The 144,179-nt window shown below is 46.2% G+C and overlaps 1 protein-coding gene across 1 annotated transcript; it reads left to right on the top strand.

The window, feature by feature from the left end:
- The first annotated feature begins 39,145 nt into the window (after positions 1-39,145).
- LOC116947175 (uncharacterized) lies at positions 39,146-104,178 on the top strand. Its single transcript, XM_032962629.2, has 4 exons — positions 39,146-39,998; positions 71,239-71,427; positions 85,650-85,852; positions 93,189-104,178. The coding sequence occupies exons 1-4, from the start codon at positions 39,677-39,679 to the stop codon at positions 93,654-93,656; spliced, it is 1,182 nt and encodes a 393-aa protein (XP_032818520.2). The 5' UTR covers positions 39,146-39,676; the 3' UTR covers positions 93,657-104,178.
- The last annotated feature ends 40,001 nt before the right edge of the window (positions 104,179-144,179 follow it).

Consider the following 144,179-nt stretch of genomic DNA (forward strand, 5'->3'; position numbering starts at 1 on the left):
CTTTTAAATAAAATGAATTTGTGTTCAAAGTAAAGTGATTAAATATTGCTGGCACATTGAATTGTGGGTAAACTTATTGCATCGTGAGGTCTATTAAAATATCAGCATACTCCACTTCGTGATTCATATTTGGGGCCAACTATCATTTCAATAGGTGTAGAGAAGTTCTCAAGGAATCTACTGTAAGCATCACGGGGAGCATAGGGACTAGCACATGATTAAAATTACTGAACCTTATAAGGTAAGTTAGTCTTATTTTCAATGCAATTACAAGGACTCGTTTTATTTCAGTGTCATCTCCATCCCTTGCTCGTTTCGTCTCCCATAGCCAAATCTGGAGACTGGCTAGGCCACTCCAGGACCTTAATGTGCTTCTTCTTGAGCCACTCCTTTGTTGCCTTGGCCGTGTGTTTTGGGTCATTGTCATGCTGGAATACCCATCCACGACCCATTTTCAATGCCCTGGCTGAGGGAAGGAGGTTCTCACCCAAGATTTGACGGTACATGGCCCCGCCCATCGTCCCTTTGATGGGGTGAAGTTGTCCTGTCCCCTTAGCAGAAAAACACCCCCAAAGCATAATGTTTCTACCTCCATGTTTGACGGTGGGGATGGTGTTTTTGGGGTCATAGGCAGCATTCCTCCTCCTCCAAACACGGCGAGTTGAGTTGATGCCAAAGAGCTCCATTTTGGTCTCATCTGACCACAACACTTTCACCCAGTTGTCCTCTGAATCATTCAGATGTTCATTGGCAAACTTCAGACGGGCATGTATATGTGCTTTCTTGAGCAGGGGGACCTTGTGGGCGCTGCAGGATTTCAGTCCTTCACGGCATAGTGTGTTACCAATTGTTTTCTTGGTGACTATGGTCCCAGCTGCCTTGAGATCATTGACAAGATCCTCCCATGTAGTTCTGGGCTGATTTCTCACCGTTATCATGATCATTGCAACTCCACGAGGTGAGATCTTGCATGGAGCCCCAGGCCGAGGGAGATTGACAGTTCTTTTGTGTTTCTTACATTTGCGAATAATCGCACCAACTATTGTCACCTTCTCACCAAGCTGCTTGGCAATGGTCTTGTAGCCCATTCCAGCCTTTTGTAGGTCTACAATCTTGTCCCTGACATCCTTGGAGAGCTCTTTGGTCTTTGGCCATGGTGGAGAGTTTGGAATCTGATTGATTGATTGCTTCTGTGGACAGGTGTCTTTTATACAGGTAACAAGCTGAGATTAGGAGCACTCCCTTTAAGAGTGTGCTCCTAATCTCAGCTCGTTACCTGTATAAAATACACCTGGGAGCCAGAAATCTTTCTGATTGAGAGGGGGTCAAATACTTATTTCCCTCATTAAAATGCAAATCAATTTATAACAATTTTTGACATGCGTTTTTCTGGATTTTTTGTTGTTGTTATTCTGTCTCTCACTGTTCAAATAAACCTACCATTTAAATTATAGACTGATCATTTCTTTGTCAGTGGGCAAACGTACAAAATCAGCAGGGGATCAAATACTTTTTTCCCTCACTGTATTTTCGAGCTAATAATTACGTTTGAAATAAATGATAAAAATTACTATGCTTGCTTTATTTATTCAAGTATTAATTTGTCCAGTGTTGGGACATTTAAATCGTTTTAAATTAATGAGAATATCACTGCTGAGCAGCGGTTTGTAAAACACTCCATATGCCATGGCTGTCAGGCCTGCCAAGACCTAATCATAACAATAATAAAGAGCCGCTCTGCCAAAGGTATGCAAAGTGCATTCACGTTTTGAAATAAACAGGAGCCTATTAATTCCTTAGCCCACTACTGTACTGAACTATATTTAAAAAAATACTGCAGTCAAAAGGCTATGTATAATACAAATATTTGGTGATGCTGCTGCCGCTGCTCCGTTGGCAGTGATACAAAAGGCCAAATATGTTCGCAAAGCTAGATGCCACTGTCGAGGTCTGCTAGCCACGAGAGGGCTTCAGGTAGAAAGAGCGTTCGTGTCGTTTTGCTATTCCTCCTCCTCTGTTGAAGGAGCGCAGACTACAGTGGGTTTACTATCTGGTCCATAGTTTGGGTTGCATGGCCACAATCGCACTACTGTGGCCTGTCTTGAATGTGCCTCTATGTGCCTCTATGAGTCTCTGTGGGTCTCTATGTATATCTGTGTGTCTCTATGTATCTCTATATATGTCTTTACCGGTTTATTATAGGTCCGTAGTTTGAGTTTCATGGACACAGTTGTACCACTTTGGCTTGTCTTGAATGTTTCCGTTCATGAAGGGGACATGGTGCAGCAGCGGCTTGTTGATGTCCTGATACAGTAGATGGTTACAGCCAGTGTCTTCGAGGAATGCCATAGGCAAGCAGGTACAAACCATCATCATCAGGCAGTATGCCAAAATTCCGGTGGTGCTGAAGCTGTAAAAAAAATGGCACGTCCGCTCACGTGGCAACTTTATACATTGGCTGTGTCGGGTGGAGGAGGGTGTACGACACACATTTGTTTTTACTTACGCGATCTGACCAAAAAAAGAAAAAAAAACGATTACCCATCACTAACATGTGATACGCTGCATTTTTCCGCTCATGTAAGCGGGAGGTTTGTGGCTCGCGACTGCACCCAGCGCCAGCGCGTAAGGCACAGCGCGTTGCGAGGCGAGGCAACGTCGGAGAGCACTCGGACGGTCCCAAACTCTTTCTGCCCGTGCCACGAGGAACGCTTTAAATGTCAATTTGCAGGCAGCTGCCACGTGTACTTCCAAAGGGAACCAATGGCTCACTGGCATTAATCGCCCTCTGACCGTGTAATTAATACGCATGCCTGTGGTTCATTAGCACAAGAAGCCATATATATCGCGGGTAAGCGTGCTGCATCAGACCGGGCCTCATGACAGGTCTGAGTGTAATTCAATTATATAATTACCAGCCTCCTCGATACTATTAATATTACATTTTTTTTAGAACCAGGTAAAACCCACTTAGCTGTGTAGTTCATTTTCAGAAGCGACCTAGCTACCGCATAAGATAGCTCAACGGATGCGGCTTATCATTTGGAAATGTATAGCAGCCAAATACTCTAGACGCATGTTTCTGAAATGTGAAGATAAAAACCGGAGGACCCGGAGACAAATCCACACGATCACGGGGAGAACATGCAAAATTCCAAATATACATGTGTCATGGTCGAGATCGAACCCACGACCTCCTGCATACCTGGCGAGGCAGTTGACATCTCGCCACCGTGGTGCCCTATATTGGCAACGCTACTGACGAGAGAGCTCTCTGGTGGAGGAGGCAATTCGCAATTGGCCCGATGATGACATTCGTTGTTAATTAAGAGCAGTGGTAATGACGGTTGATCCGAGACTTTAAATAAATAAACAAATGAGTGGGCAGCAAAAAAACTCTACAACGCTCACTGCCTTAAAAGACGCGCCGTAAAAGAAGAGCCATTGCCCGAAACGTCGAGATGTTAGATGTATAGTTGTGTACATTATATAAAAAATGGAGGTATTGCAACGCAGAATCGCGAGAGCTGGCACCGCCTTGGGCAAAGGCTTCATCCAGCAGCGGATTTGATCATGGTTGTTGATGATGGTATAGCGAGTGGTGGTGGGAGCACTGACCTGCAATCTCAACAAGCCACACCTCGACTCCTGTTGCATCGTGAAACCCTGAGAGATGGCGACGGCTTTGGAGAGGCATCCATCCAGCAGTGGATAGACCCTGGCGGGTGATGATGTTTGTATGTTGAACGTCTTTCGCACCGTACGTAGGCAACCGCGCTAATCAGCGGTGCGGCGGGAAAGACAAAACAACGAAGTTCTAAAGAAATTCGTTTTCAATCTACGTTTAAAAGTGCATAACTCCAGTGGCTTCACAACATCGGAAGGAAGAGCAATTCAGACGGACGCAGAAGCACACGTGAAAGCGCGCGATGCATTGACCGTCATTGGTTTGTTGGCGCTGCGAACCACAAGCCCGCACCGCACTTCAATTTGACCGCCACAGAAATACGAACGTACGTGTACACCAGATGGCGGCCGCTTGGTGTGATGGTTAACCGAAAGCCGCTGCTGCGAGGATGACCGGAGTTTGGCGTGATCATGATGACTATTGGACATGTGCGCGCGTAATACGCACTTCCCAACAGGATCACAAATGCCGCAAGATCTTCGATGTCCACTTTGTAACACATTCCGCACATGCAGAATGTAATTTTCTGAGCGACTGGCCGGGCTGCGCCCAACAATTGCGGCCCCCCGCCTGAATGATGAGCGACAATGATGGAACGTCCCCCGCATATGTCAAAATATCCCGCGGTTGAAACAGCCTAATACGATTCCATCCTCATCCTCGCAATAAATTCCAGCCAAGTGCGAGCATATGGCAAAGCGATTGGCGTTTTTGCTCTTAAAAAACAAAAGGAGAGGGGGAGAAAATAAATTTAAAAAACCACCACTAAACCGCGCAAGAAACAAAGTGAAAACCGCACAGAGCTTTAAAATGCATCTGTGGCTATTTGTTTTAAACATTTCCAAATTCCCCTTGGCAGCGACCGGAAAAGATGGGAATTGTGTCTTGGGCTGGTAACACCAGCGCTTCCTCCGTCTCGTGGCCGCTGGGGATGCGCAAATGTTTGAAGCAAAACAGCGTTTGTGGGTGGGGAGGGGGGGGGGATTGAGAAGACAGTCTGCAGGAAGTCCACCGGGGAGCAACGTTGGTTTTAAACGGATCCACACACCATGGGATTTTCTTTTGGCAGGGTTGGGAGGGATGGTGGGGGGTGTGAAATGGTTTTTCATTCAGCCAGACCTGAGTTCAGTTTCTATTCTTGATCTGCGTGCGGCAGGCATTGTCGTTCACGAGCTGAATGCCAATGTCGAGGTCTGCTTGCCACGGCCAGAGAGGGCTTCGGCACGGTTTGGCTACGTACGGTGCGAAAGAAGTTCAGCGTACGGTACTAAACATACACGTGCGGTTGCGCTGTTCCTCCTCCGTTGGAGGAGGTGGGGGAGGCGGTAGCCCCTTCTCGCCGGGGCCCACCACCTGGTCCGAGTTTTCCTGTCACCTTGAACACAACCAACACCGTCGTATCTCGGCGAAATGAACGTCGATCATCCGAATCCGGATATGATGAACTCAGTTACTGATCTAGTTTACCATTTAGAGTTCAGCTTAACGTGTAGTAGTAGTAGTAGGTTTCCCCGGCCAACATCACGAGTCCGAATAGATGTTTCAAGTTCAGCCCCGTAATAATGCGGCCGAATTTTTTTGTTGGGTTACCCCCCCCCACCCCTGCACACACCCGAAGTAGCGAAACAAATGAAAATGTCACGCGCACAAGCGTGCAAAGCGCCGGATCATTATTGTTTGAGCTCACCAGTAACTTGAAGAACGATTCCCTTCATTACACGCTTTCATTTAACTCACTCTGTCTCTTGTTGTCTTTGTATCCTCAAATCTTGCAACTCAATTTCAACCCACTTCCCAATGTGGTATCGACTGCAAACTTGGTATACGTATGTCATACTGATGACAATACTATATTCTATCATTAAAAATAATATATATTTAAACATTATTTTTTATATGTTATGTTTCCTCGGCTTGGGTCTAATTGTCCACGCTCAACTGACGTTGGCTGTAAATCACCACGGTCCCCTTACGTTGTGGCAAGCTTCGGGGCCACTTCCTGGAGTTGTGGAGTTCTTCCATTACTAGTGGGGTACATTTCATGAAAGCGTGTTTAAAAAAAAAGTGTTTTTTTAAAATATTACTTATTGCTCAATTTAGTTTGGATAATTGTCCCGTAGTTCAGCTTACAATGGGAAAAAAAAAACATAACCATGGATCATACTTTGCACGCGTGATTCATGCTAAGGTGAACATTATATAAGCAACACAGCAGAGCGTTGTGAGATCGTACTGGAGTAGGCCTATGAAAAGATCACCCAGCAGCTTCCTGATCTCGTCAGACCTTGGAAGCTAAGCGTGGCTGAGCCACAATCGTGCTTGGATGGGTTACCACCATGTACAAACAGGCTGGCATAACTTATTGCGATGCTACGGGGTGAGCAGTAGAAGGTATTGCAGGAACAAATTGTACTGTATTTCTATGCCCCCCTCCATGTATATGCTCCCCACCTTCAACAACTAGACCAGTGTGATGCAGCTTGGTACATGGTAGAGATGTGTCCATTAAATCGATTCATATTGACTAATGGTCTCACAATGTATCGCATCCAGTATACAATAATCAACGTCTGTTTAGTTAAATTTATGTTAAATGTATTGGGTTAACGTGACCCGCGCCCCATCAGCTACAACAAAAACCCACTGCATTCAGCGCACCGTAAGGAGAAAAAAAAAGATGATTTTTAAATTACAACATGGACCTGAATTGTAACAATTCACCGAAATGTCATGAACGCGAAGCACCTCCCTTGGCTTTGGTGTGAGTGTATTCAGGGAGAGGGTTGTCCCCTCTTTCCAACTGGGCCCTTGTGATCATAATCATTAAAGTGTATCCCCCCCCCCCCCCGTGTGTTCAGCCGGGGGTTGTTGCCTCCAAGTTGTACAAACTTTGGGGAGTGACTCCAGGAGCATAAGAGCACTGTGCAATGTCAACAGGCCCTCCTTGCCAATCAATAGCCACAGCAACCACGAGATGGATCACCTTCGTGCTGGGCAGAAGAGCACTTTCCCTTCGGATCCTCTGCCATCTGATATGCATTTACATCATTTCGTCATCATAGCTGACCAGGGTATGCAACTCAACTGACACAGCAAGCTACCAACCGTGAGCATAATTTAAACTATAAACTAAACGATTTTTTTAAATATATATAACCAGGAAAGGCCCACTCAGCTATGTAATTATTTTTCAGTAGTGACCTGGCAAGAAATGATAGCTAAACGAAGTGGCTTATCCTTTGGAAATGTATAGCAGCCAAATAATCTAAACGCATGCTGATTCTAAATGTACGCGGTAAAACTGGAGGCGCAGGAGAAAAATCCCACACGACCACAGGGAGAAAACACACGCAAACTCCAAATATAGAGGAGTCAGGGTCGAGATCAAACCCACGACCTCATGTATGTATGTTGAACTTCTCTCGCACTGTATGTAATCAACCGTGCTAATTGGAGGTGTAGGAGAAGAACAAACTAAACACAAAAAGCAGTTCTAAATAAATGAGTTTCCTGTATACCACTTGAGGAAGTTAGCAATCCCAACTTAGGTAAATTCAGCTCATGATCATTCTGGGGTCAGTAAAATGATGGTCATATGGCAGCCACCACCACATGGTGGAAATCAAACTGTGGTGCTTGACTTCAATGATGGAAAAGACTGGTTTCCGGCCATAGAAACGTGGAATTTATATCTTTGGCTGGAGACTGACGGAGCTTTAAATTCTAACCTCCCAGATCAAATTGACTTGTGGATGGACCCCAGCAAAACCATCGCCAAGCCAAGTAGCCAAGCTTAGTTTGTCCAATTTAAAGTCATTAATAACATGGGGTGCCAAAGGCAATAAATTATACAAAAAAAATTACATCATCTTGCATTTAACAGATATCTATAGAATGTGGAAATCATTTATGTCCGATTCAACATTAATTTAATTTACTGGAGTCATAGCCCAATGGTAAATTTGCAAATTGCTTGCAGAAGAGATCATGAATATTAACAACGTTCATCTCGGAAAATTAAGGGCAATTAATAATTAATATATTTGTACAATTCGTGCCATAATCTTTATTTGCGTAATTTCCCCCCCCCCCCCCCCCCCACCATTATATTCAACGCACACCCGTAGAAAGGTAGTCCCAATAATTTTTTAAAAATGTTTAAGCCGTGCAACCTTTTAACCGCATTCACACGCGCGTGCTCTTTCGCGGCATTTCTCACTCGCGCCACTGCGAATGTAAACACGGCGCATCGGTTTAAAATGCACGCGGCATTGCATTTTAATAGCGGCCTTGCGAAAGAGATACGGGTAGATGTGTTAACGACTCCCGCCCCTCCCGCCCCAACAAAAAAGCGCACGTGTTTTTCGAGCGCAGGAATCCAACGTCTCTTCCTCTGAAGTCCCCAGGGACAGACGTCAAGTTTTTCGATCACGGAGCCAGGACAAGCGGAAACTTAACAAAAATCTACAAACGCATTACACCTGTTGTGGTGTGGCTAAAGAGAGGGCACTCCGGAGCCACACGCACACACGCGCAGACACACACACACGCGCAGACACACACACACGCGCAGACACGCACACACGCGCAGACACACACACACGCGCAGACACACACACACGCACACACGCGCAGACACACGCAGACACGCGCAGACACAAAGACAAAGAAACCTCTTTCAGCCTTAACAGACTGTAGGGGCAAGTGCTGTTAGCGAGCACCTATGAAGGCCGGCAATGCAGACGAGCGGGTGGGTGGCGAACACAACGCCCGGCAGCCTTTGTCTCCCCGGCGGCGATGTTTACATTTCGCATCCCGGTACTCATTTTTTTAGGCTGAGTCGACCTATGGGAGAACCATTACCGGTTCAGATAATCGTCACTGGGTGTTGGCCCGTGACCGGGAATCGAACTCGGGACGCGGGGTTCGTAGCCCAGCGCAGCGCTCACCGAGACATCGACCGCTCCCCACCAGACACTCGCAGACACACACGCTCAGTGTCCCATATTTAGCCGTATAGACAGTTGCGGGGTGCGTGCTTTTAGTGAGAACCAATTAAGGCCAGCAAGACACACGGAGCACAGCTGGCTGCCCGTGTTTCCCATCAGAGCTGAGACGGACAACGCGATGCTAATTAGTCACCTTGTCCGTCTTCTTTTCTTGCGCACGGTGGATGTTGATGGAGAGCAAAAACTTTAATTTGACACTTTTAAACCACCTCGGTGTAAGGGATGGCAGCGTATAATCGCTGTGGTGATGCCTCCTTAGTATTTGTGAATGTGGGCATTGAGTCGTGATAGGGCTCAGCGGGCCTTACCTGGTAAAATAAAATAAAAGTTTATCCATAATAGAGATGTTAGGGTTAGATCGCCCGAAACAGCCAATTAGTAAGGTTTGTCACGTAAACGACCACATGACAATTTGTTACGAGTGTAATGACAGGGCGACACCCGTTGGCCTGGAAGGGTAATCACGGGTATGGGCAGGGTTTTGTAACAACCAATCAGAAGGGGGGCGTATCTGGGGTAAAGGTTAAAGGCGGTGTTAGTCGGGAAGCTCCGGTAACCTGCTCGAAGGTTCTGGAAGGGGGCGTGGCCAGAGGCGGGGCCTGGCCACGCCGAGAGGTATAAAAGGAGGATGGAACCGAGGGTTCAGGGTTGTTGCGGGGTCCCGGCTCCTGGCTGCGTCGCTGCCCGTCGTCATCTCTCTTCGTCGTCCAGGCCGAATGGAAGATCCTCCGCACGGCTCCCATCACCGTCATCGTCACACTAGTCAGCCAGCTGTGTGGTTGGATGTAGGCGATGGGACTGTGTAGAGAGGTCGGCTGTGCGTAGCTAAAGTAGAGACGCGTGTGTATATATTACCCAGTGTTGTGCCCAGTGTGAGAATAAATAAGAAAAATCCCTCTACACGACGTGCCTCAGAAGTCGCTCATTGCACTCGTACAATACACCGGGGTGTTGGAGAGTAAACCCACGGCATTTACAATCGGAGTACGACGTTTCGCCAGTAATTACAACTAGCTTCATCAGGCGACAGCCAGATTTGTGGAGACATCCTCCTGTTTCGTTCTTAAATAGGACAAATGTGATGTCGTCACCTGTGTCCAAATCAGGTGCGAAGACCGGGGAAGAGGGGAGGGGCTAATATATGCATAAACATACAAATGGATATCCGTTACTGGTTGGGTTATTCATAGAGCAATCAACATACATCATGCATGCACATTATGCGTGCACTCCATGCATGTACATCCTGCCGTTTTTTGTTGTTAAATAAATCGCACTACCTGTTATTGTCTGCTCGCAGTCAATCACCATCTACGTCGGGTGACCTGTATAAGCATGCAGTTAAACAGTGTATTACTTAATTCGCTTCCAAGCAGCACTAAGCCCGTAGCTATCCGGTTAAAAACGTACTCCTTACGTTGTTAGCCTGCGCATTTCTAACGTACCCACCCGGCAGCATAAGAAAAGGCGGCTTAATCCTCGCTTGCTTATCTACTTCCCCCATCTACATCACAAAGCCTCAGTCTCGGCTCCACCAGTTGCCTCCCAGCGCACCCTCGGTTTTGCAACTTCTCCTCCCAGCCCACACCCCGCCCCCCACACTCACCATGCCCACCCACCCCCCTTCTCTCCATGCCCCGCGACTACTATATAATCCCTCGTCACAACCATCTCTGAGACACACTGAAGCGTTTGTGCTTTCGCTACGTTGTCCCCACCTGAAGAAGGACGCTTGTGTTGCGCCTGAAACGTCGTGATTTAATTTAGTTTTCATTTATTTTTATTTAGTTTTTACCTACGTGACTTTACCGACAAAAAAAAACAAAGAGTACTGGGAATGGATTTTAAAAAGGTGTAAAATCTCCTGTAGAGACTCTTTGGTTCTTTCGGTAAAGTCACGTAGGTAGAACCAAAGAGTATGGATTCCTGCAGTCACGAAAGCTTCAAATCATCTCCTGTAGATGCCAGTGGTTCTTCACGTTCTGCAGATGTAGATGCCACCACCGCCATCTATTGCGCGGCGGTTGAACTTACGACTCTCGGCCTAAACAGTTTGTAAGTCGAATGTTCGTAAGTAGAGGAGTCCCTGCAGTTGTTTTGGGGGGGTTTATTTTTTCATGAAACGTGGCTTGATTTTGCGCACCCCCCCTCCCCCCCCGGTTGTTATTTTGTCGTGGCGGCGGCTAAAGTGAGCCGACGTGTTTGTGGATTTTTCGGGACGGAAGTCGGCAACGCAAACAAATATATGTGAAACGAGAGCACGACGACACACGCAAGTGCACCGACATGCACACGGGGGGACATTGCGTGGTGCTCGCTTGGTGGTTTTCGTGTTGATTTAGAACCACAGGGGGACAACGCATATCCCATGTCCTGCGAAAGAAGCATCTTCATTTAGCATGGGTGGGCCGAGTAGTTAGTCGCAGTGGTTAAGTTGAATGGATTAGTCTCGATTTAAAGCTTTCGTGACTGCAGGGATTCATATTCTTGGTTCTTTCGGTAAAGTCACGTTGAAGGGAAACAATAAAATAATACAAATATAAAACAATAAAATTCTCACGACGTTTCGACTGAAATAAGTAATCATCATCAGGTGTGAAAATTTGAAAAAAGTGGCGGGTTTTTTTTATTGTTTTATATTTGTATTATTGTATTGTTTCCCTTCTACGTGACTTTACCGAAAGAACCAAGAATATGCATTAGTCTCAATAAAACAGAACAAACAATTCAAATCAAATTCTAGACAAAGTGTCGGCTCACTGATGCACTTTGTGTCTCTATCGGTAGTATCATCCTGGCCTCCGCAAGGGAATAACCCCCACGTTGCCCTTAAAGCGGTAGTCGATCATCGAGCAACAATGAACACAAGGCAATTGTAAGGATCCCCCGTATAGCCTTAACAGACTGTTGGGCCAAGTGACGTCGGCAAGCACCTATGAAGGCCGGCATGGCGCACAAGGTGGTGTGGCCAGGTCCACGTTTGCTTCACGAGTGGCGATGTTGACGCACCGCATCAGGCTGAGTCTACCCAGGACCGGTTCAGATAATCGTCACTATTGTTTGCCATGAGCGGGAATCGAACTCGCTTCGCCGAGTACATAGCGCTACGCTACCGCTCACAATACGCACAGCAAAGACAAAGATCCCCCGTGTAGCCTTAACAGACTGTTGGAGCAAGTGCTGTTAACGGCACACGCGGGGGTGGGTAGCCAATACGACGCCCGGCCGCCTTTGTCTCCCCGGTGGCGATGTTTACACATCGCACAAGATACTCATTTGAGGCTGAGTCGACCTAGGGGAGGCCCAGGACCGGTTCAGATAATCGTCACCAGTGTTGACCGTCAGCGGTGTTGACCGTCAGCGGGAATCGAACCCGGGTCACCAGATTCGTAGCACAGCGCGCTAACCGCTACACTACCGCTCCCCTTACCTGCAGTACACACACATACAGAGCCACACACAATGCACATGCAGCACACACAGAGACACACAATGCACACGCAGTACACACAGAGACACACACAATGCACACGAAGTACACACAGACACACTGCATATGCAGTACACACACAGACACAAAGTGTACATACAGTACAGACAGAAACACAGAATTCACATGCAGTACACACAGAGACACAATAATGGCACGCAGGTTGATGCTTGCAATAAGACAGACGAAAATCAATACAACTAAACAATAAACATATTATCTTAAGAAAACATAGCAAACGTAGCAAATCAATAACCTCCCGCGTTGCCTACATCTCATTTCGCGACAAAGTCACAAATTGTAACCGGTTTTAGAGAACATTTTCAAGCCAAACGGTTCACCGAAAGCAAACCTTGCAAAACCGTCTGAAACCAAACGAACCGTTAACCGCTTCTCGCCGTTTTCTCGGTGTGCCCCGCACCGCACCGCTCACGACATTCGCCCGTTCGCGGGTTCGTGTCCGTTCGGCATTCGCCGACAGCGTCAACAGCACAGGGTGCCGATCGGCAACTTTGGAGGGGTCGCCATTCAATGGGTACGACGTCTCGCCATCACGTCACTTGGTGTCGCGGATTTGGAAACAAATCCCTTGACATTTTTGGCTTAAAACTTTCGTGACTGCAGGAATTCATATTCTACGGTTCATTCAGTAAAGGCACGGAGATAGAAAAAAATATAATAATAAAAATTAAGTGATTGCAAATATCACTTAATTTGTATTTTTGATAATATATCACTTTATTTTGTATTATTATTTTTTTAAATATACGTGACTTTACCGAAAGAACCATAGAATATGAAATATCTTGACACTTCATTCCACAAGACTGGGTATTTAAGCACAGCGGAAAGTGCTAAAATCGGTGTAACTGAAATTGCAGTTAATTGTGAGAATTCAATCTTTGTTTTCTTCATTAACGAGTCAGGCAATCAACCGTCGCCCCGCCCCTTATAAACAATCTCAAATGCTGCTTCGTTAATAGCAGTAAGTGGAACCAAATTTAGCGTCTGAATAATTGATGGTATGAGTTTCTTTTTTCAGAAAATACGGAACACTGCCATATAGCTGAACATGGAATTATTTACCACGGCATTACTTTATAACTGTAGACCTTAATAACATTGGCGCTCGTAGGAAAATTGTATTAATGTTAACTAGCATATATAAACACAAACAAAATGTTTGTCACACCCTAAATATAATCACTTGCTATCAGCCGTGAAGACACTGGTGGTTTGAGCATCAGCCGCATCAGAATATCAACAGAATTAGAATATTTATTTATACTGGAGGAGGAATTCGATTAGCTATATTGCTCTTGTTCACGGATGTCCAGTCAACACGTCGAGGCGCGATGTCCTTCATAGATTGGAACATGAAAGACAAGCCGCAAGTAATGTGTCCATTAGGATAATATAAATTCGATAATATTATTGTAATATATAATTCATTTCGTCAATCCACTGGCTGTGAAGGTTGTTTGGCCCTACCTCACCACGCTGGTACCTCATTCGCGACCCTTGAAGTCGCACCTCCTGCCTTTGACTTCACTCGAAGACACCGGTGGTGTAACCATCAACCGCATCAGAACATCAACCGGCCGATGCGCACACCTCCTTTGCCCGTGGAAAAAAAATTACAAAAGCCACCAGAGTGTGATCGTGGCCATACCACCCAAACTATGGACTGTATCGTAAACTACTGTAGTCTGCTTACCTTCAAAGGAGGAATAGCATGCAACTACAGGGCGCCATGGTGGCGAGATGTTGACTACCTCGCCTGGTGTACAGGAGGTCGTGGGTTCGATCTCGACCCAAACGGCCGCTGTATATCGGGAGTTTGCGTGTCTCTCGAACCGTGGTCGCGTGGATTTTTCTCCGGCTACTCCGCATTTTCCCCTCGCATTTTAGAAACAACGTGCGTTTAGAGTATTTGGCTGCTCTACATTTCCACGTGATAAGCCATTTCGTAGAGCTATCATTTTTGGCCAGCGTCGCTTCTGAAAAAGCGCAGCATAGCTCAGTGGGCCTTACCTGGTAAAATAAAAAAAAATAGCTTAATAGTTTGAGATAGTTTACGGGAACTCTCTCTTGAAGCCCTCTCGTGGCTACCAGACCTCGACATTGGCATTTCGCTCCCGAACATATTGTTGCCTTGTGCAAGAACAGAACTTGCTTTCACGGCTCACGGCGGTGTAAAACAAGTTACAAAGTGCCAACCGACTTTGCCGCACGTCAGCGACAAAGAAAAAGCATCTGAAGTGACACTGAACGCCGGTCGAGGCAGGTTTTGCGTCACAAGATGCTACTTCCTGCGAGATAGGATCGAGTTCCTTATCTGGATATTGACACCAGAGCTGAGTCTTCCCAGCGAGATGATCGCGGAAGCCCAAACTTCCGCTGTTCACCCGTGGTACCAGCTGTTTAACAAAGGCGAAGGCTTTGTCTGCATATATCAAATGTACTCGACTTTGCTGTTTACCACACTCGTGAGGATTAATATAAGACATCGTTTATTTTGGGTTATATTGTCGTATAAGTACGATGCACATTGTTTTACGGCAGTATAACCCTACACCACCCGACAGAGAAAATTAAATCAAGTTGTCACGTTGGAAAATGTGTCAATTGATTAACTTTTTTTTTTCAGCAAATCGAAGGAATGTTAAAAAAGCAAGAAATTGTCAAACATCTCTACTTGATTTGATTGGCTCTGTCGGGTGTTGGAGGGTTATAGTTGATAACTAGGAAACACATTCTACCTACACGATTTTACCCAAAATAAATTTGTTATGAATCATAATATTAGTGATGAAAGCATATGTATAACATTTATAAGACAATGTCTCCTTCGTATATCTGTCTCCACGAATAAAATAAAATAAAAAAAATTTACACAATCCACAGCCATCAGGGAGTGCAAATTTTCAGCAGCGTTGATTCGGTGCAAGCAAAACTCTGGACCGATTTAAACGTGCAGTGTCTCATCGGCAGTCAGGCTTTGCCGAAATCAATGCTGGTGATCTGCCAGGTCTTTGAGGCGAAGGTCCCTCTCTTTAAGATATTGGAACCAAATTTGTGATGTATCCATAGCGTACATATTAATGCTCCTTAATTTTCTCTCCATATCTGCATGCCATGTCCTTCTGAAAAGACGTCGGCGATGACATTTACCCAACAGCTTCGTATTAGATGCCCACACCTCCGATTAGCAAGGTTGGCTACGTACGGTGTGAAAAAAGTTCAACGTACATGCATTTACATAACATTGTTGAAATTGCCAATGTTCGCCGTCTTCCCTGTCTTCTTGTTCCTACAATTTTCCCGGTCAAAACATTTCTTTAGTCCGTCATGAACAGTGAATCGGTGTTTTACATAAAGATACGTATGCTAATTTCCAACACTCTATTGTACGAAGTTTGACGATGAGTCCATTCCTGACGGGTTTTTATTGAGGCTGTGCCCACCAGCAAAAGCTTTCAATTGGCAGAACGTAGGCGGCACGAACGTTATGTTTAAACCTCAGTTTCATTTATTTGGTATAGCCCTGTGAGCCATGCGGCTCTTGACTCAGGTGCAACCGCAACAAACAAAAACATTGACGAATAAACATCTTAAAGTGACTAAGCGCCACAGAAAAATCCAGGAGAAAAAAAAACAGCAAAATCTTCCAGAGAAAAACACCGGGGGCCATGCGATTATTCCGATTATTTGGTTGCTGTAAATTTCCACAAGATGCGCCACTTCGTTGAGCTGTTATAATTAGTGCCCAGGCCCCGTTCTGAAAAAATAAGATAATAGCTTAGTGGGCGTTACTTGATAAAAAATAAGATAGTTATTTTTTTGCGATTTGCTCACATTTGCTATACTTTGCACTCCCATCGTCTTTTTGTAATGTTTTGTTGTTGTGACTTTTCGAACGCGCCCATACTGGACATCTGCGAAACAGAGCTTTATAGCTCATCGGATTCCTCCAATAAAAAAAGAAAGATTCCGATTCTTCATCGCAGGCGGCTCAGGCGTTGTTGCGTGAGGACGGCGGGTGGCAGGTTGCGTTGCTGTGGTGGGGGAAGGAGGCTGGGTTGGTGAGGGAACGAGGAGTGCAGATGGAAGCCCTGCCCCTGGAGAGAGGTAGAGAGGGGCTGAGCGCACAGCGAGCCCGTGGGGGGAGGAGGGGAGGGTGGAAGGGGATCAAGCGCCATGTGTCAGGGACATGATGAAATGTCTCGCTTCCTCTCCCGTCTCGCCTTCACCGCGCCACGCGGTCACGTGACCGAAGGGAGAGATGAAAATCCTCGGAAGTTTTGCCAGCCTAGAAGTCGATTGAGCTCTTTTCGTTTTAAGGGGGGGGGGGGCGGGTTATATTTTGGTTACGCTGACAATGTGACCTTGTATTTTATGACAATACCGTGTATCCTGACGTGTGTTATATTTGTTATATATGCTCGCATGCCTTTATTTGACAGCACTCGTGACTTTTGTGTTACGGAGAAACTGGGCACAACCTTAGCAATGTGGTGATTCCACCAGAGGCACTGGGTCCCATACTTATGAGTGTCAAGACGACTTGGAGCACTATATATAATACGTGTGTACATTTAATAATTAACATAAACTTTTGCAACTTCCATATTAACGCGTGTAATTTCCATTTTTTTTGTTATATTTTCTCTTCTACGACTATGATTTTTGCAAATATGTCATGTATACATAAAAAAAAACGTTCTCTATATGTTAGAATATTTCTCAATGCATATTTAAATGTGCATTTTCATTACACACTTTGTCAATGTAGAGGCACTTCCATACTTGACAAAAATGGTCTGATTTTTCAACGTCTGTGCATTGAAATAACGGGCAATTAGCTATGTCCCGGCATGATACTGATGAGTATCTGACATATGTGAGGACATTTTCTTTTCTATCTTGGCGTATGGCAGCAATATGTTCAGGAGCTAAATGGCCAATGTTGAGGTCTGCTAGACACGACGAGAGGGCTTCAGGAGAGAGTTTGTGCGGAGGCTTTGCTGTCCCTCCTCCGTTGAAGGAGCGCAGACTCCAGTGGTTTACCATGTGGTGAAAATGTGCTGTGAGTGAAGTGTGGACACAGTGGCTGTACTAAAAATACTCATTCACAAAAAAAGCCCCAGCATTTGCTTCAGTGGCAGAGTCTCGGGCAGACAGAGAGAGCCGTTGGCAGACGTTTGCGGCGCAACAGATGTTGATGCTATTGAGTCAAACTTAATTTGTTACACAGCGCAATTGTAAAATGTGGTCACTTAACACTTAATCAGCAATGTGCGAACCAGTGTCAAAATCATGTTTTGTTAAAATGTGCTCGGGTTTATATATTTTTTTTGTTATCGCGAGTCGTTGAACACACAGCCCCAAAGAATCAAACAACTTCCACGCATATTCTTGTTCTTTCGGTAAAGTCACGTGGAAGGGAGACAATAAAATAATAAAAATATAAAACAATAAAATTCTCACGACGTTTGTTTTTTAAATTATTTTATTGTTTCCATTCTACGTGACTTTACCGAAAGAACCAAGAATATGAATCCCTGCAGTCACGAAAGCTATAAATCAAAACTTCCACGCAGCCAGATAAAAACCCTACCATTAAAGGGTGTTAACTGCGTCTCTTCAAATTGGGCACGTGCTGTTCATGAGAACTTTGGTGAAAAATAAATGATGTGGGAGGGAGTTCCAAATAAAATAAGGAGAGAGAGAGAGAGAAACCAAAGCCGGATGCAGTGCTGTTGGAAAACTGATATCTGTCACGAGGAGAAAAAATTCCATTGTGTCTGACGAGTAGAGTCGTCAATCACTGAAGGGGCTGCCAGCCATAACAGTTGTTTATGTAAGTTCAGAGGAAGGGACCAGAGTGGCTCATGAGGCCAATGCTATGTCGCCGTTGTTAAAGAGCACTGAGCCGCTGAGGCCGCACTGGCGAGGTTGCGTGGGTGGGAGTCCTGACCCCCCACAACAATAGAAAATAGGTCATCAATCACGTGCAGCAAGTTCATCGCTACCAATGACTTTCAACATTGACCACATTATGAACTAACTAATTCTTTTTAACAAAGTGGCGTTTTTTAACGTTAAAAAACGCCACTTTTTTCAAAATGTATTGTTGTGGTTTTCACACCTGATGATGATGATTGCTTGTGTTGCAGTCGAAACGTCGTGAGAATTTTATTGTTTAATATTTTTATTATTTATTGTTTCCCTTCTACGTGGTGACTTTACCGAAAGAACCAAGAATATGAATCCTTGCAGTCACGAAAGCTTTAAATAAAAAAAATACACTACACTCTTCAATAACCACACTGCTCTGATACTACTGCCACGGCACGAGTATGGGCAATGCATTTTGCACGCCTGCCTTCAAACCCAACAACTGACATTCACTTATCATATCTCGTGGAGATGTACGTGGGGACGTGAGTTGTTGTTGTTGTAACGCAGTATTCGAGCGAATCAAACCGTTGACCCAACACGGACAGACGCTGCCACGGGATTGGCTCAGAGCTGTCTTATGCCGACTGCTTGGGCTTCCCGGATTACAAAAGGTGAGCTTTGAGCACGTACATGCATGTGCCACGCAGCTGCTGCTGCTGCTGGGATATGTAGTCAATACATTCCCACGCGTACAGCACTTACAATGCGCCGTCGTACACGAACCCCTTTTGACGATTGTCTTTTAATATTTCGCCCCTCAATCACAAGTTTCGACAAATAGCGAGTGGCTCATTCAATCACAAAAGCCACCGTCGATGTCAACTCGGTTCGTGTATAATGCTCCGTCTGTCCCTGACAAGTTGGACCTCTTTCGGGTTCAGATTGGTATTAGAGCCCGAAAGAGGTCTCGTCCCCATCATCCGGGTCAACAAAGTGGGCCATCACACCTCCCAGCAACAACGCGTCCTGCCTGCTCCAAGCCCCAGTTAGTAACTTTGCAAAACAGTTTGAAATTGTGTCTTTAACCTGCGGGGTATGTTCACTGATCCACACGCGTGCCTTATATATATACATACACATTTGAAATTTCACAATGTAATCACACACATACGTCAACATACAAAGATCCCCCGTGTAGCCTTAACAGGCTGTTGGGGCAAGCGCTGTTAGCGAGCAAAGACACACACACACCTTCAATGCCAACCACACCGGGCAGTCCTGACATTGAAGAGGTGACCATGATGCTGGTAGCACCACCCCTCCCCCCTTGTGTGCCAGTGCAGGATTAGCAGGTGCTGGCTAACGGAGCGTACTGCCCCAAAACAGAATAGCTCAGTGGGCTTTACCTGGTAGAATAAAACATAGTTTCGTTTTATTTTACTTTAATTTGCTTAGAAATGTGCTTACCTTTCCTATACTTTGCACTCCAGCCGTGTTTTCTTATGTTGTTTGTTGTTGTGACTTTCAGACCTGGCCGTACTGGACATCTGTGAAAAATCACTTTTTATAGCTCAGTCTAAGTAGTGTAACACGTAGGCTTTCGCGACCAATATTATTCATAATAAAGGTTTTTTTGTGTTAAATCGCGTTATGTATAAATGTGTCGTAACCCTCCACCACCCGACACGGCCAATCATCAAACAAGTGTCACGTTGCCAAAGACAAATAGTTCACTATTTTAGCCCACCGGTGTGTTGAAGAGTGAATCCACAACATTTACAGTTTTAATACGACATTTCGCTGGTAATTACATCCAGCATCATCAGGCAATTCGCCAGAATGGTAAAGCCCTCACTTGCTCCCGGTCTTAAATAGAGCAGCAGGGTAACGTCATCATTTAACTCATTCAGGTGCAGTGATTTGAGGTGGAGGGGGGGTATTGTAATTATATAATCGATTGGTAATCAGTCAATGGTTATGATTAGTAATGAATTGTAGATTAGTAATTCGTTGTAATGTGTGTTATTGTGATTATATGCTACGTTAGTAATGCGTTAATTAGTATGTGTTTCCCCTATAAGGATTTGTGATATGTATTATTTAATAATACGCTTCCAAGCTGCACTAAGCCTGTAGCTGTCAGAGCGATTAAAGTTATTTCTATTTCTCTCAATTTCAATGGATTCTCTAATTAGTCTTTGCCAGTCATAATTCTTTTTACACAACACTTCAACGTTATCGTTGAAGTGTTTACACAACACTTCAACGTTATCGTTGAAGTGTTGTGTAAAACTAATTATTACTTGCAAAGACTAATTAGAGAATCCATTGAAATTGAGAGAAATAGAAATAACTTTAATCACTCTGATAGCTACAGGCTTAGTGCGACTTGGAAGTGTATTATTAAATAATACACATTACAATTCCTTATAGGGGAAACACATACTAATTAACTGATTACTAACGTAGCATATAATCACAATAACACACATTACAACTAATTACTAATCTACAACTCATTACTAATCATAACCATTGACTGATTACCAATCGATTATATAATTACAATACCCCCCCCCTCCGCCTCTAATCACTGCACCTGATATGAGTTAAGTGATGACGTCACCCTGCTGCTCTATATAAAACCGGGAGCAAGCGAGGGCTTTACCATTCTGGCGAATTGCTCGATGATGCTGGATGTAATTACCAGCGAAACGTCGTACTACTCAAACTGTAAATGTTGTGGATTCACTCTTCAACACACCGGTGGGCTAAAGTAGTGAACTATTTGTCTTTTGTCAACGTATCACTTTTTTGCTGATTGGCCGTGTCGGGTGGTGGAGGGTTACGACACATTTCTAAATAACGCGATCTAACCCAAAAAACCTTTATTATGAATCAGTCTGAGTAATTAAATAATTGTTCTGATTCAAAATTTAAAGTTCGACTTAACTTTCGTGACTGCAGGAAATCATATTCTTGGTTCTTTAGGAAAAGTCACGTAGATAGAACAAAAAAGATATAAAATAATAAATAATATATTGAAAATAATAAAAGCTATTTTTTTTTCTACGTGACTTTACCGAAAGAACCAAGGATCCTGATTCCCAATGTTTGTGTATACATGAAGGGTAAAGGTTCAGCCCTGAAATTGTTTGTTGCTCTTGCCACTGTTGGTTGAGCGACTTTTACGAGATGCGGTTTAAAGAAAACCTCTCCCTTTGCTCATTCTTCCACAGATGGCCAAACGTCTTGGAAGTGGTGGAAGCAGTCACGCTGTACCCCGCCACACGTGACCTGCCAGCCATCATCTTGTGGTGGCGAGATGTTGACTACCTCGCCCGGTATACAGGCGAGGCAGGTCGTGGGTTCGATCCCGACCCTGACGCCTGCATCTTTGGAGTTTGCATGTATCTATCCCCGTGGTTGCGTGGATTTTTCTCTGGGTCCTCCGGTTTTTTTTTCCCTCCAGAATGTATCAACATGCGTTTCGAGTATTTGCCTAGTATACATTTCCGCACAATAAGCCGCTACGTTGAGCTGTCATTTGTGGCCAGGTCGCTTCTGAAATGGAGCTAATTAGCTCTGTGAGCCTTTCCCGGTGAAACAAAAAGGGAAAAAAATCATTTTTGATTTTTCCTTTCGTACAAGTCATTTTTCGACGGTAATTCGTTATTATAACTTCAGGCTGTAACGCGCCGCAGCACAGTGTTTTGCTGGTATGTACGAACGTATGTTGAACTTCTTTAGCACCGTACGCAGCCGAGCGTGCTCATCGGAGGTGCTCGCTCTCGAAGAAAGAAAACGACTCAGAGACGCGAGGAGGAAGCACATACGAACGGGCAAGGCAGCAGCCACGCGACGAGCTCCCAAGCTCTGTAGTCCTCTACATATGAAGGTGTAATCGGTCAATTAATGAGCATTACCTGTGCAAGGAAACCCGAGCACCTGGGAAAATCCCACACATGCGACGGGGCAACACCGTATCCCATAAAGAAGGGACAGATTATATCGGTCCGGATTTTATGCACTGCATTCTGCTGGCAAGCCAGGGGAATTGCGCCTCGATGCCCACGGGAAGGGAGTTTCGCAACATCTTATCGTTCGTGTGGCGATCCACAAACTCTCGCTGCCTGCACAGTGCTGGATTACATGCCACGTGCAGAGGCACCACCGACCAGGCTGCCTGCTACGAGCAGGATACCGTGTATTAATTCGAGGCTTAGCTTGTCTCGCGATAACCCAAGTAGGGTTCAAACACCAATTTCCTGCCACTTGTGCACGCGGTGGAGGCTGTGAGCCCGAGTTCTTTGCGGCTGGGACACGGTGAAGTAAAGCAGACTCCAACCCTACAACACAAAACAACAGCAGCAGCAGCAGCTATCATTCGCTACTATTATGGCAGTGACATGACCGAGGCGTTCATGCCAGGCTAGGTGCACTTTGAGGTCATGTGAAGTTGTGGAAGGCTCGCTGGCAGGTCACGGAAGGAATTTAGATGTTATGGGTTAGGGGAGGCGGAGTGACGAGCCAGACGCACTTACCCACACTCCCCCGATTATAACCAGCACGCTCTCGTTTTAGCCACCTGAAAGATTCTGCACGTTCTTCGGTGAAGTTTATTTTGTTCAACCAGGCGAGGCCTCAAGAGACCAAGATACCGTCGCATTTGCACGAGCGACCCGGATCACATGACAGCAATGAAGCGAAGAGAAATTGGAGCAAAAGAATCACCGAATTGAAGTGACTGCAACAACAACAACAACAAAAAACACAATTACGCGAGAGTTGGACTTTTGGGCAAATGCCACCAGTCGCCCCCAGTAGCACATTGTAAGTACTGTGCCACAGAGAGCGACCTTGACATCGATACAGGTGCCATGCACACACGCACGCACAGTCAAACTAAACAATGAACTTTAATTTGTTTTATTTTAACCAGGTAAGGCTATATAGATATTTTCAGAAGCGACCTGGCCACAAATGATAGCTCAAAGGAAGTGCGTCATCACGTGGACATTTATAGCTGACAAATAGTCTAAACGCACGTTGTGTCTAAATGTGGAGGGAAAAAAACCGGAGGAAGTGGAGACAAATCCAATGCGACCACGGGAAGAGAGACACGCAATACTACAAATATGCAGGCGTCAATATGATCAAACCCACGACCTCCTACATACCAGGCGAGGTAGTTAACATCTCACTGCCGTAGCGCCCCCCCCCCCCCCCTCTATATATGTACAGGGTGATCCGTCTATACATATTCCACGAAAACTAGTAGGAGGTGTTATAGATGAAGTAACATTTTAACTGAAAGTTCTCGTGACTGCCGGAATTCACATTATTGGGTCTTTTGCTGAAGCCACGTAGATAGATCAAAGAATAAAAAATAATAATAATTAAATAATTAAATAGCTGCATTGGCAAGCTATGAAGTTTTAATATTTTTTATAATGTATTATTATTTGATCTATCTACGTGGCTTTTTCCGAAAGACCCAAGAATAAAAAATGTTAATTCAAAGCATCTATACAATCGCCAAACAATCTCAATAAAGCTTGCAGCACTCTCCAAGTGCACTCTGTCGACGCATGCAGTCGCAATACCCAAACGCGTGTTTGAGACGTGATTAAGGAGAGCCATTCGAAATCCGCGTGGGTGTGTGGCAATAGATCACCGTGTAAATCCAAACTGCTTCATTTCTCCTGAATATTCGTGCGAGAATGCTGCAGCTGAACCGTCATGCGGGGGGAAATTTTGTTTCCATTATGATCCTGATCCTGAACTGATTTCGATATATATATACATATACACGTCTGTGTGTGTGTGTGTGAGAGTCAGTACAGTTACGTGGTAGGCTAATTGCTGATTAAATAACCCTTGTGCACGCGGAATGCTGGGCTACTGATCGCTCGCACGTGTTACCCCGCATGACTAAGAGGCTCGTAATACACAGTGCAGGTGCAACCTATAAATTGGGCGCGCACCCAAGATTCGCAGAGGTTAGCCGGTCACTCCACAGGCTGCCAACAACATCACATGTCCTTTAAAACCATACTCAATAAGGAATTCCACTTTTTTTTTGGTGGGGGGGGAGGGGAGGTGGATGAGTCATTGCATGCCCTCTGATTCGCCGACTTCTTCTTTCGTTTGGCGGTTAACAAACAGAAAAGGAACAAGAGTACATGTTTGTACTCGTAATGTGTTGCGTTGTCCGGAGTCATCCGGTGTGGGCAGGCCGAGTGGAGTTCGCTTTGTTCGGCCGCCGGACACAGCGGGCTGTGTTGAGGCAGTCGTCGGTGGTAGACACGCCCGACCAGTGCCGGATTAAGCTCGTGCAGGGCCTGTGACAAATGTTATGAAGGGGCCCTAAAAAAAAAAAGCACGGAAATATTAAATCACGAATTATCGGAAAGTAATCGTGTATTTTTTCATTCGCTATACAGACAGATAATATGAAAAAAAATCGCTAACCTTAAACACCCAGTCGTTCGTAAAAGTTGAAGGCGGTATAGTACTATAGTGATAGAACAATTGCAGAATCACTGAACCGGAATTTATAGCTTGAAAGCATTTAGCGCGGGGCCCTTGAAAGTGTGGGGCCCGTAGAATAAATAGCTACAGCATATGTAGTAGCTACTACACGTGTTGTAGCTACTACACGTGTTGTAGCTATTTATTCTCCAACACGTGTAGTAGCTACTACACGTGTTGTAGCTACTACACGTGTTGTAGCTATTTATTCTCCAACACGTGTAGTAGCTACTACACGTGTTGTAGCTACTACACGTGTTGTAGCTACTACACGTCGTCGTTGTTGTCGGGACACGGTTGAGAGTTGCAAGAACACGTGCAGTAGCTACAACAGGTGTAGTAGCTACTACACGTGTTGTAGAATAAATAGCTACAACACGTGTAGTAGCTACAACACGTGTAGTAGCTATTTATTCTACAACACGTGTTGTAGCTACTACACCTGTTGTAGCTACTACACCTGTTGTAGCTACTGCACGTGTTCTTGCTACTACACGTGTTGTAGCTATTTATTCTACACCACGTGTTGTAGCTACTACACGTGTTGTAGCTACTCCACGTGTTGTAGCTACTGCACGTGTTGTAGCTACTGCACGTGTTGTAGCTACTGCACGTGTTGTAGCTACTGCACGTGTTGTAGCTACTGCACGTGTTGTAGCTATTTATTCTACACGTGTTGTAGCTACTACACGTGTTGTAGCTACTACACGTGTTGTAGCTACTACACGTGTTGTAGCTACTACACGTGTTGTAGCTACTGCACGTGTTCTAGCTACTACACGTGCTCTAGCTACAACACGTGTTGTAGCTATTTATTATACAACACGTGTTGTAGCTACTACCCGTGTTGTAGCTACTACACGTGTTGTAGCTACAACACGTGCTGTAGCTATTTATTATACAACACGTGTTGTAGCTACTACACGTGTTATAGCTACTACACGTGTTGTAGCTACTACACGTGTTGTAGCTATTTATTCTACACATGTTGTAGCTACTACACGTGTTGTAGCTACTACACGTGTTGTAGCTACTACACGTGGTGTAGCTACTGCACGTGTTGTAGCTACTACACGTGGTGTAGCTACTGCACGTGTTGTAGCTACTACACGTGGTGTAGCTACTGCACGTGTTGTAGCTACTACACGTGTTGTAGCTACTACACGTGTTATAGCTACTACACGTGTTGTAGCTACTACACGTGTTGTAGCTATTTATTCTACACATGTTGTAGCTACTACACGTGTTGTAGCTACTACACGTGTTGTAGCTACTACACGTGGTGTAGCTACTGCACGTGTTGTAGCTACTACACGTGTTGTAGCTACTACACGTGTTGTAGCTACTACACGTGTAGTAGCTACTACACGTGTAGTAGCTACTACACGTGTTGTAGCTACTGTAGTAGCTACTACACGTGTAGTAGCTACTACACGTGTAGTAGCTACTACACGTCGTCGTTGTTGTCGGGACACGGTTGAGAGTTGTCCCCCGCGGTAGTCGGGGCAGAGACAACCCAGGGCGCTGTCCCTGCGTTCGTGTGGGCAATTCTGTTCTTCATTCTCTAAATTTATTTCTTCGTCGGCGACATAAGGCAAGGGAGTTGCAGCGATCAATATGATCATTGTATTGAAAAGAGCTGCTACAGTTGTGTAACGGTCAGCACACGGCACCTGTGGATTTAAACGCGATTTGTTTGTTGTCCTTCCCCCGCACCTTCAACATATGAATGAAGTTCAACATATGAATCGATTGGCAGTGACCCGGGTCACCATCGTGACCCGGGGGTGCCAAAACCTCCATAACTCCGAAACCAGAAGGCCTATGAAGACGGGAGTTATCACTGAGCCCGATACGCACGCCAAATATGGAAATAAAAAAAAACACACGCAAAACACCCATTAAAAAAGGGGGCTGCTGGGGATTTGTGCGTGGCAACGGCTGTTTATTGCTTGTTGTGAAAGTACATCAGGATGCTGGCCTGGTCATTCCCCAGCACGTTCTGCTTCTTACGGGGGCGGCCACCCCCCTTGTCTTTGGGAGCGAGACCACTTGGAGGCAATGGCGCACCAGGCGCTCTCTCGGTACGGCCGGCGGTCACGGTCGTGCTGGCGGGATCGACATCGTCGTCATCATCGCTCCCAGCGTCGCCCTTCAGAGATGCTCCCAGAAAGAAAAAAAACCTTAAACTTTGCCCGGCCCACCAATATTTTGCGGTGACCCGGGCTAACGCCAATCGATTCATATGTACGTGCGTTGCAATCCAAAGCTCCCCGGTGCGTTCTCTCGACGCGGCCGTTCAAACAACGTGGCAGGTTTCCTAAATCCATCTCGGGCGTGCATACGAGGTGACTTTATCGAATCCATCTTCCCCTCTAGAGTGCGTTCCATTCCAACCACGTGGGCCATTACTCCTCCCAGCAACAACGCGTCCTGCCTGCTCCAAGCTCCAGCTACTAACTTTTCAAAACAGTTTTGAAGTTACGTCTTTAACCTGCGGAGTATGTTCACAAACCAACACGCGTGCCTTATATATACGCATACTTTCACTTTCTCAATGTAATCACACACATACGTCTAAATAGAAAACCCCCCTATAGCCTGAATGGACTGTTGGGGCAAGTGCTATGAGAGAGTAGCACCTATGAAGGCCAGCACTGTACAAGGAGTGGATTGGTGGTCAGCACCACACCCGCCCGCCTTTGTCTCCCTCGTGGCGATGTTTACACACCGCACCCAGGTACTCGTTTAAGGCTGAGTAGACCAAGAGGAGGCCCAGGACCGCTTCAGATAATCGTCACCGGTGTTGGTGGCCGTGAGCTGGAATCGAACTCGGGTCGCCGGGGTTGGTAGCGCAGCGCGCTGACCGCCCCACTTACACACACACACGCTCACCGACCCACAACAACCGCCATTCGCCACAAAGTGGCGTTGACGTCACCACGGCGCTTGTGCCAGGCTACGTGCACGTTAAGGCCACGTGAAAGTGTCGAACGCCCGCCGGCAAGGAGGTCACGGGGCTGACCCAGCAGGTGCCATGGGTCGACTGACTTCAGATGGCACGCACACACGCGCACGCACGGACAATAACAATAATACGCGCTTGGAGCGTAACGTCGGTCGCCGCTCACCGCTGAAATCCTGTTTTGATCTGCGACGGCCCCGATACATTCACAAAAACACTCCGTGTCAAGCGCCAGCGCACGCAGCCAGGATTTGCGTCAGCGGACGCGCGCATTGCACTCGTGCGGCACGGCGATAACACGAGGCGGAGAGAGGTCCCGGCGAAGGAAGCGCCACCCCCCCCTCCCCCCTTAATTGTAACACACATTTATAGCTCTCTATGTGCGCACACACACACATATACACACAGCGAGAGGCAGTCTGAGAGTAGGGTATGGGAGGGGTGTTGGGGTGAGATTACAGACCCCGTGTGCTGCCTGCTCTATCGTCAACGCACGCGTGACTTCGCTATTGTTTAATCAATAAAATAAACTTTTTTTTATTTCATCAGTTAAGGCCCACTGAGCTATATAGCTCCTTTTCGGAAGCGACCTGGTTACAAAATGACAACCCAATGAAATGGCTTATCATGTGTACATTTATAGCAGCCAAATTCCCTAAACGCGTGATGTTGATTATCAATGTGGAGTGGTGCGGTGGGATGGGGGGAAACGGAGAAAAATCCACGCAACCATGGGGAGAGAGACACGCAAACTCCAAATATACAGCAGCAGGCGTCAAGGGCGATGCCAAACCCACGACCCTCTGTACACCAGGCGAGGTAGTTAGCATCTCGCCACCATGGCGCCCTAACATCGTTGTGGTAAAGTATACATAACACAATTAATACGTAATGTCTCCTTCACGTATACGTTTCTCCACCACGCAAAAATTATATATATGTTTATTTAAAAAAAAATCCTACACAACCCATTAGCCGCACGGCCTTACGGGAGTTGCATCAATTCAGCAGCCTTCATCCAAGACAAGTTCACGTCTGTGGACCAGCCTGCACACAGCGAGAAGAGCCCAGCCTGCCTGAAGCAACGCCGATTAACTTCCAGCCATACAGGGGAAAATGATGCACTCCCAGCAGGAAGTTGGTGCGGTTGATGGGCCGCGTAATAATGACTTTTATGTCTGAGTGTGGAGAGACGGATATGTGTGAGGGAGAGGCATAGTCCGCTTATTTATTTTGTCTTATCAGCAGAGATAAGCCGCAGATAGAACGCCCTTAGATTGTCACCACACAGACAACAATCATCCAGCCGCTCTCAAACCAACAACTGATAAAGGCCTTCCTCCCTACGCCATATCGGTCATTGTGGGTTTTTGACCATACTTCACCACGTGGGTCATTGTGGGTTGTTGAATGGGGGGGAGGGGGGGTGCTAAAACCACGTGCAACTGATTTTTTTTTTTAGCCGCGGCCCGGATTTGAACTCCAAATGTCCGCGTTCATTTTGCAGCATGCTAACAATTATACAACCGCCTACACCTGCACACATGAATAATATAAACAGTAATCATATACATATAACGTGCATACATTATTCCATCCATTAGCTTTCCAGACAAATATTATCATGCAGCAGCTGTTGTTTAAGTAAACCCGTTTCGACATTACAGGTCTCATCAGCAGAGCCGGCGTGTACGAGCACAGTCACTATTCGATGTTAGTTCAATCGAGCGATACGTCTGTTGTTACGCGTTCCAGTTTGCGGCAATCTTTATTTCAGCACTCGGGTTCAAATAATTCCAGGAGTCGACGTCCGGCATTTCATTCCCAAACCGCTCGCCCGCACCTGTTTGTCCTCGAAACCACGGCACGAAATAAACGTCTCGCTAAGCATCTGGAGTCGCTACTTTCCCCTCCCAAGGCCTCTTCAGAAAGAAACACTCATCGTCAAATTACCCTCGCGTCACGCTTTTGGCCAGTCGCGCGCATTCCGCGGGCACGACTGCCCCTATCGAAGCCGAAACCACTGCACCGCTAAAACGACACGCAGTTAGTGTACCCCCGGTTAGCGTCGTGGAATGCGTTCCTCAAAAGTGCGACGACGAATATCGAAACGACGTAAATCGAAGCGATGTATAGGGTGGGTGCTGGTGGAGGCGAAGGCTGAGAGGTGACGGATAGCGAGAAAGGATGAACGACGCTGCTGTCAACGACGTAAGCGTGGGGTCGAGGCGACGCAAATCGGCTTTGCGGTTTTAATAAAAGCGACGACGACGTGCTTGCGAAACGACGTGAGAGGGAGAGACGTAAACATCGGGGTGTTGCCGTATTATCCTAAAACCTCGCTGTCAGTCCACTGCTGGGATGACGGGCATCCTTCTACCCACGCCGTGTCAGCCGTGGAGGTCGTTTTACCATACTTCACCAGGCTGGTGAGTGCGTGCTCTTCGAAGGGAGCGCCAAGTGAGATGACCCATTCCGACAATCACTCGCCACTGACGTGAGCCGTGACCGCGAATCAAACGCAAGGATGTCGGTTTCGTGACGCAGTGCGCTAACCGTTCCGCTCTCCAATTCTCACCCGCTTCGCCCCTCCCCCACCTTCCCCTCCTCCTCTACCATATATTATTCCTAAATAAGCACTATTTTCTTTTTTCATTAAGTATACAAATAACATGTACTTGAAGTTGTATATTACTTTTAATATGTTATTTTAGTTTTATTGGTTTGTTACTTGGCACTTAGCACACAGTGTGTTGCTTATTTAAAGATGCTTACCGTTATGTTATATTCACGATATACTGTATACGTCAGTATAAAAATGATAACACTATTGATCACTCACTTAAGACCATGCAATCCCTAGTCTCGCTCGTCTATCTCACCTGAGGACGATTGCTTGTGTGGCGATCGAAACGTCGTAATCTATTATTATTTTTCTACGTGACTTTGCGGAAAATATTTTAGATTTGAAGTTTTCGTGACTGCAATGATCCATACTCTTTGGTTCTTTTGGTAAAGTCACGTAGGTAAAAAAATAAAAATAATAATACAGTTAATAAAATCACGACGTTTCGGAGGCAACACAAGCTTTCATCATCAGGTGTATCTAGCACAGCAAAATTACAGTCATTTTGCTGAAACGTCGTGATTTGATTAACTTTATTTTTTTATTCTATTTACGGAAAGAACCAAAGAGTATGGATTCCTGCAGTCACGAAAGCTTCAAATCAAGAGTATTTAGAGTATTTGACTGCTGCTCTACATTTCCACGTGGTTATGATGATGAGCCCACTTTGTCGAGCTCGCATTTGTGATAGCCTCGGTCGCTTCTGACAAAGAGCTGCATAGCTCTGTGGGGCCTTACCTGCTAAAATAGAAACAAAATGTTGACTTTAGCTTCATAGTTTTAGTCGTAAAAAAAGCAAACTCAGCACGGTCGCCAATAACACAGCGCGCGGCCTTCAATGGGAAAAAATACGCATATAAAAGGCGACGTTTCGAGTCAACGGCCCTCCTTAGCACGTGAATAACGAGGCCAGAAAGATAGAGTATTCGGAATTGAGAAATGTATTTCCCGAGTAAAGTCCATTGAGCTAAGAATCTCTTTCAAGGTCAACTCGTCCGGGAGTGGCTAAGGGTTGTAGACCGCCTTTCACACCACGGAGCTTCATGCCAATTTCATTTTGTAAACGTTTTACGATGACCAGTTCCATGTTTTTAATTGCCTTATCTACTATACATCTCTTGACTGTGCGGAAGAACCATTGACCCAAAACGTTTCCGATTACATACGATATTTTATTTTTGGTTTTGTGGCAGTGTTATTGATGTAATGCGTTGAATTGTTTCGTTAAATGTGCATGTGTTCGTTGTCACGATTGAAGAGGGATCGAGAACACGTATCGTGTGATTAATACGGTAAACAGCAAAGATCCCCCGTATATCCTTCAAAGACTGTTTGGGAGAAGTGCTGTTAGCTAGCGAGCCGATTCAGCTCAACAAGACACACCAATTCTAGATTTGAAGCTTTCGTGACTGCAAGGATTCATACTCTTTGTTTTTTTCTCAAAGTCACGTAGGTAAACAAAAATAAAAATGTTTTTAAAAATGTTGTTGTTTTTTCATTTATTTAATTTATTGTTTTTTTTTACCTACGTGACTTTACCAAAAAAAGGCACACCAAGGCCAACACCACGCCCGGCCGCCTTTGCCTCCCTAATGCTCATGTTTACACACCACACCAGGTGCTCATTTAAGGCTGAGTCGACCTAGGAGAGTCGCTGGACCGGTTCAAATATTTGCCACTGTTGTCCGTCGCGAGCGGACATTGAATTCGGTTCGCTAGGTTCGTGCGCTAACCACTGCACCACCGCTCCCCACAACACGACAGTACATCTAACTGTCATCCATTACTCATTGCAGTTAAGGATGATCAGCGGGGGGTGTGGCGAAATCCTTACAGCGCTTGACTCGTGATGAGCATCGTGCGAGTTGGGATCCAACTCGAGGGTCGGCTAGCGACGCAAGGGCTTTTAGCGCTCTGCGGCTATGAACCCGGCGACCTGAGTTCGATTTCCGGTCACGGTGAACGTCAGTTGGCGAACCAGTCACGGACATCCCCCATACACATGGCACGCAGCAGTCGATTGATAAATCTGTACAACACCATGGATATTATTACGACTGTATGATTACAATTTTGCCGGTATAGGTCCACATTGTGTCTCGTATCAGAATATGTACTTATGCTGGAGGAATCCGATGAGCTATGAAGCTCTTTGTCACGGATGTCCAGGATTCGAACCCATTGCGTGTGGGACACGTTGCCCTAAGTGGCGAGTGAGATCTGAACTCAGCTGTGGACTCCGTCATCGTCATCATCCTGTGTGGACAAATTGGCTCCGTCGCACGATGCCAAATGTGCTGCCTACACAATGGAATGCCCATGTAGGAGAGCCGTCTCGCAGCAGCAGCAGCAAAATAAGTAAACTCTTCAACTATAAATAGTTTTTTTTTTACCAGGTAAGGCCCACTGAGCTCTATGGCTCTTTTTCAGAAGCGAGCTAGCCATAAATGATACCTCAACGAAGTGGCTTTTCTCGTATGGAAATGCATAGCAACCAAATATTCTTAAACGAATGTTGATTCGAAATGTGTAGGGGGAAAAGACCCCGAGAAAAATCCACGCGACCACGAGGCGAGAGACAGAGAGAGAGAGAGAGACACGCAAACTTCAAATATGCAACAGGCGCCAGGGTCGGGATCGACCCCACAACCCCCTGTATACCGAGCGAGATAGTTAACATCTTGCCACTATTGTGTCTCTATTATCCACTCAGAGTTAGCCTCGGAGTGTATAATAGAGACGGGCAGAGCTCATATAACCCCTTCCCTCAACCCCCTCCAGCACCCTCCCGCACCAGCTGCCAGGAAGATATATACATACGCGTGTGTGTAAGCGTCCACAGCGCCGAAACTATTTTTGGGTAAATCCTGTAGCTCGCCGCCTTACGTCGAAAAGCGTCTCAAAAAAACAGGATGCACTATTTGAGTGATTTCATTCATAATTACCGGCCAGATGCGCCGCCGCGATACGAGGTCAGCGCAGGGCCAGAGTTGAGCAAACTTCTGTTGAGAAAAACAACGCACGTGCCCCCCCCACCGCCGCCGTGTCGACTAAAATTAGCCGTGTTTTTACAGCTGGGGCATCGCCCGCCCGTAGCCTTTCATTACACCTTCGGTTGTACCCACTCGCTCACTCACTCACCCACTCACCCACTCACTCACCCAGTTACTCACACACTCACTCACCCACTCACCCACTCACCCACCCACCCACCCACTCACTCACCCACTCACTCATTCATTCACTCACCCACTCACTCACCCACTCACTCACTCACCCACTCACTCACTCACCCACTCACCCACTCACCCACCCACCCACCCACTCACTCACCCACCCACCCACCTACTTACCCACCCACCCATCCACTTACCCATCCACCCACCCACTCACCCACCCATCCACTTACCCACTCACCTACTCACTCACCCACCCACCCACTCACTCACCCACCCACTCACCCACCCACTCACTCACTCACCCACCCACCCACTCACACCACCCCACACCTCTCCGTCATCAGTTCAGTGTCAAGAACAGCAGAGCACCGGCCGAGCTCGCGGTGACTTCCATTAGATCGGTACTGCATCAAACGCTGGCCCCTTCCATGGGGAATTCGGGAGCCTTGTCTCTGTCTATCACCACTACCCATGGACCCATTGGCCTATATATATATGTATAACATATGGGATATCTTGCTAGATGTCTCTAAGCATTGTTTCTCTTTCGCTTTGCTCACATAAAAAAAAAAATTCAGATCGTTGCTGTCTGTCTGCAGTCTCTATTTCCACGTCTTTTCCCTCTCGTATTTCAGCCTCGCTCCTCCTCTGCATACAGAATTGAGATATTTGCCAGTCACACACCACCAGGTTGCTGGTTTTGTGGTCACGTGTTTTTTTGCGTCCACGGTGTTCATGGTGCAGCGTGTAACGAAGGTACAGCGGGTTTGTTAACGGCAGGCTATGGATGTTTATTGTCATATCTTTTTTTATATACGTATTTTGACCCGTTTATACGTTTTATTGTTTCGTGTAACTCAAATGTTATCGATGTAACGTCGTGTTTACTTGAATTGCGATGGGCGCGATATAAAGTGAAGTTGAATTGATTCATCCTCCATAGATATAAAACGTTATATGCTATGCCAACGCGGTAGGGATACGGCTCATTGAATAGTTGCCGAAAGGGCATCTTTATTAGAGCGTCTCTCTTGACTATACGGAGCTAAGTTTGCAAAATCACGTATCTTAGGTGACAACTACGTTCGTATCTTTATGACTGTCAAATTGAAGTGGTTAGCAGCGCCATCTAACAACAACGGTCACTGCATCGGGCGATTTCACATGCCCTTCTGTGGCCGTCTGGAACGCTCTTCCTTCCAACGTTAGGAAGCCACTGGAGCTATGCACTTTTAAACCATCTAGAATCTAGATTCTAGATTGAAAACTCATTTCTTTAGAGCCACTATTGAGTTTAGTTTTCATAATAAAGGTTTTTGGGTTAGATCGCGTTATTTATAAATGTGTCGTAACCCTCCACCACCCGACACGGCCAATCAGCAAAAAAGTGTCACGTTGACAAAAGACAAATAATTCAAATAGTTTGTTGTCCTTTCCCCGCACCGCCGATTACCACGGTCAGCTACGTACGGAGAGAAAAAAAAAGGTATACATACATACAACACACTGGAATTGCAGAACAGAGTTCGCCTGTTCAATCACCCGGCGCGGCATTGGAAGCAAGGGACACGTTTCTTCAACTCGACCGCCTCTGTCCGCCCAGCATTATACATGGGCACATCACAGTTAGGTGAGAAAGACCCTGGCATAGGAACGTGGATTTTCCGTAACTTTTTGCATTGCCCCAAATGCAGAGAATGGACGTCATCATTCACTAATTTGTAGTAGTTGACTCGTGATCATTTTTTTTGTTATAAAAGATAAAGGCGCAGCCCTCCCAACTGCCTATTCACGCCACTGCTAGGGGAACGGCGTCCGTGAGAGAGTGCTCTCCAGGGTATTGTTGACTGACTCTACCATGCTTGCTATGGATCTTGGAAGAGGAGGGAATCGCCCAACACTTTATCCTGACACACGCGACTTTGCCGGTCGCCTGCGGTGTACCCGTTTATAGTGCCGAGTGTACAGAGGCGTGGGCATCGAATGAATAAACTTGGCACCCGTTGTTTCAACTGCCTCGCCTGGAAATTGAATCTAACCGTCGACCACTGGATTGCAAGTCGTGTGTTCTCACCATTACACCATCGCTGGCAGCATCCAAACCAAATCAGCAGCAGCAAAAAATGAGCAACTTTCCACCGTAGGCAGACTAATTAAGTGTCGTTGCCATTGATTTGATATAATCCTTGAAGAAAACAATGGCTTTCAACTTTGAACATTTTAACATACAATTGTTTGATACGTTCTGCAATGTTCATCGTCTGTGGGTGATCCGGCAAAACAAGTACATTGCACGTTCTCTGATTGAACAAACACAAAAAACCCATAGCAAACCTCTCAGCTGACAAGAGCTTAAAAAATATGTTTGGGTTTATTTAATTTGTCGCTGACAACTTGCGCGCAACGCGATGAACGTTTTCAGTTTCATCCATTTGGTATAGCGCCGTGAGCCATTCGGCTCTTGAATCCGGTGCAACCGCAACAAACAAAAACATGAACAAGTGGGATAGCGTCGTATCCTCGGCACTCACGGCGGCAAGCCCTGCAGAGTGCCGCAGCAAGATCCAAAGTTCAGTGCTTTAACATGATGCTCGGTTGAACAATTCTGGCAAAAAATCGGTACTCAAAGGGCAAATGTTGTCAACTTACTCTCCAACACACCGGTTGGCTGAAGTGGTAACTAATTTGTGCGTTTTGTTCACGTGACAAACCTTATTGGTTGGCTGTGTCGGATGGTGGTGGGTTAACGACACATTTATGCTCGCGCGATCTAACCCAAACACGTGTATTATGAATAACATGATGCTACCTGGCTGTTTATTGGTGGAGTCATTCGCGTCCTTGCATTGCTTAACTTCGGGTAGGATAGTCCAGAAAACTCTGTGTCTTAGAATCAATCGGACCACGCCAGCCGCATTCATCTCACGTCACTCATTCTGTCCTCCTGATAAGGCAGCGGTGTGTGTGCCGTGGCGCGCAATAGCGGGTGCAGTGGTAAACAATTACTATCATCATTTAGGATAGCAGATAGAAAAAAAACAATGAAAATATTAGAGAAATGCAAAGTTACGTTTTTTTTCTTTTGTACATGTAAGGAGAAAACAAGAGACTGAATATAAATGTTGTTTTTGGGTAAAATGTTTAGGTACCACAAGAAGCCGTGGAAGACAGTGACATAAGTTGCACACGCGGTTTGAACATTAGGATGCAACTGGGTTGAGTTTTCATGTAAAGTTCTTGAGTGATATCATGAACCCGAGCTAAATGGAAGAAGGCAATGATCACCGAAGTCTTTGAGACAGGACACCATGGCACGTGGAGAGAGTACATTTCACTCTCAGTGGAAGTACCCTATACCGTTAATTCCTACTCCCAGCCAGCCTTCAAAGTGCTCAGGAAAATATCGAGTGAGAAGGCCTGCGTACAGGATCCATCTTGTGGTCCATGTTTGTAATCGGTAGATGACTCAGGATTATCATTTCAAGATGGTGCTGGTGCCATGTTCCAAATATCGAACAACAATAATTAAGCAATCTGCTCCCATTGTCATTTTATTTTGCGTTAGTGAGTCAGGCGTGGACATTTCCACGTTATTATGACAACGATCGGCCTATGCGTGAAACAAACGCGGTTGAAGTGTCACAAAGTCGTAGGCTTAGTGCAGCACCCAACCTTCGCCTGACTGGAATTGAAACTCAATAATCTTCTAGATTGTGAGTCAGGCGCCCTGACAAATAATTAATAATAATAACAATGCTCATTATACCAATATACTCTTCTTTGTTTACGCAGAGATTTGAGGACATGCTCCTTGACGCTCAACGCTCATTACTCAGTAGCGTCCTTCCTGTTGTGGCGTTTATAAGAAACAGCGTTTCTGCTCGCGGAAGGAAACCGGAGTTCCCAGAGAAAACCCACGCCCGCTAGAGAATAATAATTCAAGATAGGACCAGCAACCCTCTTGCTGTACTACCCTCTCACAGGCACATCTTAACCTTGTACGTGAGCGTTTCGTGTAGGCTCCGCCTCTGCGTGATCCACCACCCCCGCCTCCAACGCTTACAAATATTCGTACCTGGTGCGCGCCTCTAAGCAACTGCATTTTTTTTTTAAACACGTAAACATGTACGAACACAACTCTGCCTGCAGGTGCTTGCTAATGACTCGTGTGTTTTTGACACATCGGTGTGAAACATTGGCTTCGTCGACTACTGTTGTCCAGTGAGCGTTTGTTTAAACACGCAGACTCTGGGCCGGTTTCGACGCTTCGTGGGTCTCGTCGGCAGGGCGAGGTTTGTTGAAGAAAAATCTCCTGGATTGCCAGATGTTTTCTTTTTATATATACATGTTTCCTTCATTTGATGCGGTAGATGCGTTCGAAGAAAAGTGCCCAAAAAGCGAAACCGCACTAGACAGCTGCCTGCCGACGAGCGCGAGACAGTTCGCAAAGTGCAAACTAGTCCGAGGTCGACTGCGTAGCCGCAAATGAGTTAATTAAAACCGCATATAGCGAATTTTTGTGTAGAAATTGGTACGCCGCATCTACGCAAAATCGCACAAAGCGAACCCGCATGAAGCCAGGGAATCATGCACAGTATACAGTTGATCAGATCTCCAGTTAAAAATGAAATTACGAATCTGAATAAGTTATTGTTATTCAAAGACGTCATATTCAGACCAAAACAGCGTCGCTCTGGTGTATATGTATACCGTCTGATACATTTCCATAGCCACTTAAATGAGAGAGCTCTGAACCAGAGGTAGAAGTAATTTAAACACGTACCTTCATGACATTTGTAATTCGTGATCGACATTTACCTTCCAAGATTCAAAGTAATTGATCATTTATATCGAAATCACACGAAACACGGGTGATGAATCAGTTGTATCTGTATGTATGTACTGCAAGTTGAACTTCTTTCGCCCCTTAAGTAGGCCAACCGTGCTCATCGGAGGTGCAAACAGTGTACGTACAAACTAAACACAAAAAGCAATTCTTAAGGCATAAGTTTTCAATCTCGCTTTAAAAGTGCATACCTCCAGGGCTTCCGAATATCGGAAGGAAGAGCGTTCCAGACTGCCGCAGAAGCGCATCTGAAACGCGCGATGCAGTGACCGTCTTTATTCATCATTATCTGGCGCATAACACACACACACATATACGCAATGCTCGTATACTGTAAACAAATATATAAATGGGTTACACCACAGTTAGTCTCTCGGTAGGTCGCGCGGGGTGGGGGTAAAGTGTGGGCTAACTCCCGCCTCTTCCAAGAAGGCTAGCCCCAGCATGGAAGAGTAGACTCAAAATGACCCTCCAGAGAGGCTATCCAGAGCTCCCTCTATCGACAAAGCCCTTTCGACAATTTTAAACAATTTAATTGGTGATGCTGCTGCGTTAACGCACAAACACAACGAACAACACACTCAACGCACTCGCCAAACATCACTATGGCTTTAACACACACACACTGTGCATATGCATATGCATATGTAATCGGCGACGTTTCGGGCAATGGCCCTGCGATGCCCGCCGGCTCCTGCGAGAGCAACCTCTGGCGGGTGCCAACGCCGGTGGCGAGCCGACGGGCTTGAAGAGAGTGGTGGCCGTGTCCATTGGACACGCGCGCCTCTCCGCTGCAGCCAATAGCGACCCCACGGAGGATGATGATGATGATGGGTGGGGGTGGGAGGTTCTCCCCCACTCGCACCCTCTCCCTTCCACCCACTCCGCCCCCCCCCCACCACCACCAAAACACTCCCGGTCTGCATGCGGACCAGCCACGGATGACCACAGTTATAGCCACCGACTTGAACAACCCTCTGTCGCATTACCGCAGCGCGGGTAAACGAGGGGGGGAGGGACGTGCAGCAGTTCTCTTATCACAACTCCGCTATAAAAAAACAACAACAACAACAACAACCACAAACGTCAATCGAGACTCACTCACTCGCTCGCTCGCAGAATGCGCGAAAGCGTCGTTGTCGACTGTCACAAACCGCAGCAGCAGCAGCAACAGCAACAGCCGATATGCGGGACACCGCTGTAGGCTGGCTCACTCCTCCCGCCTCGTGTTGAGGCTCGGAGCAAGTCGGTGGCGAAGCGGAGCGGAGAGAGCCCCAAACACCGAGAGCGCCCGGTGACGCAGGCGAAGCCAGGCCAGGCCAGGCCAGCCAGCATCGACCGTCACCTCGACAGCAGTTCGCGGCGGCGTCGTGACAAGTCGTGGCTCGAACCGGTCGGATTGCCGTCAGCTCGCCGCGGGCTGTCTCCTGCGAGGATGTACACCTTCGTGCCATATTACCTGCACGGCTTCGGGGTGTGGGGCGTCAATTACTGCCCGGCGGAGGGCGCCGATTGTGCACGGGCAGCGAAGCACGGGTGCGGCGGTGCTGGCGGTGCTGGCGGTGGTGTCGGGGTGGTTCCGTTGCCGGCTCGCCTGCCGAGACCCTCGGCTGTGCTGGCTCCGGCGGCCGCGGGCGCTGCCCCGGGTGGCCCCTGGCAGGCACCCGCATGTAGCAAGGAGCTCAAGTTCGGGATTGAGCGAATTTTATCCGGAGACATCCACTCGCGGCCCGCCGACGGGTGCCTGAGGTTCCAAGGTGAGTCTTGGTGCGGTGTTGGGTGCCGCATGGGGTTGTTTCGGTGTGTGCGAAGGGGCGCTGGCTGTCATGGTGATGATGAAGATGATCATGTGCAGCACATTCTCAACCCACTGCTGGATGAAGAATCCTCCCCCCCCCCCCCGATCGCACCTTTCGGTCATGGGGAGGTTGTTTGACCATACTTCGCCACTCGAGGTCGTTGCGAGCTGTCGGAGAAGCGAGCGCACGGATATCGTGGCTTGCGCGTGATGTTCTAAACTGGTCTGGGATCGAACGCAGTTCACTCAGCAGTGCGCCACGGCTCCTCCTCCGATGATGATTATAAAACGACGGCAATGTGGTGACAGCTACTATACCCTTTATTTACCACGGAGATTCCCACTTCTCAGTCTCGATGCACCCTTTAAAATGCATTTCTTCGGACTGTAATAAGACGTGGCATTTAGGATTTCACATTGTACTGCACTATATTATACAGCACTGCCCAGTGTAGTGAAGTATTGTCAAACAACATTCCCCCCCCCCTCATCTAGCAGTAGATAAATAGAGCAATGTTAGCTGTTTGTGCATGGCGCTTCACCAGTTCGCTTCATCACTGGGCCACTCGGCTCCGTGTCGCCGGTTCTGTGCGGCCGGTTACGCCGTCATTCTCTTGAACGTTTCTCCGAATTAAAGCTCGCAGCCGACAGTAAAACGAAACGTTAAAGACCCTGTGCCGTAATCGGCTGAAATTAGGCCACTGCGTACCGGTGAAAGAGCATTACGATCTCACTCTAAATGTATCGCTCAACGAAAATAAGAATGGCATTGGGACCGGTGGTGCAGTGGTAAGCGCACGGCGCTTTGTGAAACCGGCATCCCGAGTTCGATTTTCGCCCACGGGTAAACATCAGTGGCGAGTGATATCTGAACCGGTTGTGGGCATCTCTCTACTCACCAACCCGCCACCACCCAACTTGGTGAAGTTATACTCCAACAACCGACATAACCGACGAGGCGTTCATCCAGCAGTGGATCGACAATGGACTGGAAAAAAAACGATCACATTTATCTCACCTTGTGTTTCGTATGCCCAATGGCTACGGAATCCTATTTGGGGAAATAAAACCCGGCTTTGCATGGCTCCAAAGACTCTCTTCCTGATGAATAAAAATGCAAACAGTATACGTATATACACAGTCTGGAGCGCACTGAGGATGCATGAAGGTTGATTACTGGCATATCGTGTGTGCTGGGAATGCCCGTGTCATAGTTAACGGCCTATCATTATAATTGTATCGTACAGTATAAACCGCGCGTGCATATCACTTTACATAGCAGCAATGAATTGTGCAAAAGTTAAACGCTGGTCATTAATCTACTGAAACACATCTTAACTATAAACCCACTGCAGCAGCAAGACCCTACCGAAAAATAGTCGTACGACTTTCCTGGATTAATAAGTGATGATTATTATAGTTTATCGTTATAAAAAAGCAAATACAAACAACAAATGAGCACGTCTTGATAAACGTGCGTGCGTGTATGGAAGCACAACTCTGCTGTTCGTCTTTACGCGTAAATGTAAATATTTAGTCCATGGGCATATTTATTGCACTTCCGTACGAAGTTATCTCAGCAGCCTTTATTTAAATAAAACAAAGGGCCTCATCGCATGTTCTATTCACGGAGAGACACCGAACCCTGCGTGCTGGTAATGTACACTGTTAGCCACAATGCGCGAATGTTAAGTTCCCGTTATATGCATAGATAACGCGGTGATCTGTCTAGCCACGTGGTAGTTAGATATGCCATAATAACGATACGATTTACGACGATTTGCTGTTAGTACAATCGCTCTCCGATTATACCACCGCGGTCGTCTCACATCGCAGCCCAAGCAGCCTTCTCACGATGCCTGCGATGATGACGCACGCGGGTCTTTAACGTGCCTTGTACGATCGCTCCGCGAGCCTCCATCGCGTTACATTTCCAACAAATTTGAAAGCCCCCCCCCCAGTGGCAGCTGTCCCTGTGCGGCACAAGGTGACTCAGCACGTGGCCCGCAATGAAACTGACATTAGTCCGGAAATCAGGAGGAGGAGGAGCGATCATTGAGATGCGTATCTCAATTAAATAATTTGTGGTGTTCATTTTTGGAATTTACGAAGCATTGCTCGTATGCATGTTAATACACCACAAACACATATATATATATAAAAGCGTACATGTCTGTTTATATAGAGGACCAAAGACCTTCGCCTGAATAGACATGTTCTATTCTATTCTTGCGTATGACAGGCAATATTTTCACGTGCTAAGTGCCAATGTCGAGGTCTGCTGCTGGCCACGACGAAGGGGATTCAGGAGAGAGAGAGAGTTTGGGTCGTTTTGCTCTTCCTCCTCTGTTGAGGGAGCGCAGACCGCAGTGGGTTTACTAGACGGTCGATACTTTGGGTTGCATGGCCACAATCGCACTACTACAGTAGCCTGTCTTTTAATGTATCTCTGTGAGTCTCTATGCATCTCTCTGAGTCTCTATGTATCTCTATGTGTCTCTACGGGTTTACTAGACGGTCCACATAGTTTGGGTTGCATGGCCACAAAACACGTGTGGTACGTGTGCATACGCGATCCGTGCATAGAAGTAACGCACACTCGTTCCTGGCATGGAAGTAATATTTCCCATTAAAATGCCGATTCTGCGTGTTTGGTTCACGCTCAGTCGATGCAACAGAAACTAAAATAACCTCTCACGTTTAAATAAAGCATCCCGCACCTCCGATTAGCACGGTTGGCTACGTGCGGTGCTAAAGAAGTTCCAAGTACACGCCTCCATTGGATATCTCGATTCACCACCATGGCTGGAATTCGGGGAGCGCAAATCCATAACAGCAGCTCTTTAAGCCAGGCACACAATAAGTTACATTTGTTCGGACATAGGCTCGACAAAGTTCACATGATGTCTTACTATATGTAACGTGAAAAGAAACACCTCAACACACTCGTCAACAATACTCCTTAAAATAAAAATAAACTATATTTAATCGGCAACGTTTCGGGCAATCACCCTTATTCACAGCACATAATACAGGCGACATAGGTCAACGTCCAGTAATGTATTTACACATTCATTATGCAGTGTCGTGCAGTATTTTTTTTATTAAAGCAATAATTGTACTCCGTGTCTGTAAATATACATGTAAATGTGATTGTTAGTCCATCACCCCTATTGGCTTTCCTGACCAATGTTATCAAGCGGCATTTTTTTCGTTTAAGCAGTCAGACTCTAGACCGGTTTCGACATTTCGAGTCTCATCAGCAGTCAGGTTCGTTAAACTACACACACATATACAAATGCGCGTACATGAAGCAATATTAACACACAATATACTCAAGTTTAACAGCAACACTTATCCACACATATATAACGGAAATGAGTTTAAATATGAATGTATAATTGCTACAATCCACTGCTGCATTTGTAATATTTTTTTTTGTAAGCGGTAGCTATTGCTTCGCCGCAGTTGGGTTCGAGACAGGGATTCTCTTCTGACTCAATGAATAAATATAATGTAGTTGTTTATTTATTATGTAACAACATATTAAATGCATATACATTAACGTCAAATTCAGAACTAAATCAGTATACTGTACAGATAGATTTTGGTTTAAAGAACAAAATGGTGCGGCGGCTGCCGTTGCGTTAGCAGTGGTGCACAAATAGCAAAAATTCAACCACATTCGCCACGTAGATAACGTTTCGGGCAATGGCCCTTCTTAAGTTCGTTGCTTGGAACAAGTGGCCCATCACCAGACACAACAGCTATGATATATTTTCTTCACAGGAGTGCTATTGTCGAACGTGTTGGGTTTTGTTTTATTATAATATTTTTTTATTTATTTAACGTTTAACATCTTAATAGCAAAACAAAACCACGACTAAATCGCAACAGAGGCGAGTACACCGGTAACTTTTCAGCTTGGAGACTATGCAATGAGTTATTAATTACGTAATAAAAAATAAATATTCGTGTCGAACGTGGATAGAAATATGAAATGGGGGCCTCAATAATGGACTGCATGGGGGTGTTGCAGGGGATGACTGCGTGAGACACGTCAACACCTTCCACAGATCAACCCGTTGAGAACCCATCAAACGTTTGCCTCTTGCAACGGCGACCTGGAGTTTGCATCAAGATGTAAACACATTACGTTTTGTTTTAAAGCTTCCGTGACACACCTGATGATGATTGCTTGTGTTGCAATCGAAACGTTGTGAGAATTGTATTGTTTTATTTTTATTACTTTATTATTTCCCTTTCTTCGTGACTTTACTGAAAGAACGAAGAATACATTACGTTTTGTGACATTGCTGCTGCTGCTGCTGCTGCGTTGGCAGTGATGCTCAAACTAAATCATAAACTATATATTTTTTTTTTGCCAGGTAAGGCCCACTGAGCTATATGTATAGTTTTTTCAGAAGCGACCTGGCCACAAGTGATAGCCCAACGAATTGGCTTCATCACGTGGACATTCATAGCAGCCAAGTCCTCTAAATGCATTTTGATTCTCAATCTTGAGGGACAAATTAGAGGACCCGGAGAAAAATCCAAGCGACCACGGCGAGAGTGTGCAAATTCCAAATATGCAGCAGGCGTCAGGGTCGGGATCGAACCCACGACCTCCTGTATACCAGTCGAAGTAATTCACATCTCCCCACCGTGGCGTTCAGCACAGTTAACATCAAAAACCCCACCAAAATCATTCCGTGTCACTAACGCTGCGTGCCCATTAAAAATGAATGTATATAAGAGGCGATGTTTTTGGCAATGTCCCTTCTTCAGAGCACCATAGACAAATCAGAGAGGTAGAGTGCCTCTCTCTCAGTGCTGTGAAGAAGGACCATCGACCGAGACGTCGCCTATTATATACGTTTTTTTGTAAGGCCACACATGCAGTGTAGTTGACGAATGTGCTGAGTATTATTTGTTGAATTATATCCTTAAGTTATTTTAAGTGGACAGGATATTAAACAAACGCATTGTAAATGTAACACATCGATATTAAATGTAACAATAATTGTGTGTAAACAAATTCGAGGCTAATTAACGAGATAATTATTTTAAGAGGATGAATATATATATACACTTTTTTTGACTTGGAACATTATAGGTGTCACGGGGAGCTGGGGAAGACAGCGAAATAAGTGACATTAAACAAGCAATATGAAAACAATTGCATGCAACTGGGAGTAAGTAGCGAATGTTACGTTCTTGAGTAAATATCGTGGACAGAGCTCAGTGGAAGGAAGGCCAGAAAGAGAAAGAGAGAGAGAGACTACCATCACCCATACACTACCCGTAGACTACCATCACCCACAGACTACCATCGCCCATACACTACCATAGACTACCATCACCCATAGACTACCATCACCCATACACCAATACTGCCCATACACTACCCATAGACTACCATCGCCCATAGACTACCATCGCCCATAGACTACCATGGCCCATACACTAACACTGCCCATAGACTACCATCACCCATACACTACCCATACACTAACATTGCCCATAGACTACCATGGCCCATACACTAACACTGCCCATACACTAACACTGCACATAGACTACCATCGCCCATACACTACCATCGCCCATAGACTGCCATCGCCCATAGACTACCATGTCCATACACTACCACTGCCGAAACACTAACACTGCCCATACACTAACACTGCCCATAGACTGCCATCGCCCATAGACTAACACTGCCCATAGACTACCATCGCCCATAGACTAACACTGCCCATAGACTACCATCACCCATAGACTACCCATAGACTAACACTGCCCATACACTAACACTGCCCATACACTACCATCGCCCATACGCTAACACTGCCCATACACTACCATCACCCATACACTACCACTGCCCATAGACTACCATCGCCCATACACTACCCATAGACTACCATCGCCCATACACTGCCCATAGACTACCATCACCCGTACACTAACACTGCCCATAGACTAACACTGCCCATAGACTAACACTGCCCATACACTAACACTGCACGTAGACTAACACTGCCCATAGACTACCATCACCCATACACTAACACTGCCCATACACTAACACTGCACGCAAACTAACACTGCCCATAGACTAACACTGCACGTAGACTAACACTGCCCATACACTAACACTGCCCATACACTAACACTGCCCATACACTAACACTGCCCATACACTAACACTGCCCATACACTGCCCATAGACTAACACTGCCCATACACTAACACTGCCCATACACTAACACTGCCCATACACTAACACTACCCATACACTAACACTGCCCATAGACTAACACTGCCCATAGACTACCATCGCCCATAAACTAACACTTCCCCTACACTAACACTACCCATAGACTAACACTGCCCATACACTAACACTGCCCATAGACTACCATCGCACATACACTGCCCATACACTAACACTGCCCATACACTAACACTGCCCATAGACTAACACTGCCCATAGACTACCATCGCCCATAAACTAACACTGCCCCTACACTAACACTGCCCATCGACTACCATCGCCCACAAACTAACACTGCCCATACACTAACATTGTCCATAGACTACCATCGCCCATACACTAACACTGCCCATAGAGTACCATCGCCCATACACTAACATCGCCCATACACTAACACTGCCCATAGACTAACACTGCCCATAGACTACCATCGCCCATAGACTAACACTGCCCATAGACTAACAATGCCCATACACTAACACTGCCCATACACTAACATTGCCCATACACTAACATTGCACGGAGACTAACAAGCCCTTGAGTGATATCAAGGACAGAGCTAAACGGAAGTAATTAAGGTAACAATCGCTGACGTCTTTGAGAAAGGACAATGGACACGCAGAGAGAGAGAGACAGGGGTGGTGGCTGTGGGGGGAAAGGAGACAATAATGATCGTAAATGGTTTTCAAGAGAACATTAAAACATTGTTACGATGTTGCGAATGAAGGCGCTTCTCTGAGCGGACTTGAGCCCGTCCGCGTGATTGCGTCAACCCGCGTCTCGCTGTGCGGGGCGCATCTCCCTTCCCCCCCCCTAAGTTCGCTCGTACCGCATTCACGCAATACCAAAGTGTGGTGTTGGCGTCGTTCTGCATGCAACCTTTGTAATATGAGACCAAAAAAACAACCGTTCCCGAACGATTTAAACAACAACACCCATTTTTGGCGAAGCGACAAATCTGGCCAGTTCACGTTTGATTTCGATATATGTAATGACTTACATTCAATCCCTCTGCTATGCAGGAGGGCCATTGCCCGAAACGTCGCATATTACAAAATCTATCTTATTTTCCCTTTTTCGGGCAGTGTTATTGACACGTGTTGAGTCTCACACACACACACACTGTATATTTTGTTTTGCGTAATCCCATTAAAACATTTTCCATACGCATGAAAATCTCTACATAAATAAGGCAATATAGTATTATGTATGTATTGCGTCTGAGAGCTAACGCGTACACATACATCATGCGTGCAGTCTACATGCTATTTCCCTAAGGTTATTTCGAGTTAAATCGTCCTGTTGGTTATAATGCCAATGTGCTTTAACCTATAAACATCCACCACCCGAAGCAGCCAATCAAACCAAGTGGTCACGCGGATAACAAAGAAACAAGTTCCAATTAACTTGCTTGATCAATATTCGTCGCGAAAGCCTACGTGTAAAATTATCCCGAGACATCTGCTGCTGATGTTGCTGCTGCTGCTACGGCTACCGTTGTGCTGGCGTGGTCCCGGCTATGCGGCCGCGCGTCCCTTCGCGGTGGTATACTCACGACGACTCTCTCTCTCTACCCTCCCTCTCTCCCACCGACCGTGCCCACCACAACCTACGTTTGGCCGTGACCCTGACGCACAACACAAAGGCAAAGATGACACCCCCCCCTCCCCCTGCCGGCCCGCACGCCCTTCTCCGTGCAACCTTTAACAGACTTTTGAGTGGGGAGGGGAGCACGTGCTGTTAGCGAGCACTGCGTTGCGTGCAAGTCCGGCACGGCACACAACGGGAGTGGATGGGTTGGTGGGGTGGCCAGCACCACGCCCGGCCGCCTTTGTCTCTCGAGCGGAGATATTTTTTTTTGCACACCGCACCAGGTACACGTAGTCGTTTTAAGGCCGAGTCGACCTAGGGGATGGATTACCTGTCCAGGTAATCGTCACTGGTGTTGGTTGTGAGCAGAAATCGAACTCAGGGGCGGCACGCGCTAACTGCTGCGCCACCGCCCCCCCCCACCTCTCCACACACACGAGGACCTACTTACTCTCTACCGTCCACGGCCGTAATTATAATATTTATTGTGGGAGGACACATCCCCCCCCAATATTCAAATATGCTCAAAATGTCCCCCCCCCCCAATATATTGCTATCAAATAGATTTATTTTTATATGATTGCGGTTATGGTTGTACTTTATTAATCTCTAATCTCTGCCATTACATACAAATGAAATAAGAAAAGGTAAAAAAGAAAAAACAGAGCAATGTAATGCAATACACTATTAGACATTATTGTAAAAAAAAAAAGTCCATCCTATGTGTTAGTGATTTTTTTTGTATATTTTAGGCAGGATATTCGTTTTCAATTTTTTTTTTCTGGGGAGGGACCCCCATACCCCCTGGAAGATTTGGTCCCCCCCAATGTTTGCTCCATGGCTACGGCCTTGCTGCCGTCACTTGTGACCCTCATCGTGCCGCTCGCTGTCCCCCGCGACACGTGTTGCTTTCCCGACCTCGCTTCAACCTCCAGATGACGAGGCAGTCAGTTGCTCGTGCAGTGCGTCCATCTGGTCAGACGCGCGCGTGCGTTATACCTACAGCCACAGCTTATCTGTATAGTCACACACGCGTGTGTGTTATGCCTACAGAGATAGCTCATCTGTATAGTCACACACGCGTGTGTGTTATGCCTACAGAGATAGCTCATCTGTATAGTCACACACGCGCGTGCGTTATACCTACAGGCACAGCTCATCTGTATAGTCACACACGCGTGTGTGTTATACCTACAGAGATAGCTCATCTGTATAGTCACACACGCGTGTGTGTTATACCTACAGGGAGAGCTCATCTGTATAGTCACACACGCGTGTGTGTTATACCTACAGAGAGAGCTCATCTGTATAGTCACACACGCGTGTGTGTTATACCTACAGACACGCCTCATATAACCTTGAATTGAACAAAGTTATTAGAAGTACTTGGGAATGTAAACGATCGGAGGAGGGAATTACAAAGTGGTGCAGTGGTGAGGGAAGAAGCAGAAAGAGAGCAGTCTTTGACCCGCAGTGTGGTGAGTGAGCGACTGGGTGAGTTAGTGAGTGAGTGGCTGATTGTTGAGTGAGTGAGAAAATGGGTGGTTGAATTAATGTGAATGAGTGTGAATGAGCGGCTGTGTTATTTGGAGCTGTCGTGTAGTCTTTAGCGCGCTCCGCTACTAATCCGACGAACCGAGCTCGATTCCCATTCACGACTAACACCAGTCATGATTACCTGAACCAGTCCCGAACCTTCCTTTGGTCGACTCAGCCTCAAATGAGTACCTGGTGCGATGCGTAAACATCGCCACTCGGGAGACAAAGGCGGCTGGGCGTGGTGCTGGTCACCCATCCCTTCGTGTTGCGTTCCGAAATTCACAAGTGCTCGCTAACAGCACTTGACCCAACAGTCTGTTGAGGCTAGACGGGGCATATTTGTCTTCGTGTTATTTGACCTGCAGTTGGGTGGTGGTGGTGGTTGTACAAAGTGATACGACGGAAGGGTGAGTCCGGTAGGCAGGGTTCCCATCATAACTGCAGGAACCATGATGATAGTCGTCGTAGTGGTAGCGATAGACGAGTGATAAGGACGCGATTGACCGCCTGTGAGCAAGTAATTGGAGAGTGATGCGTTTAACTTATGTTTTATACGTACAGACAAACATAATATTTTCGCACTGTGCGTATAACACAACACGTGATTTGATGCTGCTGCAATGGCAGCGGTGTACAAGCAACAGTATTCTTAATAATAATAATGGATAAAACGAATCACATTCGTCAACAACACTCTGAGCTTTAAAGTTAAAAATAAAATCGGTGAAGTTTCGGGCAATGGGCCGTTCTTAAAGTGCTATGAATAAGGTTCATGGTCCGAAACGTCGCGAGCATAATTAACAACTAAATAAAATAACTCAGCACACTTGTCAATAACACTGACTTTAAATAATATGTATACACGTAATCAAATATACAACTGGCAACTTTTTTTGGACAATGACGACCCTTCATCACAGCAGACGATCAGATCGTTTGGGATATTGACACACGGCACCTATTTTGTGCGCTGCGAAGAAGGGCCATTACCTGAAACGTTGCCGATGACATTTGTTCTATTTTCAAGGCCAAAGTATCCTTGACGGGTGTGCGTCGATTGCTTTTGTGCACAATAATAATAATAATCGTGTAAATATGAATAGCTTGAAGGGGGCGTGTCTCACGTGACGATAGTTAGATGCATTTTACCAAACCTTACCCAAGGCATATCCACAACGGTACACGGACAACATTAGCTATAGCTTATTGCACACAGGCAGTGCCGGATTAAGCTAGTTAGGGGCCTCTAACATATGTTATAAAGGGGCCCTAAATAAAAAAAAATTAAACACGTACATTTTAAATTTGCATAGTAAAGTAATTGTATTTTTTCATTTGCTATACAGCCAGATAATAGGACAAATCGCTAACCTTAACACCCAGTCGTTCATAAAAGCTGAAGGCAGTATAGTACTATAGTAATACAGCAAGTGCAGAATCACTTAACCGGAACCGATAGCTTGAAAGCATTTAGCGTGGTGCCCTTGAAAGTGCGGAGCCCGTAGCATATGCAGCTACTACTACACGTGTAGCTACTACACATGTAGCTACTACACATGTAGCTACTACACATGTAGCTACTACATATGCAGCTACTACATATGCAGCTACTACACATGCAGCTACTACACATGCAGCTACTACACATGCAGCTACTACACATGCAGCTACTACACATGCAGCTACTACATATGCAGCTACTACATATGCAGCTACTACACATGCAGCTACTACACATGCAGCTATTATATATGCAGCTACTACATATGCTACTACTACATATGCAGCTACTACACATGCAGCTATTATATATGCAGCTACTACATATGCAGCTACTACATATGCAGCTACTACACATGCAGCTACTACACATGCAGCTACTACACATGCAGCTACTACACATGCAGCTACTACATATGCAGCTACTACCTATGTAGCTACTACCTATGTAGCTACTACCGATGTAGCTACTACATATGTAACTACTACATATGTAGCTACTTTTGCTACTGGGATAATCCGGCACTGCACACACGCAGCATAGCGATACGAACTCTGCAAATGCGAGGGGGTACAGCACGGGTTGTGTTTTTAAGTCCACCGTTCCGTTCATTACGGGGCTACATATTTCGTTTAAACACGCGTCCTATGCATCCGTGTCTAGGCACGTGCGGCGGTGACGATTCGTAATGCACTACGCATAACTTCGCATCTGAAACGGTGGAAAAAATATATATACTGCAGTTGAGTTTGAGAAGGGTTGGTGTGAGGATAGGCTGACACTCATCCGTGCACTGTGTGTCTATACATTGACATGAGAATGAATTGTGTCCATACGTCGACAACAGTCTACAATTTCTCGACACATACCCAGGGTGTCTATAGAACAAGAAACTACTATGTATAGACGCATACGCAGTGTATCTAAACGGCGAGAGACTCAAATGTATAGACACATATACACTGTGTGTCCATGCAACGACAAGATATCATAATGTACGGTATGGACACCATCAGCTTGAGCAGATAATGTGTCGAATGCACATGTATGAATGTATGTATGTTGAATTTATTTTTGCACCGTTCGTAGCCCACCCGTGTTCATCGAAGGTGTGGATGAAGGGCGACAAACTAAACACAAAAAGCAGTTGAAAAAAAATGAGTTTTCAATCTAGATTTAAGAGCGCACAGCTCCAGTGCCTTCGTAATATCGGAAGGAAGAGCGTTCCAGACGGCCGCAGAAGCGCATCTGAAAGCGCGCGCTGCGGCGACCGCCTTTGTTCGATGGCTAGCCAACGACAAGCGATTAAAACGCATTCACTGAATTCAAACTGCAATCAAACTTTCATCTTGACACGCCTTATTCAAGGTACACCTTTACTCCCATTTACAATTGCGAGGCACGGTCATCTCGGGATTGGTTTCGTGCTCCGCAGCACTCATCGGCGTGCCAAAACAGTCTGGTGACATTTCCCCCTATCGATAAAACGTGTCTTTATTAATTGGTTTATATCGTAATGTTATTACAAATTCGTCTATGCCACAGTAAGCGTGCTTGTCATCTTATCGCGTATCAACGGAATGTATAGCGCGCCATGACGAGTGAATGAACAATGGCAGCTTTGCATGGCACGTGCTATATGCAGCCATATACGGTGCCGTCTATGCGCTAGTGGTGTGTTGCGTATTTGTACTAATGACGTGTCCATCTTCTAATAAAATTTATTTTTCAAAAACGTTTGTTGGCAAATCGGTCTTATATGTATGAACAGACAGGGACGTGAATTGTCCCAGTCGGCGGTTAACAAAACAATGAATAATTGAATAGAAAGGCAATTAAACTCGTGTATCATGTATCCACGTGTTCAGCAATCACCCACACTACGTCGTACACACTAATCATATAACAAGTCGCCCATCAATTCAGCGGTTGATATAGAAATCCTACACTGGCGATGGAGACTCGAGAAGGGAGTATGTAAATATGGATGAATTGCGATATTTTATATGTGTTTATATATATGCAGTGTGTGTGTGTGAGCAGTGGTGCTATGGTTAACGCACTACGCTACGAAGCAGGCGACCAGAGATCGATTCCCGCTGACACCCAACACCGGTGACGATTAACTGAATCGGTCCTGGGCCTCCCCTCGGCCGACGCAGCCTCACATAAGTACTGGGGAGACAAAGACGGCCGGGCGTGGTGCTGGCCACCCACCCCCTCGTGTGCCGTGCCGGCCTTCATAGGTGCTGCTCGCTTATAGCAATTGCCCCAACAGTCTGTTAAGGCTACACGGGGAATCTTTGTCGTTTTATAAAGTTAATACTAACATTGCATCAGGTATATTAGATCAAACCAGACGTAACACACACGAAACACAAAACAAGAGAGCCAGGACTAACGAGTTAAGCATCAATAATCTAATCTTTTAATTGTGACAATTAATTCAATTGCCAGAATTAATTCGTTTACGCGTCCAAACAGCTCATTGTTACACGCTTAACGAATCATGGCTATTGCCCTCCAATAGAATCAGTTTCCGGCACTGACCAGCGTGTTTAAGCATGGTCAAACACCCCCCATAACCGAGCCAGGTCGTGCGGAAACTTTCATCCAGCAGAACGTTGACAAACGGCTGTGAATTTTCATCACGACCACACATTAACAAAAAAAACACACACACACGTTAAAGGTTAATATTAACATCGATGCATTCATAGGGTGATCATCTCTCCGTTTACAGCCCTGCAAAGCCAGCGGGCGAAATTCCACATTCATATAACAGGGGCAAGTCTATCCATCGGATCATCATTGTTGATTTCCTTCACAGCGTGGTACTAAATTTATCAACTTCCCAACTCGGGTGAATAATAAAATAAAATTATCTTTTTTATTTTGCCAGGCAAGGCCCACTGAGCTATGCCGCTCTATTTAAGAAGCGACCTGGGTCACACAAATTATAACTCAACGAAGTGGCTCATCATCATCATCATCACGTGGAAATGAATAGCGGCCAAATACTCCAAACGCGTGATGTTGATTCTACACGTGGAGTGAAAAACCGGAGGACTCGGAGAAAAGTCCCACGCGACCACTGGGAGAGAGAGAGACACGCAAACTGCAAATATACAGCAGGCGTCAGAGTTGGGACCGAACTCACGTCCTCTTGCATACCAGGCGGCATGATAGTCTCAGCCAACCCCCCCCCCCCCCCCAAACTATAGGAGTTTAACTCGCACACAGACCTTCCCATTATTGTGAGCCGCTCGCTTCTACAGCTTTCGCCAGCGGGTCAGGTCGAAGCGTTATCCTACAACACAGAACACGGTGCGAATGATATATATTTATAGCGGGGGGGCGGGGGTGTGTGGAGAGTAGCACGCTCCAGACAAATTACATACAAGTCCATCCCTTGTTCTTTCATTACCGGCTATAATTGACGCCGCTGTAATACAACACGAGCACAGAGGGCACACGACAAAGCCGAGCCGGCGACGTCTCACGAACGACGACGTCACAGACGACACGCGCGGCCGTCCGTCTGCTGCTGCTGCTGTTACGAATGTGCATTCGCGCACGTGAGAAGGGAGACTCCGCGTGAGTTGGTAACGAAACCCGACGCGCCTATCCACCGTGTTCTCTCGCCGGCCAATTGAACGTGACACGCGTACGCGTGCGCGTGTGAACGGTGGAACTACGTTGGCGGTGATCCGAACACCGCGGACACAACGCCGCCTGCGTTCGTGCCGTGCGCGTTACGGGACGCGTGCTCAAAATGCAAACGGCGGAACGGTGGATGCTGCTGGGGTGGTGGTCGGGGGTGGGGGAGGTAATTGAATTGACGTTGGTACAAACGCATTCAGCGTTCGAAGATCACTCGTGGCCCCCGGGAGTGATGTGGACACAGGGCCGACGTACCGTGTGTGTACGCCAAAACAGCGCACGGAGTGTTACGTTCGGGGAGCGGTAGGGGTCGCGGTTAGCGCTCGGCGCTGCGAGTCCGGCAACACGACCTCGATTCCACGGCACACGACCAACAACCAGCGACTATTATCTGAACCAGTACTGGGCTTCCCCTGGGTCGACTCAGCCTCAGACGAGTGCATGGTGAGGTGTGTAAACATCGCCACTAGGGAGACAAAGACGGCCACGCCAGCCTCCTCTTGTGCCGTACCGGTCAGCGCAGGTGCTCGCTAACAGCACTTGCCCCAACAGTCTGCGAAAGCTACACGGGGCATCTTTGTTTGTGGCGTCACTACCAATTACATTGCCAACTGCAGAGAATGAAATGTGATCAAAAGTTAGCCGCGAACTACAATAGAGTGCCACAATCCATGGATGTAATTTGCTACAATTGTGCTCTTGGCGTCGTGGTTACGACAGCGTGGAATCCATTCGGAAATTTCGCCCCTACTGGTGGTGTTCACGGGACTTGTCGCGAACAATCAATCATTCACTTAAACTTTGTAGCTTTTACAAATTCGGGGTCACACTGCCACACAAAGACACAGATCCATCATATAGCCTTAACAAACTGTCGGGGCAAGTGCTGTTTGCGAGCACCTATTAAGGCCGGCACGGCACACGACGAGGTGGGTGGCAACACCGCACCAGGTACTAATTTGAGGCTGAGTCGATCTTGGGGAGGCCCAGGGCCGGTTCCAACAATCTTCAATGTTGTTGGCCGTGAGCGGCAATCGAACTCGGGACGCCGGGTTCGTAGCGTAGCGCTCTAACTACTACACTAGCGCTTTCCACACTGCCACACACACACAGACACACATTACACGCTCTTTGAGATGATCGCATACCAGTGAAACGGATGCATTTCACAGTTGGAATTTAGTCAAATGAAGCGAAACTTCCACATTTAATAAGGTGGATTTTTTTATGTTGACGTACAGCCTTTGGTACCTTAGGTTGAGACATGAACTCCGCCACACTCGAGGGCTATAATTTCTCGAGGTTGTAAGCCCGGGGAGTTAAATCCCAAGTTCGAACTCAGGTCTTATAGAGATGCGGAGCAGCGCTCTGGTCCGCCTGAGGCCACATCACAGCTTTGTTTGATAATCGTCATAAATATGTTGGGTTGTATTTGTTCGAGGCATGAAAAGTCCATCACTCGCGCACACACGCAGTTAACTGGTACAGTCGGCGATAAATACTCCAATAGCATCTATCATGCGCGTGGGATGGAACAGGGCAATTGTGTTGGCCCACATCCCACATTCTCATTTTAAAACCGAGCTACGTAATTCATTAATATAAACGTATCTGCATGTTTTTTTTTATATAAACAAAATTGTAACTTCAGTAAAAACAAATACTTGCGTAATTACCATTTCATCATTTATATACATATTTTCAATCTAAATTCAAAACTAACGTCTTTAGAACTGCTTTTTGTGTTTAATTTGTTGTTCTTCCCACGCACCTCTGATTAACACGGGTGGCTGCGTACGGTGCAAAAATACGTTCAACGTATAATCAAGCTCAACGTACATTAATATGAACGTGCATTTAATAATACATTATTAAATAAGTCTATATATTATACAAATGACATATCTATCGGCGACGTGAATGAATCCCATGAACTGCGGTGAGCAAAATGATAACCCATCTGTCGAGTCACCGAAGTTCCACCGCGCAGAGACTCAGAGGACTGATAAGAGACGCGCGTTTGCCCGTGCATCTAAGGTTTGGGCGGGTGCGTCTAATAATCCGGTACAGTTGCGTGCGTTTGCGAGCGTGCGGGCGTGGGCCTGTTTGTGGGGAGCTACGAACCTGGCTACAAGAGTTCGATTCATGCTCATGGCGACCACCGGTGACGATTTTCTGAACTGGTCCTGGGACTCCCCTAAGTCGACTCTGACTCAACGGAGTACCTGGTGCCAGTGGCGATGTTTGGCGGCCCGGTGTGGTGCTGGCCACCCACCCCCTTATGCGCCGTGCCGGCCATCATAGGTGCTCGCGGAACAGCAATTGCCCCAACAGTCTGTTAAGGCTATATTGGGGATCTTTGTCTTGTATACTGCCGATGACTGGTACCAATCGTGTCAATGCCGGCCTCTGTGAAGGAAGCTCGTGAAGGACAGGGTGTCCATGCGTGGTGCTGGCCACCAGATGCTTACAGCACTTGCCCCAACATTCTGATGAAGGCTGTACGAGGGATCTTTGTCTTTGTGGGACAATATAAAAGACAAGGACGGAGCGGTACGCAGCGGTTACCGTTCAAGATCGATCACAATGGTGAATATCTGAACCGATCCTCGAGATCGACTCAACTTCAAACTAGTACTTGGTGCAGTGTGTAAACATCAGGACTGGGGAGACAAAGGCGGCCAGTCGTGGTTGTGGCCATTCATCTCGTCGTGTGCCGTAATCGGTGCTCGCGAACAGCACTTGCCCCAACAATCTGTCAAAGCTATTAGGGGGGCGGGGGCGAATCTTTGTTTTGGCTGTGTCTGTGTGTGAGACGATGTATGTGTTAATTTATTGACGTAGGTCACGCGTTGAGGTCCTGTGCGTGTTATAATCCGCGGAATACGGTATTCCGATGGATATATCAACACCGCACTTATACCACGTAAGTATATATATATTTCTAAATATGGACGGACAGGCAGCATCTTTGAACTTGTTTTTGCAGAATGGTTGCATAACATAGAGACAGAAAAGAGACGAGCTCATGAACGTAACATGAGCTCAGAAGTAGAGTCATTGTTCAATGAGATCGATGTGATACGAATACAATGGAATCTGGTTATAAGCACATCTAATGTAAGCGCAGTTCTGGAATAAGCAACACGTGTTTACATCGTAGGTATGTGTATGTTGTATGTACGTTGAACTTATTTCGCACCGTATGTAGCCAACCGTGCTAATCAAAGGGGCGAGGGAAGGACAACAAACTAAACACCAGCGACTCTCCTCTGCACACATCGTGATGATAGAGCGTTCTGGGATCGATTGTTTAAGGGCGCTTCATAAACTTAAGTTATTATTACGCTTGACGATGTTGATAAACTGCTAAACTATAAACCAATCATATTCTTAGTTTTTTCGGTAAAGTCACGTTGAAGAGAAACAACAAAATAACAAAATATATATAAAACAATAAAAAATTCTCACGACGTTTCGACCATAACTCAAACGGTCATCATCAGGTGTGTCGGTTTGCATACATTTATTTTGAAAACGGCATATTTATTTATTTATATATATAAAAATAACGTTTGCGTCACGCGCAACGATTGGCTGTTTGCCAGGACTAGTCCATCTATTTTTTGAAAAGAGGAGGGGGGAGACGAAATTTGTTTTTATGTATGCTGTCTGAAAGCCACTGATTGTTCACGCTTACAGTGGCTTTCAGACAGCATACATAAAAACAAATTTCGTCTCCCCCCTCCTCTTTTCAAAAAATAGATGGACTAGTCCTGGCAAACAGCCAATCGTTGCGCGTGACGCAAACGTTATTTTTATATAAATAAATAAATAAATATGCCGTTTTCAAAATAAATTTATGCAAACCGACACACCTGATGATGACCGTTTGAGTTATGGTCGAAACGTCGTGAGAATTTTTTATTGTTTTATATATATTTTGTTATTTTGTTGTTTCTCTTCAACGTGACTTTACCGAAAAAACTAAGAATATGAATTACTGCAGTCACGAAAGCTTTAAATCAAAATATAAACCAATCGTTTTATTTTGCCAGGTAAGGCCCACTGAGCTATATATATATACTTTTCAGAAGCGAGCTGACCACAAATGATAGCTCAACGAAGCGGCTTATCACATGGAAATTTCGAGCCGCAAAATACCCCAAACGCACGTTGATTCTAAATGTGGATGGAATAATGTGGAGGACCCGGAGATAAGTCCACACGACCACGGAGAGATAGAAAAAAAAGACACGGGCATCTTGGTAGGGATCGAACACACAACCTCCTCACACCAGGTCCAGGGAGTGAATCTCTCGCCATCGCGTCGCCATTGATGATAGTTCAGCTCATTTTATTTATTTCACATCAGTTCATTTATTAGGTATAGCCCTGTGAGCCATTCGGCTCTTGAATCGGGTGCAAACGCAACAAACATAAAACATGAACAACAAACGTCTTAAAGTGACTACGCGCAACAGAAAAATCCAGGAAAAAGCAGCAAAGTCTTCCAGAAAAAGCACCGCGTATCAACGCTGTGTGCAAAAAATCCCAGTGGGATGCAAGTCAAACAATAACAACCATAAGACAATTTCGATTACAGTTACCAGTCTAACTCTGTGTACTACAAAAAACAAATATGGCTAAACCAGAACCTTTTCGAAATCACCAAAATAAAGGTATGAAAACAATGTAACAGTGATGAAAGGAACTGTGATGACGATGATCGCGCGTGCCTAGTTTCGTTACCGGCAAACTTTGCGCAGCTGCGAGCTTACGAATATTGGCCACAGACGTGATGTGCGTCAACTCTTGCCAACGCGTGTGCATTCATTCATACGCCCGTGCCACCACGGGCGGTGTCAAATATAATCGTTCGATGTTTTGGCCTTAGTAGGTGCTCGCCAACAGTATTTGCTCCGACCGTCTTATGCGGACACAGGAGGGAATCTAGTTGCAGACAGCACATTGTTTAATTTTCGTCTATGTATATAGTGTTACCTACAGCACAGTGCATATAGCGCACTAACGACGCAAATGTAAATGGGCGTGTGTGTACCCTATAATTATTATTGTGGTGGTGGTGTTGGTTGTTCTCGTGATCATAGCATTTAACTCCCTTATCCGTCGACCTGTCCATGAACAATGTAGACCTCCCCCCTTTTGACGTGTACTCGTATTTGGCTGTATACAGCAAATAATACGTCGTCATGTATACACGTGTGTATACCGTAATGGTATATTCTTTTATTATTATTATTATTATATATGGGGAGCGGTAGTGTGTGCGCTACGAACCCGGTGACCCAAGTTCGATTCCCGCTCACGGCCCAGACTATCATCTGGGCCTCCCCGAGGTCGACTCATCCTCAAATGATTACCTGGTGCGGTGCGTAAACATCGCCACTGGGTGGACAAAGACGGTCGGGCGTGGTGTTGGCAAATCCACCTCGCGTGTCCTGCCGGCCTTCATAGCCGCTCGCTAACAGCACTTGTCCCAAAGGTCTGACGAGGCTATACGGGTGGATCTTTGTCTGTTGTATACTTTTATGTATACATAACAGCTTCACGTTGGATTTTAATGTAATTTCAATCATGTATGTTTAAAATTGCGCATCCTTAAATCGATGTCATTGTTTGATGTCCTTATAGCGATACATCAATAGTGATCTAAAGCTGCGCGCTCCTGTTGCCCCGGGTGACTCGTGGTGTGGTTCGACAGTCCTCGACCAGTGACGGCCTAGCCTGGGACAATAAACTCAGTAGATAATGACAACGAAAGTCAACACACACTCTGCAATTCTACAGCCCTAACTACTCTATATTAGCCAGCGTGCCGGGTGAACATGCGTGTGCTGTATTATATTGAGATACGAGACGCGACCGGAGTTCGATTCCCGCTCACGGCCAACACCGGGTGACGATTGGCTGAACCGGTCCCGGGCATCCCCTAGATCGACTCAGCCTCAAATGAGTACCTGGTACGGTGTATAAAAAAAACATCGCCACTGGGGAGACAAAGGAGGTTGGAAGTGGTGCTCGCTAACAGCACTTACCCCGACAGTCTGTTAAGGCTATACGGGCCATCCGTGTCTTTGTGTGGCAGTGTGACCCAGAATGTGTAAATGCGACGAAGTTCAAGTTAAACATTGAGTTTTCACCCTTAGTAGCTCCTCCGACGAGCGGGGGCGAGATTTCCGAACGGATTCCACGCTATCGTAATCACGACGCCAATAGCACAATTGTAACAAATTCCATCCGTGGATCGTGGCGTTCTATTTTAGTTAGCCACTCACTGTGGCCTTCATAGGTGCTCGCTAACAGCACTTGCCCCAACAGTCTGTTAAGGCTATACGGGGAGGGGGGGGGTGATCTTTGTCTTTGCTGTAAAATATATCAGTATCGTATACTTATTAATATGGAGGTCGTTGTATAAATACATTTCATGTATGTACAGAATATGCTTAAAAAAAACTACTTATTACGTAACGTGTAAACATTTAATTGAGTTTGGTGTCTAATATATGTGTTTAGTAACTTATACCAACACAGACCAACCCGCAGTGACCTGCGTTGGTGCTGCACGGTCAGACACACGACCGAGCGCAGCGTGGAAGTTGGATACATTCACCATTATTATATTATGCACCATTATTATATTATTCACCATTATATCATTCACCATTATTATATCATTTACCATTATTATATTAGTCACCATTATTATATTATTCATAATTATTATATTATTCATCATTATTATATTAGTCACCATTATTACATTATTCATCATTATTATATTATTCACCATTATATCATTCACCATTATTATATTATTCACCATTATTATATTATTCATCATTATTATATTAGTCACCATTATTATATTATTCACCATTATTATATTAGTCACCATTATTATATTATTCATCATTATTATATTAGTCACCATTATTATATTATTCACCATTATTATATTAGTCACCATTATTATATTATTCATCATTATTATATTAGTCACCATTATTATATTATTCATCATTATTATATTATTCACCATTATTATATTAGTCACCATTATTATAATAGTCACCATTATTATATTATTCATCATTATTATATTATTCACCATTATTATATTATTCACCATTATTATATTATTCATCATTATTATATTAGTCACCATTATTATATTATTCATCATTATTATATTAGTCACCATTATTATATTATTCACCATTATTATAATAGTCACCATTATTATATTATTCATCATTATTATATTATTCACCATTACTATATTATTCACCATTATTATATTATTCACCATTATTTATTATGCACCATTATTATATTATTATTCATTATTATATTATTCATCCTTATTATATTATGCACCATTATTATATTATTCACCATTATTATATTATTCACCATTATTATATTATTCATCATTATTATATTATTCACCATTATTGTATTATTCACCATTATTGTATTAATTACAATTATTATATCATTACCGATTATTACACTATATTATTCACCATTATTATATTATTCACCATTATTATATTATTCCACATTTTTATATTATTCACCATTATTATATTATTCACCATTATTATATTATTCACCATTATTATATAATTAACGATTATTACACTATATTATTCACCATTTTTATATTATTCACCATTATTATATTATTCACCATTATTATATTATGCACCATTATTATATTATAATTTTCACCATTATTTTATTAATCACCCTTATTATATTGTATTGTTCACCATTATTATATTGTTCACCCTTTTTATATTATATTATTAATCATTATTATATTATTCACCATTATTATATTCTATTATTCACAATTATTATAGTATTTACCATTATTATATTCTATTATTCACCGTTATTATATTCTGTTATTCATCATTATTATTATGACCATCGATAAACTCCGAGAGAACTCGCTCCTCATTGTCATACCACTATTCTCACAATCCTCCTGTATATACGCGATCATACCCTGAACAAAACTGTATTATGAATGATATTGATCGCGAAAGCCGACTTGTTAAATCGTCCTGTAGTCGAAGCATCGCAAGTGTTCTGCTATTTTATGTTCTAAAAACGCGAAGATAACATGTACTGTTTTGTGAGGTTTTTTTGTATAATTTTCTAGTATTTAAAGGATATTCTGGCGAAACCATTGCATTCGTAGGAGCACACATTTGAACGATGGAGCGATTTTAAATTAAAAATATTTTATTTATTCGTTGCTTCCACCTCTTCGGCGCCACTATCTGTGAAGAAATCTTCCAAACTTCTTCCGCCGTTTCAACTCAATTCGATGTTTATTTTTGTCACACGGAAAATAAAAAATAAAAATCCTGTTTAGCTACTTATCCAGCTACAAACAGCAGAGTTGTTATTGTTGGGATGCCCAGCCAGCAGCCGGCCACGAAACTCGAGACGTAGATTATGTTTTAATAGTAATACGATGATTAATTTGTACTTATTCAGTAGCTTATGCACACCGTTGTTAAAACGTCGACATGTGTAAGGCTGTACGATACGGGCTCGGAGCTGTGTGGATTCACTCCGTCGCAGGATTGGGAGGTAGCTTCATGGTGACAGCTTGGGGAAGACTTCGTCCAGCAGTGGATTGATCAAGGCTGCTGCTGCTGCTGATGATGATATAATAATGATAATAAAACTCAACGCATTCCTCAATAACACCGCACTAAAATTAAACGTATAAGGCAGTGTCACAAACATCCTACAAATTCATTATTTGGCAATGCTGCTGCTAGTGCGCTGGCAGTGACGCACAAACACAATTAACAACAACAACAATTAAATACATTCAGAAATAACACTGTGGCCTTACAAGAGAGAAAATAAAACGCAACTATAACAGGTCCATTGCACGAAACGTCGCCTAATATATATTCGGTTTTACTATTTTAAGGCAGAAGTATGAAAAGCACGTGTCCTTTTCCCGACGATGCTGATCGACGGATACGGACTACACTATATTCAAGTGGACAGCATATTATATTTAACATACCGTTAACTAAATAGCGTATCGCTCCTTTAACATGAAGTCACTCTCGTTTGTTCGCCTCCTTATCTTGGCGAAACTGCCATCGCTTTGCCTGTGGTGGCAATAACGTAATGAGCCGGGGCTAAACATCAATCCGACACATCTGGTCGTCCGAAAAAAAAATAACACGAATAACAATCAACTCGCCGTTCATCATGAGCCGCAGAAACTCGAGAGCTCTCGAGTTGAGGAAACGCAACGGCGAACACCGGGGCACGGGAGCGCTTGTGCCGTGACACATTCGCTATCAAAACCCTCACATCTATACTGGGCCCCGCAGACGCGTCGTTTTTTTTGACGTATGGCGTGGGTTGGCCACTGTGGACACGTCGTTAAACAAACACACAAAGAGACGATTCTAAACAGCGGCGCCTCCTCGTCCTCTGAATAAGCGTCGCAAGCGCACTGTGAATGATTGCCCTCTTTAACGTAATTATTGAAGACGCAATTCTCGAGAGAACTGCTCTCTGTTTGCGTTTAGTTTGTGGTCTTGGTTTTTTTTGTTCCCCCCCCCCCACCACCGCACCTCCGATTAGCGCGGTTGGCTACGTACGGTGCGAAAGAAGTACAGCAGACGGCACGGTATGTACATTGCAATCCAAAGCTCGCTCGCCGGTACGTTCTCTTGACGCGGCGGCCGCTCAAATAAAGTGGCAGGTTTTCTACATCCATCTCCGCGCGTGCATACGAGGGGACCGTTGTCTCATTAGGTACACACGAACAAATAATCCCCCCGTATAGCCTTCAGCAGACTGCTGTGGCAAGTGCTGCTAGCGAACACCTGTTGAAGGCCGGCACAGCACACGAGGGGGGTGGGTGGCCAGCACCACGCCCGGACGCGATGTTTTTTTTACGCACCGCACCGCACCAGGTACTCATTCGAGGCTGAGTCGCAACGTCGCGCCGACGTTCCCCGAACACATTCGAAATGTATGCTGCAGCCTACCCCCCCCGTCTCCAGCAGGGTGCATGGAGTGATGGTACGATGAGCGGGTTAGTCTACGGCGCTTACGAACCCCGCGGGGCCCCCAGTTCGATTCCTGGCCGCAGTTTGACAATCAGCGACGAGTGATATCGGAGCCGGTTCTGTCCCCTTCCTCTCCTCCCTTTCAGTAATCCGCAATGACCGATGTGGTGAAGTATGGTCAAAACACCCCTATGGCCTATATGGCGTGGGGATTGATGGCCTTGTCCATTGGGAGTGGCTGGCACTCGTCATTGTACAGAGTGGCCCAAAAGTCAGGACACATGGGGTTATTTTATTTTCACACTGGCACGAACACATTTAGTTTTGTCTTTAGGGTAATATTTGGCCTATTATTAATGCATATTGTTGTTTTTTACTGACTAAAGACCAACGAGATATATTCGTTTGTATGCGTACTAAATAAGGCAGCTGCAAATCTTAAACAAAGTCCTAAATTCGTGTCAAAAGATAATCCATGCAACGCTGACTTAATGCTAATGGGAATCAGTCCGCGCATTTGTTAAAACAAATGATATAATCTAACGTGATTTGTTAAAGTAAAACTAATAACATTACGTGTCGTGACTTTTCCGCCACCCTGTACATTATGAGCATTTGGGTTCCCGTTTCCCCTCCCCCCCCACTAAACAACAGCATCTCCTGCACGCGTGCCTCCATCCCACGTAACTCTGTAAACGAACGGAGTGAGGGTGCAGCGTGCGTTGAGTGTTTAGCGTGTGGATATCACGGCGCCCACCTCACCCCCTCTCTCTCTCTGTAAATGAAGTCGACTATATACGGCAACCTTGCGTCGCGCGAATAGCGCAGCAAGTTGTCCGCGTTACGGAGCCGACGAAGCAGCGATGCTACACGCGCGGCCATTGAAGCCGTGTTGCGTTTTGCGGTGGGAAGCGTTCCCACCTCTCGACGAGTCGGGTCATCGTTCAGTGCGTCCCCAAAACGCACGTGCCAAAAAAACAGAAAACGTCGAAGAGTGGTGTCGTAATTCGAGATTGCTGAATGTGCATTTTATATTCTCGAATTGCTGATTAACTTCTACGTTTCGTCCATCATTCACTGTCATTAATCTACCAGATGTCCCCCTTCAGGATAGATCTTGTGGCCTCAAACTGATCTACCCATCTTCGTATGGTGCGGCGTTCAGGCGCTGATATGTTCATTTTAAGCTGGAAAAAGGCTTTGGTACTTGAACTATTGAACAACTTTCGTGTACAAATCTCACAATTGTTGTTTTCTCTTGAGGGCTTGTGATGATATCAGAAAATGGGGTTTCTCCTGAAACAGAACGTACCAATACATTTTCTAAGACGAATGCATATATTCATATCATATTTATGCAGTATCCCGAATAACAATACTATTAAACTTTCTTATTGGTACACCCTGTATATGTGTACAGTTAGAGTAAAGTGCTCTAAACGATACTGAAAGTATGTGCATATAACTGTGTACCTCTGAGCATAACTAATTATTTACGTCTGCGCAAACCATTGGGAATGTGGCTAGCAGGCCGCCTCTCCATTAACAATTATCTCCTGAACATATTGCCTATCACACCCAAGCGTATAGACATTCTGACTGTAAGCCTACACCAATATATAATAAAACATACTGTCTCGTTCTCAAAGCGCCATTTGCACGGAGTGTCTTAAAATCGCAAACAGGTCTTAAGTACCCACACTACAGTTTAATTAATATTACCTGATAGTATCTGCATCAACCTTCGAAGGGGTAATGGACAAGGCTGAACACGTGTATCTTGAACTTGTTTCGCACCGTACGTAGCCAACCGTGTTTTAATCGCAGGTGCGGGGGGAAGGACAACGAACTTCACACAAAAAGCAGTGGTGCAAGGTGGTGACGTGACGTATATACGAATCAAAGACAAAGAGCTCCCCTATAGCATTCACAGACTGATGGGGCAAGTGCAAGGCCGTAGCCATGGAGTCAACATTGGGGGGGACTAAATCTTCCAGGGTGTCTGGGGGTCCCAACCCAGAAAAATGTGTAAATTTGAAAACGAATTTCCTGCCTAAAATATTTAAAAAAATCACGAACACATGGGATGGACTTTTAATTTATTTTTTACAATAATGTCTAATAGTGTATTGTATTACATTGCTCTGTTTTAACTTTTTGACCATTTCTTGTTTCATTGTATTTAATGGCAAAGATTAGGGATTCATAAAGTACATGATCAGTTTAATGACAATCATTTAAACATAAATCTATGCATTGATTTATATGAAGAAAAGTCCAGATATTGTGGCCAAGGTTTAGCAATTTTTTTAATTTTATTTACATGGCATAGCAATTATTATTTTTATAGCAATATATTGGGGGAGATATTTTGAGCATATTTGAATATTGGGGGGGGGGGGATGTGCCCCCCCCCCTAATATATATTATGATTACGGCCTTGGGCAAGTGCCATTAGCGAGTAGCACCTATGAAGGCCATTACGGTAAACGAGGTGGGTGGCCAGCACTACGCCCGACCGCCTGTGTATGTATATATGTTAAACTTCTCTCGCACCGTACGTAGCCAACCTTTGTCTCCCCAGTGGCGATGTTTATACACCGCACCAGGTACTCACTTGAGGCTGAGATCGACCTATATACGAATCGATTATACACACACACACACAATTCGGTACAAGTATTGTGAGCTGATACATGTCAGTGGCTACTCATTGCCCGGTTCAGAAATTACGGAGGAGAAGGAGGAGGCATCGTCAGAGCGAAGCTCCACTTGGCTACTCGTGACGCAATCATCTGGCTGAGCAGCCTCAATGTAAAATTTCAGGTGTTGCTCTTTTATAAGGTCGCACTCATTACACGTTAAGTGCTTGCCGGAAATGAACTACGATACCTTGCTGATATCGTCTAGGAGCATAACCCATCAAGCGAACTCCGGTCATCCTCGAAGCGGCTTTTGACGAGCAATGGAACAAAGACGGTCACCACATCGCCCGCTTTTAGATGCGCGTCTGCGGCCGTCTGGAATGCTCTTCCTTCCGATATTAGAAAGCCACTGAAGCTATGCACTTTTAATCTAGAATGAAAACGAATTTATCTCGAAAAGTTGTTTTTTCATGTTTAGTTTGTGTTCCTTCCCCCGCACCTCCAATAAGCACGGTTAGCTACGTATGGTGCGAAATAATTTAAACAAGCTGTATACACATCAACATCGTCCATCAAGAGCAGAATATGGATGTGATGATTTGATGGATTTACGCCACACCTACCTTGTACAGAGGAGGTAAGGACACAACTTTTGAATGTTTACAGAACTATTTATAAATACATCTCTATTCGTACGGTATTTAATTAAAACATTAAAGCCCTTTCTCAACCCTCTGCTGGATTTACGTGGGGGTGTGGTTGACCATGCTTCACCACGTTTGGTCAGTGCGGGTTAGCGAAGAGGGGATGCCAAGGGCCGGCTCAGATACCACACAACCACTGATGTTAGCCGCGACACGAGAGTCGAACTCAGGCCGCCCGGCTTCATAGCACGCATCGTGCAAATCAAGGCCGTAGCCATGGAGTCAACATTGGGGGGACCAAATCTTCCAGGGGGTATGGGGGTCCGTCCCCAGAAAAAAAACTAAATTTGAAAACGAATTTCCTGCCTAAAATATTACACAATTCACTAACACATAGGATGTACTTTTCATTTATTTTTTTACAATGATGTCTAATAGTGTATTGTATTACATTGCTCTGTTTTTTTTTATTTTTTACCTTTTCTTGTTTCATTGTATGTAATGGCAGAGATTAGGGATTTATAAAGTACAACCATAACCACAATTATATAAACATACATCTATTTTATAGCAATATATTGGTGCAAATCATTGCGCCACTGATCCTTCCTCCAAACATTTCACGTCACTTTAAACGTATTACGTGCGGTGTGTGTGTGCACCTGCAGCCACATTAGCAGTGGGGATACAAAGGCGGCATGGCGTGGTGCTGGCCACCCACCCCGTCGTGTGCCGTGCCGGCCTTCATAGGTGCTCGCGAGCAGCACTTGCTCCCAATCGTCTGTTCAATGCGATCGAACCGACGACCTTGATATAACAAGTCAAGCGCGTTGCTCACCATCGCAACAACTGCAGCACTCACCAAGACTCTAATCGGCAACCAATCTCAACGAGCTGCACGTGTTGGAATAAGGACGAAAAGGGGCATATCACTGATGAATTGATAACACTAAAATAAACACCTCCCAAGCATGAATGCGCTATGTAGTGTTTAAATGGCAATGTGAGCTATGTAATGTTATATTTTAATGAGCATCTGTAATTTAAAAGCAATGCCTGTATGCGTGTGTTGGGGGTGCCTGGTATGCAGGAAGTCGTGGCTTCGATCCCGACCCTGACGCGTGTATATTGTGAGTTTGCGTGTCTCTCTTCCCGTGGTCGCGTGGATTTTTCTCCTGGTCCTCCGGTATTTTTCTCTCCACATTTACAATCAACGTGCGTTTACACTATTTGGCGGCTATAAATTTCCCTATGATAAGCCACTTCGTTGAGCTATCATTTGTGACCAGGTCGCTTCTGAAAAAGATCTATATTGCTCAGTGGGCCTTACCTGGTAAAAAAAAAATAGTTTATAGTTTCATAACAAATAGTTCATTGATGAATACAAAATAATAGTTTATAATTGTTTAACTGTCAATTATTTGTCACATTTTTTTCTAATCTCGTAATTATTTAGTCGTCCAGTGTGGGTGGATGTGTGTTCACGAGCGTTCTTTGGCCAGGGAAAGGTGGCCTAGCGGTTATTGCGCTGCGCTACAAACCTGGCGACCCGGGTTCGATTCCCGTTCACGGCCAACACTGGTGACGATTATCTGAACCGGTCCTGGGCCTCCTTTAGGTCGACTCAGCCTCAAATAACTACCCGGTGCGTTGTGAACATCTCTACTCGGGAGACAAAGGCAGCCGGGCGTGGTGTTGGCCACCCACCCCCCCTCGTGTGTCGTGCCGGCCTTTATAGGTGTTCACTGACAGCACTTGCCCCAACAGTCTGTTAAGGCCATGCGAAGGCCATGCGAAGGCCATGCGAACCCGGCGTCCCGAGTTTGAATCCGACTCACGGGCAACATCGGTGACGAATAATTGTAATACAAACCTGGCTCTGGTTTGACTCACTAATAAGTTTGCTTCGCCTAAAATTAGGAGCTGGTTAGTCACGCCATCATGATCAGTAATGCGGTACTATGTCAGGGATACAAAGCCGACCGGGTGTGGGGTAAGGTGCGCCTCCACCACCACTTCGTGCAACAACGTATCCAGCCTCAATAGGTGCTCGCGAACAGCGAACGCTCTATCAGGCGGTCCAGACAACGAGCGTGCGTGGAGTGGCGGGGACACGTGGTTTAAATCCCCACACGTCGCTACATCTCCCCTCGGTCCAGTGCCCGATTAAGCGAGTGCGGGGTCTGTTGCTTATATTACAAAGGGGCCACAATAAATACATAAATAAATAAATACATAAATAAATAAATAGACACGTACACTTTTTTACTTGCATAGTAAAGTCATTGTATTTTGTCATTTGCTATACAGCCAGATAATACGCCAAATCGCTAACCTTAAACACGCAGCCGCTCATAAAAGTTGAATGCGGTATAGTACTATAGTAATAGAGCAAGTGCAGGATCATTGAACCGGAATTGATAGTATAAGAATAGGTTTTCCCCTTTTTTCTGGCAATAAAACAGGTGTTAAGATGTTAAACACCAAACTGAAACCTTCTGCAAGGAATCATGTCTGCATTAACCACATATACCTGTGAATATGCAAACAAAAAAACATGCTCTGACAGTATATGATGCATTGTCTTTGAAACTGATTGGTCCACACCAGCGACAGCTTTCTTTAGAGCCTAGTCTCAAACGGTGTTAGACCAGAGGACGCCAAAAGGCGAACAGCACAAAGACAATGCCACTACAATGCCACTATCAGGACATAGTTAATTGTCCCCTAGGTCGACTCAGTCTCAAATGAGTACCTGGTGCGGTGTGTAGGAAACATCGCCACTAGAGAGACAAAAGACGGTCGGGCGTGGTGCTGGCCACCCACCCCCTCGTGTGCCGCGCCGACCTTAATAGGTGCTCGCTAACAGCACTTAAGCTAAACTATTTTGGATCACACCAGGTAAGGCCCACTGAGCTATGTCGTTATTTTCAGAAGCGACCTGGCCACAAATGACAGCTCATCGAAGTGGCGTATCATGACGTGCACATTTCTAGCAGCCAACGACTCTCATGGTGCATTGATGCTGAATGTGGGGGGTTTCAACCGGAGGCCCCGGAGACAAATCCACGCGACCACGGTGTGAGAGAGGACACACAAACTCCAAATATACAGCCGGCGTCAGGGTCGGGATCGAACCCACGGCCTCCTGTATCCCGTGGCGAGGGAGTTGCCATCTGCTAGCCACCGTGTTAAAGGCTATACGGGGGATCTTTGCCTTTGTGTTTTTTGTTTGTTTTGTTTCCGCAGATGGATGCAGCGCCCCGGGCAAACGCGTGTGCCCGAGCATGTTCCCCGGGCCGGGCCCAGCGGGCTGCCCCGTGCGCCTGCTGCCCGGAGTGGGGCCACGGGCAAGGGGTCTCCCGGACCCCCACTACGTGCTGCCCACCCAACACCCGGCCGCCTCCCTCGGGCTGCCCTACCACGACGGCTTCCCCGGTACGCCACAAGAAGCCAGCGTGCGGTCTCGCTTGGCCCAAAGTCAGCCCCCGTGCGCGACGAGTGACGGGTGGGCTGACTCTGGGCTGGTTACCACCATCTTCTTTGGTTCTTTCGGTAAAGTCACGTAGAATGAGAATGAAATAATAAAATGAAACAATAAAATTCTCACGACGTTTCGGCCACAACGCACGTGGCCTTCTTCAGGTGAAAGGAACAAACCTGTCGGGACGACATAGCTACAATGAACGCTGCTAAGATTCGGCAGCGTCTTTTAAGCTGGTTGAGAGAAGTGAGGCACCTTGACAAAGGGGTTTAAAAATCAAACAGGAGAAGTTAGCATTGAAACAGTTGAGGGATTAGCTTGTGACTGGTCACAGAAATAGCTATGTTAAAGTCAAAGCCTACACATCCATTCTACGTGACTTTACCGAAAGAACCAAAGAAGATGAATCCTTGCAGTCACGAAAACTTTAAATCGAAATGGTTACCACCATGTGGGAGAAATTGTTAACGTGGTAAAATATAAAAAAACACGATTTTTAAATTTTGGGGCGGGTGTAACGACGCATTTATATTAATGCGATCGACCCCAAAAGCCTCGATTATGAATAATGTTGGTCGCGAAAGCATACGTGTTGAACTGTTTCGTTTTATTCATATATATTATTTAAGTGATTGGTTTACCTTTCCGATACTTTGCACTCCTATCATGTGTTTTTGTATTGTTGTTATGTCTGTGGTTCCGTGTTTGTCGTACAAACATTAAGCATCAAAGCACTTGAGAATGTGCATGATAAGCCACTTCGTTGAGCTATCATTTACGACACCTCCTTCTAAAACAAGACGCTAATAGCAATAGTGGCCTTTTTCCTGATAAGAGCAAACAAATTTAGTTTTATTTGCGTAATTTTTAAGTGATTTCATTCAACATTCCGATACTTTGAACTCCTATCATGTCTTTGTATTGTTTGTTGTAACGTTCTGCCCTTAAATGGATATCTGTAAAAAAAGAGCTTCATAGCACATCGGATTCCTCCGGTATAAATAAAGATTCTGATTCTGCAGTGTCCATTATCGTCAGTATGTACCATGAGCAACACCCTTATCCTGCTTCATGGACACTCTTTATTCTCGCATTCCGTGGTGCTTTCAAAGCGCATGTGTTTTGTACCATTGAAAACTACCACCTTGAACTTGATATGATACATATTCGTTATATAGAAACACAATGGTTAAAAAAGCATTGTTAGCATTTGCCATTCTGGGTGGTACCAATACCCCAGTCTGTACCCTTTTCTCCATCGTCTGCCAAGTATTGTTGCAGATTTAACGATTCTGTGACCAGATCTACGGTGAACTTTTGCATTTTCTGAGGCAAAAAAATATTGTCAAAAGCGACGAGCGACAAATCCGGGCCGTGGTGGTGGCTATGCTGCACGTGGCTTGTCATCCAGCACTGTGGAGGCTGCGAGGGTTGGTGTTTCACCATACAAATGTTGCTCAACTCCCTTACCGTGAGCGTTAAGGAGGCGTCATACCCTGGATGGTCAGGAGGAGGCAGTACAGCAAAGTTGTGAACTCCCACCTGTTCCATCTGAATGGGATAGAGCGTTGTCCCCTCGCACGTGTGGAGTTTTTCCAGGTGCTCCTATTTCCTCCCACATGTAAACAGTCAGTAATTGGTGGATAATACCTTCATTTATAGTGGACGGCAGAGCTTGGACAATTGTTAGTGTGTGCCTTTGAGTTGCTCTGTCTCTACGAGAGAGAATGCTGTGTGCCATTTACATTTGTACATTATTATAATTCAGCGACTATCTGGGGAGAGGGACACGATTCAGATTCAGCAGCGAGTTACACGTGTGCATTGAGGATCATGACATCCATCCACTGTTTTTAAATCCTACATTTGTCCACCCAGCAGTATAATTGGGCACACTGAGAGTGAGTCCCGTGTCAGTGGCGTAGAGTGTGGGTACTTCCACCTCTTCCGCCGTGGACGAGTAGGCCAAAATCCCTAGAAATGCGCTTTCAAGACCCCCATCTAGTGGAGGGTGCTTCTGCCAGCGATAGCGTGAGCAAGACAAGAGTGGCATTTCTGAAGACTTTAGAAGGCATATACAGCGGCATCTAGCGAACATATTGAGTTTCGTTTTGCAGACTTTTCCACTTTAAGGAGTATATAACAGCACCCTGGTGGTCAGCGCCCTGAAGCTGTCGTCATTATGAGCAGTAATAGTGGCGATAATATCGACATGCAACGTGCCGCCACCCCGCGGCGCTCGCTCACTCGCTCGCTCTCCTAAAGAGAGAATGACTCAGAGGCGCGAAAAACCACGGGCGAGCGGGAAGGCAGCGGCCACGCGGTGAGCAGGCGCCAATGATTGCCCAAGCTCTGCGGTCCTCTATTTATCGGCCAAAAAATTGAGTGCTTATTAACGTGGGAGGAAATCGGAGGACCCGGAGAAAACGCACACGTGCGAGGAGACAACATTGTATCCCATAGAGGCAGAACAGGTGGAGTTCTCGTCTACTGTTGCACCGCCTTCTCCTGGCGAGCCAGGGTATGGCTTTGCATCGTCGACGTCTACGGGAAGGCAGTTCCACAACAACATCTGTGCGACCCGGCAAGCCTCGCTACTGCCTCCGCAGTGCTGGATTATAGGGCCCGCACAGCATAGCCACCGCGCTGCTGTAATCTCGCATTCTGTTACTCAGAGACTGTTAAACAAACAGACACGAAATCCAATTGGTCCTTGTATTTCATGTAATTGTATGCCCGAGGCTATTTGGACAGGACTGTCCGATACAAGTTTGAGGCTTTGTGATAAAAAAGAAACAAACAAAAAGCCTTTGAAGTGACTTTCATGTGTTTTTGTTGTTGTTGTTGCAATGAATAAACTCTGGACACTGACGTGGGACAGCCAGCTAACAGGCGGAGGACACTGGGCGTATCGAGTGTGAAAGTTGTAGCTGGGAGGGAAGCGTTTTCTTCTTGTAAGGTTCCTCAACACCGATCTGAAGAGTCATCAACATTGAAGTGAAGATTCATAAACACTGAATTAAAGGTTGATCAACACTGAACTGAAGGTTGATCAACACTGAACTGAAGGTGCATCAACACCGAACTGACGATTCATCAACACCGAACTGAAGGTTCATCAACACTGAACTGAAGGTTCATCAACACTGAAGTGAAGATTCATCAACACTGAATTGAAGGTTGATCAACACTGAACTGAAGATTCATCAGCACTGATCTGAAGGTTCATCAGCACTGATCTGAAGGTTCATCAACACTGAATTGAAGGTTGATTAACACTGAACTGAAGATTAATCAGCACTGATCTGAAGGTTCATCAACACTGAATTGAAGGTTGATCAACACTGAACTGAAGATTCATCAGCACTGATCTGAAGGTTCATCAGCACTGATCTGAAGGTTCATCAACACTGAATTGAAGGTTGATCAACACTGAACTGAAGATTCATCAGCACTGATCTGAAGGTTCATCAACACTGAAATGAAGGTTGATCAACACTGAACTGAAGATTCATCAGCACTGATCTGAAGGTTCATCAACACCAAACTGAAGATTCATCAACACTGAACTGAAGGTCCATCAACACCGAACTGAAGATTCATCAACACCGAACTGAAGATTCATCAACACCGAACTGAAGATTCATCAACACTGAAGTGAAGATTCATCAACACCGAACTGAAGATTCATCAACACTGAACTGAAGATTCATCAACACCGAACTGAAGATTCATCAACACTGAACTGACGATTCATCAACACTTAACTGAAGGTTCATCAGCACGGAACTGAAGATTTATCAACACCGAACTGAAGAGCCATCAACACTGAACTGAAAGTTCATCAACACTGAACTGAAGGTTCATCAACACCGAACTGAAGGTTCATCAACACTGAACTGAAGGTTCATCAACACTGAACTGAAGGTTCATCAACACCGAACTGAAAGTTCATCAACACTGAACTGAAGGTTCATCAACACCGAACTGAAGGTCCATCAGCACCAAACTGAAGGTTCATCAACACTGAACTGAAGGTTCATCAACACCGAACTGAAGGTTCATCAACACTGAATTGAAGATTCATCAACACCGAACTGAAGGTCCATCAACACCAAACTGAAGGTTCATCAACACTGAACTAAAGATTAATATCCATATTCGTTGCACAACTTGGATTTATTTTAGACATATTGAACGATGGTGAAAGAAGTGCTCCCTGTAATGTTGTTCTTAGATAATATGCATCGTGCAATCTCCGGTCTTGTTATGCGTAGGCGTAGGACACATCTCTGTAGGCTTACCGCTATACTTACATGCGGTTAGGGGCCGTCCACAAATGACGTCACGCACCTGGGGGGGTTCAGACATTTGTGACGATGTGTGACGAAGGGGGGGTGGGGGGGGGTTGAGAAATGTGACGTCACGTAAAAATGCGCAACTTTCAATAAATATTCACAACACGTTCTACTTAATTATCTTGACTTTTTAATCTCCTACAACAGCGGCACGTTAAATGCGCACTGCAATGACAATAATTTCAAGCAATTTGAAGCATGTTTTATTTTATTTGGGGGGGTGGGGGCTTTGTGACGTCATATTTGAAGGGGGGTCTGACTTTATTTGGCGCCGTGTGACGAAGAGGGGGGGGGGGTCAAAAATCGCGTGACGTCATTTATGGACGACCCCTTAACGAACAACAGTTAGCGACTTAGAACAGCTATATTGGACATCTGTGGAAAAAAGCTTCATAGCTCATCAGATTCCTCCAATATGAACACGTATTCTGCTACCACTGAATGGCTCTGAAGAACTCATGAAAGTTCGACCAGAGAGGATAAAACGCCTAGAAATGAATAACATCACGCTAGAGCACTGCAACAACGCGAGAACAAGATCGCGTGAAATTGATTTTGTTATGAGAAATACAATGGAGAAAAGACGCGCTTCATCATACACTTTTGGGTCAGATCGCAGGCGTAAAATGCGTGCCTGTTCACCATCCGACACGGCCAATGTATGAAGTCGTCACATGATGAACAAACGCACTGATGTGTTAGCAGTGCCGGATTAAGCTAGTGCGGGGCCTGTAGCGTATGTTATAAAGGGGTCCTAAATAAATAAACACTGAAATATTAAAGCACAACATTTTTAACTTGTATACAAATAAATTGTATTTTTTCATTTGCTATACAGCCAAATAATACGGCAAATCGCTAACCTTAAACGCCCAGTCTTTCATAAATGTTGAAGGCGGTATAGTACTATAGTAATAGAGCAAGTGCAGAATCACTGAACCGGAATTGATAGCTTGAAAATCATTTAGCGCGGGGCCCTTGAAAGTGCGGGGCCCGTAGCTACATCTGTAGCTACTATATGTGTAGCTACATTTGCTACTCGGGTAATCCGGCACTGTGTATTACGGCGTCAGCACACCGGTGTGTCGTTGTCGAGGAGGGGTTGGCAACCTCAGGAGCCGCATGCGGCTCATTACGGACTGTTTCGTGAACTTCTTTATTAAGATCCCACCGTCTCGTGTTCGCCACCACAGTGCATTGCGGCTAATGGAATATTTAGGGGGTTTTTTTTCCGAATTCGAATGTTTTTGTTATCTTGTTGTTGTTGTTTTGGTTGCCACACCCTGTTTGGAGAGCAACTCACAATGATGATGCCGGTCGTAACTGCACCGGCGTTAACGTTGTGCACCCAACTGATGGTAATGGATTGCTCTCCAACAATACCCCCGTGGTGCTGAAGCAGCAAAACGTTGCCATGTTTGTTCATCACGCGGAAAACCCTGTGTGTTGGGTGGAGGAGGCTGCACGACACACAAAATACCCGCGCCATCTTATCCGCTAATCAAATGTGCATCGTACTATTGGTCACGAAAGGCTACGTGTTAAAGGGAAAAGTCACGTCTTCACGATTTGTGTCTTCAGATGTCACGAGTCTGCCACAAGCTGTCTTCGGCCAAACTAAAGATATGAACTTCCTTGGTATTATTAGCGTTGAGTGTAAACATCCTAGCCCAAAAAATGCACACTGCATCAACCGATTGACAGTTCAATACACCAACACACTACTAAGTGGATTTACTACGCACGCCTAAGAGTAACCGCATCTCGAGAAGTTGCACAGAGACAAGGGCCGTCTTTATTTTATAAAAAGAGGAGAGAGGGAGGGGAGTCATTGGGTGGCAGAGGAATACAGGATTCGTTCTTCTTGAGCCTGGACTGGGATGTTATGAGTTTAACACGTAGTCTTTCGCGACCAATCTTACACAGAATAACGTCGTTGATGGATTAAAATCACGTACATATGAATGCGCCGTGAACCCACAATTCTAGCAAAGTCGCCCGATGAAGCTGGATGTAATTGCCAGCGAAACGTCACGGTACTCAAATTGTAAATTTCGTGGATTTACTCTCCAACACTCTGGTGTGCTGAAGTAGTATCAAATTAGGTCACGTTTTGTTTCCGTCACAAACCTTACTAATTGGCTGTGTCGGCTGGTGGCGGCTTTAACGACACATTTACATTTACGCGATTGAACCCGAAAAAAACCTTTATTATGATGGTTATTTGGAGAAATGTCTCATGCAGGCCTACTTCACTGCCTTGTTCTAGCTTGGAGATTGTGCACGGCAACAGCTTTGCCACGAGACTAACGAAGCTCTTCCTTCATTTATTAATATTTGGGCCTTGGCGTTCAGTGTTTAGATTGAAGCGCAGCGAAACTTTGAACTGTAATAAGCAATAACGGAAATTATAATTGGAGTCAGTGTTGGCTCAGCCCTTCATCATTATCCCCCCCACCCACAGGGTCGGTAAAACGAGTACCACGTGGTGAGCAGAGCCCTGCGGAACGTCGCGAGTGGTCCGCACGGTGCTTCCTTTCTCCAGGAACGTGCACTTGCCTCGCCTGGCTCAGAACTTGAGACGGACAATCGTTTGCGTCTGCTCCCTGTCTGCACGATGATTGATCGGCATTTATCATTTGGCGTATTTTCCCACGTGATAAGTTGGATTTGATCATTCTCTGTCTGTTGGCGGATGGTTTAAGTGAAGCAATTTTACCTTACACCTCTAGGCGATCTAACCCAGGGGTCGGCAAACCAAAATAATAAGTAGACCCATATTTTTTTTTTAATCAGTAAAAAAAAACACTCTCAATATTTCAAGAGCCACATGCGGCACCGGAGCCGCAGGTGTTCCAACCCCTTATTTAACCTGAAAAAAAATCAAACAATTACTAATCGTAATTTTGGTTGTGAAAGCTGTACGCATAAAAAGGTGTTTTTTTATATTGACATTGAATTATACAACGTGCGGTATTCGTGTTCAGCTTGGGCAGACGCTGCCCCTTTGAGTGAAGTCAATCAACCCACGTTCAGGACTATTGTGGATGGCACCAATTATCAACAACAACATTAGCTTTCATTATTTGTAATGCTTTACAACCAGCGTTCTTCACTCGTTTTCAGAGGGGGGGGGGGGGGCTACTTTCGCCGATAAGACATCACCGGGGTGAGGGCCGTCACGCATCTGAAACCATTGTGGCTTTGACAGCAGCAGCACAATGATGATGGGGGGTGCTGTCACGTGTTGTGTATTGTTGGGGGCCGCACGTCAGGGGGCCGTACTCAAGGCCACCAGGGGCCCGCCAGTGGCCCGCGGTGGCCTTACAATGAAGAACGCTGCTTTATACGTGAGCAAGGAATCGACTGTGCACAATTTTCCAGAGTCTAATGCTTCTTTGAGCATCATTTGGAACTCGCACCGGTCACAATCGTCTATAGCAATGGTTCTCACCCTTCACTGCAGACTTGCACCCCTTTGGTTCTCATTCGTTGCATGATGTTCATAAACACATCGGGATTGATGAAACAATGGAGTTGTACTTAACGTTCACGTGCTTAATTTGTGTTTCCGATGATTTACCTTCTCAAAAAAAGCCTGGCCATGTCTCGCACGCCCACAAAGGGCATCTTGCACCCCAAGGGGGTGCGTGCACCCCAGGTTAAGAACCACTGCTCTATTGAGTGCAATACAAACGACACAGCCAAGCGTATGGCTTTCTGCTGTCGCTGCTGCAATCAGTGCACGACCTACACCAGCCTCACTCAACCACAGCGGATGGCATTTACTGAGCATTATACATTTTCTCGGCAGTCTACGTGTACATAGAGCAGTTATAGTAGCATCTATACTAAGTCTATCCATAAAGAACCACTGAAGGTATTTATAGTGCTAAGTGCATACTGCTCTGTGTAAATGCAGCAACAAATAGGCACATCATCATATATATTTATAGTTCGGGTTTAAACTGTGGTAGCACAGATATATGTTACACGTACAATATACGGACTCAATAAATAAATAGCCACATTTTTGGCAACATAAATTACAGCGTATAAGGCATGCTGTGATTTCATATCATGGCCAAATGTGCATGATAGGACTTAAATAAATGATTTACTAAAGCCAATCTCTCCACGTGAAGAACATGTAACTGTCCTAGGCAATCAACCAGCGGGCCTCCGGACTTAGGTTAAGTCCTTTTCAATAACAGCATTAGTTCAAGCAGACAAACACTGACCCGGATTCGACATTTTGGGTCTCATCAGCAGAGTCAGGCTTGTTAATAAACACACTTTGTTACGTTGCTAAGTGCTGTTTCAGGCAGGCATATGGGTCACTTTAGCGCATACAATATTAAGAAAAGTACGTACGATGTCACTTTTATATAATACTACTTATATACCCGGCTTTGCCCTGGCAAAACAAATATTTCAAAACTACTCTTAAAAATCTAACAGCAGTGCGTACTGACTGTGGTGGTACCTGCTATGATTACAGCAGTGCATACCGACTGTGGTGGTACCTGCTATCACTACAGTAGTACATACTGACTCTATAGCAGTATTTATCGACTCTATAGCACAAGAGGACGCCAAAAAGCCTTTTTGCATCCTTTGGTCTAACACCGTTTGAGACGAGGCTCAAACGAAAGCTGTCTCTGGTGTGGACCAATCAGTTTCAAGGACAATGCATATATTATCAGAGTATGTTTTTGTTTGCATTCTGACCACAAGTATGGTGGTTAATGCAGTAACATGATTCCTTGTAAAAGGTTTCAGTTTGGTGTTTAACATCTTAACACAGCTGTTTTGTTGCCAGAAAAAATGGGAAAACCTATTCTCATATTTTGGTACTGGCAAAGGAAGTCACATGACTAAAAACTATGTTGTATTTTGCCAGGCAAGTACCGCTGAAGCTCTATAGCTCTTTTTCAGAAGCGACTTGGCCACAAATGAAATCCCAACGAAGTGGCTTATCATGTGGAACTGTATAGCGGCCAAATACTCGAAGCACATGTTGTTGATTCTAAACGTTGTGGGAAAAACCTGAAGGACCCGGAGAAAAATCCTCCCGACCACGGGGAGAGCGACACACAAACTCCAAATATATAGGCATCAGGGTCAAACCCACGACCTCCTGCATACCAGGCGAGGTAGTTAACATCTCGCCACTGTGACGCCACAATGATACATTTTGCTGGCTGTAGCTATGTACCAGCGAAACGTCGTCCCCAAATGTTAAATGGGTGTCTGCCCCACGGCAATGAGTCCGTTCGTTACTGATTTTTTGACATAGTTTACGTGGAATATCAGAGTGCTGATGACTACCCGAAATGTCGAAACCGGTTCAGAGTTTGCCTGCTTAAACAAATTCTGCCGCTTGATAATAATGGGCTGCCCAAGCCAAGCTGCTGGCGGACTTAAACTATCTTAAAACACACACAAAGCACGCGGTATTTAGACGCGTAGACAGAAAGTGGACTTGGCTTTTCTCTACCAATCAGTGTGATTACGTAACGTAACACTGATCACGTGCTCCATGGTAGGGCAGCGTGTTTATGAACGATGCAGTAACAGAGGCCTCCGATTTGCACGGTTGGCAACGCGAACGAAGTTTAACGTAGAGTTTTGATTTAAAGCTTTCGTGACTGCAGTAATTCATATTCTTAGTTTTTTCGGTAAAGTCACGTTGAAGAGAAACAACAAAATAACAAAATATATATAAAACAATAAAAATTCTCACGACGTTTCGACCATAACTCAAACGGTCATCATCTGATGATCATCTGATGATGACCGTTTGAGTTATGGTCGAAACGTCGTGAGAATTTTTATTGTTTTATATATATTTTGTTATTTTGTTGTTTCTCTTCAACGTGACTTTACCGAAAAAACTAAGAATATGAATTAACGTAGAGTGCCACACAACATGGGCGAAACATTCAACATTCGGATACCGACTCGTACTGAAAGGCGGCGGATCTCGCTGTTGCGCTGTACAGCTCTACCGATGTGTTCACGGTCCTGTATCGCATGCGTTGTTCGGCACGATGCCTGACGTTTCGCGTCCACGTGCTGCTGCTGCTCATGACGAGGAGCTTCTTTAGCGCGTGTTGTTCAACGCTACGCAACGGAAACCGTGAATGAATCCGTGGCCCACAGTGCCCACAGCTTTATCCATCACTACCACCTCCAGCAGCAGTAGCTGCAGACGCAAGATCAGGTCGTGGGAGGGGTGGGCGGCTTCGTGTGCTTGTTGTTCCACGTCGCTATGACTCCCGCCCCGAGTGTTTGGCTGCTGATGCTGCTATGAGGCAGCCTGTGTAGTCGTATAGCTCGCCTGCAGCGGCATGCTCCCTGGCTTGGTAACAACGCCACGAGGCTTACTCGGTTGAAACGCGATCCGGTGTAGAGAGATCGTAAGCCGACTGCAAATCCTGTAGGCCATCTCGATATGCACACGTTGCTAAAAGTGAATGGCGTGTCCCACGCAATTGCGTGCATTAATGCGAACAAAATGATGCACGTGACGCACATAATACAGTGTGCGCTCTCAATGTGTGTTTTTGTGATGTTAGGTATTTGTACAATTAATATGCTCAACTTATTTCGCACCGTACGGAGACAACCGTGCTAATCGGACAACTAACGAAACACAAAAATCTGTCCTAAAGACATGAAAAGCAGTTCTTGCAAACGATAGAGGAGCGAGACTATTGGATTGCATGGTGATAGCTGTGTGATCGATAGTGTTATCATTTTCCGCTACAGGTTAGTTATACACGTCTGGTATAACAACAATGTGGTGTTAGTATATTGTTCATCGTAATAAATCATCAACCAACCGACTGCATAAAGAAACGTGTATTTCCGATTTACGGAGTTTCGTGGCATTTTATGCGAGGGTCTAGCAATGAGATATTTGTCCAAGGATGAACGATTCTGTATTGATTACATTATCAGTAAAAAAATACCTATAAATCGGTGGACCAAGTAATTTTCCTACTGTGGAGTGTGCCGTAAAGTCCGATACAAAGTGTGCAACATGAATCCTACTTCTATTTTCATTTGACCAGGTAAGGCCCCACTGAGCTCTGTAGTTATTTTTTGCAGACGAGACCTGGCCATCACAAATGATAGCCCAACGAGAAGTGGCTTCGCACGTGGACATCTTTCAGCAGCCAAACATGCGAACACACGATATAATTTAAATATATGAAGGATAGACTACATATGTGTAGATATATGCAGGTATGTGTGCACTGTGGTTGATAGCATTCACTTGTATGTGTAAATGCGCTACATAGATCCCTGTAGGCATTACGCATAGAGCACGCTATATCACCGTCAGCCGTGGTCAATCCACTGCTGGATGAAGGCCTCCCCAAGCCACCGCCACCTTTCACGATCCTTCTGTACAATAATTCACCTGGCGCCTTGCGACATGAACTGGTGTCACCGCTCCATATCCTCGGTGGACATCCCCTTGGGTCGCGTTCCATTCCTTGGCTTGCACTCCGTTGTTTATTCTGGACTATCAGCCATCGTCAACTCCACCTTGCGACGGTGTCCGGCCCAAGTCCCCGACTTACTTTTCTTCCGTGGCCGTCTGGAACGCTCTTCCTTCCGATATTAGGAAGCCGCTGGAGCTCAGCACTTTTGAAACATCTAGATTTAAAACTAATTTCTTCCTAACTAATTTTTGTCTTTAGTTTGTTGTCCATCCTCCCACACCTCCGATTAGCACGGTTGGCTATGTACGACGCGGATGCAGTTCAACATACACACTTACTTACCGGTTTGAAAGATGCATCATTAACCGGTGTATGCTCTCCAATCTTCGTGTTCCTTTTTCTGTCTCCCATGTTATTCCAACTTCCAAGGCTTGCGTCCCTATACGCTTCTTCATGCACTTTCAGTTTTAATTCTACAGGATATTCTTCGTGAATGCCCACGTTGCAAAAATATTTACGCCACAAATGTACGAATACATATTATTTATACGTATATTGATGAATTGTGAAACTGTGATGTTGAAGCTCTGATGATAGTTGTCTGTAGATGTGCCATGTGTATTCTAAAACCAAATATGTGCGACATGTGAATACAATATAACGCATCCAAAGCGGATTACAATCTCGTGTACGTAGGCTATGGAAGCTGAGTACCCATGGTGAAAGGCCGTAATTACCCCCCCCCCCCCCGTATTCAAATATGCTCAAAATTTCCCCCCCCCCCAATATATTGCTATGTATATATACGTACATATACAAAATTGCTATGCTATGAAAATAAAAACAACAATTTGCGAAACCTTGGCCACAATATCTGTACTTGTCTTCATATAAATCAATGCACAGCTTTCTGTTTATATGATTGTGGTTATGGTTGTACTTTATTAATCCCTAATCTCTGCCATTACATACAATGAAACAAGAAATCGTCAAAAAAAGTAAAAACAGAGCAATGTAATACAATGCACTATTAGACATTATTGTAAAAAAAAAAGTTCACCCCATGTGTTAGTGAATTTTTAAAAATATTTTTGGCAGCAAATTGAGTTTTCAAAATTAGATATTTTTCTGGGTTGGGACCCCCAGACAGCCCGGAAGATTTGGTCCCGCCCAATGTTGACTTCATGGCTACGGCTTTGCCATGGTGTAATGGTTAGCACACTAGTCTTACAATACGGGCTCCACTGTGACGAGAGGTTAACCACCTTGCCTGCTATACAGGAGGTCGTGGGTTCGATTCTGACCTCGACGCATGTATATTTGGAATTTTTGCCTGTTCTCTACGAAGTCACGTGGATTTTTCTCCGGGTCCTCCCCCTTTTTCACTCCACATTTAGAAACGCGCGTTAAGAGTACTTTGCCGCTATGCATTTCCACGTGAAAAGCCACTTCGTTGAGCTACCGTTTGTGGCCAGGTCGCTACTGAAAAAGAGCGATATAGCTCAGTGGGGCCTTACCTGGTAAAATAAAATATTGTTTAGTTTACTGTACTTTGTAGAGGTTGGCGGTTTTGAATTCCATATCCCGGCACAGCAGTCATGAAATAGTGGAAACCTTTGTTACCTTCCCCACCCACCATCTCTGTCCACCCCGCAATATTAATTGGGTGGCAATTCCCACTGCTTCCAAGACGTCCGGCCAACATGGAAGAATAGGCTAAACTAGCTGGACCCTATCGTATGCAATGTTGAACTTTTTTCGCACCATACGTAGCCAAACCTCAGAGACAGATCTGCCAGCAGTGGTATGGACACGCAATCGCTGGTCTGTGCCTCTCCAATTTTAATTCGACATGCGTGAGAGGGAAGGACCCCTCTCGATTGTGACTTTGTATTTATGCTGGAGGTGGGGCTGGAAGGCGAGATATTTTTTTCGAAACTTGCCACTGTTTCTTTCCACGGCCGCGCCGAGAGATCCAAACGAACCGCCAAGTGACGAATTTTATATTGCCTCGTTCATGCAAATTGCATCTCACAATCGATGAGGAATAAGCTGGAAGGCTGCCAGGCGGGTGAGCCCGCACCAACAATTGCTCTGTAATTCTCTACATATCACGATGTTTTCGGCCAACTCGTGCGGTGTTTATTGTACGTGTGGGGAAAAAGACACCAGAGAACCCAGAGAAAACACCCCAGCCTCCCTCCCCCCCTCCCACACGCACGCACGCGAACGACCCCAACACCTTTCTCCCACGCAGAAGTGGCACAGGACGCCGCGAGTCCACAAGCCCTGTGCCGTCCCCGCAACCCCTTGCCGGCACGCTAAACCCCCGTGGCGAAACCCGTGGCGACGTCCGCGCAGGTCCGTACGCGGCGCTGTGCCGCGGGGACGTGGGCGGGCCGTGCCTGCAGGGCGCCGCGTTCAAGCGCAAGCGCGCCTGGTCCCGGGCCGTCTTCTCAAGCCTGCAGCGCAAGGGACTCGAAAAGCGCTTCCAGGTGCAGAAGTACGTGACCAAGCCCGACCGCCGGCAGCTCGCGGCCATGCTGGGGCTCACGGACGCGCAGGTGAGGAGGGGGGTCGAGCGGGTCTCTCGCTCCGTGTGTGCATGTGTGGGTGTGCGGGCAGGGGACCGGGCGGAGCGCTGGGTGTCGAAAATGTTGGCACGGCAAGGGGGCCAACAGCTGGCGCATCTGCCGGTCGTCTCAGTCAGCCGACCCATGGCGCCTGGGTCTGTCCCGTAACGTCTTGTCAGCGAGCCTTTGACACTTCACGTGATAGCCTCAAAGTGCACCTATCCTGGCACAATCGCTGTGGTGACATCACCGCCACTTAGTAGTGAATGGCGGCTGATGTAGTATGCAAGTGTATTGGGGCGTGATAGAGGTGAGTGGTCCACGCGCTGCGCTGTGAACCCAGGGGACCCAAGTTCCATTCCCGCTCACTTTCAACATCAGTGGCGAATATCTGAACGGGTCCTGGGCATCCCCGAAGTCGGCTCAGTCTCAATTGAGTATCTGATGCAGTGTGTAGACCTCTGCAATGGGGAGCTAAAGGTAGCCGAGTGTGGTACTTGCTACACCACTCTCATGTGCTCGCGAACGTCACTTGACACAACAGTCTGTGCAGGCTATACAACAGGGGATTTGTGTACGTGTGTGGTTGGGAGCTGTGGCACAGTGGTTAGCGTACTGCATTGCAAACCCGGCAGGACTGGGTTTGATGCCTGTCCGCAGCTAACATGAGTGGCACAAATATCCTGGATATTCTCTATGTATACTTAGCCTCAAATGAGTACCGGGTTAAGTGTGTGAACATCAGCGATAGAGAAGTAAAGTGAGTCAGATATGGTGTGGCCAGTAGCCAATCGTGTACCTTAATAGGTGCTCGCTAACAGCACTTGCTCCAATGATATTTAGGCTACACGGGGGGTCGTTGTGTGTGTAAGAGATATACATTGTATACTCTCAGTGTGTATCTCGTGGGTTTGATTCCCAGGTCACTGACATTAATCACAGGGTAGCTCATTAACACCGCCCCTTATTCGAATGCATTTCAGCCAAGTCTGAAGGCTCATTTGTCAAGAAGGGTGCTGGCACAGGGATATTTGGCCAATTTTAATTTGCTGATGAATTTTATTGCTTGATTAATTTCAATTGATTATTTTTTTTATTTTGAAATTAAAACATTCCTTCAAATAAAAGTAGTACAATTACTCTATTCGCATAAATAAAAAAGGTGACCGCATCCTCGGAAGGCAAGTGCGATTTAATTATCGTGGTCTTAAGGCGGACACTTTTTTTAAGGTGGCACAATGTTTCATGTTCATGACATAATTTTTTTTTAACTTGCAAACATTTTACATTTGAGTAAACGGCAATTATTTGAGCAAACGGAACGCTAGGTCGCTTCCGAAAAAAGAGCTATGTAGACTGAGTGGGCCTTACCTGCTAAAATAAAACAATATATAGTTTAACTGGTTATTCCACAGTTAGTCGATCGGCAGGGGCGCGTACGATGGAGTGAAGCTTTGGTGCCCACGCCTCGTCCCAGAGGTCTGGCGAGCCTGGAGGAGAAGGCCAAACATCACTCACCAAGCAGCAGGGGCGTCCTGCCAGTAGTTAGTTGGTGGAGGGCAAGCAACTTTTTGGGGCTTCAGTTTTTACCACTGCTGGAATAGTCATTGCTCGCAAGGACCAGTGGTCGCTTCTGATAAAGAGCTATATAGCTCAGTGGGCGTTTCCTGGCAAAATAAAACAATACATATAGTTTTGTTTAAGTTTATCTGAACTCATCCTGTGCCCTCCTTTGCGTTGATGAAGCTGAGTGGTGCAATGTGAGTGTGTGTGTCTGTATGCATTGTATAAACATGCCCACTAGGAGACAAAGGCGGCCGGGCGTGGTGCTGGCCAGCCACCCCTTCTTGTGCCGTATCGACCTTCAGAGCTGCTCGCTAACAGCACTTTCCCAATGCAGTGCCTCATCAAAGGGCTATATATGCTTGGAGTAGGCGGGGCTAGAGATATAATTTGCAAGTAAATGCAAGATCGCAGAGCTATAACCTTTGGTTGCAGTGGCTCTGCATTTGGCTCAAGCAGCTCTCCCGCTATATTTCTCTCAATGGTCCACCAGCTGCATTTGTTCCCCTGAGGACGATCGCTTGTGTTGCGATCGAAACGTCGTGGGTTTTTGTTTTGTTATGAATTTTTCTTTAATTATTTTCTACCTACGTGACTTTACCGAAAGAACCAAAGAATATGAATTCCTGCAGGCACGAGGGCTTTAAGTCAAGCTTTAACGAGTAAGTTCAACATACATACATACTGTACTACTACCTCTTCCAGAGCGTGGAAGAGTAGACCAAATATTCTCTAGAGGAACTCTCTAGAGCTCCCTCGAGGCGAGGCCCTTCTGCTAGCAGTGGCATGAACAAGGCATTGCAGGGCTGCTCCTTTGCTTTTTAAAACCACGCTCCCAATGAGGATGAGTTTAGCATTTAAATTCAATATATTTAGGTTATTTGACTTCCCAAAAATATGTTTTCACAAGGTCACGATAGCGCACAAGTCATATCACTGCCTCTTTAAGTGCTGATCTTAGCCATAAATGTGAAGGACTACATCACAGAATGTAATCAGAATATTTATTGATACTGGCGGAATCCGATGAGCTATAAAGCTCTTTTGCACAGATGTCCAGTGGGGTCGGTTCAGAACGTTACAACAACAAACAATACAAAAACACGATCGGAGTGGAAAGTATGGGAAAGGTAAACAAACCACTTGAAAAATATACGCAAAACAAACGAAACCAGTTTTTTTTTTATTTTTTACCTCACCAGGTAAGGCCCACTGAGATATTAGCTTCTTTTTCACAAGCGACCTGGCCACGAATGACAGCTCAACGAAGTGGCTTATCGTGCTCATTCCCAAGTGCTTTGATGCGACGTGTGTGCACGACGTACGTGGTTTCACGGACATTGCGAACATTATGAAATTGCTGAGTCATATTTATTTAACGAAGATTAAAAACGAAAACCCTTTCGCGTCCGAAATACGTGCGGAATAAGTGCCCCGTACTCAAACTTGATTTGGAACTTTCTTGACTGCAGGAATTACTCTTTGGTTGTAATAGGGTTTTTCCCTTTTTTTCTGGCAACAAAACTGAAACCTTTTTTTTACAAGGATTCATGTCTGCATTAACCACAATACCTGCAGTCAAAATGCAAACAAAAAACACACTATGATAATATATGCATTGTCCTTGAAACTGATTGGTTCACTCCAAGGGACTCCTTTTGGCGTCATTTGGTCGAGCACCAATTGGTACGAGGCTCAAAAGAAAGCCGTCCCTTGGTGTGGACCAATCAATTTCAAGGACAATGCATATATTATCATAGTGTGTTTTTTGTTTGCATTTTGACTGCAGGTATTGTGGTTAATGCAGACATATATCCTAGTAAAAAAAAGGTTTCAGTTTTGTTGCCAGAAAAAAAGGGGAAAACCCCTATTATTACATTTTGTTACTGGAAAAGGAGATATAATGATACTCTTTGGTTCTTTCGGTAAAGTCACGTAGAAAGAAAATAAAAATTAGATAATAGCAAACGACGTTTAGATTGCAACACAAGCGATCATCATCAGGTACAAATGAAATAGAAAACAAACCTAGTGAATTTTGATTTAAAGCTTTCGTGACTGCAGTAATTCATATTCTTAGTTCTTTCGGTAAAGTCACGTTGAAGGGAAACAACAAAATAATAAAATATATATAACAATAAAAATTCTCACGACGTTTCGACCATAACAAAAACACCTGAAGACGACCGTTTGTGTTATGGTCGAAACGTCGTGAGAATTTTTATTGTTTTATATATATTTTATTATTTTGTTGTTTCCCTTCAACGTGACTTTACCGAAAGAACTAAGAATATAAACCTAGTGAACTTAGAAATATAATGCAATACAACACAGAGAGTCGTCTAACATAACAGTCAACACCCTACCTGGTTGTATTGCATTATACCCCCTACTCGTTGGCTCTACCTCTATGAAGAGTGTCGTCTATGTTTTGTCTCGGTTAAACAAAATGCTCAATTTAAAAAAAAAAGCGCTCTCATTGAAAACATCCAAAACACTGAAAATTAATTTTGGCAAATGTCTCAATGTAAGCCGCCTCCTCAAACACTCCTTGGGCCCCGGTGAGGGTTTCCTCGACGGTTCATATGGCGCCGAATTTATTTTACACCAATAAACATTTGGTTAACAAGGTTTTAAAACAGACGCACTCATTCCATTTGCAACTCTGCCTCTTTGCAGCAAAGGCTTGGATTGGTTTTGTACTCACGGCACGCAATGGCCCGTAGCTGAATCGGAAAATTATTTGGTGATGCTGCTGCGTTGGCGGAGGCGTGCAAGCATAATTAACAAAACAAAAACCCTCAAAACGTTTATAAATAACGATGTGGCTTTAAACGAAAAAAATACATATCAGGCGACGTTTCGGGCAATGGTACTTGTTCATAGCACATACCACTGTTCATGGGTGTTTAATACCAAGACCAATGAAACGCATTTCCCTTATCAGTTCTCTCTAAACGAACAGAGATGATCACCGCATTGCACGCTTTCAGATGCGCTTCTGCGGGCCGTCTGGAACGCTCTTCTGCCCGATATTAGGAATCCACTGGAGCTACGCACTTATTTCTTGAGAACTGCTTTGTGTTTTCAGTTTATTGTCCTTCCCCCAGCACATCCGATTAGCACGGTTGACTACGTACAGTGCGAAAGAGGTTCAAAGCACATACATATATACACAACCGAGAAGCTGGCTGAGGTGTAACTGTAAAACGTCATGGCATTCTTCACATCATATAATTTGCGATGAAGGAGTTTTGCCCGAAACGTCGCCTATCATTCATAGTTTAAGGCAGTGTTATTTTGCAAATGCATCTTTTTTTTACAGCTGATTGATGAACGTGATTTCGTAAAATGGTGCAAAGTGCATACCCGAAGAACGAAGCTACCTCGTGCAGGTTTGGAAACCCATAAGTGAGAGGATGGTACACCGACGTCTGGATGTCACCTTCCCGGGAATGCGAAACCGAGCCGATATCTCCTTTGCTCGTGTAGAGAACGGAAGAGGGAACCGACGGACAACACCACCAATAGCAGTCCCCCATGAAGCGGCATGCAGCCCGATCAGAGACTGTGTTGACCAGCGTGGAAGGCTCCTGTTTCCGCCCCCCCCCCGCCGCCAAAGCCCCACAGCATTCCGTTGGCAGGCCCAACATACAGATCTATTGTGCACACCGCTCGTCCACGCGAGAGCCCAAGCGGGATGGCAGCAATGCCCCCTTGTTCGCCTGCGGTTTTAGCCCCTTCATAATTCACCGCCGCACTCTACGGCTAATTGAAGCCTATAGCTCAGAGCTCAATGAAACCCACAGTTTAAAGCCTCGAAAGTGATTTAAGTGCGTTTAAGAGCCGTAGCACACTCGTGTGTGTGTGTGTGTATTGAGTGCTGTGACGTACACTATAAAGCGTAATTTAACCGAACGGTACTTATTTCGGTTTGACATGTGCCAATAGAATTTCGCGACCAATACAGGGTGCTTCAAAAAAACGTTAACACTTCGGAGAATTTGCAACAACACCACGAGAAATTTGCCTCCGGGCTCTGGAGGCCACCTGGAGAAGATTCCGGGCACGTGTTGACAACGATGGCGAACAAGTGGAGACTCTTGGACTTTTTGAAGCTGTTAACATTACATTTGTTATCATGTTACAGTGCATTGTCCATTCTTTTTCCATTAAAAACGATAGTCCCATATAAGGGTTTGGCGGGGCGGCGGGGGGGAGATTAAATCGCGTAGATATAAATGTGTTGTGAAACCGGTCCCCACCCGACACGGCCAATTAGTAAGGTTTGTCACGTGAACACAACGTGGACAATTAGTTAGCGGTTCAGCACACCGGTCAGTGTGTCGGGGAGGAACATTCACAATTCGAGTACAGTTATGTTTCGCCGACAATTACACAACTAAATTGTACTTCTTTTAAAACCGTGTCTCAGTATAAGTACCGTTTTCTTCGTATTCTAAAAAAAAGAACCACTCTGTAAAGTAATACTCACCCCATACCTGTGCCCGGTTGCCAATAATGTTAATGTCATGCAAATCTGATGACACACGCACACACACACACGGCTACCGGATTATCAGATGCACTTCTCCCAACTCTTTGCAACAACAACAATAACAACATGTGAAAAGTAAAAAAAAGTCCGTCTGATATTGCGGAGATTAACGGTGGATCTATTTTAGGAGGCACCATGCGTAACGACACAGTTGACGTCGAATAAGAGAAGGTAAATAATAATTCATTGATGTGGCCACGTTCTGAAACGCAATCCCAGTGTTGGCCTGCCAGAGCAAGGCACTGCTCGGCATTTATTTATGCCATGCAGGTGTACACTTACACGCACCGCACATGCGTGTACAACAGAATAAAGCATTTTTATATATAACAAGCGGTTGTTTCCCAATATGCGGAATGTAATGCTGGACAAGAGGTTTATGAATCAAGTTTACGTGAATTTATACCCCTTTGAAATAGTGCAATTAATAATCATTACAAAATGTGCTTACTCTGGGGATGAATATGCAGTAGGGCGTTATGTTTATGTGGCGCGTTTCTTTTTTTCCGGGGGGTCCTAATGGCGCTCGATGTCTGGGAAGGGATGTAAAAGTCTACTCCTCAAGTGAACGTAATGTGCACCGTAAATCCGTGGCACTTTTTTTGCAGGCAGGTGCCAGGAATTCCGAGCTGTTGAATTGACGGCAGCCACTTTCGGAGGCTCTACACGGAATCATGAAAATAAAATAAAACTTGCACTAAAATGAAAAACGCAGTCAGGGGATACATTATTGAGTGGTGTGAGAGACCTGTGAGAACACAATAAAAATCGTACTATGTTAGGGCATAATTAAGGTAATATTGTACGAACTTTAATAGCAGAATATCAATGAGTAATTGCATGAATGAATGAACAATAAAAGTTGCCACTTCTCTCAAATGTATTCAACGTATTTACGATTGCCTGAGCAGGAATGGTCTATCTTTAGTTCGGAAAAAAATACTCTGCAATACAATTATTGAATATATAACACCATTTATATGTTAAGCAGCCAATATAACAATTCCCAATAAGATCGTTGGGTCGGGACTCTTAATAACACTGCAACATTTTTGTCTCGTTACCGTCCACCATCCGTCATACCCAAACCACTTTTAAATCGTCGCGCGTGCAAGCGCTGAATGTGCAAATCGTCGTTGCTTCAGCTGGGCGGTCAGGTAAAGCAACGCGGCCAACCTCGACGCCGCTACATTTCTCTCCGCGCAGGTCAAGGTGTGGTTCCAGAACCGGCGCATGAAGTGGCGGCACTCCAAGGAGGCCGAGGCGCAGAAGGACAAGGAGAAGGAGAAGGAAGGCCCCGCCGAGAGTACGCAGGTGGCCGCCTCCGCCGAGGCGCCGTCCGCCGGGGCCACGGCCCACGGGGTCGGACGCGGCGATCGCGAAGACGGCGGCGATGACGGCAACAACAAGGACGGCGACAGCGACCTGAAAGAAGACACGGCCGACAGCGACAATGACTGCGATGGCCGAGATGACGGTGACAGCGAGGGCCTGAACTCGGATGACCACGAGCACGAGAGCAGTAGTAGCAGCAGCGGCGGCGGCGGCGGCGGCGGCGGCGAAGGCGGCGAAGGCGGCGGCGGCGAGACTCCGCAGGGCGCGGGTCACGAGCGCCCCGAGCCGCTCCTCGCGTGTCCAGCGAGAGCGGACGAGAGGGGCCACGCCAGAGTTTGAGGTCGCGACACGAATACGACGGCGTAGTCCGGGAGGCGGTGGGGGGGCGGTCGGGGTGGGGGGGGGGGGGTTCGTACACCGAGCTGAAGAAAGGGAAGTGCCGTATGGACTGCGGAGAGCAGGGCGATGTTGTGATATCGAGGAATGGCCTCTCGGTTTGGTGACACGACCACGGAGGTGTTTTGTTTTTTTCTCACCCCTCCCACCCCCCCCCCCCCCCCGCTGTTTTTACGTCTGCCTTACGAGAACCCAAAGACGGGAGTCCTCGACAGTTGCTTGCTATGTGTCTGTAATCACAAATATATATGTGCAAATGTAGCCCTCAGAACAGGGTCAAGTCGATTTAAGTGTAAAGCGAAATTAACACTTTTTTGTGTGTGTCTATTCGTTCGCGATCAAGGCGAGTGTGGCCACTTGTTTCACAATTACATTTAGCCGCCTGCTTTAATCTCGAGTGCAATTCAAAGGCGGGATCTGAGGAGTACTCAAAGCTCCTGTGTCTCTAACACTGACGTAGCGTGATGTCCCTCAGCAGGCCAGCCACTTTTAAACTAGCTTGTGAGCATTATCACCACCATCACCATCATCACTATCGCCATCATTGACAAGCCAACTGTGATGTCGAGGAGGTTTTTGCACGATCAAATCGACCGCCGTAACGTACAAGAGGCCTGTCTATTCTCACATTCGCATTAAGAATCAGAATTTGTTTTTCGACTGGAGGAATCTGATGAGCTATAAAGCTATTTTTCATAGATGTCTAGTCGGGGCGGGAAAGAACGTGGCAACAACAATGCAAAAACATTATTAAAAAGGTACACAAATCACCCAAGCACATACAAATACAACCAAGCCATCCCCATCCTACCAGGAAAAGCCCACTGAGGTGTCATTTTTTTCAGAAGCGACCTGGCCATCACACAAATTAAACGTTTCTCGTGGTAATGTAAAAACAAAAATTTCTCATCACATCGGCGTGTAAAAAAAAAGAGAAACTGACCTTTATAGCTGCCACTCAACAAAAATACACGTTCGCATTATTCTCAGGGTCGCAACCTCCCGTGGCGTATCTCCAATGGCCCGTTAAACGGAAGCCGCCGTGAGTGTGAGGACGACGATGCCTCAATATTTTACCGGCCGGCTAAACGGAAGTTTGGAATGGATGCACCTGCGAGTGGAGTCACGCAGTAGAAGCGTCGACTCGTAAGAGAAGGAGAAGAGAGAAGGGGGGTGGGGGAGCAGCGAGCAACGTGTAAGTGTGAACCGAGGAGGATTTACATTCTCCACTGTTGAGTTTTACAACCAAAAACTGACAAACCGAGAAGAGGGAGTGATCCCAGCGAACTGACACGTCACTTTTTCCATACGCATATTAAGTGGTCACTAAAGACAAATTGAAAAATCCCCCGCATCATAACCTTCACGGACTGCTTGGGCAAGCGCTGTTAGCCAGCGCCTATGAAGGCCAGAACGGTAAACGAGGGGGTGGGTGGCTAGCACCACGCCCGACCGCCTTTGTCTCTCCCTAGTGGCGATGTTTACACACCGCACTAAATACTCATTTGAGGCTGAGTCGACCCAGGGGAGGCCCGGGATCGGTTACGATAATAATCGCTGGTGTTGGCCGTGACCGGGAATCAAACTTGGGGAACCGGGTACGTAGCGCAGCGCGCTAACCGCTGCGCCACCGCTCCCCACCCTACCCTACTAACCTTTAATTGGCTTTTGATGATCGTAAACAAGCATACAGTGAGGGAAAAAAAGTATTTGATCCCCTGCTGATTTTGTACGTTTGCCCACTGACAAATAAATGATCAGTCTATAATTTTAATGGTAGGTTTATTTGAACAGTGAGAGACAGAATAACAACAACAAAATCCAGAAAAACGCATGTCAAAAATGTTATAAATTGATTTGCATTTTAATGAGGGAAATACGTATTTGACCCTTCTGCAAAACATGACTTAGTACTTGGTGGCAAAACCCTTGTTGGCAATCACAGAGGTCAGACGTTTCTTGTAGTTGGCCACCAGGTTTGCACGCATCTCAGGAGGGATTTTGTCCCACTCCTCTTTGCAGATCTTCTCCAAGTAATTAAGGTTTCGAGGCTGACGTTTGGCAACTCGAACCTTCAGCTCCTTCCACAGATTTTCTATGAGATTAAGGTCTGGAGACTGGCTAGGCCATTCCAGGACCTTAATGTGCTTCTTCTTGAGCCACTCCTTTGTTACCTTGGCCGTGTGTTTTGGGGCATTGTCATGCTGTAATACCCATCCACGACCCATTTTCAATGCCCTGGCTGAGGGAAGGAGGTTCTCACCCAAGATTTGACGGTACATGGCCCCGTCCATCGTCCCTTTCATGCAGTGAAGTTGTCCTGTCCCCTTAGCAGAAAAAAACTCCAAAGCATAATGTTTCCACCTCCATGTTTGCCTGTGGGATGGTGTTCTTGGGGTCATAGGCAGCATTCCTCCTCCTCCAAACACGGCGAGTTGAGTTGATGTCAAAGAGTTCCATTTTGGTCTCATCTGACCACAACACTTTCACCCAGTTGTCCTCTGAACCATTCAGATGTTCATTGGCAAACTTCAAACGGGCATTTATATGTGCTTTCTTGAGCAGGGGGACCTTGCGGGCACTGCAGGATTGCAGTCCTTCACGGCTTAGTGTGTTATCAATTGTTTTATTGGTGACTATGGTCCCAGCTGCCTTGAGATCATTGACAAGATCCTCCCGTGTAGTTCTGGGCTGATTCCTCACCGTTCTCATGATCATTGCAACTCCACGAGGTGAGATCTTGCATGGAGCCCCAGGCCGAAGGAGATTGACAGTTCTTTTGTGTTTCTTCCATTTGCGAATAATCGCACCAACTGTTATCACCTTCTCACCAAGCTGATTGTCAGTGGTCTTGTAGCCCATTCCAGCCTTGTGTAGGTCTACAACCTTGTCCCTGACATCTTTGGTCTTGGTCATGGTGGAGAGTTTGGAATCTGATTGATTGATTGCTTCTGTGGACAGGTGCCTTTCATACAGGTAACAAGCTGAGATTAGGAGCACTCCCTTTAAGAGTGTGCTCCTAATCTCAGCTCGTTACCTGTATAAAAGACACCTGGGAGCCAGAAATCTTTCTGATTGATAGGCGGTCAGATACTTATTTCCCTCATTAAAATGCAAATCAATATATAACATTTTTGACATGCGTTTTTCTGGATTTTTGTTGTTGTTATTCTGTCTCTCACTGCTCAAATAAACCGACCATTAAAATTATAGACTGATCATTTCTTTGTCAGTGGGCAAACGTACAAAATCAAGCAGGGGATCAAATACTTATTTTTCCTCACTGTACGTTAGCGATATACATTCTTCCTATTCTAGTCATCGTCCTTTATTTAACCAAGTGAGAACCCGTTCACATTCACTACACGTGTGCAAGCGAGCCCCGGGTAACTGCAGTTATGTGTGGCAATCATCGCGACCTTCCTTTCGTTTCGTTTTTTTTCTTGCGGTTGCGCGAAATTTCGCTTAAAATACCGAGACACAGCAAGGGGTGGCTGTTTATTCGCGAACGATGTTGTCAACCGACGGCCTTTCATTTCATTCGCTGAATTTCCCACGGACATCGCCGCGGTTCCCTTTAGTATGGCGCCTTGAGACGTTGTGAAAGGTGATTAAATAAGTTAAAATTGTTGTTGTTGTTGTCGTTGAAAACTACGCGTCGACGGTCGCCCCCGTCGGCCTGATTATTCCGTCACGACGTTCCTTGGGACGCGTGCGCTCCTCCCGAGAGATCCAAGCTGCATCCCGTGCATTGGGGCAGTTTTAACGGGGCGCGTTCCGACGACGTCCCCGTACAAGCCGTTACGCAACAAACAGAGGGACACGTGCTCGGTGTGTTGTAAAGACGTCAATGGGTAGCCTTAGACGCGATGAATTGTCGAGTGTATTTAAAGTCGTCAACATTCGCCCCCGTGAATGGCGCACGCAGACAAACATAAAGAGAGCTATTTATGAGAGGAAACGCTCGCGCCGCATGTGTTAAGAAGTTAATTCCTGCGTTTAGTGTTTTCACAGCCCCGTGCATGTGCAGATGTTGTGTGCGAGTGCATTTTTTTAATTATTATTTTGAGATTTTTTTTTTTTCCTCCCCATTTTACAAAATGCACTAGTGTGTCACAATCATGTCAGTGTATTCGTATGTTCGTGCCTTAAGTCAATCTACAGCAAGCAACAACACTTTGAATATCTCTCTTGTTCCGTTATAGCTGGTGGACGAAATGCCAGGAGCGGAACTGTCAAAAAAATGTACGCGTGGAACAGCCCTCGTTTTCAACACGGGCTGCAACATTGGGGGGGGAAATGCGTTTGTGGCAGCAACGTCGCTCACGGCTTTGGAACATGCAGGCACTGCTGCCCCTACGTTAGGTACATCGCTGCGATTGGTTGACATGAGGTCATGTGGGTTTGACAGCGCTGTCAAGGGCAGCACTGATGCCATGACAAAAAAAAAACAACCGAATATTGCGACTATCTTACTCGTGGAAATTGTATGCTGGGACGTAAATTTGTTTAATTTGATTGTATTGAGTTGGAAAACGCATCCTGAAATATTTTACATCTCGCGCCTTGTTTTTTTTGTTTAAACTTGCGTAATGCCTCAACTGCTGTATTTTCTTGTCAAATCGAAACAAACTTTACTCATATAGCACAATTCGTGCATAAAATGCAATGCAAAGTGTTCTTGATTTGAAGCTTTCGTGACTGCAAGGATCCATACTCTTTGGTTCTATTCGGTAAAGTCACGTAGGTAAAAATAAAATAACAAAAAATCACGACGTTTCGGCCACAACAAAAGTGGACTTCATCAGGTGAAGGGACTGGACTGTCCAGGTGAAGGGACTGTCCCTTCACCTGATGAAGGCCACTTGTGTTGTGGCCGAAACGTCGTGATTTTTTGTTATTTTATTTTTACCTACGTGACTTTACCGAATAGAACCAAAGAATATCAATACAAAGTGCTTTACAAGGCAAATTAAAAGCGTCTGACACAATTGAAACAACAATAAGATTGATACGTAAAAAATACGTAACATTGTGATGAACTAAAAGTATAATGAAAAGCTTAATAAGCACACAGTCGTGGCATCCTAAATAAAAGCCAATTTTAAAAAAAGGTATGTTATAAGATGTCGTTTAAAAATTCACTGATTCTTGTCAGAACTTGGGACTTTGATAAGGCCTCAATTTCTGTTTTGGAAAGGGGAATCCAAGCCAAATAATTAATACTTCTTTTTCACTGTTACAACCGAGTCGTGTGGAGCCAGCTTTGTACAGTTCAGGAGGTGCCAAGTTGTTTTTCCACTGCCGAAACTGAGCCGTGCTGCCGATATCTAGTGCAGTTCATGAGTTAAGATGCATAGAGATGATGCGGTGATGCTCTGTTCTGACGGTCTACATGCAATGAACACATCATTAACGCTGGCCCTGTTTGGCCCCGAGTCAGATTCAGACGAGGTTCTTGTGAGACCAGCGTACCACGGTTTGGTTTAGGCTCAGTACGGCAAATAGCCAGTGGAAAACCACCTGTACTGCGATGGCTTGGTAGTGTCAGTGGGGAAGGGGTATACGTACAAAAAGGGACTCTGAGTTTCTAGAAATGGTGAAAATAATTTCTTATTGACTGCAATATATTGCCATTCAGAAATGTTGAATTACTGTAAGCAATAAGGTTTATCCAGAGTTGCCTACAGCACAACAATGGCAGACGCCGAAAACATTGCATGCAACTTTCCGAACTAAACTTACGTTTCAAAATAAGATTAAAAAAAAAATGATGGGAAAACTTGGGCACTTAATAAATTAGAATTTCGTTTGCACACTTCCACCCACGAACCACAACATGGAAATGTCCTGGAATGTGTTCCAACATTACCACCACCTGTGTTTCCATAATGGCATGCCGACACTCGCGTGTAACGACGGTGGTAGGCGGTGCCTGACGCATATAGCGCGTGGTTAACGGAGCTACTCGCAACCTCTCTGCATAGCGGTGTGAATCAAAGAGGGGGCGGAGCGGGGGGGGAAGAAAAACGAAGAATTTCACCCAAAGAGGCCTTACACTCCGTGCGTCTGCCAGGTCATTTTAAAATCCTCAAACCACTCGGACGCAGTGGGTCTGCGTTTGCAGCGAGCGATATTTTCATTTTCCGTCGAAAGAAAGCGAGACTGCGTGTGCGGAAGCGGCTGATGTAAGGGAGACGGTGAAGACTCGCTGGGAGTGTCTGTTACTGGCCAAATCCAAAATCTGAAAACGGCCTGCAAATAAAAACAAAACAAAAACACAACCGAAGTGATCTCATGCGTGTACGGTTTTTAACGTCTCACCTTGAAAGATGTATTGTAAATCAATGGGTTGTCATCCTATTAAATAACAGAGATAACATTGTGGCGCGCAATACTGCATATGATTACGCAATAAGAGCGCCCCAAACACAAGCCACACACGCGCAGATGCGCATGTGATCAACGCGGAGGGCTCACGTGTGTGTTATTCGCATCACATTAAAATACATTTACAAAGAACATCTTGCAAGTGAGCAATGCAGGAGCACGTGGCCCCTGGAAGGCGTCATCACAGGACTCCCTCCATTGGTTCCTTCAATAGGACTCTTATCCCCACTGCATGGCGCACATTATTACATGGCATTACTACACAGCGGTCAAGCCACAAATGTTAGTCCTCAGAGCTATAATATTCCAAGATTAAGTGACAAACCAATTGTAAAATTGCGGACGGTTCGTGTGTGTGTGTGTGTTGTTTGTGTGCTGTTGTGTGGACACTTTTTTAATTTGAGAACACAATTTAATCCTGTGCGCCTGCCCAGAATCAAACTCAGGATCCCGGTGTTGCTGGCTCACTGGTCTGCCGCAGTGAACAAAACAAAGCGATTGTTAGTGTGGCAACACTCTGTGTGGTGAGGAGTCACTAATTATTGTAACATTATTGTTTAATGAAAAGCAGCCAATGAAATTGTCAGAATTTCTACAGGAGAAAAATATCAACTTCCTCCAGAAAAACACAAACCACACTACAAATGCGGACCTTTTGCCATCCATGTTTTTGCTGCGGTAAAATTAAATCGATTTAATTATATCACATTTAGTTTTAGTCCTCTTTCAACAATTACATGCCAACCGCATTTCCAGCCATCAAGGTAAAACTATTATTTGCAATTGTTGAAAAGGTTTAAATTAGATTCAGGAATATTTTTTTAGATGTAAGTAAACCCTTTGAGCTATCTTGCCATTATGTTATTCACTTCATAATGGTCGCGAAAGCCTACGTGTTAAACTGATGTTATTCACTGTTATGTACAACGAGCTTTTTGCCCGTCCAAGGACGGGTGAATTGCAATAAATATGAAACTTACAATTGAAAATCAGACCGCGACGTGATATTCATTGCGTGTGCAATTTGTAAGGGCGCGGTGACACAGACCTATTTCATTTTAAGGTTATAATCCCTTGTTCATCATGACCTCCTTTTTACTTTGATGTCTCAACAGCGTTACGGAGATCGCGTGACGTGAGGGTTCTGCCTTTGTAGTGAGGGTTGTGAGTGACGTCAGCCGCTAATTATTATGAATGGGGGAGGGTGTCCATTTGGAGGACGTCACCTTATAATGATTTGTAATGAGGGGGCTGTTCGATGTGGAGTGACGTCACCTCATTATTATTGAGGGGGGAGGGTGCTCCATGTGGAGTGACGTCACCTGCTCATGATTATTAATGAGGGGGGGGGTCCATGTGGAGGACGTAACCTGTTTATGATATATTGAGTACATTGATGTAGTTTATATTTAGTTCTTTCACATCGGTTTATTCTATGATAGTTGGGTTGTTGCAGTTCTTTAGCATCAATATACTAAATGCCTCTGTTGATATGTAAACTCTGACTTTAACATAGTTACTTTCGTGACCAGTTACATGCTATTTTCTCACACTAACATCATGCTAATCTCCCAGTTACATGCTAATTTCTGACTTTAACATCCTGCTAATCTCTCTACTTCAATGCTAAATTCTTATGTTGATATGTAAACTCCTTTGTCAAGGCGCTCTGCTCCTCCCACCCAGCTTAAAATACGCTGCCAAGCTTAGCAGTGTTCATTGGAGCGCTGTTGTGGCCGAAACGCCGTGAGAATTTTATTTTATTATGTAAATTTTTATTATTTTATTATTTCCATTCTACGTGACTTTACCGAAAGAACCAAGAAGATGAATCCCTGCAGTCACGAAAGCTTTAAATCGAAATTTGCTCATGATTATTAATGAGGAGGGGTGAGGGGTTGTCCATTTGGAGGACGTCACCTGCTAATGAATATTAATGAGGGGGGCTGGTCGATGTGGAGTGACGTCACGAGCATTAAGGACAGACATTCCTGGGATGATTATAGTAGGTATCTGTCATACAGTAGAGGCTGGATATAAACCCACCCCTTGGGAGCAAAGCCGCCTGTGCTTATATCCGAAGCAGTGTGCCTGTATCAATCTGGACAGCGGCCCCTTACCACCCACCAGTGTGGCGTGGGGAGGTAAGGGGCAACCTCTGATATGGGAATACTACTTCGGATATAAGCACAGATGGCCTTGCTCCCAAGGGGTGGATTGGGGAAACATTGGCTAACCATCGAACAAAGATGGCCACCGCATCGCGCGCTTGCAGATGCGCTTCTGGGGCCGTCTGGAACGCTCTCTCTTCCAATATTAGGAAACCACTGGTGCTATGCACTTTTTAATCTAAATCGAAAACGAATTTCCTTCGAGCTGCGTTTTGTGTTCCGTTTGTTTTCCTTCACCCGCATCTCCGATGAGCACGATGCGAAAGAAGTTCAACATACAGACAACATACATACATACAATGTAAACATGTGTCGTTATTCCCAGAACTGTGCTTATATTAGATGTGCTCATATCCAGCCTCCACTGTATTGGTATTACACATATCTCATTCAAAAATGACTCCGAAGCACCACGCATATACCTTAAGCCGGTCTCTTTTATGGCTCTATATTATGCAACCATTCTGCACAAACTAGATTCAAAGATGCTGGCTGTCCGTCCAATATCTAGCAGGCAGAGCTGGACAAAGCCAAGCTAAGTGCAAAAGCAAACCGTAAATGATGGACTTATTGTTCATGGCCATCGGTTGGCAACGAGCATGATCCTGACTTCATTGGTCGGTGGGGACCCCAGATCCAAAGCCACGAACTCAGGCACAGCGCTGGGCCGTTGTGCCGCACGGTGCCCGACATTCCACCGCATGCGCCTGGCACCTTGTTCAGGAGCGCGGAGCCAAAAAACTTCAGGCGGCGTGCCGAACGTCGCGAGGCACAACCCAGTGGAGAAAAATTGCGCGACCGTAAGAGCCTACGCAGAAGCAGCCTCCCCGCCGCCCTCAACAGGCCCAGTCACTGGCTGAGCCAGAGGGGGGGCGGGGGGGTGCCACATGCCCCCCCAATGACCCGATCGAAATCCCTAATTTCGATCGGATCATTGGGGTTTATTAGTAATAAATCGGCATTTTGCGACCCCCACTGCCACTGTGTTGCATATTATTACATGCCAGGGACTCTATGAGATGATAGGACAATAGTCTGAGTCCATAATTGGCAATAAGTAACGGCAAAGCAGTTATAAGTGACTCACGGAATTGTGCGCAGTTGCGTATACAGAGTCCACGACTTCCCTGAAGGCATCGACACCTTCAGCGAGCGCGATGCCGATCACACAACGCGGTTCGAATTCGACCCTCGATCGATGGCTGCGTCATCGCCGCACACGCGTCCAATAAACAGCAAGGGACAAGTCCTTTACTTACTAACAACTCCTCTATCATTTTTCATTGCTGGAGGGGTTGCCCCCTCCTACCTGAAAATCCTGGCTTCGCCATTGGGCTCAGTCACCCAATTGAGGTCAGGTGCAATTCTGAACTTTGAGCTTCCACTGGTAGAGTCACCCTGCCAGCAGGGATAATAAACATGAGGCGGACAGCTTCGTGTCCACGGAAGTAACCGCGCGTCTCGCTCGAGAATGTTCACCGCAACTTTTAACGACCTTGTAATCGGGTTTTGTGTGTGTGTGTGCGCACGCAAGCGTTAAGATATATATTTATATGTGCTGACGCTGCAACACCGAACAACGAAACACGTAATGATTTATGTAAGACATTACACTATTTAAAAAATAATAAAAGTGACAGATTTCCTTCGCGTGAGCGTAGCCGTAATTACTGCACTCTGGTTGTCTCTGAGGGTCTCTTGTATAATTGCGCGCAAATCCTTTGGCCGCTAAACATTTGTAAATCATTATAAAGTGCTTGAGCGTAATCACTCGGAATTTACTCAACTGATTCGAGGGGGGGGGCTTCGCTGGCATCAGTCCCGAATTAGCAATTAGACATTCTTGCGACTCCCATTGCACAATTGTATTTATAATAACAATGATATGGCGATCGTTAACAAAAAATATTAAGAAAGAAAAAATCTTCCTCCGCTGTGGATGAAGGTCAACCCCTCTCCATGTTCAGTTAGTCATGGTGGGGGGTGGGGGGGGTTGTTTGACCACACTTTGATCGTACTTTAGCATGGTGGTCAATGCGGGGTTAGTGACCGGTTGGAGCTAGAACTACTCAAAGTTGATGGCTGACCTGATTATTTTCAGCCTTGGGCCTCGTGCTGTTTGTTTGGCACGGTGTCCGACGTTTCGCTGCCACGTGCTGTGATCCTGTGTTCAGCAACTGCATGCGGAGCTTATAGTGCACAATCGCAAATAAAACCGACGCCGTGGAGCTCACCGCTGATGTCAGCTGTGGCTAGGAAATACAACTCGAGTCACCAGGTTCGTAGTGCGGTGTGTGTGTGTGTGAACCAATGGCAGACGGCTACAACTCCGAAATGATATTCAGCCAAAACACGAACATACACAACGTGGAACGATGTGCCAGTAAAATACAAGGGATTTTGTTTCAGATACTGCTTCTTTAAATAATATGAATTGCATATGAAAGAGGAAGATAAGGATAAAAGGAGTATATAATAATAATTTAAATGTACTATTATTGAAAAGGAGTATATGTAAAACAATATCTAAACCAAAATCTCCAAACAATAGTAATAATTCTTTTTTTTAACACGAAGGTGTTCGAGACAAAATATTACGATTGATAATTGATTCGTGGGTGGGATTGCGTGAGTAAAACGTGTGTTGTACGCCCTCCTCCACCCGACAATCAATAAAGTTGCGACGTGATAAAAAAAAGAGCTGCAGCAAAACGGTGTGTTTGCTGGAGGGAAATCCACAAGCCTTTCACAATCGTCTAGGCGACGTTTCGCTGGTGGTTATCACCAGCACCGTCATCAGGCAGCTGTCTCTCTAAATAAAAGTTACCGCTTGCACGTTCCGAGATTCAGTGGTGAACGGGACCCGCCCTGCAACTTGCAGACGTCTCGGAACGGGAAAGGGATATTAAGGGTTGTCACGTGAACAAAGCGCGCAAATAATCTGTTCCTTCGGCACATCGGTGTGATGTCGAGTGAACACGCAGCGTTTACAATTGAGTTAACGACGTTTCGCTCGCTGGTCATTACAAGCAGCTTCATCAGGCGATTTGCCAGAATTGTGAAGAAGATGTCCTGCTTTCCGGTCTGAACTAGAGCAAGATTATGTCATCGCAAAGCCTGCTCGCGAAAGCCTACGCGCGTTCAATCGTAGGGCAGCGTTGGTTAATAACAGCAGCCACGCAGACACACGCAAGGTTGTTGTTTGTTTTAATTTTCTTCGCCGCACGCCGTTTCTGAACGTCCCCTTCGCGCGCGCGAGGAGCCATCCGCCTCCTCTCCGGTGCCCTGGGCACCATCGTGGAACGCGATCCCCCACCACCACCCGCTGCCCCCCCCCCGCCCGCCCACCCCGCCACGTTTAAACACTCATGTTCCCAACAATTAATACTTGCCTATTAATAAGCAAAGCGATTCGTGCCGCGACTGAGCGCCGTGTTGCCGCCCCGCCGAGTTGGCTTGTCTCCAGCCGCTGATGAGAAATTGCAAATTCCCCCGTTGCTATGGCGGAAAAAAACAGTCTTCCTATCTCCTCTAACAAGTTTAAAGAATCGTATCAGCATCAATGACTGATTTTCTGTCACCGAGGGAAGCGATCCACCCTGTAAGTGTGCAAACGCCATGCGTTTGCCAATAACACTGCCTTAATAGGTAAACATACTTACGGTATAAATAACACGTGTGCCTTTTCTACCACTTTAGTCCTTCGCCACGGTGGCGAGATGTTAACGACCTCGCCTGAATATACAGGATGGTCGCGGGTTCGATCCCAACCCTGACGCCTGCTGAATATTTTTTCTACGTGACTTTACCGAAAGAACCAGAGTAATTCCTGCAGTCACGAAAGCTTCAAATCAAGCTTGAATATTTTGGAGTTTGCATGTCTCTCTCCCCGTGGCCGTGTGGGTTTGTCTCCGGATCCTCCGGTTTTACCCTCCACGTTTAAAAACATGTGTATAGAGTATTTGTCTGCTTTAAATTTCCACACGATGAGCCATTTCGTTGAGCTATCAATTGTGGCCAGCGTCGCGTCTGAAAAAGAGCTAAAAAGCTCAGTGGGCCTTACCTGGTAAAATAAAAAAGTAGCTTGTTAAATAGTTCTTCATAACACATCGGACGTTCTATGCAGAAGGGTCATCTGCACGCCGCAGCAGTCTGCGTATGCCACAGTTCGTCGATCGGCAGAACTCGTACGACGGAGTGAAGTTTTGGTGCTCACACCTCGTCCAAGAGGTCTGGCGAGCCTAGAGTAGTCGGCCAAACATCACTCACCAAGCAGCAGGGGCGTCCTGCCGGCAGTTGGTGCAGGGCAAGCAACTTTCACCACTGCTGGAATGATCACTCCTCGCACGGACCAGTGGAAAACGTCCAGTATCTAACCTGGGTGGAAACTGCATTAGATTGCTTGAAGCTTATGCAAGACAAATCTGGGTCGCCATCGCTGAGTGGAGAGTTTGGCTGATGACCTCAGCCCGCCAGAGCCTATACTTAGCAATGAGGTAACAGAATCTTGAATTTAATTCCCTACGCAGCGTTAAGGCACGCTTAGGCAATTCTTCGCTTTAATTGGGCAGCCAGAGGAATTGAGCGATGGACATCTACTCTAACTTGTTAAGTGGCAAGTGTGCCGAACACTCGCCTATCCGGCCATCCACAGAGATCTTAAACAGCATAAGGTCTTAAATCCTTCATAATCCAGCCAAATGGTTGGAGGGTCAACTCTGGTCCATTCTCCCTTTAGGATTCATAAAATTAGTAACATTTGGTGGGGGGTCAACTGTAGCTATCCTCTCGAGAAAGCAAACCTTAACGTTATAATCTATTACAATCTCTACCACTGATTTAATATTGGCTTATGTTCGCGCAGTATTCCCAATTTCTCCTGCAATGCTGATTTTGTTGCTCCGATTTCTATTCGCACAATCTTGCCGCTTTATGTTGTTTCATTGCTTTTGTTTGTTTTATTTTTTGGCGACGAAGGTAGACCCTTGCGAAACGAGCGAGCCTCTTCCCTTGTGACCCCGCGGTTCCCCCGGCTGGTCAAAACCAAAATCGACTTTTGGAACTTTTACGCCCAGCGACGAGCAAACACACGCAAAACGCCCGTCCGGGGCCCACGAGCCACCGCTGCCCACGTTCGAGTTACACGCTTCGGATTCACCCATCGTCTACAGATGCCATCGGTGTACCTTGGCTTCCGCGGATCTTTTGTTTTGAAGTTGCTGTCGTCCTGGAGGGACGAGAGAGAAGAGAGAGGGAAGGGGGCAGAGGGATGCGGGTGCGTGGGTGGAGCGCTCCGGTGGGAGAGTGGCGGTGAGTGGGCTTGGGGATGGGGAATTAGCGGGCGTATGACCCCTGTGACCCAACACCCGACACCACACACCTGTCCAATTAGCAGGAATTATGTCCCCGTTAACAACAGCAGAAACAGCGCAACCTTTGCCAAGCCCCACAAACGCCTTGTCACCTCACTTCCCAGTAACCTTTGAACTGTGAGGAAGAATAATTTTTTTACGAGTTTTTTTTTGTTGTTTTTGTTTTAGGGATTCTTGGAATTTCTGCCACATGGAGGAAATGCCTCGAAGCAAGGACTCGGAGAGCCAAGCAAAGTGACCCCTAATGAGATGCATAGAATTCACGTTTGAGAATCAACCGGTCAAGCTCACAACAACACATTACTGTGATGCCGTTCATTTGGCTTTGTGAACACCCGGTACATTATCCAGCATTGCAGAACGACTTTGCAATGTCAAATATGTAACTGCTCCCATATGAAAACTTTTTTTCGCGTTCGCTACCAACAGATCAAAGGTGCTAATTCTAGGAAAAACCAAAAAATGTTTTAATTACAGCCCATAATAAAATACACCGTAATGGCTAAACACTGACCTCAATGATTAGTAGTAGTAGTGTACTTCATGCATGCGGATGCTGCCGTGGTGTAGCGGTCAGCACATCGGACTTGCAATCCAGAGGTCAGCGGTTCGATCCCATCTCTTGGCGCGGCAGTTGAAACCACGGGCAAGTTGTTTGCATGGGGGTACGGCACGTACTGCGTCTTGAAGTTCTTTCGCACCCTACTTTGCCTACGCGGGGGTACGAGTACACGATAGGGGTAAATTGTGGGTAACTTCCACCTCTCCCACGATATCTGACCAACGTGGAAGAGTAGGCCAAATGCCTTCTCGAGTGGTGGAACTCCCCCCGGTGGAGGCCGTTCTCCCAGCAGTTGCGTGAGCAAGAAATTAAAGTACCGCATAATGCGTCCGTGTGTGTGTATTGCATACATACGTGTGTGTGTGTGTATGTATTGCATACATACACACACATACACACTTGAATTTATACGCAGATACTTGAATGCGCACACATATACATGATTACATATATTTCCTTACTTTACATCCAAGAGCACAACCGATGTTTCCTCCCTCTGGGGAATAAAAATAACATTAAAAACACACACAAAATGTTTCGTTTTTTTTTTCTTCAGATTAGAGCATTCATCATTCATGGGCCATTAGAACAATGTGGTGTTGATCCCAACCAATTGGTTTACATTGCGCTGTTTCCAAAACCAATATTGCTTGTCCAGAAGTATAAAGCAATCCACGCAAGCCTGCTTTTTTATAACCGTAGGTCATAGCTGCGTGAAGACAACCCAATGCACAAAGACAAAGATCCCCCGTATAGCCTTAACGTGCTTTTGGGGAGGGTGGCAAGTGCAGTTAGAGCGAGCATCTATGAAGGCAGGGGCATGTCACGCGAAGAGAGGCTGGGTGGCCAGCACCACGCAACGCCGCCTTTGTCTCCCTATTGTTCAGTCGATCTTAGGAGAGGCCCAGGACCGACTCAGATAATCGTCACTGGCGTTGGCATTTGAGCGGGAATCGAACTCGGGTCGCTCTAACCACTGCGCCACCGCTCCCCACAGCCATTGGTTTCAACAGACTGTTGGGGCCGCTGCTGTTTGCGAGGATTGGCAGTACAAATGAGATGGTGTGTACAGAAACTGATCGCAAAAACACAATGCAATGATATTCGTTCAAACGTTGTACGTCAATGTATTTATATATATATATATTTATATACGAACAATGTCAATGTACTCCGTGTGTGTGCGTATATATATAATTGCTCTTGATCTACGTGAGAGTCGTGACAATCAAAAGCAATCGCAGCCATTCGAATGAACTGGGGCTAGTGTCGGGTTTAGGCTGCGATTCAAATCAACATTTCCTTTTTTTATACTCTTTGGGTCTTTCGGTAAAGTCACGTAGATGGAAAAATAATAGATCACGACGTTTCGATCGCAACACAAGCAATCGTCTTCAGGTGGAGACGTGACTTTACCGAAAGACCCAAAGTGTATGATTTCCCGCAGTCATGAAAGCTTTAAATCATTTCACTTTTTTGTTCGTATAATTTTCACCACCTCGTTTGTGCTGTGCCACACTTTTTTTCCGTGATTCGTCTCTCCGGTTATTTGCTCGATGACCACATTTCTCATCATCAGCCATGATCTATCCCCTGCTAGACGAAGGCCTTCCCAACACTGGCTCCAACCCCCTCGCGGTCCTGCGATTTAACGATCCCATCTATAGCTCGTGCGCACGAGCTGACCTCATCGTGCCATGTCCACAGGGGGCATCCTCTTCGACACGTGGTCCCTTCCTTTGGCGACTACTCTACTCTTTAGTCTCGACGACCAGCCATCAAAACATTTCGGACTGTGCCCCCCAAGCCAAGCCCACGCGCATCTCTTAATGGTCTACGCCCGCGCTTCTATAACCCGCTTCTTTTGCACTCCACGACGCTCGCTTTTAGAACTCTTTCGTGGCAGGCCGCTTGCCGAACTTCGCGTGCGCGGCCGAGGGAGTTGAGAGGGCTGGGGGTGGGGGGGCTGACGGCCGTCTACCGCCCCACTGCGCACGCGCGACCAAAGCGCCGTGGTGCGCTAAGGAGATGTTATCTCCCTCGCCTGGCACGCAGGAGGTTTTGTGGGATCGACCCCGACCCTGACGATGCCTGCATAGTTGGAGTTTGCGTGTTCTCTCGTTCTACTCGTGGTCGCGTGGATTTTTTATACGGGTCGTCCGGTTTTGACCTCCACATTTGGAATCAACGACGCACGCTTCGAGTATTTGGCTACCATATGTGGCACATTAGGAATGGACCACTCTTTTCATTTTTCCTAGTGCAGCAAGGGAGTAAAGTGTGGTTTTGTGAAAGTCCTTATGTGCTGTGCAGTACATTCATGCACGTGTGTACACCAGCATGTGATGACTGAGTTGGGCCTGTGGGTGGCTGGCAGGGTTATTGATTAACCGGACTTGTACACCAGTCACGTGGTTAATGGCGACTCGGTTGAGGAATTGCTGTGTGTGACACACGTGCTGTTGCATTTTACAGATTGACCACAATGAATGTGTTTTGCCCTCGATTTGGAGCACCTGCCCACGTCCTTCATTTCGAGTGTGCAACACATGCATTTCCACATGAAAAGCCACTTCGTTGTGGCCAGGTCGCTTCTGAAAAATAACTACAGAGCTCAGTGGGCCTTATCTTGTAAAATAAAAACATAGTTTAGTCGTTTATAGTTTAATGGAGAGGGCAGGGTGGGGTGGATGCATTGGGATCTACGGCTAAAATGTGCCTTATAAAAATATAGTTCATTATTGTGATTGAATCGGCCACTGAATGGCACGGAAGAGAAATTTGTCTGTCCTCCACTTGCGAACAGTGAGATTCTTTCCTTTCCCACGAACCCAAAAATGACTGCGGGCACGTGGGCATTCCTGTCCGGTTTGCGAAGCACCACGTCTACATGATGTCTCTAACTTGCGTAGATTCTACGACAGTCTGATCTCCGATAACGCGGTAGTGGTTGGGTTCCTGAAAAAGACCGCGTTATAGAAAAATCGCGTTATGACAAAAAATATATAATATAGGGGGGGGGGGGGTAAAGCACAGTCCGCGATAACACGTGTGATGCGTAACGCAGGCCGAACAAAGACTGAGGCGCGTGGGTAGCATCTAGAAGCATCCAGTAGCATCCCACTGCCTTGTGTGATGCTACGCCGAGGAAGCCGCACAACTGCTTATTCTTAATTCTAGATTTTAAGTTTTCGTGACTGCAAGGATCCATACTCTGTGGTTCTTTCGGTAAAGTCACGTAGATGAAAAATAATCATAATAATGAAAATAATAAAATGAAAATAACTAAATTAATTCACGACCTTTCGGGCGCACCACAAGCGTCCGTCTTTCCCACCTGATGAAGGACGCTTGTGTTGCGTCCGAAACGTCGTGATTTAATTTTCATTTCACTATTATAATTTTTATTTTTCATCTACGTGACTTTACCGAAAGAACCAAGGAGTATGCTTATTCTTACTTGCGCGACGTAGTTATGTTTGCTCAATCGCGTTATATCCAATTCGCATCTGCGTTATTAAAAAAATGTGTTCTCTCACACATTCAATCGCGTTATTATCCAATTCGCGTCATGAAAGCACGCGTTATAAGAGAACAGACTTTACGTTGAACTTCTTTCTCACCGTACGTAGCCGGCCGTCCTCTTTCTGCCTATCTTTGCAATTCCAAGCATGCATCGCTCCACACCCGAGAGCGAATCTGAGATGGCTGTTTTTGTTCTTACCCCCCCCCCCCCCCATGCTTATATTTACGCCTCAATTTATCTGAGTTTCACCAACGCCGCTGGTGAACAACTCTCGAGACTCCCCAGACGGCCGCTGTCAATTACATTCCTCCTTGGCGAAAGAAAAAAACCACACGAGGCAACCCTGACTCCATCACGTGACCCCCGGCTCCTCTCTTAGACCCACGGCAAGAGACTCCTTATGCCGCCATGTGACCCCCGGTGACCCAACACCGGACACCGCGAGTCTCGCAGTCAGTCGGAAGGGGTTGTACGGAGCACAGCGTACGGGGCGATGCAGGGGTTCGCGGTTCGAATCCAGTGGCCACCCTCATTACTGCCGTCAGCGTATTTACCGTAATACGGTAGATGTTAAAGGAGGCCCCTTTTTGCGTGTCGGCGTCAGAGTCCAAAGTTTTGCAAATTCGATTAATGACTCCGCATATTACTCAGTCGGGATTGCAGTCTACACACACGCACACACAACAGTGATCATCATCATCGCCCTCTATTTGCAGACTTTTACCCAATTGCAGGCCAGTCACGTTGTCTTGAGGTGAGATGCGACGATCTAATGCGCTCCTAGATCTCCCGGCGTGGAGGTGGGCGTTATGTCGTTGCAGTACAATGCCAGCGATACCATTATGTTCGTGGGGATTTTTAGCAGTGTAGTAAACTTCAACTCCTCCTCACTACACACACACACGTGTAGACAACAACAGCCGCTATTCGCCACAAAGTGGCGGTGACATCACCACTGCGCTTGTGGCAGGCTAGGTGCACGTTGAGGCCACGTGAAGGGTTGACGGTTCGTTGGCAGGAGGTCACAGGACAGACCCAAGTGTCATTGGCTGAATGACCGAGATGAACGACAGATGCACCCTCTATGCTCCGCACTGTGCAAACTTGCCGCATTTCAGCTGCCCGGCGCTCCGCTAGTTGTAGTGAGCATCGCTCCTGCCGCCCTCTGTCCTTCATGAGCTTCCTTCAAAGAGGCCGGCATTGACACGATTGGTACCAGTCATCGGCAGTATACAGTACAAGGACAAAGATCCCCCATATAGCCTTAACAGACTGCTGGGGCAAGTGCTGTTCGCGAGCACATATAAAGGCCGGCACGGCGCTAAAGGGGGTGGGTGGTGATGTTTAGACATGGCACCAGGTACTCATTTGAGTCGATCTAGGGGAGGCCCAGGACCGATTAAAAAAATTGTCACTGGTGTCGGCCGCGAGCTGGAATCGAACTTGAACACCGGGTTTGTAGCGCAGCGCGCTACCCACTGCAATACTACGCTCGTAGAAATAGTTCAGTATATACAGCGTGCAATTAGAATATTATAAACCGCCTCATCATAACAGGATCTTGCTAGTCACGAAAAGTGCACTGAACTGAATGTAACTGGAAAACGCCTACTAATAGGCGTCTAAATTAAACAAATCAACCGTCGATTTTCTCTACCCAAATGTAAAGAGAGAGAGAAGCCATTAAAAACGCATACTAAGCACATTCGAGCAGGATTTAGGCTCCGCAATTGCCTGCGCGTATTTATTTTTGGGTGTCCGCCGCTTGGGGTGATGTGCCAAACAGGAGTTGGCAGAGGTCAAATTTGGGCGCCCTCCATGCTCTCAGCCAATGGGAAGTGGGCCTCGCAGGGGAGAGTAAAATTAATGCGTGTTTGTCCCGGTGTCTTAAAATACCTGAGGCAGATAAATGGTGATCTGATATGCGAATGGTGTCGAGTGGCCAACATGCAGCAGACGCAGCAGAGTCGAAATCTTAAAAGGCTGCTTTGATGTCCACTCTGAGCAAGGTCTATCTAAGGGCTTTCTTTAATAAAGATCTGCACAATTTAAGGAGCTGTGTTTTGACTGCGAGGGCTTTAAAAAACTTGAAGCCAATTTGTAACTAAAGCCTCCCCCGTCAGGATCAAAACAAACTCTGAATAGATTTTTTTTCAGGTTGCTTGTTCTTCTCTTACCACAACAGATCCTCCAGAGTGTTTTTTTTTTCACTTTGAAATCTATCTGTGTATTCGCCTTATTGCAGCTTACGCTTAAACTAAGCATTTTATTCACTTGCAACGCGATTTCTTGAGTGTTCAAGTCGGGGACCTATTTGAAGTTAACCAGTTGTTTTCTAACCCTTTGCTTGTCATGTACCCCCTACTACTAAACATGTCAGCTGTCCGCGTAGCCCTACCAGCATGTAATGCTCCTCATTATATAATTGTAAAATTACGTTTACACCTAATTAACACTTGCGACATTGAGTTAAAACTCAATAATCTGAATTCCAATTATATTAGTATTTTACTCACTTGCAATGTGATTTATTGAGTTTCAAGTCGGGACCTGTTTTCAGTTATTCCAACCCTTTGTTTGTCATGTACCCCCTTCTACCAAAAAGTAACAACTGTCCGCGTACAGTTGTTATTATAACGCTCCTAATTTTATAATTGCAGTGTTACATTTACACATAGTTAAGACTGACGGCATTTAGTTAACACTAAACAACCTGAATAGCAATTAGATGCTTGCATTTTGTGACCCCGCATGACCACAATCCCACGCGACCGACGCCAGTAGAGTACAGGGTGATTGTGTCTCTCGTACCCCCTTAGAGATGTCACCCACAGAGAGGTGCCCGCAAAGGGATACGAGGGGCCAAATGGCAGTGAACGATCACCCTCAGCTACACGCGACACGGGTTGTGGTGAGAAGAACTAAACGAGATCGCAAAAGACTAAAAAAACACAAGCCCACGTAAAAGGAGAATGGAAATATTGTCTTTGAAAAGGTCCCATATATATAGCTGCTCAACCCGAGCTATTAATGCTTTGAAACTTGCATTGCCTTTGTACTGTTCGTCTTTTGGCGTTCTCTGGTCCGACACTGGTGAGACTAGGCCATGAAGAAGGCTGCTGTCTCCGGTGTAGGACAATCAGTTTCAAAGACAATGCCAATATATTATTATCAGAGCATGTTTGTTTTCATGTTTTACCACAAGCATGTGTGGTTCATGCAGACGATGCTTTGCAATAGGTGCGTATATTCCCGTGTGTTGAACATCTTAACACCTCCCGTGTTGTTGCAAGAACGGGTAAAGCCTATTCTTCTTTTCTTCATAATCTTGAAACCGGCCAAAAATGCCCCACAGATTAGATGCTCAACGTTCATCTGGCACATCGCTGCTTCCATTTCAGAGGCTCCTTCTGAGAGACGTGCGCTGCCCTTTGACGCATCGCAGCTGGTGACCCAAAGCGCACACCGATAGGGAGCTGATAAATCACATGGACTCACTCACACACACGGACTCACTCACACACACGGACTCACTCACACACACGGACTCACTGACACATATGGACTCACAACAACAACCGCCATTCGCCACTAAGTGGCGGTGACGTCACCACGACGCTTGTGCCAGGCTATGTGCACGTTGAGGCCACGTGATGTGTCGAATGCCCGCTGGCAGAAGGTCGCGGAGCAGACCCAGGTGCCACGGGTCGACTAACTGAGATGACTGGCTGATGCACCACCTGTGCTCCGTACTGTGCCCACTTGCTGTGCTTTAGCCACCCGGCGCTCCGCTCGTTGTTGTGAGCCTCGCTCCTCCCCCCTCCATTGTTGGAGGGCGACTGCCTCCAACTGCCCAGTAGCGTCCTTCACGAGCCTCCTCCACAGAAGCCGATCTTGACACCGCTGGTACCAGTCATAGGCAAGTCCACTCAGCTTCACATCCTCCTGTACCACATCACTCCATCTCTTCTCTAGCCCGTGCCGTGCCCGTTTAGCCCCCTCGATCCGACCAAGCAAAAGGTGTTGAGGTATGCGGTGGCTGGGCATGCGGGCTACATGACCCAGCCAACGCAGCCTTGCCTGCCGGAGGAGCTCACCGATGGGACTTTGTCCAGATCTTTCAAGGATATGTGAGCTCCTCACACAATCCAGTCTGGTTAAGCCCAGGATAGATCGTAGGCAGGTCATACGAAATGTTTCTAACCGGCAAAGATATTCCATTCAGGGGGTCAACATTTTGTGAAGCATAGAGAAGGGAGAGAATGACTGTAGCCGAGAAGACTTGACGCTTCGTATGGAGTGACAGACCAGGTAGCTTCCACACAGCGTTACGCAACCAATGAAAAGACAATGCCGCTCGACTGATTCGGAGTGAGACGTCTGCTGTCAACTGGAGCCGGTTATGAGCACACTGCCCAGGTATGGGAAACTCTCCACTCTCTCCACAACTGCCCTATCATCAATTGGGATTTGTGGTGGTGTAGTGTCTGATGGTACAAAATACTCAGGCAGGTGCTTAGTTTTGGAGAGGCTGATGGTAAGTCCCCACCTCTTAGTGGCAAACTCCAGGTTCAGCAGCAGTGCCTCCAACTCCTCCTCTGAGTGAGCAGCAATTACCAGATAAACGGCATACATAACATGGTTGAGCAATAGGGAGCCATCCCTTGACCGCACCCGGGCATCGATCAGCCTCCAATTGTATCTATACCAGATGGAAATTCCTCCGGTACAGCTATTGAAGGCTTCACGAACCACGTGGTCGAAATAGATGTTAAATAATGTGGAAGCCAGAGGACATCCCTGTCGCAGCCCAAAGGGAACAGGGAATGGCTCCGACTCCTGACCTTGTAGTTTTACCCAGGCCCGCTCACCATCATGATCGTGAGCAGTGGATCAGGGACTCCGAAAGCACACAGAACAACCCAGAGCCCAGGCCTACTGATAGTACCATAGGCCTTGACCAATTTAATAAAGCAGAGATGTAGGTCTTGTTGGAATTCCCCTTACTTCTGCTGTAGCAGACGGTAGAAAATATGACAACTGTTTAGGACCGCCCTTTCCTGAAACCAAATTAGGGCTCCGCAAAGCCTCTCATCAGCGTGCCTGGCAAGGCAATGTTGAATAATCCTTGCCAGGACCCTTTCCCGGCACACTCAGGAGTGAGATGCCCCTATAGTTGTTACAGTCTGTGCGGTCCCCCTTCTTAAAGAGTAAGATCACCAGGGCATCCTTCCAATCCTGCAGAACCCGTCCAGTGGTCCAGAGTTGTTATGATGTCAGGTAGGGCAGTCTGTGCACAAACGCCACCCTCCTTCAGCATTTCACTTGGTAGATCATCTCTACCCGGTCCCTTTCCTAGTCTCAGGCTCTGGATCGCCTTCAGTACTTCCTCAACAGATGGCATCTCAGCCAGCCACTCACAGGGGGTGACCTCTTCCAATATTTGAGGCACCGCAGCCTCAGCAGGGTCATCTCCACTTTGTCCCACGTTGTTTTCCAGGCTGAGGGATTTCCCCTCCCCCAGGACCTCTGAGGAGGTCTGGACCGCATACCCAAAGCAGCCATTACAGCTGCACGTGCCACAGTTTTTAACTTCGCCCATTTCCCTTCGACCTCAGGAGGAGTGCGGGGCGATGCAGACCTCAGCCGCAAGCGATGATTAAATTCTCGCTTGTACCTTTCATCAGCTAGCTGAGACCATGCCATTATGGGTTTGAATGTGGTCCTGGATGTACACCCACCACCAGAGTGGAAGAATGGCAAGCGCATCTTACAGATGACAAGTCAATGGTCAGTGGGCAGATCAGCTCCATGGTAGGTCCTGGTGTCAAGGACATGGGCCCACATCTGCTGTTCCATCAGTAGTCCAGCAGATGTTCTTGCTTGGACCCGGCATGCATCCATGATGTTGTGTGGATGCGCCGATGCCGGAACAGCATGTTGGTAATTAAAAGCCCATGGGCTGCACAAAAAAATTGCAGCCTCCTACCACTGTTATTGAGCTGAGCTGGTCCATGTCTTCCAATTACTCAAGACTAGGTGCCAGCATCATGATCAACTCGGGCATTGAAGTCACCCAACATGATGACTGTATCTCGAGGGGCCACTCTAGCTAGCACCTGTGACAGGAGGTCATAGAAGGCATCTGACTCATTGGCCTTGCCTGCATCCCTCCATGGATGTTCGTCTTCGGTGGGGGCACACGTAACCATGACTACCACTCCTCGCCTCTGGTTGATGGGAAGGCAAGCCCAAAGTAGCCTGGGGCTTACAGCTTCCCACACCTCACCGCCACACACGCACGTCCCCGTCATTCTTTTGTTCAGAAAAAGAACCACACCCTGTTGTTTGGCAGACTCCTGCCTGGAGTAGAGGACTGTCCACCCCTCATGGTCGCAGGAGCCAGAGCCGGTCCACCAGACCTCCTGAATACCACAGAGATCCAGACGGTACTGATCCAGCTCCCGACAGAGGAGTGGCAGCCTCTCCTCCGCAGTGAGCGTACAAACATTCTACGTGGCCATCCGTAGTGGCTTTTTGTTGCTTCTGGAGGAGTCCCGAGGGTAAGGATTCAGTCTACTGGCTCTGCCAAATGGGGTTTGGCCAGGAGACGTCATAGACGCCTGTTCCCCTGGGGCTTCTGGCACAAGCCTAATATATTTTTACATCGTAGTTTAGTGGTAGTTAATTGAAGTTGGAGGGGTTACCAGCCCCTCACACCCGTCCAGAGCCCCCACTGGCCGTTGTGGTGGTTACAAACACCATGAAGGGAAAGGCCAAACTAAATTGGCCCTCCCCCCACAGCACTGCCCACCACAACGTTGCCGTCTGGCACCACGAGGAGGTAGGGGGTTGTTTTTTCTGGACGGACTCACTCACACACACAGACTCACTGACACACACGGACTCACTCACACGGACTCACTCACACACGGACTCACTGACACACATGGACTCACTCACACGGACTCACTCACACAAGGACTCACTCACTGACATGGACTCACACACAGACTCACTGACACAGACGGACTCACTCACTCGGACTCACACACACGGACTCACTCACACACACGGACTCACTCACACTCACACGGACTCACTCACACACACGGACTCACTCACACACACGGACTCACTCACACTCACACGGACTCACTCACACACACGGACTCACACACACGGACTCACTCACTCACGGACTCGTGGAGCTCTCTGCCGGTCGCCCGTCCGTTTCTCCGCAAACACCACAGATGGCAGTCACGTGACCGGTCCGATCACAGTTTTTGTGGACACCAGTTCAGTGCCGCTCACAATTCTCTTTTCCTCACGATTGCATATCGCAACCACGTTTTAACACCAAGGAGCGCACGTGGTTCAGAGGAAAAGAATATTCAATCTCTCTTTCCTTGTAAAGTAAAATAAATTCGGGGGGGGTGGGGGGTGATGAAAGCATTATTCCAGCTGTTTGGCAACTCACCAACCCGGTCTTTTTTTTTTAGATCGCCAAAGCATTCGGTTTCTTGCTCGCGGTACGTTTAAGAAGGGCTGAAATAAATGAGTCGCGACCGCGGGCCCAGTTGTTGCACACTTCCCCTTGGCCCTGGGAACACGAGGAAACTTTTTTTTATAATCTTTTTTTTTACACGCAGCCTTTTAAAACCAAAAAAATATATAGGGCTGCTCCGATCGACCCACGCAGGCAGGGACGCTTCCGCCCTTACAAACGTTGATCGCTCGCCGGACTTTCAATCCGGAGGTCGCCGCTCCGGTTTCGATCTCTCGGCGTGGCCGTTGAACCACAGGTGGCAAGTTTCATAAATCCCCCCCCGGACCCCCACCCCCCCCCCCCCAAAGCCGCCTTTATTCTTACAGCAGTAGTGTCGAGTTGTTAGCTAGCTCGCCTGGTATACAAGGAAGTCGTGGGTTCGACCATAACGGGTTGCAAGGATTGTTGAGATCCTAGGTGTTCCTAGGTCGGGCCCACTGAGCGATATTGCCGAGGAAAGTGCCGTTGGTTGTCGCAGATAAGTCACCAACGATTTGCATGTAAAAACTGTTGGGATTTTTTTTTATTTCAGCACTAAAGGACGCCATGGTGGCGAGATGTTAACTGCCTCGCCTGGTATAGAGGAGGTCGTGGGTTCGATCCCGACCCTGACGCTTGCTGTATATTTCGAGTCTACGTGTCTCTCTCCCCGTGGTCGCGTGGATTTTCCTCCGGGTCCTCCGGTTTTTCCCTCCACATTTAGCATCAACGTGCCTTCAAGAGTATTCGGCTACCGTACATTTTCACGTGATAAGCCGCTTTCTTGGCGCTATAATATGATGTATGCTTGCCAGGTCGCTTCTGAAAAAGAGCTATGCAGCTCAGAGGGCCTGACCTGGTAAAAATACCCCAAAAAAATTGTTTAGTGGCATTAATGGGTAAGCCCCACAGCCGAGCGGCAGGTCACAGGTCGTGGGGTAAGGTGTGGGTCCTCTCGTCATTCCCAAGAGGGCTGTACAGCTTGGAATATTCGGCCAAAATACCCCTGGGAGGGGGGGGGGGCTCTCCAGGTGGAAGCTTTTCCGCCATCAGTGGCGCGAGACCAGAAAAGTTGAAGAATTGACCCTGTAACCTCCACCGCATGTCCGTGCACTTTTGATAATTTCCTCCAAGTAATGTATAGTGCGTGGATGTTTAAAATATATATATATAATTGTAACTGCTGATCGAGTGAGAACGTGGTCGAGCATATTGTCCACTCGGATGCACAGCTGCTCATTACTGCGTTAATATCCTGTACAAGTGCGCACACTGTTTGGTGCACACTGAGTCCCCTATTTAGATTCAAACGAGTGTTTTTACAAAATTAATTATGCATACAATCGGACGTTTTTTTTACTTCTCTGGCGAGGGATCAGCCAGGGTTCACCGATGGCACGTAGAGTACATGTGTTTGTATAAGTGTGGGGAGCACAGTGGTAGTGTAACAGTAAATGCAAGGACATTATAATCCCTGCATGCCAGCTTTGATTTCTGACGACACAAAACTCAGAACTACCCGATTCACTCGAGTCGCTCATCACTCACCGGTAGTCAGTCGCATCCTTGTCTCTCTTCTGTCGCCACTCGTCCTCCCATGGTTGATGTCCATGGGAAATTAACTCGTTGATTCCTCCATCCGTGTTGAGGACACAGTCTATCAGACAATGACTGCTTCCGTCTTGTCCGCCACACTGTTCAACCATCACGATGCAGATCACAACCCACTCACTCACCTCGCCCACTCACTCACCACATTGCGTGTCACAACGCTTACCTTTCTGCTTCTTCCCTCGCACCACTGCTGTACTTTGGGATTTCCTCCCGTCGTATTTACCCCCCACAAGTTCTTATCATAACCTTGTTCAATAACAGACGAAAAAAGTTCGCTCTAATCGATTACAACTTGAAGATTGCTGCTTGCTGCTGGCCGATTCGCATTTTGAGCCTATGACCTGTGCTCAGCCACTCTAATAAAAAATATATATCTGTGAACATTGGCAAATGTCACCCAGTCTCCGTATCTTATGGGTTGACTCAGCCTAAATTGGTTACTGATGCAATAGTATTAGAAATTGTAACATTTAACAACACCGTACCCCCAATACAAATACAGCGGCTCATCTACTTACGAATATTACACTTACGAACTTTCAGATATACGAACCAACCTATCAGTAAGCCCAGTTGCAGCTGTTCACAATGCTATTGCCTGTTACAATTTGATTCGTGAATATGAGAATGGAGCAATGTGCAAACATCTCATGGTAAGTTTTTCAAAAGAGTGGAGAAGAAACAGGACCACCAAAGGGAATTAGCGTCTCCACCTGCAGAACGTGAATAACCAGTGGCATCTACACCTGCAGAACGTGAAGAACCCGTGGCGTCTCCACCTGCAAGACGTGAATAACCAGTGGCATCTCCACCTGTAAAACATGAAGAACCAGTGGCGTCTACACCTGCAGAACGTGAAGATCCAGGGGCATCTACATCGGCAGAACGTGAAGAACCAGTGGCGTCTCCACCTGCAAGACGTGAATAACCAGTGGCATCTACACCTGCAGAACGTGAAGAACCAGTGGCATCTCCACCTGCAAAACATGAAGAACCAGTGGCGTCTCCACCTGCAGAACATGAAGAACCAGTGGCATCTCCACCTGCAGAACGTGAAGAACCAGTGGCGTCTCCACCTGCAAAACGTGAAGAACCAGTGGCGTCTCCACCTGCAAAACATGAAGAACCAGTGGCGTCTCCACCTGCAAAACATGAAGAACCAGTGGCGTCTCCACCTGCAGAACGTGAAGAACCAGTGGCATCTCCACCTGCAAAACGTGAAGAACCAGTGGCGTCTCCACCTGCAAAACGTGAAGAACCAGTGGCGTCTCCACCTGCAGAACGTGAAGAACCAGTGGCATCTCCACCTGCAGAACGTGAAGAACCAGTGGCGTCTCCACCTGCAAGACATGAAGAACCAGTGGCATCTACATCTCCAGAACGTGAAGAACCAGTGGCATCAACATCTGCAGAACGTGAAGAACCAGTGGCATCAACATCTGCAGGACATGAAGAACTAGTGTCATCTACATCTGCAGAACGTGAAGAACCAGTGGCATCAACATCTGCAGGACGTGAAGAACCAGTGGCATCTACATCTGCAGAACATGAAGAACCAGTGGCATCTACATCGGCAGAACGTGAAGAACCAGGCATCTACATCTGCAGAACATAAAGAACCAGTGGCATCTATATCAGCAGGGCATGAACTAGTGGCATCTACATCTGCAGGACATGAAGAACTAGTGTCATCTACATCGGCAGAACGTGAAGAACCAGTGGCATTTTCATCTACAGAACATGAACAACCAGTGGCATCTACATCGGCAGAACGTGAAGAACCAGGCATCTACATCTGCAGAACATAAATAACCAGTGGCATCTATATCAGCAGGACATGAACTAGTGGCATCTATATCTGCAGGACATGAAGAACTAGTGGCATCTACATCTGCCCGACAAGAAGAACCAGTGGAATCTACATCTACAAGACAAAAAGAACCAGTGGCATATACATCTGCAGGACATGAAAAATGAGTTGCATCTACATCTGTATGACATCAAGAACCAGTGGCATCTATATCTCGAGAACATGAAGAACCATTGACATCTACATCTGCAGGGCATGAAGAACCAGTAGCATCTGTAGAACATGAAGAACCAGTGGCATCTACATCTGCAGGACATGAAGATCCAGTGACATCTACATATGCAAGACATCAAGAACCGGTGACATCTACATCTGCAAGACATGAAGAACCAGTGGCATCTAAATCTGCAGAACGTGAAGAATTAGTGGCATCTCATCTGCAGTACACGAAGAACTAGTCGCATCTACATTTGCAGGACAATAAGAACCAGTGGCATCTACATCTGCAGGGCATGAAGAACCAGTAGCATCTGTAGAACATGAAGAACCAGTGGCATCTACATCTGCAGGACATGAAGATCCAGTGACATCTACATCTGCAAGACATCAAGAACCAGTGATATCTACATTTGCAAGACATGAAGAACCAGTGGCATCTAAATCTGCAGAACGTGAAGAATTAGTGGCATCTACATCTGCAGTACATGAAGAACCAGTGACATCTAGATCTGCAGGACATGAATAATCAGTCGCATCTACATCTGAATGACATGAAGAACCAGTGGCATCTACATCTGCAGAACGTGAAGAATTAGTGGCATCTACATCTGCAGTAAATGAAGAACCAGTGGCATCTACATCTGCAGAACGTGAAGAATTAGTGGCATCTACATCTGCAGAACGTGAAGAACCAGTCACGTCTACATATGCAGGACAAGAAAAACTAGTGGCATCTACATCTGCAGGACATGAAGAACCAGTGACATCTACATCTGCAAAACATGAAGAACCAGTGGCATCTACAGGAAATCATACAACTTTTAAAGCCATTCACCGTGTTTAGTGTACATGCCATACAAAATGTGTGGAATTGAGAGGAGTAAAGTTGGACTTACGGACAAATCGACTTACGAACAGACCTCTCGAACCTCAATTTCAATACACCTGAACGAACTCTGACATAATTAAATCGAAGACACAAGCCCTATCTACGAATTATGTCATCGTGTATAACTTTAGCAAATAAAGTGGGCATATACAGTGAGAGAAGAAAGTGTTTGATCCCCTGCTGATTTGTACGTTTGCCCACTGACAAGGAAATTATCAGTTTATAATTTTAATGGTAGGTTTATTTGAACAGTGAGAGACAAAAATAACAATAAAAAAAATCCAGAGAAACGCATGTCAAAAATTTTATAAATTGATTTGCATTTTAATGAGGGAACTAAGTATTTGACCCATCTGCAAAACATGACTTAGTACTTGGTGGCAAAACCCTTGTTGGCAATCACAGAGGACAGACGTTTCTTGTAGTTGGCCACCAGGTTTGCACACATCTTAGGAGGGATTTTGTCCCACTCCTCTTTGCAGATCTTCTCCAAGGCTGACGTTTGGCAACTCGAACCTTCAGCTCCCTCCATATATTTTCTATGGGATTAAGGTCTGGAGACTGGCTAGGCCACTCCAGGACCTTAATGTGCTTCTTCTTGAGCCACTCCTTTGTTGCCTTGGCCGTGTGTTTTGGGTCATTGTCATGCTGGAATACCTATCCCCGACCAATTTTCAATGCCCTGGCTGAGGGAAGGAGGTTCTCACCCGAGATTGACGGTACATGGCCCCGTTCATCGTCCCTTTGATGCGGTGAAGTTGTCCTGTCCCCTAAGCAGAAAAACACGCCCAAAGCATATTGTTTTCACCTCCATGTTTGACGGTGGGGATGGTGTTCTTGGGGTCATAGGCAGCATTCCTCCTCCTCCAAACACGGCGAGTTGAGTTGATGCCAAAGAGCTCCATTTTGATCTCATCTGACCACAACACTTTGACCCAGTTGTCCTCTGAATCATTCAGATGTTCATTGGCAAACTTCAGACGGGCATGTATATGTGCTTTCTTGAGCAGGGGCACCTTGCAGGCGCTGCAGAATGTCAGTCCTTCACGTAGTAGTGTGTTACCAATTGTTTTCTTAGTGACTATGGTCCCAGCTGCCTTGAGATCATTGACAAGATCCTCCCGTGTAGTTCTGGGCTGATTCCTCACCGTTCTCATGATTATTGCAACTCCACGAGGTGAGATCTTGCATGGAGCCCCAGGCCGAGGGAGATTGACAGTTCTTTTGTGTTTCTTCCATTTGCGAATAATCGCACCAACTGTTGTCACCTTCTCACCAAGCTGCTTGGCAATGGTCTTGTAGCCCATTCCAGCCTTGTGTAGGTCTACAATCTTATCCCTGACCTCCTTGGAGAGCTCTTTGGTCTTGGCCATGGTGGAGAGTTTGGAATCTGATTGATTGATTGCTTCTGTGGACAGGTGTCTTTTATACAGGTAATGAGTTGAGATTAGGAGCACACTCTTAAAGGGAGTGCTCCTAATCTCAGCTTGTTACCTGTATAAAAGACACCTGGGAGCCAGAAATTTTTGTGATTTAGAGGGGGTCAAATACTTATATCCCTCATTAAAATGCAAATCAATTTATAACATTTATGACATGCGTTTTTCTGGATTTTTTTGTTGTTTTTTCTGTCTCTCACTGTTCAAATAAAGCTACCATTACAATTATAGACTGATCAGTTCTTTATCAGTGGTCAAACGTACAAAATCAGCAGGGGATCAAATGCTTTTTTTCCCTCACTGTAGTAGTATCACGTCATCAACATTAATGCTTCTATGGCGCAGTGATTGTACACTGCACTTTCCCAGCGTGGCAGTTGAAGCGATCGGGAAAGTTCCTTAAATCCCCGGGCCTTCATCCATTAGCAGTATAGTCGGGTACAACACAGTTCTACGATCGTCGGGGGCAAAGTGTGAGTATTCCCACGTCTTCCAACTTTTTTCCATTTTTTTTTAAATCTACGGACATGTGTTTCTCTCCGTGAGCATATGGGTGTCTGTGTAAGCACATGCGTCTCCGCGTGAGCCTATACATCTCCATGTGAGTCGATGGGTCTCTGTGTGAGTCTCTCCATCTCTGTAAATCTATGGGTGCTTGCGGACAGTTGCGCGAGTCTGCGTGAGCTGTCGGAATCTCTTGCGCGAGCCTTTGGGTCTCTGTGCGAGTCGAAGGGTGTCTGTTTGAACTCGCGTCCACTGCGAGGAATTTCTGAGGGCAACGACTGGAGGAGAGGGGGGGAGGAGGAGAGACGTCTGGTGAGCATGGTAGAATAGGCTAAAACACCCCAAATGTGGCCTGAGGCCATTCTGCCATCAGTGGCGTAGGCAAGACATGTTAAGTGTTGCACTTATTTAGTTAAAAACAAAAAAGTGCCGAGTCGTACGATATACAGAGGAGGGAAGTCCTTGTGGAACCCTCTCAGCCAGAGGAGCACCTTCACGCAGTCAGCAGTGCATCGCGTGTCAGAGATTAGCCCGGAGAGATGACCCGAGGGTGGCGCCTCTGTGGTCACTCCAACAGGCCTCTGTTCCCGACACGACGCAGCACTCCGTGCTCGGTAAACAGTGGCTTGCGTCACGTAAAAAAATAAAGTCAAAGTGAATTTTTTGCCCAAGTAAGCATTGAGAGGATTGGTGCCTGAACTTCTGGTGGAAATTGAACATTCCTTTAGCGCGGGCAAGTCTTTCCATGAGATAACAAAATAGTACTCACTTTATTGTCCCCCGAAAAGGAGGGATGATGGTCTGAGTCAAGCTCATATCAGGAGTTGAACTCGCAGCCGTCCCACTTGTTCTAACGCCGAGCCGTCTGGAACGCGCCACCTACCAATATGAGGAAGCCACTTTTAAATCTAGACTGAAAACTCTTATCATTGGAACAGTTTTTTTCCGTGTTTAGTTTGGTATCCTTCCCCCCTCCCCTCCTGCACCTCCGATAAACACGGTTGGCTACATACGGTGAGAAAGAATTTCAACGTATATGCACACTTACGTACGAGCCACCCGGCTGACTTCAGACACGTTTATCCACGTAAAACACATTTATATTTTACCAGGTAAAGCACACTGAGCTATATAACTTTTTTTTAAGCGACTTGGCCCCAAATGAAAGTTCAAAGAAGTGGCTTATCACGTGGGAATTTATAGCAGCCAAAGACTCTAAACGCGTGATGTTGATTCTAAATGTGGAGAGTGAAAGCTGGAGGGCCCGAAGAAAAATCCACGCCACCACGGGGAGAGAGACACGCAAACTCAAAATATACAGCAGGCATCGAGGTCAGGATCGAACCCACGACCTCCTGTAAAGCAGGCGAGGTAGTTAACATCTCGCCAACCGTGGCGCCCTGAGATAAAACATCCCAACGGTTGTTCGCGTGTAATTGTCGGTGACTTATCTGTGACTACCAAAGGCACCTTGGCAGTTTCTTTTAATCATACGGCTGTTGCTCGGATTGCCGAGATCCCAGGAAAAGCTAGGATCCTAGGATCTCAGTGCAGCTGTTTCAGTAATTTCACATAGCTGTTTGAGTTATGTTGACATCGCAATGATGAAGTCTATAATTTAAGACATTAGCATCGTCATTATTATTATTACACCATAATTTGAACATTTTCCTGTGAATAACTTCAACTGGGACTCAATTGCTGGAATGCACAGCATGGGATGTTCGGCCAATTCCAATGTAATTTATAAAAACAAAATCTGCTTTATTATTGCGTGTTTTGCTGGCTGCTGAAGGTGGAAATGATCGCTCACTAGAGAGGACATCACAGTCCAATGATAATTGCGCAAAAAAAAACACGTTGCCTATAAAGTAGATTAATGGCGACCGAACAATTCCAAAATGTTTCGTTTGGCATATTCAGCAACGCCAAAAGAAAACCCAACTTAGACGACCATCATCGCTTCCAAACACAACTCTGAACAGCAGCTGTGGAGTACATAGACAGAGGGGAGCCAGTGTGTGCCCGAGCAGAGAAGATGAGGGATGAAGTAGGGATATATCATTTATCCGCCCCCCAAGTTTATACATTGTTCGTATTTCTTTTTTTACTCACAAAAAGCCCAGCTGCGTAGGGCGTACGAGCGGATTGTTGACTCAGCGTCACGCGCGGACCAGCGGAGCCTGGGCAATTGAAGAGCACCCTTTGTTTAGCGTGCCCATGCACACGGTGACATCTGAAGGCCGATGTCAAAATATTTACGTTCCCTACAAACATGCACATTTCTTTCCTCCTTTATTTGGTTTCACGACCGCAATATTAATCACTTCATTTGCCCGAGTGCGCTGTTGCTCAACTGGGCAACGAGCCCACGGCAATACATCGTGGCGAACAAACCGAGAATCTCTCTCCCTGCTCAAAGCGGGCACCGCAACGCGTGCCTTATCCCAAGTTCTATCACGGGGCACTTTTTTTTGCCAGTATCAAAGTGCGAAAATTAAGAAACAGGTCTCACCCTGTCCCGGAAATAAAACAGGTGTTAAGATGTTCAAACACCAATCAGTTATATGTCTACCTACGTGACTTTGCCGAAAGAACACAAGAGTATGGATTCCTGCAGTCACAAACGCTTCAAATCAAGATTGAACCAAATAGATACCTTTATGCAGGGAGTCAAGTCTGCATTAACCACACAATGCTTGCGGTGAAAAGGCAAACACACACCGATCATACAGTCGAGTCGATCGGACAATGCATTACATTATAATAAGAGCGTGTTTTATTTGCATGTTCACCACAAGTACGTGTGGTTAAATGCAGACTTGATTCCTCAAAAAAAACTATCTCTTTGGTGTTTGAACATACTAACACCTCCTGTTGTATTGCCAGAATTGGTAAACACCTGTTGTTATTTTTTTCTACTTTAACACGGGGGGGGGGGGGGGGGGGTGAAAGGCCCCATGATATAGCTGCTCACCCCGAGCTATATAAACAAATGTGGCATTGTCTGTGTCCTGTTCGCCTTTTGACGTTATCTCGTCTGACACTGGTGAGGCAAGGCCACAGAGAAGGCTGCCTCTGGTGTAGACCAATCCGTTTCAAAAGCAATGCCATATATTACCAGAGTTTGTTTGCATGTTCAACACAAGTACGCGTGGTTCATGCCGACTTGACTCCTTGCAAAAGGTATCCACACTTTACCCCACGGTATACGACCTGCGTCTGGTTAATAAGGGGTGTAACAGTAATTCACCCCCCCCCTCCCCCTTCCAGGATTCAATAATTTGTCAAGATTCAGAATCAACTCTTTCCTTGTTTAACATTGCGCTGAACACAGCGGCATCCAGCGGTTGGAGGGGGTCAAGGGAACGCAATTCCACGAAACCTTTCACGAATTGCAAACAAACATTGGCGCGCGCGTCGCTTCGATGCGAAGCGTGTGTCGTGGGGACAGGCGAGCCGGTGGCAATGGATGGGACGAGGCGTCGCGGTGCCTCCAGAGGTCGGCAGCTGAACTGGGGGAGACGAGCGGAGCGCGGGCGAAGCGAACTCCAGCGCCCTTCGCTCGTGCGGCGGCGTGAACGCGGCGTCTTCGGCGGTGGTGGCTCTCCCCCTGTCTTTTTTTGTTTGTTCAGACCGCGCCGTGTGTAGTTTGGGCACCGTGTCCGACGTTTCGATCCACGCCTCCGCTCCCCCACTCCCCGCAGGGAGCTTCTTCGGGGAACTGGAAGCTCCTGGCGTGCGCAGCGAGATGTCACGCAACGCGTGGATGTAACTCAGGAATTAACCAGGGAGCTGAGCAGCATCGGTTTCCACCACCGTCTCCAATCCAGATTAAAAATGCACATCTTTCGAACTGCTTTTTTGTGTTGAATGTGCTGTCCCTTCCCCCGGCATCTCCGATTAGCACGGTTGGCTACGTACGATCAGTGCCAGATTATCCCAGTCGCAAAAGTAGCTGCATATGCAGCTACGGGCCCCGCACTTTCAAGGACCCCGCGCGAAATGCTTTCAAGCTATCAATTCCGGTTCAGTGATTCTGCTCTTGCTCTATTGCTATAGTACTATACCGCCTTCAACTTTAACGGACGAATGGGTGTTTAAGGTTAGCGATTTGTCGTATTATCTGGCTGTATAGAAAATGAAAAAATACAATTACTTTACTATGCAAGTAAAAAATGTTTGCTCTAATATTTATGTTTTTTTTTTTATTTAGGGCCCCTTCATAGCATATGCTACAGGCCCCGCATTAGCTTAATCCGGCACTGCGTACGGCACGAATTTTTTTTTATATATATGTATATAACATTGATTTTATATATATAACGTTGATATGTAATATTGATACATATTCAGACCGAACATGCGACGGGCCAATGTCCGGTATCCAGTTGATGGCATTAATTGTATTGTTCTAACATGCATTGTATTGTTCTAACATGCATTGTATTGTTCTAACATGCATTGTATTGTTCTAACATGCATTGTATTGTTCTAACATGCATTGTATTATTCTAACATGCATTGTATTGTTCTAACATGCATTGTATTGTTCTAACATGCATTGTATTGTTCTAACATGCATTGCTCAGATCGAGGGAACTGTTAACAGGAGCTTCCGTGCAAAGGTTTCTGATAGACGCGTATCAATTTACGCGTAAGGTTTCCACGACCGATATATTCCGATGCATGAGTGGTTTCTTTTCGGGTGAGGTCGCTGTAAAGATGTGTTGTCGTAAACTCTCATCCGCCCGGCGCAGTCGATTAATAAAAAAAGTGTCACGTGAATCAAAGGTGGGCCTAATATACGATTGCACTGTGTTACTTCAGCACCGACGTTGTTGTTGTTAGAGAGGAATCTAAACAACATTGACATGGGCACCGACGTTTCGCCACCGATCACATCAAGCATTATCAGGTTTGATGTGTCGGGCGGATGACGGTTTCCAACACACAATTTTACACGACCTCGCCCAAAAGAAACCAATTTGTGAATCACGCAACTTTCACCTTTCCATACGAAGAAAGAAGGAAAAATATATACATATAATTGGTGCCCACAAGCAATAATGGGTCTGCAAGTTTGTCCAGGCTAAGAGGGAGATTTGTGTGTGTGTGTGAGAGAGAGAGCATGCAAGCATTGTGAAGTCACGTCTCTTTCAGTGGGAGAGAAAAAAAAAACTGTTATAATATCACATCTTTTTTTTACTTGAGAAAATTAAGCTGCTGCTAGATATGTACTTGAGGGCAAGTTGCATTATTTCACTATACACGTATGCGTGCGTACGTGCCAGAGAGAGAGGCATGGCCAAACACCAAAGTTGGAGCGGGAGAAGCTTCATCGAGTCACGCCCAGCAGTGGAAACGGAGAGAGCGAGAGAGAGAGAGAAGGGAGGGGGGGGGGAAATACTCAGCCGCGACTGAGGCACGAAACCAAAAGCGTGTAAGTGATCCATCAACGGCTCGCAAATTAGTTCCCAGCGCAATTGTATCATTAACGGTCAGCGGTGCCACCCCCGCCACAAACGTTACACACGCGCACGCGCGCGAGCACGCACACGTCACCACTGGAGTGAACAAACCCGGGGATGAACAAACCCGGCGATGAACAAACCGGGCGATGAACAAACCCAGCGATGAACAAACCGGGCGATGAACAAACCGGGCGATGAACAAACCGGGCGATGAACAAACCGGGCGATGAACAAACCCGGCGATGAACAAACCCGGGGATGAACAAACCGGGCGATGAACAAACCGGGCGATGAACAAACCGGGCGATGAACAAACCGGGCGATGAACAAACCGGGCGATGAACAAACCCGGGGATGAACAAACCGGGCGATTAACAAACCGGGCGATGAACAAACCCGGCGATGAACAAACCGAGCGATGAACAAACCCGGGGATGAACAAACCGGGCGATGAACAAACCGGGCGATGAACAAACCCGGCGATGAACAAACAGGGCGATGAACAAACCCGGGGATGAACAAACACGGCGATGAACAAACCGGGCGATGAACAAACACGGCGATGAACAAACACGGCGATGAACAAACCGGGCGATGAACAAACCCGGGGAACCAGGGAGAAGGGGAAAACGGAAACCAAAACAAATATAAAACTAAAACGATTTGCACGGGCAGAGGAGGAGGAGGGGCATCGTATGACGATTAATGGGCGGATATTTGAAATTTGGCGCACAGGTCAGCTTGAGGCTAATCACCTTTCAACGAGGTAATTAAGCCATCTGACGCGAGCGCCCCTGGCATCGCTTGTTGCTTCTTTGAACGCGACCGCTCGCCAGAGTCCCCGGTAGACGAGGAATAAGAAGGAGGAGGAAGAAGTAGGAAGACGTCTTCATTAGCGCCTCCAGCCGCCGATTCGCTGTCACCGGCAGGCTGCGATACGCACCAAAACGCACCGTCATCACCACCGTGGTCTTCAGACGTGGGCTATATAAATAGGGGGGGGGGCTGGGCGGGGAGGGGGGGGCACAATGGGGAGCGATTGGAAGGGGTGGGTGGTGGGGCCGAGGGAGCAGGGATTGTACATCGAGGGAGTGGAAGGGCATCTCTCTGATCGCGTCTATTTTTTGCTCGGTCATTTGCTCGCCCATCCTAGACCCTGCACTCCTATCGTGTCTGTGTGGTGTTTGTTGTTGCAACTTTCTGACCCGCCCCTGCTGGACATCTGTGACACAAAAAAAAGCTTTATTGCTCGTGGGATTCCTACTGGCTAAATAAGGATTATCATGATTCTGAAGTTCATCCATTCCGTAGCCCCATCGTCTCACCCATTACCACCTCCCCACGCACCCACCCGGCCCACTTGCGAACCTTCGACGCTCCAGTGTGAAGAGAATGTACAACGTAAGTGTATGTGTGTATTGGAATAGTCGTATGTGCAGTCCGTGAACAATTGTGGTGCCATGAAGACTCAATATACGAAGACAGCTACAGATGCAGTGCAGTCTTGAAAGTAATAATCATGGCAGTGGTTAAGAGATCCCGACGCAGAACATCCCCTACCTTCAGCGAAGCTTCTGAGACACAACCCCTAAACCCACTGGCGGAGTCAGTGGGAGGTGGGGTGGCACGAGCCCCCCCCCCCCCCCAATGATCTGATCGAAATCCCTAATTTCGATCGGATCATTTGGGTTTATTAGTAAAAAAAAAAATCGGCATTTTGCGACCCCCACTGCCACTGTGTGGCATATTATTATGTGCCAGGGACTCTATGAGATGATAGGACAATAGTCCGAGTCAATAATTGGAAATAAGTAACAGCAAAGCAGTTATAAGTGACTCAGAATTGTGCGCAGGTGCGTCTACAGAGTCCACGACTTCCCTGAAGGCATCGACACCTTCAGCGAGCGCGATGCCGATCACACAACGCGGTTCGAAGTCGACCCTCGATCGATGGGTGCGTCATCGCCGCACACGCGTCCAATAAAAAGCAAAGGGACAACTCCTTACTTACTAACAACTCCTCTATCATTTTTAATTGCTGGAGGGATTGCCCCCTCCTACCTGAAAATCCTGGCTCCGCCATTGCCGAAACCGCATCCCCTGCACAAACCATGGCCGCCACAGCAGCAGCAGCAGCAGCAGATGGGGATACTTGATATAGACGATGATGATGCATAAATGAGAAATTAAATACACTCTGGTGTGCGACTGCGGTCACCCAGAACAGAAACATAGAAGGCACTCCATGCCCGATGCGCAAACACGAAGCAGGAGGCATCGTCACAGCGATGGTCCAACCGCTCCGCTCCTCCTGTCGCAATCACCTGGCTCTACCACCTCGGTGTTAGATGACAGTTCTTGCTCTCAAGCGGTGTTCTTCATTGCTTGGCCCGCGGGCCACTCAATTCCCCTGGTGCCCTTGAGTGCGGCCCCTGGCGTGCGTCCCTCCTCCCCCCCTCCCCCTGACAACACACAAAGAGTGAAACCCCCCCCCCCCCATCACCATCATCATCGTCATCGTGCTGTCAAACCCCCCAATGGTTTCAAATGTGTGGCGGCCCTCGCGCTGATGATGTTTATTCGGCGAAGGTGCTTCCTCCTCCCCCCCATCTGAATATTAGAGAAGAACACTGCCCTATGGCAACATCACCCAAACGAAGAAGTGTTAAAGAGTAGGCATTAGCCGAATTTCACGTACAGTAAATGTGCCGAATATGAGGCCAGTTGCCCTCTAGTACTGGGGCTCTCTCGAGCTCCCCGTAGTGCAAGCCCACCAGTAGCAGTGGTGGGCGCAAACACTTGTTGAGCTGCACCTCTACCTCGCATGAGTTTGTCTCCGCTGGGTGGCACTCAAACCACAATTGGAATCGTTGCGAGTTCGAGTCTTGGTCAGAGTCAACTCAGGCCCATCATCTTCATCTATTTGCGAGGCCACTGAAATGAGTGTCACTTGTTAAGACAGGTTTCCGTAATGTGTGGGTTGTGCTGGTGTGACCCCCCCCCCCCACCACCGCCCCCTCCCCCTTTCATATCCTCTGTGTTGTGTACCTGAATCGTTTTGTTAATAAAAAATATACTTTTGGAGAAGAAGAAGAAAGAGTGTCACTTCGTGCGACGTCACAACAGTGGTGTTCACGTGGGTAGAAATGGCGCCCGTCATTTAAGACGTGGAATTTCACTGCTGGCCTCGCTCTGCGAATAGAGACGAGTACCACCATAATCAATAACAGTAATAAAACGATGCGATTGATAACGGAGCACAATTATTTAGCGAATGGCCGTGACTCAGAGGCGCGGAGCCAAATTCAGTGTCACTTGGAAAAGTACCCGTTTATTGCTTGAATTCGAGCGAAAAGTTTGCCAAATCGTCTCGCTTGCGTCCAACGTTTGAGCGTAATTTAAGAATATAATAATATTGCAATGGTAACGCAACACTCGGGATGTCCAACAGTTACAACAATTTATCATCGTTTGTTTAAAATTTATTTGTTATTTTTTTAGTTAATAACACACACATGCAAAATACTCCAAAAGAAGATACGTTTGAAACAAACGTAATAGAGTGGCGAAAAAAAACATGTTTGTACATATTTAAATATTGATAACCTCATCATATCCTCATAACATAGGAGGCGGGCGTTTATATACAGAGCTCAACATTGCCTCATTGGTTGATCGGGTGGCTCGCATTTTAAAAGGTGCGAGTTTAAATCCTGGTCTGAGGTTAACTCGGCTCATCATCCCTTTGGGGTCAACACAATTACAGTCACGCCACTTGGTGACGGGAAGTCAAGAGTGGTTGTCCGATGAATGAACTCGCCCCTACCAATAGGAATGTGGAATTTCCACCACAGGATAATTTATTGTTTTTGTGCGTGTTGATATTGGCACGAGCAATCACTTGCAGGAGTTCTCTTACATGAATACCAGGCGCAACTCAACACGTGTGTGTGTGTGTGAATGTGCATGGGTGTGGGGAGCAGTAATGCAGCAGTTAGCGCGCTGTGCTATGAACCCGGCGACCCGAGTTCGATTCCCGCTCACGGCCACCACCAATGACGGTTATCTGAATCGGTCCTGGGCATTCCCTAGGTCGATTCAACCTAACAATGAGTACCTGTTGCAGTGTGCAAAATCATCGCCACTGGGGAGACAAAGGCGGTTGGGCGTGGTGCTGGCCACCCACCCCCTCATGTGCAGTGCCGGCTGTCATAGGTGCTCGCTAACACCACTTGCCCCTACAGTCCGTTAAGGCTATACGGGGGATCTGTGTATTTGTGCATGTGTGTTAGTATGTGCGAGAGGGAACTATTGATGGATCGCTTAAAGAGGGATGTTTACATAACTGAGCTCAAGCGCTGTCCCTCTCGAGCAATTCCTGAACTATTTCTCATGCACACATTTTACCCTGATCTTACTTTCACTATTTGCTAAATCGTGCTTGTCAACGTTTCATAGTAAAAACCTTCCTCAATACCTTATCCTATATATCAGTGTTGTTCACTCATTTTCAGAGGTGGGGGGGGGGCCGGGCGCTTTTTGCCGATAAAACATAATTAGTTTTCAGTTTTTACAGTTTCATTCATTTGGTATAGCCCTGTGAGCCATTCGGCTCTTGAATCGGGTGCAACCGCAAAACCAAAAAAACAAAAACATGAACAAGAAAACATCTTAAAGTGACTATGCGCAAACAAACAAAAAAAATCCAGGAAAAAACAGAAAAATCTTCCAGAAAAAGCACCGTACACCAACGCTGTGTGCAAAAATCCCAATCGGGTGCAATAACTACAAGACAACTTAGATTAAAGCTTTAGTTTCACACGTAGCAGGCTTTCGCGACCAATATTATTCATAATAAAGGTTTTTGGGTTAGATCGCGTTATTTATAAATGTGTCGTAACCCTCCACCACCCGACACGGCCAATCAGCAAAAAAAGTGTCACGTTGACAAAAGACAAATAATTCACTACTTTAGCCCACCGGTGTGGTGAAGAGTGAATCCACAACATTTACAGTTTGAGTACGACGTTTCGCTGGTAATTACATCCAGCATCATCGGGCAATTCGCCAGAATTCTGGCGAATTGTTGGGCTAAAGTAGTGAATTATTTGTCTTTTGTCAACGTGACACTTTTTTTGCTGATTGGCCGTGTCGGGTGGTGGAGGGTTACGGCACATTTATAAATAACGCGATCTAACCCAAAAACCTTTATTATGAATTAGATTAAAGCCATCAGTCTAACTCCGTACTACAACAAACAAACATGGCCAAACCAAAAAAACGTTTCGAAATAACCAAAATAAAGGCATAAAGTAATGTAACAGTGATCATTGGAACTGTGACAGTGTGAGGGCCACCGCATATTTGAAACCATTGGGGTTTGACAGCACGATGATAATGCTGGAGGCTGTTTTCACATTTGTGTATTGCCGGAGGGCCACACTCAAAACCACCAGGGGCCGGCAGTGGCCCGCAGGCCTTGCAATGAAGAGCACTGCTTTTAATTGTTAAATAACAATAATGCCACCCATTGTCGTTCCACTGCTTGATGAAGAAGGCCTCCTTGTGCCATGTCGGTTGTGAGGGCTATTTTGAACATACTTCACCACTGTGGTCAGGACAGGGTGGTAAGGGTGGGGATACCTGGGATCGATTCAGATATCATTCATGACAGCTTTGTGTAGCAGACACTCTCCTCACCAGCACTCAAAGAGAGGTAAGGGCACAAGTCCGTTTAGTCCACCTCCGTCACACACAGCTCCCTCCCTCACCCACAACTCCCTCCTTCATCCACAGCTCCCTCCGTCATACAGCTCCTTCCTTCATCCACAGCTCAACGCTTCATCAACAGCTCCCTCCTTCATCCACATCTTCCACCTTCATCAACAGCTCTCTCCTTCAACCACAGCTCCCTCCTTCATTCACAGCTCCCTCCTTCACCCACAGCTCCCTCCTTCATCCACAGCTCCCTCCTTCACCAACAGCTCCCTCCTTCACCCACAGCTCCCTCCTTCACCCACAGCTGCTTCATCCACAGCTCTCTCCTTCATCCACAGCTCCCTCCTTCACCCACAGCTCCCTCCTTCACCCACAGCTCCCTCCTTCACCCACAGCTCCCTCCTTCATCCACAGCTCCCTCCTTCATCAACAGCTCCTTCTTTCACCCACAGCTCCCTCCTTCACCCACAGCTCCTTCATCCACAGCTCCATCCTTCTTCAACAGCTCCCTCCTTCATCCATAGCTTCCTCCTTCTTCCACAGCTCCCTCCTTGACCCACAGCTCCCTCCTTCACCCACAGCTCCTTCATCCACAGCTCCCTCCTTCATCAACAGCTCCCTCTTTCACCCACAGCTCCATCCTTCTTCAACAGCTCCCTCCTTTATCCATAGCTCCCTCCTTCATCAACAGCTCCCTCCTTCTTCAACAGCTCTGCCCTTCTTCCACAGCTCCCTCCTTCACCCACAGCTCCCTCCTTCACCCACAGCTCCTTCCTTCATCCACGGCTCCCTCCTTCATCCACAGCTCTCTCCTCACCTCGTCCCTTCTCTGAAGTGCCCTCTTACCCCCCCTCCCCACACGCTGCCCCTCCCCTTATCCTCGTCACCTCAATCTCAGGCGCCAATCACGTATCGTCACATCTCGGACCATGTTTCCTCATCTCCAGCCATACCATTGGTGCCGCATTACTCCCGGTCAAGTAGGTGCAGGGATTCACGTGAGATGCGTCCGCAGGCTGAACAAAGACCGAGGCGCGTGGGTAGCATCTAGAAGCATCCAGCAGCATCCCGCCTTGTGCGATGCTACGCTGACGCAGCCACACGACCGCTCCGTTCACACGCTCGCGTTACATCCATTTCGCATCCGCGTTATAAGAAATGTGTTCCCTAACGCGTCCGTCACGTTGTATCTAACTCGCGTTCTGAAAACACGCGTTACAGACTGTATGTTGAACTTATTATTTCGCACCATGCGGAGCCAACTGCGCTCCTTCTGCATCGTTTTTTTGCAATTCCAAAGCATGCGTCGCTCCGCGCCTCTTTGTGCACGTCTCAGCCTTCGATCCATCTTATTTGTCAACGTCCCCGTTTATGATGAATACATCGCAAACGCGTGCTTGTTAAGCTGCAGTCGTTTGCGTGATTCCTACGCGGTATGCATAATCACCAAACAATGTTGTTTAATCACAAGATAATTATTTAAAAAAAAAAGACAACGAAAAGCCTCAACAGGCAATAAATCGCCTGTCTCCCATCGTCAAAGAACCAGTCACACACGCCAAGAAGTCACGGCACAGTGAGCAGCGCCGTCTACGATCACGAAGAAAAGCAACAATAACAACAACAACAACGGCAACAGCAGCACAATGGATCCCACATTGAGCATTTGCTTTAAACTCAACTTAGATTATATTACGGGCATACATTCAAGAGAGTCTCAAAATTGGCAAAGCACGTGGGCTTATAGGGTTTCCATCTCCCTTTACGGCAGTGTTGTCACTTTGACAATCCATCATATTATTGGCTTGATCCGCGTAGTATGCACTACATATGCGCTTGCTGGCAGAGCATTTGTATTGAACCTACTAGTTCATTACTCTATAATGAGAGTGTGGACGTTTTAGTGGCTTGCCAGAGAACCCTGGGTTCCTCTGAAGAAAGAATATGTACTGGGCAAATACGAAAGCACATTTGCAAAACAGCAGGGAATACGCGCGCAGAGATATAGGTGCTTTAACTTTGATTTGCTGCTCTCTCTTGCTGCCTCTAAAGTACATTTCCAGATTCGCACCTCACTCTGTGGTGTTGTATCCACCTTTGTTCATAATATAGACTGCGTCAACTTTTAAACAACAATATAAAAGTGACGACAAATATTACAACTTCCCAACGTTTATAAACTAAACTACTATAAACTATTTTTTTTTTATTTTACCAGGTAAGTCCCACTGAGCTATAGAGCTCTTTTTCAGAAGCTACCTGGCCAGAAAACTCAACGAATGGGCTTATCACGTGGACATCTATAGCAGTTAAATACTCTAAACGCACGTTTCTTAACGTGGTGGGAAAAACCGGAGGACCCGCAGAAAAAATCCACAAGACCACGGGGAGGACACGCAAACTCCTAATATACAGCAGGCGTTAGGGTCGGGATCGAACTCACGTCCTCCTGTATACCGGGCGAGGTAGTTAACATCTCGCCAATGCGGCGCCCTGATGTCCTCGTAACTATGAGCAGGAAAGAGGAAGACACGAGCTAGCGGGTAAGCGGTTAATGAGAAACACGAGTTGTTTCGGTAAAAAGAGCCATAACTCGGCTTCTTTTTTTCCTATAAAGTTTCGAAATACGCGTGCCAAATTGTGCATGATAATGAGGCCGTATGCCCAGGTATTTGTACATCGAGTTGACGTGTTCTATGGTAGGGCCTGTGTAGAGGGCTTTAATTATATTGCACCGGGGTTCAATTTCACTAAAAAATAAACCGACATGCGGCTCATAAAAGGGGGGTGGGGGGGCTTGCCTGCATTCAGCAAATGTCTTAGGGGTAGATACATGCCTCTGTTGAATATTAGAGAAATACAGTTGCCCATAGGCATACATACTGTATATTCATGCATATAGCCCACCTACCATCACAACTGTTCACATGAACCTCCTGAACTTCCCGGGGTCTAAAGCCCAGTAATATAGGTACTACGGTAATTCAATCGTCCATTCCTCCACCCGTGTTGAGAAATCTAGTTGCCTCCAGGCATGAATGTATTAATGCGTATAGCCCACCTACCATCACAACTGTTCACATGAACGTCGTGAACTTTCTTGGATCTAAACAAGCCCAGTAATTCAGGTACTAATTCAATCGTTCATTCCTCCACACGTGTTGAAGAGTCGGTCTACCAGACACTGACTGTTTCCGTCTCGTCCACCACGCTATGTTCAACTACCACCGATGCAGATCACATCACACTCACTCACTCACCTACTCACTTACCCAGTCAGTAAATCACTCACCAAACTGCGCTACTAAGCGTGCATGTGTGTCCACAAAATTAATATTTTATTCACCACTTTCACGAAGGACGCGAGAGTCAATTGTTAACACTGAGTCTCAATCGACACGGCTCCGTAAAATGCATTTTTACAACTCGAAGATTCCCTATTCATCTTCCAAGTCAACTCCGCATCTTTATTTCTCTGGCTACACTCCTGCCGCTTGCTGTGTCCTCTCCTCTTCGAACGCTGGGGAGCCGGAAAAGCCCTCTGTACCAGCGTGGACGGCAACCACGTGTTCACCTTCTGTAGCGCTCGCTCGTCACCGTGGCGTGCGCGATGACCACCACCACGTGACTTTTCTAGATTTGAAGCTTTCGTGACTGCAAGCATCCATACTCTTTGGTTCTATTCGGTAAAGTCACGTAGGTAAAAAAATATATATTATTTTTTATGATGTTAATTTTTTTATTTATTATTTTTTTATTCATTTCATTACTATTTTTATTTTTTATTGTTTTATTTTATGTTTTACCTACGTGACTTTACCGAATAGAACCAAAGAGTATGGACACGTGACTTTTCTTTCGTGTTGTGCGCGGTGCTTTTAGCGCAACAGCGCGTGGATTTGTAGCGTTTATTTTCATTGGTGTTGCTGGTGACTTTGTGTATTTCATATCGGAATCGCCCCCGGTGCTGTTGCTGCTGGCGGCAATAAAAGTTGTTTAAAATGTCAAAAGTCTGTGTCCTCTCTTCTCTTTTGCCTCTCTCCCCCTTCCGACCTCATAACTCTCCCTCCGCCAGCCCCCACCGTCTTCGTTAGTTCTCTCTCCTTGCCTCCCTCTCTCCCTCCCTCCCTCTCTCCCTCGCTCTCTCCCTCGCTTCTCACTCGGTCTCTCAACCACACAGCAGGTGCCTTCCGTGCCTGTGGCGGCCTCCCCCCGCGGTCGTTCGCAGATGGAAGGCGAGACGGGCCGAGAGGAAACACACTCGACAGAAAGCAAATTAGGGACAGCAGCAGCAGCAGCACAACCTTGTAACAAAAAAAAATACACACACACTCACGCACTCTCTCTCTCACTCACACTGCGCATAACGGCCAACACTTTGGTGTATATTATATCTGCTGCCCAGGGAGGTCATCTCAGCTTGCCTTCGTGCCGTGCAAGCCAACAAAGCCAAACTGGCTTCGCATTTTATCAGCGACCGCTGGAAGGGGGAAAAAAATTCAGTCAGGGTCCATTAGAAGCGGTGTCGTGACCTTGTATAGTCTCACGTTCGCGCAACAACAAACAGCAAAGACAAAGACGCCTCCCCTCCACGTATAGCCTGCAACAGACTGCTGCGGCAAGTGCTGTTAGCTTGTAGCACCTATGAAGGCCGGATATGCACACGAGGGGCTGGGTGGCCAACACCAGGCCCGACCGCCTTTGTATCCCCAATGGCGATGCTTTTTTATGCACCGCACCAGGTATTCATTTTGAGGCTGAGTTCACTTAGGGGAGGTCCTGGACCTGTTCAACAATCGTCTCTGGTGTTGGCCGTGAGCGGGAATAGAACTCGGGTCGCTGGGTTCACAGCACTGTGCGCTGACCGCTACACCACCGCTACCCACGGCAACAAACAACACACATACACAAACAAAGACAAAGATCGCCCGTACAGCCTTAACAGACTGTATGGGCAAATGCTGTTAGCGATCACCTACGAATTCACGACACACGAGGGGGTGGGTGGCCAGCACCACGCCCGACCGCCTTTGTCTCCCCAGTGGCGATGTTTACACCACACCGCACCAGGTACCCATTTGAGTCACACGCACACACAAAACGCGCGCACACACCATGCCATTGTTGCAAACGAGTCGAATCAAGTCACGGCGGCAGCGGCGGCGGCGGCACGAACTCACATCTGGCACGCTCCTCTACTTCAGGGGTTCCTGACATATGTTGATACAGCAAAAAAAAACGTGGCAATTTAATTTGCGCAAGACGCTTCGTCCAAAACGGAACCACATGTGGCTTCGCGCAGAGGCGAGCTCGGCCAGCCATGCAGCGGTGCGCGCGTGTGAATGGCTCCCTCTCGATGCAGGATATTCTCTGGATTCTTGGGTGCAGTGTTGTGTGTGTTAATGCGTTGGCGGGGGGAGCTTATATAATGGGGAGCGGTAGTGTAGTGGCGGTTAGCGCACTGCGCTACGAACCCGGCCACCCGAAGTCGATTCCTGCTCACGGCCAACACCGGCGATGATTATCTGAACAGGTCCTGCCACATCCCCCCCCCCCCCCTCAGCCTAAAAAAATGAGCACCTGCCGCGGTATGTAAACATCGCCACTGGGGAGACAAAGGCGGTCTGGCGTGGTCCTGGCCACCCACACACCCCCTCGTGTTGCCACAGTGGCTGCCTTCATAGGTGCTGCTCGCTAACAGCACTTGCCCCCAACAGTCTATTGAGGCTATACGGGAGGGGGGGGGGGGTGTTGTCGTTGTCTTTGTATTGAGGGGGTGGGGGAAGGAGAGGGCTTCACTGCTGCCCCACGTGTAATTGTGTTATTGCCGTCGTGTCGTTGACAATACACAGCGGGTTTATTCACGTGCAACAGAGGGAGGAGAGGAATTAAAAAAAACCCCACTCGCGTTGACAGCTGCTTCCAATAAATATTTTCATAATTTACACTGTTTACAATAAAAACAGATAGGCAGATAGACTGGGAAGAAAATATATACATGAATATATATCGTGATTAAATATTAATACGACGAAATGTAAATTTTACCATGTAATTGAAATGCGGCTCATTGACAAGCGCAGATTAAATCCGTGAAAATATACTCCACTTAAAGATTAAGTGGTGTATAAAGATTGTAAATGTTGTGGATTTGCTCTCCAACACACAACCGGTGTGTTGCACTAGCAACTAATTGGCACGTTCTCTTTAAGTGACAAACCTTACTAATTGGCTGTGTCGGGTGATGGCGGGTTTAACAACACGTTAATATTGACGCGATCTAACCCACAAAACCTCAATTATGGATCTACTCCACTCACAATAACAATTTCATGAGGGCCTAAGTTGCTGTCACGCAAGAAGAGCTGTAATGAAAACAAACACACACAACACACTGGATATCCCATTCAAACGACATCTGCTTACATAAAGCAACGCCAACGCTGTTTGTAAGCACATATTAAAGCTGACACGAATGCACGAGGGAGCGAGGAGGCAAATGTCTTGCACGGTGCTCAAACTCTGGCGCGTCCATTCCTTGCGTCCCGAGCGCCGATGCTGATATAAAGCACAGCAACAATTAAAGTCGGCAAAGTTGATGTATTAGCGACACGGGCCAAGTTACCACTGGTCACATGCACCAGGCTCAAGAATCAAACCTGAGTCGCCAAGCTCGGAGGGCTATTGCCTTGACAATTGAGCCACCGCTCCCAGACACGTGGTGTGTTTAGGTCAAGGTGCTGGCGCAGCCCTGCAGCTACCTGTTCGTGACACCGCTGGCGTAAGGGCCTTCAACTTCGAGGGAGCTCTGGAGGGCATTTTGGCCCGTCTCACATGCTGGCCTGACTCCTCACAAGAGATGGGAGTTACCCACAGTTCACCCCACCAAATACGACCATGCACCATAGACTCCTGGGTGAACAAAGGCCGGGGAGTCACGTAGGCGAAAAATGTTTACTTATTTATTTTTTCACCTACGTGACTTTACCGAAAGAACCAGAGAGTGTGGATACTTGCAGTCACGAAAACTTCAAATCTAGAAAGACCGGGGACTTTGGGGTTGGAGGTGCATTTTAGGTCACCTGCCAATTCTTTCAACTGCCGCGCCGGGAAATCGGATTGAACAGGCTGTCTTGCCAATTCAAAGGCGGTGCGCTAAACATTTACACCACATACCATACTTGCAAAGTGTGCGTATTGCTAACCTCTTACGCCGCATGCATACATGCGCACGTGCATTCGTGCACGCG

This window comes from Petromyzon marinus, chromosome 29 (genome assembly GCF_048934315.1).
Source record: "Petromyzon marinus isolate PM22_M1 ecotype Great Lakes invasive population chromosome 29, UKy_Petmar_22M1.pri1.0, whole genome shotgun sequence".
Taxonomy (NCBI): domain Eukaryota; kingdom Metazoa; phylum Chordata; class Hyperoartia; order Petromyzontiformes; family Petromyzontidae; genus Petromyzon; species Petromyzon marinus.

Excerpts from the sequence above, each read along its gene's own strand:
- LOC116947175 (XM_032962629.2), top strand. The coding sequence starts at position 39,677 with ATGTACACCTTCGTGCCATATTACCTGCACGGCTTCGGGGTGTGGGGC. Across the intron at positions 39,999-71,238 it reads CGGGTGCCTGAGGTTCCAAG|ATGGATGCAGCGCCCCGGGC; the intron begins GTGAGTCTTGGT and ends TTGTTTCCGCAG. Across the intron at positions 85,853-93,188 it reads TGGGGCTCACGGACGCGCAG|GTCAAGGTGTGGTTCCAGAA; the intron begins GTGAGGAGGGGG and ends CTCTCCGCGCAG.